The following is a 144,179-nucleotide window of genomic DNA, read 5'->3' on the forward strand; positions in this document are numbered from 1 at the left end:
ACGCTAAAAGTCAAACTCACAATAAAAATAACGAAAACAGAGCATAAACTATGAACTGATACTATACGAATGAAACATTTTTTTATCATACCTAACGACACAAACTCACTCACATACACTGTGCCCCAAAACAACGACAATAATAACAAACCATCATCGACCTCCTTATAACAGCAATAAAGAGTCCAAAGGAAGAACATTGTGACGAAAAAAAAAACAAAACAAAAAAAGCAGGAGGCAAAAGAGTCCCATGCAGTCGCTGAGGCATTGAAAAGTGCCCACTTGTGCGCAAATATTGTGTGCCAACGATAAACACTTCAGAGCGGCCATTAAAATCAAAGAAAAGTCAAATATACGTTATGGTGGCAAAAATGTGAGAGCATAAATAACATAGCAGAGCACAACCAAATCGTCAAGAACACAACAATAACATACATTCACACGCATTCTCGCTCTCTGTCCGTTGTTATTACTCTCTGTTTTGGTTCTTTAAGAAAACCATTCCATCCATTTGAAATTATTCTCTCTTACTCAGCAAACATAAATGAATGAGCTCATCACAAAGAGAGTGAGAGAGGGCGTTTGTTTGTGTTTGCACAATTTAGAGAAGAGTGGTGTTGTTGTTATTAGTTTGCTGCTGTTTAAGCAAGAGAGTAAATAAATTTTGGGTGAACCGGCTTAAGGCCAAATGAATAATGGCGGTTGCTGCAAGACAAATAACCCAACCTCCTTCTCTGTTGTTGCTATTGCTAGTTTTTACCGTTTACTGCTCATTTTCAGTTTCATTGCTTGTGCTCTTTTTAGTTTGGTTGCCTGCTCGTTTGTTTGGCTGCAGGGATGGATGGATGGCATGCTGTGCCGTCGGTATAGTTGTTTGTGTTGACTTTAGTTTAGCAAAGAGTTGTTTGAGCTATTGCTTTTTCATGATTGCTGACTTGGTATAAGTTAGTACGAATGTGAATTTGTATGGATGTGTGTGTGTTTTCATTGCATGGCTGCTTGGTTGTTGGCTCGCTAGCTGGCTGGTTGTTATTTATCTATCCCTTTTTAACTTATGTGTCTGTTTATGGGTTTGATTTCATATGGCACCATACACATCCATGTCATAGCGAGAGCAATAATAACAACAACAATCGAGTAAAACCATCATGATTTATTTTACAGCGACAAAAGCAAACGTCGCAGCAAAATGGAAAAGTATCTTCACGATTTGGCCAAAACAAGTGATTGTGAATAAAGAAGAGCCCGACACAAAAAAGCAAAAAACGAAACGAAAGCAAAGCAAAGGAAAGGAAATAAGAATGATGTATGATTTGAGAGTTGTCTGCTTTTTATAATGTGGGCCACAAAAATTTTATGCAACATAAAATTCCGATACAGTCGGTCTGAAAATATGCACTCAATGATAAAAAAAATTGATTTTAAATAAAAATAGTAAAGAAAAAATTCAAACTGATTGAAAAAGAAATCAAATATTTATCATCCCTGTAAAATGTCATATTCCTCTATGATTTCAGTCTAAACGTATTAAATACAATAAGATCTTTTGGCGAGGTCATTGCTTCCGCCATGATAACTTTAAACCTTGTTTATTTGTCAATACGACGAAAATGATTTTGAAAACTCAAAAGTGCATCAAATAAAATATAAAATAAAACTTAACACTGATGAAGTTAAGGTTAGATGTATTGTAACTCCCAAAGTATTGCACTATATTGGAACTTTCGTATGGATTTCGGTAAATTTAGATTTTAAGAAATACTAGCAAGATAAATTATATTTTTTAAATATCTCCTTTATAAGCTTGAACAAATCCTAAATGCATATATTGTATGCTTTCATAAGGTTTTTTGTGTCTCTTTTTGTTCAAAAAAATTATGTCTGTCATACTAATGCACTAAGATTTCAAATACGATCAATATTATTTATTGTTTATTTTAATGAAACAAGTGTTTTTCGAGCTTGAGGTTATGTGTTACAGTTATAGTATCTATTTAATCTTTCTATTTAATTACAATGCTGTTGTGCAAAATTTTGCCAAAAAAAAGTAAATAAATAACATACATACAAAGAAATAGACATTTGAATTAATCGCATTAGGCTGTTTCTAAAATTTGAACCAATATACACAATTTTTGGTGTTCAGATTTCCTACCAACAAGATGTAAAAAGACTAAATCTCGTTTAAAGCAGTAAAAAAATAAAAAAAAAATCTTGAAATCAATCCCTCTTGTTAGTTTGCGTTAAAGAATCGAAACAAAATCTATATATATAAAAGAAAGTTGTGTTAGTTACTACGCTTATAACTTAAGAACCGCTGGACTGATTTTAACGATTCATACAAATTCGGAATTGTCTCCTCTCCGAAAAGGATAATATCCAAAAAAATCGCGTAAAAATGTGATATATTAACATTTTCATTTTGACTTTTGAAATGTACAATAGTAATGTTTTATTTTGCATGATTTTTTTCCATTTTGACTTACTTTTTTCTAATGTACATTTGTAGTGTTTTGTACATTTTATTTTTGAATTCGAATATTAATACTAATTTATTTAAATGACTTGATTTCTTGAGAACTGAAGTTGATGGCGGGTTACATGGAAGTGTAGTACCGAATTATGTGATGGCGAAACGGAATAGATGATATGGATATAATTTAATGGAATCGAATTTTAAAATAGAAGTACATTCTATTGACAAACTATATAAGGATCTTCAAACATTTGCTGTAAAAAATCAGGGAACAAGTTTAAGATTTTTTCAATGTGTTATTCTTCTTTTGTCAATTTTTTGTCAATTTGTATTATCTAATTGAATTCAGTAAATTTTTTGTGAACAAAATAAAGAATGATTTCTTCACTATACACAAATTTTCACCAAAAAATTAAATAAGTGGGAAATACGATGTTAACTGACATCTACCTTTCAACTCCAGGGCTGACATCGTGGTTCAGCTGGAAGATGCGAACACATTTGAACAAACAAAATTTACCGAAAAAGCCTAATGGGGCTCATTTCAAAGCGTGGAACTTCTTTCCTGTCACAATAATCCGTCCAATGTACATTCAGAAAAATACCAAATATAAAGGGTGGAAAATAGTAGAGCGAATGGGACTCTTAGTAAGAAAAGGATTTCTATCCTTCCAGAAATTCTTCCCAAACATTCAAGATACCTTAAATCGCTTTTGCAGGTCATGATATTGATCATAACTGACGGATAAGGGTACAACCCGATTTCATATTTATATAACCATCGTATGATTTAAGCTATTTTTGGTGTCTTGGTCACTTTTCTAATATTTTGGTCATTATTTGGCATCTTTGTTTCTAAGGGGGTAGAGAACCCCTTCGCATAAAATTTGAAAATTTCAGAGTAGGGCCCATATTGGTCTTGACCACATTCATCAATTGATTTGGCTAAAACATTTTATTTATGCCACCCTGGTGTAGGGAACCATCATACAGATAATTGCCACATAGGAATTTATTTAAGTAAAGTCCCCACATTGGAGTATCCCCAAGTCCACTTTCACATGTAATTGGTGGCCAGAAAAGAAAATTTTGTTTTCTATTGAATTTGTAACCCCCAAGGTAATATTGGTTGAGCCACGTTTTGGTATAACCCTTATATAAATGTATCCCTGATTTCAGCTGTGACCGTGGCCACGTTTTTCAACTGATTTGGCAATTATTTGCAGTATTTAGGCTCCTTTGTGAGTAGAGAACCATCTTACAGAAAAATGTCAACATACGTAAATATGTTGGTACAGTCCCCATATAATCCCCAGGCCCGCCGATCTATAGTGATGTTTACCGATTGGCGGACAACAACGCGGGTATTGTTTAATCGTCATTGAATTTTACTATGAACAAGAACATAGACTTTTTGGGGACTCTAATGCGCAATTTGAGGTGATATGGTAATGGGTGCAAAAGCGTAATTAACTTTGTTTATTCCGAAATTATTTTTCCCTCCTTCCATAGTTATTAATATCTATTTAGTCGAATCAATATTTATATTAAATTTTGTTCACTTTTATGAGCTAGATTTGTGAAATATTATGCTATGCGAAATTTGCATTAAAGACTAAAACTACGGGCCGGCAACGCGGACCGGGCCAGCTAGTTAACTATAAAAGTCCATAATTTTCAACAGACTTCCTATAAATTTGCAGTTTGTGTTTTCGCTGGGTATAAATTGCCCTTGCTAAGAATATTTCAGTAAGGTTCAACAATAATTTCGACAATATCGGGTCTCGGCATTCATAAACAGATTTTCAAAAATGTTATTTTCCAATGGTGGACGATTCTGCTATGTTATCAATTTCAACGCAAAATAGTTTTGGCTATTTATAATTTGTTTCTTATAACAAATGTTCCTTGGGGTTTGAAAATTTTAAAGTATATTATATAAATATTGGAGTTTTGTACTCTTGTTTTCATTTTGCGATGTTGTAACATAAAAATAATCTAAAAACGTATGCATATAGAACGATAGTAAAGGCTTAACATAAAGATGTGGCGAGAATGCCAAATGCCATAGTGAAATGGTGACAAACTCCTAGTAATTGTGTCTAATCAATCTCGTTCGCGAATATGATTCTTAAAAAAATCAACAGTTTTAAGCCCTCTATTGAAAAATAGATTTCAATTTACCTCGTTTATATGGATTTGAAAAGTTATAAATTGTATATACTCACTTTTATTTCTGTGCAAAAACATCTAGGCCTTGCAATATAAAATTTCGTACAAGATGTTAAAAATTTTCATTTTAAATTTTCTTATAAAGCATGTGCTATATAGACAATTTTATACTACAACGATTGTAATCTATTGCCAAATACCAAATTTTACATAGTTTCGTGGGTACATGTGACTAGGATGACTAGGACCAATATGGACAGTGTTTTGACGCCAGTTGTAGAACCCATTATGAAGTAAAAATACCAAATTTCACACAAATCTGTTAGAAAATGTACTTAAATCGTAAAAATACCGAATATCCGATGGAACCACCGGAGTTAGAACCCATTACGAACTATAAATCCCAGTTTTTAGACAAATCCGTAGAAAAATGTGGGTAAAAATACCGAATATCGGGAGATACCGTTACACGGGGCTATACGATAATGGGGGCTATATATAACATGTTTCATCACCGGAGCTAGAACCCATAACTACAAATACGAACTACAAATACCAATTCAAAAAAAAAACTGGAAAAATGTGGCTAAAACCATCAAAAAGCTGATATTCAGGTGCTATTATATGGGGCCTATAAGGAAACGTGGACCTATATACAACGTTCAGCCACTATGGCTAGAACCCATGACGAACGACAAATACAAATGTAGGCTCTATGTCAAATAATGTGAGCTGTATTGTGAATTTAACAGACAAACGGACAGACGGGCCGAAAATAATCATACACAACTTACCTAGGACCAACTAAACATCTAGGTCGATTCTTTATAGGTAACCTAGACGAACATGTGAAAATTGCCTAAACCCTTTACGATGATCAAAAATATATAAACATTGTGGGGCCTTAAAGGATTATTATAATTTACAAACGAAAAAAAAATGTATAAAAACCGTTTCCAATCCATTCCACTAATTGAAAATTTCGAAATGAATCAATTTGTGCTTCAATATCTTGAGAATATTAAACAAATGAATTTTTGATAGTAAAATTACAAAAGTAATCGCATGCAATCATATGATTTTTTTTGCAAGTCGCAAAAAAATATTTTTTTATTTTGTAATTTTTACTCCTTTTATTAATACTAAAGTAGAATATTAGCTTTATGAATTTTGTAAAACTGAAAGTTGCAAAATAATTCGCATTTTTTTTTACTTTGGCTACAAAGTTATTTTTGGTCGCCTTTTTCATAAGCATAATATAATATAGCTTTAAGTAATCATATTGTTACATTTAATTTAAATATTTGTAATCATAGTAAACCTTAGTCTATTGCATTGGCAACCAAAAAGCACTTACTCCAGGAGATAACTATCGACCATTGTTTTAGCAACATGTATATACAAATGTTTTAAAATGTATGTATCACAACATGTTGCCGTAGCAACATTGTCAACATACTCATTCTTTGAATTGAGTTATTTTTCTCATAACTTCAAAGAGCAAAGATTTATTGTTGAAACAATTTATGAGAACTGTGGTCGTCGTGAAATACACGTGTACACATGTGTGAGTGCCTATCGACGTGCATATGCGAGAGAGAGAATGGTGTGAATGAATGAATAAATGGAAAACACATAGACGAAAGATGAATTACTTTCGTTATTCACGGCGAATTTATTTATGACGGCCATATTTGTTAGAGCAGTAGCAATAGTGTTTGTTGTCAATGGGTTTGTGTGTGAATATGCTGGCATTTTTCAACACACATTCGGCTCAACTGAGTCATTTGTTTGTAAGCTAAAGATATTTTGGCAATGAACGGCGGCGAAATTGTTTGTGGCATTTGCATTGCAATGTATAAACGACGGACAGACGTGTGTTCAGACTGCAAAATAAAGTGAAATAAATTGTATAAAAAAATAAAATTATTATACTGAGTGGAGAATTAAGCCAGAAAATCTAAATAAGAGAATATCTTCCTATCTAAAAAATTAGCACAAACTAAAAAATGGAAAAATACGAAATAAAGTCGTGTATATTTTTTGGGATGTGAGAAAAAAATTTCTAAAACCATATTGCTGCAAAAATATTTTACTTTAATACATTACATTTCACTGCCATAAATAAATAATAAAACTTCAATTACTAGGAATGTTGCCTAATTTTCAATTATGCATAAGTGTCACCATAATAAAAAATTTTTTCTTGTACGTGTCTTGTACAACCTTTAAGGCCAATTACAGTAAAAAAATAATGAAAACATGGATATATTCTTATGTAAAAATCGTTTGATGGAATCTTGTTGGATTATTGATTTCATAAATGATTTGCCCGTAGAATAGTGAAAAGTCAAAATCAATTTTGTCGTCAGAAAAGAAACAATGTATATTATTTCTATAATTGTTAAATCATTTTAATTTCTTTTTAGCCCATTTCTTATAATTCCCCATCAATTTGCGCATGTTCTTCATTTTCCGGCTGCAATAAAAATTCAAAACAAACCGTTTTGCGGCCCATATATTTCTGTTGTTGGTTGTTGTCTGCAAAACCCAAAGTTATTTGTTTTTCTTCATCTCTCTACACCGAACTTGTTCGCTTCTCGGCCAAAGCTGCGCATAGATTTTTAATGCTTTATGTCTTTTTTACAGAGGGTTGTTAAATTTATATCGTTTGCCAACAATTTTCCTTCCAAGCAGCAATAAATTCCACAAAACGACAGGAAGAAAGAAAGTGAGGAAGAAGTATAGAGAAGAGAGAAAAAGGAACATAAGCAATAGTAAAATACAAAAATGAATAAAGTGTAGAAACAGAACTTTAGAATGGCTGCGTTTTTTGCACCACATGTGCGTTTTTTGTCGAAGTTGGGAAATTATACTTGGCGAACAAGTACAATTGGAAAATATAACCCAATAAACAAAAATGTTTAGTTTGTTTAATTATGTTTCGAATTGTTGCAAAAAGTATTTGAGTTTTCAAAAGTGGAAAAATTCATGCGATTCCATGTCATGTTATATTAAACGATTGTAAGTTAAAAGGTAATTTAGTTCATATACTCTCTGCAAGGCCTTGGCGGAGTCCGGGATCTTTCGTCTTTAAAGTATTACAAAAATACATTAAGAAGCTGAAGAAGATAACACGTTAAAAAGTATAAGTCGGTTTTGCCGAAAGATGTATTCCCTAAGTCAATGTCTGCATATTTTTATGTATTTTGAGCTGCGCAGAACTGGACCTGCATATGCTATTTTGAGTCATAGACTGCAGTACCCATTAGGAACTTCAAGTACGAAATTTGAAATAATTCCGGTAGATATTGTCGCTAAAATCATCAAAATACTGAATATAGGGAGGTGACGTTATATGGGGCTATACGAAGACGTGGACCTATATCATATCATTCTGTCATTAGAAGTAGTACCTCTTGAATCATTTTCTATGAATATTGGCAGTTCTATGCATGTTTCTTACACAAGGTGGCGGAAAAGTAATCCTCCTATCCGAAAATGCTATAAATTGGCCCATAATGTCTTAATTACAGCCAAAAAACGTTGGTAACTTACTTCTGTGTCACCTTGTACATGCCTATGTACTTGACAGACATTTCAATTTTTTTTTTGGCTGTAATTACGACATGCGCTATCTTGTATAATGGGAACATATACTCCCAATTTATGGATAAAATTGTGACTACACACCCAAAAGAAATTATATTCGTGGTCCAGTGCCAGAAGGAGTGGTCCATTGCATCCGATCTTCATACCAGAGCTAGAGTTGATAGAAATGTTGGGATGTATGAAATTTCAAGACTTGAAGAATGAAAGATTTGAAGAATGATCTCTTAGATTTTATAAGAGCCGTAAGTATTCAAAAACGTTTCCCCGTTTTTTTTTTTTTTTTTTTTTTTTTTTTTTTGGGAGGAGAATGCCAATATTTTCGACTTACATTTAGCCTAGCACCGTTAAAAAAAAGTAAGAATTAACAAAGTCGACATTCCGAATTGTCCCTAAAATTTTTAATTTTAAAAGATATAAACATATAAAAACGGCAAAGAATGTCAAATTAATTATAGTGTTGATTCTGTCGTGTTTTTAACACTATAAGATCTCTGTGACAATTATTTAATTACAGACTTTAATTAATATAAAAATGATTCAGTAATATTAATAAAATAATCCAACGAAATATTTCTATTATTTAAGGTAAATTTAAATTCAACCCAAAGCAATTGTATTTTTCAAGGACTTGGCTAACTGAGTAATTTTCATTTGCAATGGCATTTCATAGACCTAAATTGTCTATGTATTAAAGTATGTGTGTGTGATTGTGTTCTACATATACATAAACAATTTCCAACGCTATCAAAAAGCCTATAAAACACCCATTTATTGTCTGTGTTTTCTCTTTGGTTTTCTCGACCCGACCCGAACACCATCCTCTGCTTGCAGAGGCAAAAGGTTTTGCTTGTTGTCTTATTTTGGGTTTTCTTTTATTTCTCTAACATACACTTTCTGCCAGCTGATTGAGGGTGAATAACGTGGCGTTTGTGTTATGCTTTTAGCATTTCGTTCAGGCTGAAAAACTCCCCAATGTTTTGAAGGAAGCCAAGGAATGTGGGTCATTCCATTGGGAATTGAATAAGGCAAGGTTGATACAAACATACATCTTATCCGGCTGACACAGAAAATCTTCTGCTGCACCCCCACACCAGCTGGCAGCTACATTTGTTCGTAACGTAGATTTCTATATACTGCTCAATGGACTAGACAAAGAATGCAAGAAACAACAAAGTTTTTGTTCTTTAATTTCTATTTTTTTTTTCGATTTTTTTTATCTTTTAAGGAAGTTATTGAAATTTTTCTTTGTGTTGTATTGTATTTGTGTAATTATTTATCTGACTCTCAATTAAAATAATGTCGCTTTATCGATTGTACAATTATTATTGCTGTATAACACCTCATAAAAATTGTACAAATCGTCACAATAAACTTTACTTCTGTGGAACGTGTTTTGAATATTCTTGACTTGATTTTTTATTTTCATTTTTTTTTTTTGTTTTTTGAAAACACAGCACAGCGCATGAGCAACGAAAATCCTTTAAACCCATTAAAAATGCCATGGACATTTGAACGTGAGGCAGCAGAAAGTATAAACCAACAAACCAACTGAGAATTAAGTCTTAGCCGAAACAGTCAAACAGCACAAAGTGAATGGAGACTGGTAATAGACGGAGAAAAATTCAATGTCAATTCATGTGTTTGACAGTCTGGCCTGACTATTGTGCTTTATGTAGACTTCTTGAAGCGCTGCTGAAATGGAACACACGCATACTGGCGACGTTGTCTGTCTGTTAGTCTGTCTGTCCATTGTTACCTTATAATATGTTTGTTATACAATACACATTTTTCGTCTTTTTTTTTTTTTTTTTTTTTGTGGAATATTAAGAGGTAGTTTTCTACTCTCAGGTATTTGAAAACCTTTTTTAAGTTTTGCTTGTTTTTGTTGCTTTTATTTTAAATTGTTCGAAAATAATAATAAAGACATTCGCGTCTGCTCGTTTGAGCCTGCCGTTAATGTATTCCGTTGCGCTTATCTTATCCCTTTATGTGGCGTATCTGCTTTGCCTTTCTTCTGTCTACAGATGTGTGATAAGAATTAATAAATTATACTAATTTCATGTGAGACATTTTGCAAACACTTAACATCTTTAAAAAAACATATCAAGTGACGAAAAGGTATTTGTATCATTACTTCATGAGGAGTTGATTCATGATTTTCATTTATACCATTTTTATTTATGAAGTTGTAATAAACTTATATTATTTAACGATGCACAAGTTTATGGCACTATTTTTACTGGATTTTTTTTTTTTTAGTTTTTTTTTTTTTACCGAAAACCTTTATATTATTTATATAATAATATTTTTATTTATATTATTTATATTTTATATTGTTTATATATTTATATAAATCTTAAAAATCGAGGAGGAATGTTGAATCTTTCCTAAAACACATCTAACTATACAATTCACATCTTCATATAGCTGTAGATGCTATTGAAATACAACCCTGATGTCATGCCCGCTTTCTGTCACAATTATTTAGAACGACATGTAACAAGTGATTCCTCTTTTAGTTGATGAAATACCTAGATGGTCTAGCAGAAATATGATAGGCTGATCGAATACCTCTTAATGTTTGGTTCGCAGTTTATTTTCGCTACAGACATGCATAAATCGACTCCAAATGTGAAGAAGATCATCAAAAAGAATTATGTGTTATCTCGTTTCTTTTTGCAAACACATGCACAAAGACATAATGACCTGTACCATAGTTTGGAGTAGAGTATAACCAGTAAAGAAAGTCCTAAAGTCAGGTGGGGCCGACTTTATGATACCCTACAACACTTTGCTAATAATACACGCTATGATTATAATTGTAATTTAAAGTTCAAAGGACTAAATATGCCGAAGCATTTGTATCTTTTAAATTCGGATTTGTGTTGCCCATTTGGTACAAAATTAATTTGAAATCAGATAAAGATATATATGGGAGCTATATCTAAATCTGAACTGATCTCGATAAAATTTGACAAAGATATTTCTGAGCCGTATTTGATATATTTTCCTGAATATCGTTGTTACGGAGTGCATATTACTGCTGTGGGTAACAAATCCAACAAATCGGATCAACAATATATATGGGACCTATAGCTATATCTGAACCGATCTACACCAAATTTGGCATACTAGCTTCTAGACTCAATTCGGTCGCATGTGCCAAATTCCATCCAATTTGGGCAAATATTAGACGTTTGGTGTACAATAAAAGATAAATCGGACGAAGTTATATATGTGAGCTATATCCAAATCTGAACTGATTTCGATAAAATTTAGCAAAGATATTTCTGAGCTGTATTTGATATATTTCCCAAATTTTGTTGCTACAGAGTGCATATTACGGCTTCGGAGGACAAAAATAACAAATCGGATGAACAATATATATGGGAGCTATAGCTATATCTGAACCGATTTCAATCAAATTTGGCATACTTATTTTCAGGTCTAATTTGGTTGTACGTGCAAAATTCCATAATATTCGGGCTGATATTACACGTTTGGTGCACAATAAAAAGCAAATCGGACGAAGATATATATGGGAGCTGTATCTATTTTTTACCGATTATCTCCAATTTTTATAGGGTTCGTCCTTGGGCCAAACAAATGTTGTTTTTAAAAATTTCATCTCAATCGGATAATAAATGCGACATGCATTTTGTTCACAAACATACATGGACAGACGGACAGATGGACTGACATGCATAAATCAACTCAGAAAGTGATTCTATGGAGATCCCGAAAAGTAACTATGGGTCTATCTCGCTTCCTTCCCCATATTACAAACAAATGCACAAAGACGTAATACAGTAACCACTATGTGGTGTAGGGTATAAAAACGAAGAGGAAGACAAACTAGATGTCAACATCATGGCTTGGAATTAGAACAGGGCGACTCCTGCGCTTAAAAAAAATCGAGTTTAATTTTGAGTATTTTGCTCGTTTTCGAGTGAGAGTAAACTTTGTGTAATACTTGCCATGAAGAGTAAAAACATTTTAAAGTGTTAGGATTATGAGGATAGAATAAAAAACAGTCCTTCTAAACTATTATACTATATTTTTAAGATTAATGTATCCGAATTTTAGGGACTTGTTTTTAACTTATTCAAAAGAACTATTAAAATCAATCGTTCTATGGAAACGGATCAATTTAGTTTTGCTGGGATAAAATTGTTTACCACTAAAATATTCAAGTAAAAGCGCGACCTTCATGTAGGAAGAATCGAAATAGTGAAATTACAGCCAATTTTAAAGGAAATTCTTTTCATGCTCAGTTTTAAAAATTATGATATGGATCCCGACTAAATACCCCATTGTCATACACATTTTGTAGTATTTCTTTAACCTTCGTCCTTCTTCCATCTCAAAAAATTAATTAATTAAAAATCATATTACCTACGAACCTGGATATACGAACCTGATATAGTCCCCATCACTTTTTTATGATTTTTTTTACAATTTCCCCCGCAATTATTTCATATTTGGTATTTGGAGTTCGCGCGTTTATATAGCCTCCAGATAACGGTAGCTCCCAATATTAGGTATTTTGATGGTTTTAGCTACATTTTTACACACAGAATTATCTCAAACTTGGTTTTTCGAGTTCGAAGTAGGCGCCGCTTTCTCTGGTATATAACAGGCTGTAGGAGTTACAGTATAGGCTTCACACAACGGTACCTCCCTATACTCGGTATTTTTATGGCTTTAGCAAAATATTTCAACAGAATTAGTTAAAACATGATGTTTTCCATTGGTAGTAGGCACTATCTTATCTGGCAGATAATTGGATGTTGTGGTCGGCTTTTACATATAACCCCATATAACTGAAACACAAAATATTCGGAATTTTTGAATTAAAGCCGAATTTTTATACGGATTTAATTTAATGATGGGTATTAAAAGTTATCCCTGGCGAACTTAGCTGCTTTTTAATTTAATATTCCGTACTATATATCCTTGTTAACATAAATATGAGGAAATATATTGTCTGTGTGTCCTTTAGGCTACAAATAAACCAAATATTGACCAAATATTGATATTGGGAGTAGGAATTTTGTTGCGGTTTGTTGTTCTTAAGCTGTGTCACTGTTTTAAACATGGATGTTTTTTAAAAACACTCATTTCTTTTGAATCAAAAATGGAGCCTCAGTTATTATGTTCATCATATCACACTTTCAAGCAGATTTTAGTCTCACTCAGAATAAGTAATGTACATTAGTACTGATTTAGATTAGGCGAGTTTACTTGCGGCAATTTTTATAGTACTATTTCAAATTTTTCTCTTGCACTCATATAAGCCAATTCCTTTTGTGAATTTTAGTTTTTCATTCTTGCCTTTTCTTTTATTGTTATTTATATATTTTGCTATAAAAATAAAACAACAAAATTAATTGCTAGAAAATTTCCAGTGCGAGTATTTTTTTCCATTTCAACTCCCCTTTTTTTCTTTCCAACAAACAAAGACTTGCCGCAAGTAAACTTTCCTAATATAAGTTGGGACTTACCAAATCTTTGCTGGTATTATTGCCACGTTAAAATGATTTCAAAAGTTCCAAATAATTTCGGATTCGTTTTCTAGCCATCACAACCCCTTCCCACAATGACGCCGTGTTCGAAAATAAAAACACAAATATAGTTTGGGTTTTCAATTTTTTTGTTGAAAAAAAATTCAAATTTATTTAATTTAAAATTTATTAATTTTTTAAATTTGTTTTTTTGTTCTTGTTCTTTTTTTGTCGGTTTCTTCATTTTTTCTTGGATATTTTTAAAACTTACAGGCTACAGGTAGAGAAGACGCTAACTAAACAAAAGAAACTGAAGAAAAACGAGTTGGAGTAAAAACTAAAACATTGAACAAAAATGTTTTAATTCACTTAAAAACAACAAAAAGAAAGAATTTAATTAATTAATTATAATAATATATTTTAGGCTAAACAAAAAGCTACGATAGATAGGAAAAATCAATGTACAAAAGTATAGTTATAATATTTAGAGTATAATTAGGTTCATCATTACTTTTACACAAATCAGAATTTTGCTTATTTTTTGGGGGTTTTATAATAAAATTCCATTAAATATCAACAGTATACGAAAAGTATCATTTTTCTCGGGTGAGGATTGTGATTTATTTATAACATTTATATTAAAACTAATAAAAAATAAAAATAATATTAAACTTAATAGAATAAAAAAATAAAAATTAACTAAAAATAATTTGCACAGGTTTGTTTTAGTTTTCTTTTTGTTGTTGTATGTTTAAATTACGTATATATATTTACTCTTAAACTATAGCAACTATTTATAAAGGCATGGAATATGCCAAATATGTTTTTTTTTTTTAATTTTTTTACTGTAGTTTTTTTCTGTAAAAATAATAATAAATTAATTTAAAGCAAACAAAAATTGCAATTAAGTTGAGAGTTTGAGTTTCTTTTTTCGCTTTTGTTTAAGTTTTTTTGTTGGTTTTGTTTTGTTTTTTTTTTTGTTCTTTTATAAACTTGTTCGTTTTAAGTATACAATATAGTATCATTTTGTGTTTGTTTAGATTTTAAGATTAAACCTAAAGAGAAGATGTTTTACTTGCTTCTTTGTAAGATCAATTAAAATGAGTAAGTAGTAGGTAGGTATGGGTGTCTTATTGTGTGAAAGTGTGTGTGTTGAGTGAGTGAGTTCTCAGTAACAACAAATGCAAATGGCGAATGTCCTTTCACTGGGTCTTCTGGGTTGTAGTTGTTCAGTAATGTCGGTCGATTGATAAAGAAGGAAGGGGTGGGGTTAACAACGAGATATTTAGTTTTGGATAGATAATGCTGTCAATGAAAGGAGAAATAAAATCTTTTTTAGAAATTAATTTCGTAAAAAATTATTTAAAATAAAATCTTACCATTATTTTCCAATTGTATAGCCTCCAACACTTGTCTAACATTTTATGGCTGGCTGATGTTGAAAATACTATTGCTCTTGATGATCACTATCTGGGGATTTGTTGTTGCCGATCGATCACACTACGGCTGCTGCTGTTGCTGGTGCCGCCACCACCACCCATTACTATAACATTTATTATCCTCTTCTCCTCTATTATTATTAATATTATTATTATCATTATGCTGCATACTATAATTATAATAATAATTTATAATTTTTTCCTAATTTTATTCGCCTAAATGTTGTGCTGCCGCCGCCGCTGCTGCCGCTTTTTGGGCTTGAGCTTGTTTTTCCTGTTCATTCAACTCTTTGATGGCTTGTATTTCTTTTTTCAATTTCATTCGTCGATTCTGGAACCAGATCTTAATTTGTCTTTCTGTCAGGCAGAGAGCATGAGCCATTTCAATTCTTCGTCGGCGGGTTAGATAGTGATTGGTGTGGAATTCTTTCTCTAATTCAAGTGTTTGATAGCGGGTATATGTTTGGCGACCACGTCTTCGTAGACCATTTGTACCTGAAAAGTATCATATGTAAGCAAAATAAATACAAGGTGGTTCAAGAGCAGAATGATAGTTAAATATAATTAAATACATACTTCATAATTGAAGCTGCACTGTTAATTTTTTAAGTTCTTTTTTTAATTTGTATATTTTTTGTTGGTTAAAGAAAAATAAAAAATCGTTTAACAGAACCTCATTAATTTAACGTTAGTAGGATTTTTTTTCTAGAAATTAAATACAACCATATAACATTCACTCTAGGGCTGTTTCAGAACCTGCAAGAATCTACTAGTTTTGATATCTTAAAGGGAAAATCTGTTATCTTAGTTAAAACTTTTACATTCTTGCAGTTCGGGAACAGACGATATATTATTAAAATTGTTTTGTTATTTTAAACTAAATACTTTTTTGACTAGATAAGTTGAACGGTGATACGTTTCGTAACATATCTGCGAAAAAAATACCTTGAACAAGGAAAATAATTTGGAAATCGTTTATTTGAGAGGAGTAATTTAACGACACCGAAGAAAATGGTTCAATTGACCGCAAGCCTTCCTTATTTAGTATGCAAAGCTTTCTCATATATACATTCCCCCAAAAACAGAGCTTTTTGTGTTCCTAAAATTTTTAAGAGATGGCGTTTCATAAAGATGATCTTTCTTGTGGGCTTAGGAAATCTAACTTGTTTAAAACACACAAAAGATAGAACAACAAAGAGCTTTAATATGTATACACTTAGAGAAATTGGCAATGGAAGTTTTCCAAGTTTCATGAAAATAGAAACCACTACACAAACATTATCAGACCTATTAATTATTTGTTGGACATCGGTTATATCAACTAAAATAGCTTTTTATGTACCCATATAAATACTGAATGAAATTTGGCAGAGGTATTCCTGAGCTGTATCGGATATCTGACACCAAATATTATTGTTGAAAGTTGTATTTACGAATGTTAGGGAGTTAAATGCAAATCGGTTGAAACATATATGGGAGCTATAGCTATAGCTTAACCGAGTTTGACCAAATTTAAAGTATTTCCTTTTAGGCTGAATTCGGTCGTATGTGCATATTAATGCACAATACACCTCAAATCGGTTTCAAATATCATTGTTGTGGAGTGCATACTTCAATGTGACGGACTTAACCCAATCGGATGAAACACATATATGGGAACTATAGCTATATCTGAGCCGATTTTCACCAAATTTAAAATACTTGTTTCGGGTCTGAATTCGATCGGTAATGCTGAAATCCATCCCATTTGGAGCAATATTACACATATGGCGCACAATAAATTTGAAATCGGACGAAAATATATATGGGAGTTCTTTAGTTTGAACCGATATTCACCAACATTGTCAGACATAATTTTGGACGAACATGGCCGTGTGTGCTAAGACTCATTTGATTCCGATGTATATTGACTAATATCCGATTATTGCTATTTTTTATTGTAAGTTACGTTTTCAAGCTGAGTTGAGTTGAGTTGCAGATTGACATTTGAACCTCACCCGCTAAAGATCCACATAATGGTACCTCAAAATGACTCGTATTTTGAAAGTCTTAGCCAAAGTGCATTTTCCAAGTGGCACAGTACGGCCACTCGTTCTCTTCTTTTGCTGTCAAAATACACATTTTTATTAAAAACACTTCGGTAATTGATAAAAACCGATTTTTTCCTTATTTATGACGACCGATTATTTTTCTTATTTATGTCATTTAACATTTTTATGAATCTCAATTTCTTTCAGTGTATCTAACGATTTAAAGATTACTTTATCAGCAGAAATTTTGGAGGTTTAGCTATGAATTATGTTCGTTTGTATAATGAATGACCCACTACGGCACTTATGTATATAGGCCTGCATTCCATGTGTGTATGTAGGTATCTTCATCTCCCCCCGACTTAAGAAAAAAAAAGAAAATACACACATCCATAACACATTTGGGCATAACAATGTGTTTTAATGGGGTTTTATGGGAATAAATGCGTATGTTTACGACTGAAGTCCTATGATAAATGTTATACACGAAACATGAAAAAACACTGTTCGAACTTGTTTCCCTCTCTCTTTCTGTCTTTCGTACTTCTTCTGCTTCCCATTCGTTCATTGGCATTTGCAGTTGAATGAGTTATAATCGAGCGAACCAAAGAAACCGAAAAAAAAGAACCAGAACAAACCCTAAAAACATAGCAGAAAAAATTGGGGCATTTTATTTTTCGTTGGTTGTTTGCCGGACCGATGGGTAGAAGAAGGTGAACAGGGAGGGGGATGGTATTTGTGCCTCAAGCCCAGCATACCAAATTATATTTCAAGAAATTCGACACACACACGCACACACCACATTACGCCAGCAGCTAGGCCTGGCACTATTAAAGTAACGGTGTGTCATACTATAAAGATGTAAAATAGCAAATGATTTCTAACGAAGCCCATAAATTATTTAATATTTCTTATCAACAACAAGATGAGGATTCAAGAAAAAAATAAAACTGTGAACGCAATAAATAAAAAAATGCTGATAAGGAAATTATGATTTTTTTCTCTACTTTCATTTAGCGAGGAAATGGTTATGCAGATAATATGGGTTTCAATATTTATTATCAAACAGAAATAAAATTTAGATTTAAGTCTGAAGTGTTGATGGAGTACAAGAAAGTTTCGTATTGTTTCGGGTGAGGTCTTGAAACCAAGTAGCATCACAACTTGTTTTTGGCATGGATGTTCAAAAATAACAAGAGAAAAAATCTTGAGACAAATAATTTGGTTGGGTCAATTTTTTTCAAAACAACAAAAAAACTTAAGTAAAATTAGTTCAAACACTAATTTATAAAAACAGCAATTGAAAGTTATCCGTACATGTCTGTTTATTGATGTTTTAAACGTGACAGATGAAAGATAAATAGAGAAAAAACATTTATGTTTTTAGAGTTCCGCCAAACTGTGACTGTTTTGAAGTTTGTAGGATAATTCTCTAACTGATTCACGACATAAGTATAAGGTATCAAATATTTTTGTTTGCTAATAATATCAGTATTTAAGAAATATGATTTATAATTCTGTCAACCTCTAAAACTTACGAACAGAGAAAATGGAGTTTATTTTTATTTGATTTATTGAAAATGTTATGTTTTATTGTTCGAATTTGTTGTTGACAACTACGAAAATAGTTCCAAACCTCCACGACTAGTCAACATTTCGATGGGCCTCAAATATATAAAAAAATTAACATCAGCCAAAATGTTCGCTTGGTTATGTTTGGAACATATCTTCTTTGGCACAGTATCTTCTACAGGCTTTGTGCTATTTTTCACAGTTGACTGATTTTCTGTAAATTTTTCTCTTTCGAATGTTGTTGTTGCTATTTCAGTATTTATTTGTTTTTGAATGAATTTCCTTTAAAATGCCTTATAAGGATGTTTTCATGTAAAATACCTATGTATACATATTTAGGTATGTGAGCGTGCGACTTTGTGAATGTGGTTCGTTCTGTATATACAAAGGCTTCCATTGTTACACATAGATATTTTTATTTTTGCGTGCGATATATTTATCGTGTTTTATTTCATTTCACCTTCTTCGCATTCTTCATCGGAATTGATACTTGTAGAAATTTAACAACAAATGAAGGTCATTATAATGACCGATGTTAAAAAGTGTTTTGCTTTTTTTTTCTAAAAATGCCATAGTGGTATATTTTTTAAATGTGCAATACTTCGAACAATAAATTAAAAATTTTCAAAATGGAAAAAAGTAAATTTATAAAATCTATAAATCAGGTTTTAGAGTCACAACAAGAAAGACACGATTTCCGACAAAATTCATTAGAAAAATATATTTTCCAAAGACTGTTTCCACTCACTTAAAATCAATAAAAATGTTGACCGCTTATGTTAAATATGTATATTTAAAGGCAGACTAATTTTCAACTAATGCTGTTTCCACATCATTCTTAAAATTCTCAAGAAAAGGTATGTTGGGTTTACTATTTTTTCAACCTTTTCCTCGTCCCGCCAGCAATTTTCGCCTTCGCACTGCTCTATTTTTTCTGGATGGCATATAAAAGCAAAGCACATACATAACTTTTATATGTGTATGTAGCTATGTATGAATTGTTTTTAACAGAGAAAACACATAAATCAAATAAAATTTATTCGCTTTCATCTGCTGAATTTGCACATAAAAAGAATGCTTTTATGTAAATCCTTTGCAGAAGCCCCAAAAGTCCTTTTCCAAACGATAACAAGAACAACAGCGGCAGTAGTAGCCGTCGTGCGCCCGCCCACCCAAACACATGATTCACAGTTTCGATGGCATCCCTTAAAAAGTTGTTAGCCGCTTTTGTAAATGGCATCATTGAAAGGTTTGTTAGGTGGTTGGTTGTTGGCTAAATGGTTATAAATGCCTTTACTTCGACATTTTTAGTAACTGGGTAATTGTGCTATTTGGTTCACATATATACAAAGAGGAATATATGGAGGAACAAAAAGGCCAACAATAAGCAAAAAATCAATAACTGGGCCGTTAAAGCAATTCCTCCCAGTTTTTTTTGCGCTTTCTTTGGTTATTTACAAAAGAAGGCCATAACAAATGATATATGGCATTTACTTTCAGGGCCAACCAAAAACACCCCAAAAAATAAATAAAACTTGGGACGGCGAAAAGAAGAATTAAGTGATAATACAGGAGCTAATGATTTAAGGACAAGCATAAATTTCTGCTGTTGGGTAAGAAGAAAAAGTATGGAACATCTAACAATTGGTGAAAGTTTTCGAATGGTTTTTGCCCACGTTTCATTTTTGTTTTGTATTCGCTTTAATTAGTTACATACGGTTGAAGATGAAAATCGGTGTGTGTGTGTGTGGCACACATACAAACTTCCACTTAAAGGTGTATAAAAGTGTTAATTGTGGGGCTTTATTTGTACTTTTGCTTTCGGGTTTAGTTTAATACCATTTAATTGCTTTGTTTCCTTAGAATGTAATTTGTTGGTTCCCTTCAGAGCTAAACCGATGTTGTGGAATGCTAGACTAAGTCACGACCAATTAAAGTGGAACTTTTCTGAAGTCATTAACATAGAAATGTAGTAGCTATACACCGAGAAAAATACCGTCGTTAATTGTAGATTTTTTTTAAAACAAGTGCGATACATTAAGTTTATCTATTTAATCTATTAAAAGTTTATTTTACTTTCCTTTTTCATCACCCTTAAATAACCGTCTAAAATCACTGTAATTCGCTGGTATTAAAAGTTTTCTCTCACATGTTGTTAGATCTGATTCTTTCGATGTGTCCGACTGTTTTATACAAGACAGGTATATTACATGTTTATATAATAGTGAAAATTTTTTAATACATCTTGGGACCCTTCTCTTAAAAAAGTTGAATCTTTTCTACCATCTCAATCATGCCAAAATAATATAAGGAGACCACAGGTATAGAACGTAGTTTCAAAGTCGATGGAAAGTATTTTGCTTTATTATACCCTCCACCTTGAAAAGGAAGGTATATTAACTTTATCATTCCGTTTTTTAACATCCCTAAATATATGTCCTAGACTCCCTAAAGTATATATATTCATAATCAGCATAAAATTGTAAGTCAATTTAACGATGACTGTCAGTCTGTCCGTCTGTTTGTTTAAATCGCATTGCAGTCCACATTATTTGACGTAGGGCTTTTAAAATTTGGCACAACAAATTGTATTATGTCTAGGATGGTTAGTATTGAAAATAAGATATATCACTCCACGATATATTTACCTCCTGATATTTGGTATTTTGATGATATTCGCCACATTTTTTTGCGGATTTGTCGAAAAATTCGCATTTGTAGTTTGTAATGGGTTCTAGCTTCGGTGGCAGAACATTCAACATGTAACGGTACCCATCGATGTACTAGTCACATTTACCCACGAAATTATTTCAAATTTGGTATTGAAGAATATTTGGTAGATAACAATCTTTGAGGTCTAAAATTGTCTATATAGGTCCCCTTTTTGGTATGGCCCCCATATAACAGGCTCACCCACTTTATGGTTTTTTGAAAAGTTTAGCAGCATTTTCTTAAAGGTCTTGTAGTTGAAAGTGGAACATTCGAATTCAGATACTGTTATATAAAAATTGTCCTTTAACTAATGATGGATGGTATTAAAAGTTCGGACCGGCCGAATTTAATGATTTTACTTGTTTTCCCTTTGTTGATGTATACCTGAATTTTAGAGCAACACTGAGAATTTTAATCTAAAAAATATTAACTTGACTTATGCCAATTTTAAGATATATTGCCGCATTATTCTTAAGTTTTCCAGACGTCACTAGCCTGTTTTAAGAACTATTGTCACTATTGAAAAGTATTGCGGGCCATTCGGCATGGGAATGTGTCTAGCAGCTTAAAAACGACCGAAACTTATTCCACGATGATGAAGTTCAAAATATCAAATTACTGAAGCTAAAAAAACAGCCAGAACTTGCAAAATTCCCAAAATTTACCGGATCCACGACTTGGGGTTTACGTTACATTACCAATCATCATAGACACAATTAAATTTTTTTCGGGAAATTTTCAAATTTTTCCACTAAATAATGTGATCTCCATCTTGAGAAAATATATACTATTTGATCTCAGAGAAGTATTTCCCGGAATATTTTTTTTTTATTATTTTTTCGACGAATATAAAAATATTAATGTTCAGCCATGTTGAATAGAAGAATTGATAAGGACATTCACAATATCAAACATAAAATGCACGAATTTCGAGGAATCTAAATCCGAAAATTTCCAAAAGTGTAGAGGCGTGGGTAATTTTCCAGCTCTCTTTTGGGTACTTTTCTATGTAAACTTTCTTTTTTAGCTCCATTTTCATAATTTGTTGGATTTTCTTCGTAATTATTTTTTGTTTTGCACAGTATAATTTTATAATAAAAATCCATACTTGTAGTCAATGGATAAAATTGCATATATAAGTATTTCCATAACAAATTCATTCCCCCCTTTGAAGCTTTCAAATTCAATACCTACATTTAACAAATTAGCTTAGCAACCCCCAGGAAAACCCATTGGCAGAAAAACCTAAATACTTTAAGAAAAACAATGGGAAAACAACCCTCTTAAAATCCACAACAATAAAGGCAATTTTCGTTAAAAATACAAGCAATAAATTGATTAAATTCTATTTGCTAAAATTGCTATGGGCCGCCCTGAAATCAATAATTTAATGCCAAATAAAACAGACAGACAAGACCACATAAAACCGCACACATATAAACATATGATACAACATCACTGTCTATGATTTTACTATGAGTATTGGAGAGAATTTCTTTTCTACATGGTTTAAAAAGTGAAATTATTAATTTTCTAATGGATTGAATGAGAGACAAAATGCCAATAATTGTAAGGATTCCACAAAAAGGCTGACAAAAATCGGAATGTGTGTGTAGGTGTGTTTTAAATGCCTTGTAGAAAATTTATGGGTCTTCATTTATTTTCTCTCTGTAAATGTAAATGAGAAAGTTGGGTAAGCAATTTCTTTAATTCTTCCTAGAGATTTTCTTTTTTTGGCCTGCCATGTGGGTTCTATGTGGTAAATTATTTATTGCCCAACTACTAATAGATGTCATTTTCCAGGATTTCATTTATATCGAAATGCTATTCATTGTTAATAAGTATAAAATCATCATAAATTTATTTGTTGGGATACAGCAGGAAAATAGAAGAAAAAAAAAAAGAAATTGTGGGAAATAAATGGTCTTGGCTTGGAGTAGACAGTTTTATTATTTTGAATGAATAGGCATGATTTCATTTCGCAAGGTTTTAGTTTATCAGTGAAATTCAGAGTTTTTTTCTCACTAGGATTTATGTAAATATTCGAATAAAATCCCTTACATTTCTGTTATTGACAGCCACAATATAATAATTCCATTTTCATCATTATACCATTCAAGACAATGTTTTGTTTATACCATCCATAGTAAGAAACATCAACAACAACAACAAATTTCTCAAAACAAGTGCGAAAGTTTTCCGCCGGAAGTAAGAAACATTTTCAATTTATTATTTATTACTACTTGTTTACAACGATTTATATGTGTGTAATTGAAAATTTATTTTTTTTTTCTTTTTCTACGTCTGCGTTTCCTTCATTCATTCATCCGATCGACTGGAAGTCATTAAAAAGCAACAAATTTTAATGTAAATAACATGAAAAATGATTGGTAATATATTCCAAGCAGAAAACGTGTGTTTGGATGTGTGTCGAAAAGATAGTTTACGACTTGGCCTTTAGTAAATAGAAATCATAGTTCATGCAACGGGGGGCTACATATGGAGAATTTAATAGAGAAGATTTATTTGTTTATTTTTTAAATCAAATATTTTAATATTTGAATAACAAGAAAAGCTCTTGCATATAATTGCATACTGCATTTATTTTTAAACCTAAGGCTTAAGTCTTATTTTTTGTAGTTTAATTACTACAAATCATAACATTTTGATTTACAAAGTGTGAACATGGTTTGTTTGAAATATATTTATGAAATATTAAAACATTTGCACTCAATGTTAGTTTTAATGCTGTAATGCATGTAATTTTATTTATTTTTATGGTAGCACAGTGGGACATGGTGTATTATTTTGGGGGGAGAACAAATTTGCCATTCAAAAGAATAACTACAAAAGAGAAAATGTGGAAAATAAATATATGATCTGCCCTAGAAATTGCAAGAATCTATTTGCTTTGCAAAATTGGTTATCGCGGTAACACTTAACATCATGCTAAGTTCTGGAACAGACCAACTAAAAGGAAAACAATTTTCTTCATAAAAAGTTTCAATTGATACTGAGTCCACTCCATAGTATGTGACTCCACCCCATGTCATTCCATTTGTAACTCTTCGAAATTTTCATTTTGGGCCCAATTTGTTTCCTTATTTTAAAACTGCATCTAATTTCAGACTGACGTCATTTCCAAGCCATTCGTCCGACAGCTGTTAAAATTATTCCAGCCGCAGCTCATTATATTATTTACAAGCGTACAAAAGCATTTTGGTGAGAATTTTTCAGAAAAAAAGTTATTCCTGATGGATTTCAAGCGTGATAGTGTGATTGGCTATCATAAGAGCACTTCAGAATTTAAATGTGAATAAATTTTTTGTGTCTCGTACCATCGCTTGTTACCGTGATACTGGTAGCGTAGCCCGACGTCAAGGAAGTGGACGAAAGAAAACAGCAACATCAGCAGAAATGGTTCGAAAAGTAAAGAAGCGACTTCATCGAAACCCACGACGCATTGGCCGAAAGATGGCTCGTGAATTTTCCATTCGGCAAATATTGAAAAATGAGCTCGGGGCAAAGCCATTGAAATTTCAAAAAGTGCAAGAGCTCACACCGCAACTGAAAGAAAATAGACTCAAAAGAGCTAAAGAATTGCTTCGCTTGGCCGAAGGTGGTGAACTGCGGAATTTGGATTTTTCCGACGAGAAAGCATTCATTGTCCAGCAGTTTGTAAAGCATTTGGCTTTGTTGCAGTTATGTTACAAAAATACAGATTGTCACACTGTGCACCCATAACAAGTTGAAGAAAAATGCATGCGTGAAAATGATTACACTATTGCAGTTTAAATTGAAGAGAAGTAAAAAAATAACAAGAAAAATTGTTTAGCTTGATGTTTTATATTTGTGTATTGCGTGTCAATGTAACATCAAATATATATAAATAGGTAGGTATTTGTATTATGATTGGTTTGGAAGTGTTGTTTTGTTAGTTAAAATCAGCTAATTCACGATCTGTAAGTGTGTGTGTGTGAGAGAGAATAAAACACTGTTTTCTTATTCATATTTAAATAGACACGGGTAATTTATGTACACCTATGAAGGGAAGAAATACGGGTATATGTATAATTGACGTTATGGAACATGCACATGCTTATTCTTGTTTTTTTTTTTTCTCGAAATAATTTTGTATGTCTTTATTTAGATAGGGGGTATAATATACTAAGAAAATTTAGGGAGGAATAAAAGATTAATGGAAAAACACAACATCTATCACGAGACATTCACATACATTCTGGTTTACCTCCTTTAAGTTGTACAACTTAGCTCTCATGGGTAGTTATCACTCTCTCTTGCTAATATCCTCATATGTCTGAGACTTGATTTTTTAAAATAAACTAAAAAATTTAACTTTGAATCAAAAGAATACAAAAATCATACTGTTATTGTTTTTTTAGTAAAGGCTCCTCAATGTGGGCTTTTAAACAATAACTGCAAAAAACAAAAATTGGGTGGGAATTTCCATACAAAAAAGCTCTTCTAAAAATGCCAATTATGTTTTTCTGGGAACAAATTTTTTTATCAGGGGTTTAACATATCTAAATCAAAATTCAGTTTCTAGTCATAACAAATTTTGTTTGGTCTGCTAAATAATTTTTCTTTTTCCAAAAACACATACATTTTATTATTAGCAAATTAATCAAAAATGGGGGTTAACAAAAATCAAAAAACAAAAAATAAATCAGAAATAAAATACAAAAACTTATATTAAAAATATATATAAAAAACAAAAAACAAAACGTTGTGTGTACTTACCTAACCAATCTGGTAGTAATGAGCCCGCAAGAGATTCTGAGTATCTCTTACCTGCAATAAAAAAGAGAAACAACAAATTGGTTACAATTCTGTAAAAGTAATTAATTTAAATCTAAATTGAATAAATAACATTAACATTACACCATTTCATAAAAAAACTCATTGGTCCCTACTCCCCTATTTTATTTGCCTAACTGTCACTTCGAAATTATCGCACTATATTTGATTTTTTGCTTTCAAATAACGAATTCGAATCATACTTACTGGGATCAATTATGGAGTTCCTTTTTTCATTTAGTCCATTCATATTTCCATCAGATTGTCCATGTTTGCCTGCAATTAAAAGTCAGGCCATGAGGTGATATTTTTGAATTTTGCATCAAATCATAAAGCAGTCCTACCGCAGGTTTCCAAGTGAAACGCTGACGACAAACAAAAAACAAAAAAAAAAACTGATTCCAAAAAATTTGCAAATAATTCAAAATTAACACAAGAAACGTTTCTAATCCATTGAAGAAATTTACAATACCATCAAATATATTAAATCAAATTATGAAAATGAAACAAAATGAAAAGAAAAATCAGACAAAAATTTAGAGAAATGAAACACTCTGGACTGAGAAAATCAGAGGCATTGCACCGAAGAAAATGTTCTAGAGATTCCATTAGGTATTGCTAATTTTATGCAATAAAATATTTGACGAAAGCCATATACAGGGTGAGAAAAAAAACTGCAACCAACTTAAGACTGCTGTCATTTCTAAGCCACTCGTTCGACATCTATTAAAATTATCAGCAGAAATGGTTCAAAAAGTAAAGGAGCGACTTGATCGAAACCCGCGTCTCAGTGGCCAAAAAATGGCTCGTGAGCTGAACATATCGCAATATTACATTCGGCAAATATTGAAAAATGAGTTCGGGTAAAGCCATTGCAATTCCAAAAAGTAGACTCAAAAGAGCTGAAGAGTTGCTTCGCCGAAAGTGGTGAACTACCGAATTTGTTTTTTTTTCCGATGAGAAAACATTCGATGTCCAGAAGTCGTGATCGTGTTAATTGCCAAAGAGGTCAGCTGAAAATGTGCAATTTCGGTTGGCGACCAGAATTCAAGCGCCGGCCGCCATAACAGCCGATGGTCGCTCTTAGCTCGTATTGATCGACCGTGGCATCAGAATAAATGCCGAATATTATCGCGAAAATTTTCTGGTGTATTAAAGCCTTGGGCACGCAATCTTTTTGGCCGCAGACCTTTGTGGCGCTTCGACAGCACCAAAACAAAATGAGGTTCCTCGCTTCATTTCCAGCGCACAATGCCATAATTCGCGACAAATTTGACCAATAATAACAAATCTAAATTTATTCTAAAATCGAATGCTATTTCCGACATTTTTTGCTTTCATTCAATAAAAAAAATTAAAAATTATGGCGTTTGACTTTGTTGCAGTTTTTTATTTCACCCCGTATATGGAATTTTGAGCATGAATGATTATTTTATATGGACAGATTGTTAGAATATTAAAAGAAAACATCCATTGGTGCATTTTCCAAGGAAATTACTGTTGCCTACCTAACATGTGCAACTTGATCGATTATGTACTTTTATCATTTTTCCTTCGATATATTTGGACTACTTTCTATCATCCATTAAAAGATTACTTGATGTATAACAATTAGAATGAAAAGCAATTTTCAACATTGTTTAAAGCGAAAATCAGTTTCAGAATATATATACAATTGCTCTATAAAATTGCTAACACTTTAACACTTAACTTTAGTGATAGCATTCTTTTACAAGTGTTGCCTTCTCCGCGAAGATTGAAAAAATAATTAAATAAAATTAAAAAGTAAATTACTTAAAGTTGGTTTATAGCAAAAAATCAAATACATTTAAAATGTATCAACTGCAAGATAATATTTTTTATCTTAACTTATTACAGTGTAAGCCTCCTTGACGTGAATAATTTGTTTGGGACAATTATTTCATAACCAGAGAAATTTCATTTAATGGTGTAATGTTTTTCATACTTTAATTAAAGTTATTCATATTTCATACAAAAATATAAGAGTCAAAATAAAAAAATACATAATAAAACATAAATAATAAAATTAAAAAAAAAATAATATTTATTGCAATGAAAAAGAAAAATATAATATTTTCAAAAATTTATATTGCCAATTGATATGGAAAATTTAAAACTTAATAATTTTTATTTATATTTCGAATGAAATCAATTCATATTTGCAAAAACTTGATTTGTTTAGTTGTTAATGATTTAGTTTGGACTTAGGCAAACATAACTTATAAATTTTTGAGATATCAAATTTTTCATAAAATAAACTTGAAAATCATGCATATAATTTTAGGTATAAAATAATGTTAGTCAATTTGTAAAGAAAAAATGAAAACCAAATAAAAACTTAGCTGTGATGAGAAATTTTGAAAAACAAATATTACGATATATAATTATTGTTTAAGTAAACACACACACACATAAATATTATACATATTTTCAAGAAATTTTCCACTTTTGTAAGAGAAACAGAAAAATGAAAAAACTTTTTCTTCTAAATCCAAAATTAGCAACCAAGAAATTAACAAATGTAGTAAAACATATATTATATTTAGTTATTTGATATTTTGGGTATGATTTTGACTACTTGCTTTTGTATTAAAAAATATATATATTGTACAAGCTTAACATCTGCTATAATTTTTCGAAAACAAAAGTATCAATGCATTTGGAGTTTGAATAAAATAAAAAAAACAACTAAAAGAGAGGGTTGGACTTATCTTGCACTTAGCAATAACAACATATAAACATCCCCACATTTATAGTCACACGTATATAAATTCTGAAACAAAAACATATGTTGTATTCGCATATACTCGCTCACACACATACACATATTTAACAGAACAATTGTATAAAATACGTGACATTAAGAGTGATTGTTATTGTTGATATTTTGTCAAATGAAAACAGATAAATACACAATTACACACTTAAGTGATTCTGCGGCTCGTAAATGTAAACATATTTACACAACTCACACTTGTATGGATTGAGAAGAATGCAAAAAAAAAAATAGAATACAAATGTTTTAGCCATGCAAACCATTGAAGCGAAAAAATAATAAAATAGTAACAAAGGCTAATAAGATGGGAAGGATGTAAGGTGTATACAGTGGAACCGTTATAGTTGGCCCAGAACATAATAAAATATTTAGGGAACTCAAAAGTAAACAAAAATTAAACTCTCTAGTTCGAAAATAAGGATATATCAAAATCCTTGAAGTCCAAAAACTAATTTTACGTTATCCAACATTCGCATGCGTAATTTCGCAAGATATGGCCAAAATCACAGAAAGTGTTTTATTTGGAAGTTAATAGTAAATATGGTTTTAACAAATGGTTTTCTGAGATAAGCTTTTGCATTATTACGATTTTTATAATAAAGTCAGTGGCTAATTATAATAATTAATAAGTGCATTGTACAAAAAATGTGTTTTAAGATATTTTTCGCTTTATCAGGATTATTTTAAAGCAGTCTGTGAATAAATTATCATAAAGGAAAAATCGAATATCGTACTAAAATATTTTATATTCTTGCAATTCTCGAAAGGAACTTATACTGTGAGTTTCAAATTTTATAATTTTTAATTTCTTCCCAAAGGAAAACACGAATATCGTACTAAAATCCTTTACATTCTTGAAATTCTCGAACGGAACTAATTCTGGGAGTTTCAATTTTTAACATTTTTAATTTCTTCCCGAATTGTTTTGCTGGGATGTGATATTGCACCTAAAAACAACTAACCAACATATGTAGCTCCACTCAACACCAAATGACGTATGGCTATGTGGGCAAGCTCAAAAAAAAAGATAGACATATTCGTGTGTGTGTGTGTCACTGTATATTGTTATCCTTAATGTTGTTTGTTTTCCAAAAGGATTCGCCATACATTGTAAATGTTTGTTTGTGTATACACATGTTTCCCATGTAAGATCATACATACATCTATCTATCTGTATGACCATTCGTAGTTGATGTTAAAACCCCCAATGAATGGATGGAATCCATATAATAAAATAAAATGAATAAATACATTTATTTTATTTGTTTAATGTTTGTTGTTATCCTTTTTTTCTGTTGCTGTTGCATCATTCTTCTTTTCCATAATACCATCAACATTCAACAAGGGACGACTATTTGTGCCCTGGACATCAAAAGTCATTGATATACCGAAAGGAGATTCATTATGCTGTCGATAAACATAAATTGCTTTTAGTTTATAATAAATTTCAATTCATGGAGCTTGAAAAAATAATGCCAATGAAATTAGTATTCGATTTCTGTGTTGTTTTCGAAAGGATATTCCGGTCAGGGGTTTGTGTTAATGGAATACAACAACCCCTTCAAAACGCACACTCACATATGGTATGGGAGAAAATGTAAATATGTTGTGCCACTTCCTCCCTGAAACTCCTGTTATTGTTTTTGAGAACTTTTGCACTTTAAACACTTTGTTGTTGTATTTAATTTCTTTTTTGGTTTTGTTGTTATTGCACAGGTTTATTTGCTGCTGTTGTTGTTTTCGCATAGAGCCTGGGTATTACTTTAATTTATTTATTGGCCTTTCATTGGCGGATTTATTTACACACATGTACACACACACCCGGCCTAAAGCTTGCGTACACCACTCTTACCATTCGAGCGATAAATTTAGTTAAAATGTGAAAATTGTGCATTTTCACAGCATGCCTTTCACGCTGATAAAACAAAATGGATGAGTTTGGTATTATTCAGGGCCGTATGCACCGAGAGAAGATATATTGAAGTTTCCAACTGCACTGCAGTGAACAACAAAAGAGGGATTTTCATTATAAAATATCACACGGCAGCAATATGGATGACGACATGCCAGCTCAATTCGTAATATATCCTACGAAGCTTTATACCAAAAAATTCTCATAGGATTTTGCCTCAGACTACTTTTGCCATTTTTCTCTCAACCATACAAATAAAGAGAAATTGTAAAAAAAAAATTAAAATAACTTGCAAAAAATTGCTTATGCCACTGCATCATTTTGCAGCAGGCTGAAAAAAAGTTTGCCTATACAAAAAAATAAAAAAAACGTTTCATGACAAATAGTGTGAGCCTTAATATATGAGACTGCATGCATTCACATGAATCTGTTTTAATTGCCATTCTAGCCGATCTTTTTTTCGCATGTGCCATGCAAGTGTATTTATAAGCCAACATACTGCCAGAAAAATTCAAATTTATACTATATATGTGTGTACCTATGTATGTGCGCATACATTTTTTTTGCTGATAGGCCTATGTTTAAATTGTGAGACTTATGGCTGCACAATAAAGATTTATGTGACTACAAATGGAGAGCACTTTAAAATAAAAATTTTCAAAAAAAAAGAGAAAATAATGAAAAAGAGGAAATACAAAAATGATGTGTCAAATAATTGGTTTTTGTCGGAGATTTTTTAAAAGATTTTAAATATATGTACTTAAAAGAGAAAACTTCACTCTGATGATTAATCTCTAATTGTGTTTGTACAGTGAGCTTTCTACACTCACTACTGAAACAACCTGTGACCGAAATTTGTCTATAAACACTTGCTCTTCACACTAAACTTTCTTATCAATTTAAACAACTGCGAACTACTTTATTCTAAAAGGTTTCTTAAAGAACTTTAAGAAAACAAAATGCAAGACTTGTTAACATTTTGTTTTTACATGAAATTTATGTAAATTTTACATGTTTTACTTAAGACAACGTAAATTCCCTCTCGACACAAGAAATATACGTAAACGAAGAAAACGTGGCTAAGAATGCGTGGTTCTCACACCAGAGAAGATTTGTGAAAAAGTTTCCTAAGATGATGGTCTATGACAGAAAGAAAAACCAGGGAAGGAGGAAGGGGAGAGAAAAACTGCGCCAATAAAGCATATTATTTAAAACTTTATAAAATGTGCACACCTGACGCACATTTACGTTGTCGGATGATGCACAAAAAAGATTCCTCAAAGTACTATATCATCCGCAATGTTTGTACGTATGTATATGATGGCTTTGCAATAGCTTACAAACATAGCTACTGTTGTTGTTTTCTTTGTTATTTTTTACAGATTTTGTTTTTTTGGAATTGGGTGTGGTATGCTCCCCTATATTCTTCATTGCCTGCCATACAAACGGTGTGTGACTGCGTGTATAGCGTTTAAAGCAAATAAATCCTCTGACATTTTTTAAAGTTATTAGATTAGCATTATAATATATGTATATTCGAGTACGTATGTATGTAGGTGTTGGTATATATTGGGTGTGGGTAATGTTGTTTTTTTTTTTCTTGACTCAACAATTTGCATCTTAAGCACTTTAAGTACCATACACCCTAAAAGTTTTCCATGTTCCTTTAGATAGCAAAAAAAACTTGATTTAAATATTTTCTATGAGCGTAAATATTCTAAGTGGATTGATGTTAGTTCATGTGTCGATTTGTTTGTTTAGAGCTAAGCAATTTAAAGAGAACATATGTTGCATTTTCCTTTTTGATTTATTATTGTTCTTGTTCTTGAAATTTACATAAATTTTGTTAAATTTGCATTTTATACATTGTGGCAGTCGTGGGGTGGTAGGGTGGATAAGGTAAGTCGACAGTAGTGATATCGGAAAGAGAAAAGTTATGAAATAAATAAATTCAATGTAATCTCTAAGGAGTTGAAAGATATATTTTGAAAAGCCATTTAATCCCCGGGAGAATTAAAATGAATGATAAAAGAAATTTCTTAAGAAATGGAAACTGTTTTAAATAAAAAATATGTTCAATATGAAAAAGGTGTATTAGGGGTTTTCTGGTGGTGCAGGTTTTATTATTCTAAAAGTATAGCTCTATAAATATGGCGAAACCAATTCCAGTTAAGTTTCTTTTTCAGATCAACAATCAACAATTAAAATTAAAAGAACAAATCTAATATTAGATGGGACTGTGTAATCGGTCCGATCCTCAATTGACCGCTCGTGAAGACTTTTTTCGAACGATTGTGAGCCTGACTATTTTGAAATAACAAAATATCTCCCTAATATATGAAACCTCTACCTGAGAATATTAAATAAACGATACCCGGATTAAGGTATGATCGTTCTTCCCGATTGATCCTTATTTTCAAATAATAATTTAAAAAATATACTACATATGTATTTTCAAGACTATTATTAATGTGTGCCCCCAACAGAACTGTTCCTCTCGTGAGCCTACAAAATTCCTTCAATTCCCTTCCGATTCCCCTTTTCAAATGCAAAGCATAAAATGTGTACCAAAATTTCAAATCGAATATTTCTGCAGTTACACACCATTGTTTACTTTTGACCTTAACGGTATTATCTAGATAACATAAAAATGACACAAACGCACACAGTCACACATTTTTAAACATGGACATGCTGCACATTCGTCTATACATGGAAGGTATGAATATTTGTGCACAATCCATTCAAAACCCGAGACATTTCCTCCTTGCTGGCATGGCATGGTCTGGTCGCCTGTATGTTTGGATGTATGCTATCAACTCAAATGTACATAAATACATAGAAAACTCTACACATTGACAGTTAATTTTGCAATTGTATTTCAATAACAATAAATTTCAAGCATTCGACATAAAATACGAGTCTACACACAGACACATACTTGCTTACATTCAGACATACGAATACTTGCACTTACCACACAGAACATGGCAATGGATCGAGTGGTAGTTGTAGTAGTAGTGGTAGAGTAAATGCATTGCAGTATTGGCTTTTGTTAGGTATATTGTTGTTGTATTTTTTCTGCGTCTGTCTGTCTGTCAGTCAGTCGGTCGGTTTTGTAAGGGGCACTAAATGGTGCTGCTTAGATATACATGTATTTTGTTATGTGTCATTGCGGAAGGAAGTCCAATCAGTTAGGTAAAAATATAAAAGATTTCCCTATGCACATTTTCTGACATCCACAGCAACTAGAGCTGGACCCCAGAATAGGGAAATATAATTCAAAAAATTCCAATAAAGACTTGATAAGCCTCTGCACATAACATATTTATACTCCGCATCGATTCGATTGCTAAATCACGAAATATATTTGCCCAAGACCCTTTTAACTTTATATATACTTTATCAGCGTAACATTATTAGTCGACTCTTTCGGTTGGAGGTTTTACCCATATTTTAAATAAATGTAAATTTTATAAACGATGCACAGATAGAGACTAGTTGGTATAGGCTTCATACAAGCGCACTTCCTGACTTTTTGCAATTTTAACAGACAATGAGAGGTAATTTTATAAATCAAATATTTAAAGGATATAAACTCTCCTCGCGGAAAATTGTAAATATATGTCCACTATTCTATATTTTCGTTATGTTTAAGGTGTTGGCCTTTTGGCCTTTTGGCTTTACCAATATCGACCTCTGTTTGAAAAATTTTAAGACGTCTACAGTCCCATCCAACATTTTCCAGCCATGACTGCAATTGTGCATTTTAAAATCTTAATGTGTAGAAAACCTGCCCGAAAAAAATATATAATTTCAACTAGTTGATAGAATAATGTTTTAGAAGCCGTATAAACTTCTGCTTCTGTATTTATTTAAAGTTTATTCTTTTTTTTTATTAAAAAAAAAAAAAAAAAAATAAAACAAACATATCGGAAGTTTTTCTTATCAATATTTGGCTTTTTTTTCCTTATTTACGGCTTTAGAGGTTAAAAATGCAAACAAAGTGTTTTTCAAATATATAACGGAGAATGTTCTTTCATTTAGTTAAATTGAAATGGATAGGAAAAAAAACAGGTTTCTTTAATTATTTTAACAAAAAAATCCTTTATAAAGTAAAACTTTAGAATAAATTTGATATTAAACTCCGTAGTAACCACTTCCTCAATTTCCTTACAATTCACATCATTTTGAGAATTTTTCAATTTTATTCGGATTATTTTGAAAAATTTCCTTTCAATGAAAATACAAATGACGAAAAGTGGTACCGTGTGTAAATTTCGAATAATTTTATTATGCTAAGGAATGACAATTTATGATACTTTGTAACAAATAGATGGTCAAAAGTCTAAGAAGATATATGATAATTCAATAAAGCATTTAATATCTAATAGTTTGTCAAAATACCTTTCAGATATAATACATTTTACGCATCTTCCTTCAAATCGATACCCCAATTTAGCATACCTCCATCTCGTCTTGTGTTTGCCTACTTGTGTGTTAAAAATACTATATATTTATATGTCTTTCGATATATTGCAACAACACAGTTATTGTATTGCAAACGAAAAATAGTGAAGGATAAGATGGGAGGAGGGGACTTTTGCTGCTACACAGCATTGTGATTGTGGCAAAAGGCAAAAGTGCAATTGTAGACTAAACCCAAGTTTTAGTACGTAAATATAAATATTAAATAAACATTCTTACTTACACTCTATGTTATCTTGAGCCATACACTCTCATTCTCTCAAAGAAATGTATGTACGAATGTGTATGCAAACATACAAATGCGGGTTTGTAGAAATATGTGTATTTTAGGAAATTCGAAACCATATGTATGTTAAGTAAATTGTAATTAAATTTTAGCAATGGGGTTTTAAATAAGCATTTATTTATTTGTTTGGTCCAATGCAAAAACATGTAACGCATCTGTCGGTGGGAGGCGGTGATGGTAACCCCTTTTACACATGTTACCCTTATCAAGGGGAGATTTAAAGCAAGCAATGGCATGGGATTTTGTTTATTCGAGACTTGATAATACATGGTGCTATGCAAATACCATTGATCAATTAACAAGCAATATTTTCATTTGTCAAAGATGTAATTTATTGCAGGATTTATATTGGAATGATGGCAACAGTAAATCTTAATAGCCGTCGGCATTTTTTTCCGAATTGTGTTAAAGCGTACATTCCCATTAACACTTTAACAAAATGCCCACATAGAAATCTTTGCTTGATCAGCCATCATAACTCAAGATCCAATCAAATGATGGATTTATAATTATAATGGGTTGTTGAGTGAGGCAAACAACTATGGCCGACAGGTGCAGCCATAATGCATCATTGTCCGGCCATTATTATGAAAAGAGAGAAAAAAAATAGTAGTAAGCAACAACAACAATGTTTAAATTTAGGGGATGATGGCGTTGTTATGGCTGAAAGAAAGCAAGGCATGTTCAGTTCAGTGCGTGACTACAGCATAATGGTAGCCCAAGGAAAGTAAGTGTGTGGAAAATGGGGTGGGTTAACACTAATTTGTCACTGTCGCAATAATGATATGTTTGTGTGTGTGTGTGTGTGTGAGAACATCTGTGACAATGAAGAATTGAATTCCGAAATTTGGATGTTGCCTAACATGATATTTTCAATAGCGCAATTTTTAAATTAACCTTTGTCCCAGCTTTGTCCAGCAGGTTAATAAAGTTTCCAAGTTCATAGGGCATCATCATCATCATAATAATGCCAAACCATATTGCATTAAATATTTACAATAACCCAACAGTTAATTGTGCATACAAAATATTCACTTAAATGTACATTAAACACCTCATTAACGGGTTTTCTGGTTGAATCAGAAACATCACAATCTACGCAGTGACGTACAGTGTGAGTTTGATTTTTGCGAAAAATAGCGAAGAGACCAACAACAGCGAAGAGAAATCCAAATTAAAAAATATAATATTTTTTGCATTAAAATGTTTTATACTTTTAAAACAGTCAGGCGTAAATCCTGTGTTGTTTGAAAACAACTTTAAATTTTATGTCAGGCTGGAAATACTTAAGTATCCAAAAAAAAAAAAAAAAAAACAACTACCAACTGTTATCGTTGGAAAAATTAATAATTTTTAAAATAAACCCAGTTATTATATTTTCGAATTACAAAAATTAACAATTTTGGTATTATTTGCTTTTGTTTCCAACATGCGGATATATAAATTGTTTAATTGAAATAGTGCAACTTGGAAATACGTCCGAAGTATTTTGGTAACATTTATATAAATATATATATTTTACTTGTGTGGTGAAAAATGTCCACCGAGCACGTCGAATTTTATGTAACGCTGTAATGGAAAGTAATCAAAAAGCTAGCTAAATTAAATCGATATTGCTTTAAAAAAAAATAAATGTCAAAAAATTCTAAAAATTAAGAAAATTACTTCTTTGTTAATAGACTCTTTATAAATAACTTTTGTTGTCATTTAATGTGATAACATAAGTTGAAATTGCAAAACTCATGCCCGCACTGTAAAAATAAATATTACAAAAATCTCTTTATGGTCTTTATAGAAACATTTAAATTACTGCTACTCCAATTCCCTACCACGTACAGCACATTATAGCACTCCCCCTGCCGCAATTACGCCCGCTTTCATCATTTTAATCTGTAGTTAATGACAAAGTAATGGTCCGCAACAGAATCTGACTCATAAGAACCAAAAAAAAACTGCATTGCAGCCAAAATTCATCCATCCATCCAGCCAGCCATATGCAACCAGCAAACAAACAACCGAACATTCCATTTCATTCCAACCAACCCATTGTCAACAACCACAAACCATGCGACGGCTGACTAGCCGTGTAACATCGTCATCAGGAGCAACATGAACATTGGTGTGACAGCAGCTCGATTGTTGGCAACATGTTTTTAACATTGAGAGTAAGCTTCAATGTCATATTGTATGTACTTGTATAACCATTATGACAACAATGATGACTCTGATGATCATTAACATATTTCGAGTAATTTTTTTCAATTTACTTTTACAACGCCAATGCCAGGATGATGATAATAATGGCGATTATTATCCAGAACATCATCATCATCATCGCATGTTACAGATTGCAAGTTCATCGTAATTTTTTGTTGCTGTTTTTGATTTTTGGAGCTGAAATTCTGTTTTTATCTTGCAGCCTGTTTTACTTAATAATGCAACAATTTGTAGGCGTTACACGTTCATGGCTAAATGTTTGCATAAATGGACGGACAGACAGCTAGACACGTTTAACCCACAAAATGATGAGCATCATAGTTTTCTTTTTTGCAACTTGCATTAATGCAGGCCATGTTGCACAAACTCTCAGTTCAACTGCTACTGAAGATGCTGCGCGAGTTTGATGTTGTAGCTGATTTGAAAATACAAATCGTGTTTTGTAATCAGCCACATCGGGCTTAACTATCATCTGTAAAGTGTTGAAACATGTGTATTTTTAACATTACTATTTTACTATTTTTTGAATAGAGGCAAAACCATTGATTTCTTAAAATGGAATTAAAAAGTAAAAAAAAAATTGTTGTATTTTATCTATATTTAAAAAAATCAAGAAAAAAATATAACATTCAAATAACTCTAAAAAGGAGATTATAGTTTTGAAAGTTCTGAGGTGTTTATTTCCACTTTAAATTTAAAAAAAAGAGATTTGTATCGAAAATTTGATAAAAATATAAATTTTGAAAAAGAGACATGATGTTGTAATAATTGCATTTCTGAAGCAAGCAAACGAGAACCCATGCTAGAATTAAGAAGGTAACGTAAAAAGTACATCCACCACAGCCTTTTCTGTCACTTAATCCACTTAATCCAACATTCGTTATATTTTACGGCAATTTATTCTTCAGAAAATTTATCCAGAAATTAACAGTCTTTTATGTTTATATTGTTGTTATGAGTGCCCCAAATACGCCGGAAATTTTAAGAAACACGCTTGAAGTGGTGTTGTTCCTTTTCACTTTCGAATCGTCATACAGAATATAACTTACCTACAACTATATCACAAGATGCTTTTCCATATGACTTTTTTATACCCTCCACCATAGTATGGAGGTTGTATTAAGTTTGTCATTCAGTCTGTAATACCTCGAAATATACATTTTTGACCCCCAAAGTATATATATTCCTGATCAGCATAAAATTCTATATCGATTTAGCGATGTCCGTCGGTATATCCGCCTGTCCCCCAGTCCGTAGGTCCGCCAATCCGTCTATGGAAATCACTCTTGATTTTGAACGAAATGAAGTAGGTCGATCAGTAAAATTTGTTTTATGTCTGCAGGACTTTAGTTGGGCCACGTAGGTTCCCATGTAATGGAACCTAACTATTTTCGGCATTTTGGAGATTTAAGCGACATTATTCACCGGAATTGTTTCCAATTTTTTGTTTGAAGTTCGTAATGGATACTACAGCCTAAGAGAGAAAATTGTTTGTGCAGGTTCACGTCTTCGTATAGCCCCCATATAATGGTTGTTCCCTATTTTCGGTATTTTGGCGATTTAAGCGATATTATTCACCGAAATTGTTTTAAATTTGGTATTTGAAGTTCGTAATATATAATACAGCCTATGACAGAAAACTGTCTGTGCAGGTCCACGTTTCCATATAGCTCCCATATAACGGTACCTCCCGATATTCCGTATTTTGATGACTTTGGCGACATTATTCACCGGAATTGTTTCAAATTTGGTATTTAAAGTTCGTAATGGATAATGCAGCCTATGACAGAAAACTATCTGTGCAGGTCCATGTTTTGGTATAGCTTTAGCTACATTATTTACCGATTTTTTTTTCAAGTTTCGCATTTGAATATTGTAATGGCTTATGACAAAAGGAGCCTATGAAGGTCGTCGTATTGACTCTAAATGAGGGCTACATTCGGTAGTTTTAAGATTTGAACACAATTTTTAATGTTTTTTTTTTTTTTTTGAAAATTGCCGAATTCTTTTCAAATGGTGGAGGGTATTCAAAGTTCGGCTCGGCCAAACTTAGAGTTTTTATACTTGTTAAAAAATTATTTTTTCATATCATATTAAAAAAATTGCCATAATTTTGTTACCATGAACCACTGTTGCAACTAACATTTCATTTATTTCTCTCATAAAAAGAGGTTGAAATATTCAACAAAGTTTTATTGTCAGCTCATTAATAACTTTATCTTGGTGTTTAGTAATCGAAATGAAAGCTTTCATTTATTATCACATCACTAGCAGTTGATGTTTAGCTATTTCCTTTTGCGTTTGCTATATTTCTCATTGCAAGGCACAAAGTTATTTTGCAAATCCGCTGCGACCAATAACGTCAGCTAGACAGCACTGCAGCAGTGGACACACAAGGAACAGAAAACTCTAAAGCAACGTGAAAAGCGAAACTAAACAATTTTGAACTAGCGCCTACTTAACGTGATATATTATGAAGTTATCTTTAACGAATAGAGGCGTTTAACATTTTGACGTGCGTTGCATGATAAAATAAAGCATAAAAACAAATGTCTTATTTACTTTACACGACGAACGAGCAAACGAACGAACGAACGAATGTGTATCTTTTTTCTGCCGCTGCCCAGGCCATACTGTTGCGTACTTTGCACAGAGACGTATTTTGCAAAATAATAATATACGTAAAAAAAGGAGAAAAAACAAAAACCAAAGATCGCACAGGTAAACACAATGCAAAAAAGACAAGGAAGAGGAAAAAACATAGGGGAATTGCACTGACTGATGTCTTGGCATTTTTTTTGCCATGACTTCTTTTTTCATTAAATTTACCAGATACCAGTATAGGTAAATGAATAGCAACGAAAATATGAGAAATAGCAAACGTGGATAACACCTAGGGTAGAGATACAAAATGTTCTTTTGCATTGTTTTGTGGTCATAACTGCAGGACAGCGCTGAAACCTCACCGAAATGCGCCTGCATATTAAAAGTATTTTATTTTGATTTTGTTTTTGGTATTTTTGTAATGATTTCATTGTTTGAGAACTGGGGGTTGCAGCAATTGTTGTGTGTGTGTGCGTGTTTGATCAACAAACAAGTGACAGTTTATGTCATTTTAATGCTATGTCCCAATAAAGTTTCTCCCAGCATGTCCGTCTCTCTGTCTATTGCAAAATCCGCTTTTTATGTCAGTGCAATGCAACAAATGCCATTTTCTTGAATGTTGTCATGTCATGCATTGGCAGCTGTCATTTTTTTACTTATGTTAAAGGATTGTTTGCAAAAAAATGAAAGGGAGTAGAACTAGATTAGAATGTTAAAAAAGTTAAGGTATCTATTGTTTAACTAATATTTACCGCGTACTAGTATCAATCAAATGCTGACAATAAAGGTTGACAATTTGCTTTGAAAATGTTGGTGGCAATGCCAAAGAACAGAATTATAATTCTTTGTCTATTTCATGAGGGGTACAGTGGAAGAGTTTTAAGGTAATTAAATTTCATTTTTCATATTTCATTATTAGACATATAAGTCATATATTCACTGTTTTCAGTATAAATAGTATAAAGATGTGAGTACATTAGCAGCTTGGAATCATGGCTGGGCATATTAATGTCAAATTGTAAGTAAAACTACGGCAGAATTCTGACATCCCTTTATGATATGTCACAAAATATACCATGCGAAAACTTCAGGCTGCTTACGTACCCACACCTTAATTTTCATTAGATAATAAAGACATATGAACTTCAGAATTCTGATCTTATATCAGTGGTGCCCCTAACAACAGCATACCTTGTTTTGTGTCAATTTTCAGCGTTTATATCTCGTTCTTATATCTTCTGAGAGCATTTTCAAGTATATATCCGTTTTTTTTTTTTTTTTTTTTTTTTTTTTGAAACAAAAATAACGCATTTTTTTGTAAAAACGCTGTCATGTGCGCCGTAAGAATGCAGTGAGTTCAGTTTCGTCCTTGAACATTAAAAACAACATAGAGGTCAAAACTCTATTGAACAATGACAACATTCAAATTTTAAATTCCTTCAAGGACATTATTTTTTAAGCACAGTTTCAGGTCTAAACCTAGAAGAAAAACGAGTACTTAGTAGTTACTCAATTTATATATCTATCCATGAAAGTTATATGTTCAGACAGTTTTTAATAGTGGCGTATTTTCTATATTTTAATTTCTGATTTTTGGGAAAAAAAATTAAGTTACTCAGAAATACGCTTTTGATTTTAAAATAAGATATTTTGATTTTAATGTCCTTACTCGAACACTAATTAACCCATATCGGACAATACTCTTCCAACGAATGAAGAAATGTCAAAATTTTTAAGTTTAGAATTATACAACAAATTAAAATGTTATAAAATTATAGAATAAAATAAATTAAAATTATACAAATTATGTTATAGACGAGAGATATGGAAACTAATTGAGGCACTTTACCCGGTTTACAAAGTAAGTATCCCTTATACACAATATTTATTGTATCTAATTCAGGAAATTAAATAATTAAAATTTATAAGTTTTGAAAACTATATTTGCTGAAGTTTTTGAAAATTCCGAACTATAATAGGCCACCACAACCAATACATCAGTAATTGGTTTAAGCTGGGATCAAGCCATGTTTATTCAAGGCCTAGGGAATCAAGCCCCGCCTCCATTACTGCTTGAAGACCAAAAATATCAACTTTATTCACTATGGTTTCTATATAGTTTTTTGTTACCAGTTTCAGTTTCAGTTTAAATAAAAATATAATAAAATATATAAATGTTTTCTTTAGATTTAAAAATATTAAAAAATGTATATCTTTTTTTCTAAAGATTTTTATCTCCAATTTTTTATCAAAAGAGTTGGAGTTCTGGTTTTAGCGATATTGTATATCATTCGTTTACAACCAGTGACATATAACGTGACTACTTTTATTACATTGACACTTTTTCTTTGCTGCAGAACAAAAACAATCTTTGGAATCTGATACTAAAGGGCCACCACCACCACCAGCACTAACACCAATACAGAGCAGTAACTGCAAACAGCAGCAACAACAATAATAATAACGATTACAACGACGACAACACTCCATTATAACTTATAGGATTTGTGCATGTATGGGTTGGTAATAAATCTTATTTTAACATGCCACTATGCCCATAAACTACTAAAGACTGTCATCCAGGCAGCAGAGCTGACTAACTATAGCTAGACCATAGTACACATATGCTGCATGTCTGCCACAGGAAAAAAAGTAGCCATCAGCCTTGGAGAATGGTTGATAGAAAGAAAAACCACCACCATCACCACCAACAGTACGGCCACGGACAGAGTAATGGTGACACAAAAGGGTGACAATAACATGGATGGTCTTCCAATACCAACACAATAAGAGAGTGTGCCGCCAACCCAGCATATACCTATGAAAAGGGAGATCAAACTAAGAAACTAAACAAGTGCGTGTATTCCACAAGAAAAACAAAAATTCAACTCTCACTTAGTCATAGAATGTAGGCAATTCCACAAAAAATGCTACATTGATTACTTTTTCCATTTTTGTTTTCGTTGGTTCTGGAAAGACCCTTCCCGAGTAAAGTGTGAAATTCTGAAAATACCTAAGTGACAATGATATGAATGAATGAATGAAATATTCATTGGTTTCATTGGAAATTCAAAGATAATAAATCTCAAAAAAGAGTCCTTCTAGAGGTTACAACATCCACAGAGAAAGAGGCAAATAAATTTCTGTATGGACGCCCATCATCAACCGAGTAAAAGTGATAAGAATGTAAATCATTTTTGAATTTCTGAAACAAAGTTGGTCCTCAATAAACCTGTTCGAAATGAAACAACAAAATATTCAATGTTTAACAAACACAAATGACGACACTTTTCAAATATTATCAGTTTTATTTTAGTGGCTGTATACATGTATAAAAACAAATATTTGGGCGTGTTTCATTGATTTCAAAAAAAAAAAAAAATTTTTTTTCAGTTTCTTAATTCAGAACATGACTGGGCGAACAGTATGAGATAGGTTGTTTTTTTTTTCTTTTTCATTTGAATGAAATGGACAGCTCAACAAGACATTTGTTTATAAATCTTCGTAACATGACACTTTTGGCAATGAAATACAAAATTATGATCAAATTTGTTGGATATGTTTCACTTTGGCAAAGCAAGAAAAAAATTAAAGAAGAGAAGATTTTTTTCCAAAATTTTTTTTCTTTAAGTTTTTAACTTAACCAAAAAAAAGAAGAAAAAAACTCCACCTTGTAAGTCATATGGTTGTCAAAAATGTGTCATTTCATTGTAGTATTGTCGGCGGCCAGCATGCTATGTGACAGTGTCTATTAGCCTGTACATGTCCGGGGGGAATTTCGTTGCAGATTGTATTCGCTTTTTTTCGCGCCACAAATGAAGCTACTTGCTGTAGACATGTTGGGGCAAAGACCATGATAAAAAAACACGCAAAATAAATGCAGAAATATGGGAAGAACCTAAAAAATTATCTTAAGTGACATGCTAGCTGTGAGCAACAATAATAAAGCATAAAGAAATACTTATGAAAGTAACGAGGTTGATGGCTTCGTTTGAAATTGAAAAGGGATTAAGTACAAAAGTAATAAAATATAAAAATAAACAAGTAAGCAAAGGCTACAGTCGAGCGGGGCCGACCGTTGAATACTCTACAACACTATAATAAGTGATACAGTTTATATAGGCGAGATACTCGAATGAATTCCACAAGATATTGTGACAAATAATAAAAGAAAACCATCAGGTTTCGTTTTCTAATTTTCGAATAATAGCAACTTGAGCTAATTTGCTCAGTTCCAATTTATTGGTAGATGTTGCACGTAAATGGTCTTCCTGGATCTGGAACCAATATTTCCCAAAGACCTATAATCTCTCAGAAGTGGCAAAAGATTAACATTTATTATTGGATTTTGACTGAAACGCATCTATATGAGATACAGACGTTTGACTATATTCTTCAACGAAATCAGCGTTAACGAAATGTCAGAAGTGCGTCTTTCCTGTATTTGTGAATTCCAAAAAGTCACTGGAATGGACATTTTCGTATTTTGTCTACAAAAGTTGGCAAACTATTTCGCACATTGAATATTTTTGGATGGCCATCCAAAACTGCTTGGCTTTTGCAATGTCCGGTAACCCCCATTCAAACGTGCGTGAGGGTCGGGCGATAATTACGACCTGCTGACAATTTTGCAGTTTTTTGGTCCATTTCCACCCCTAAATATATGGCGATCATCTCCAAAAAGAGTAGGCTTCTATTCTGACCCTAATCTTATCCCCGTGCAAAATTTCGTAAGGATCGGGCCATAAATGAGATCTGTATATGATATCCTGATATCCTAACTACTTAGTTTTGTTAGCTGTAGAAATATTAACAAATGTTTAATTCAAAATGAAAATATGCCAAAAATATGACAAAATTTGAAAAAATATGAGAAAATTTTAGAAAATCAATATTTTCATCTGTAGAGAGATATTTTTATGCGATTTTTTTAGACGTTTTTTCTTTCCTGCCAAGAGGCCATTCTGAATTAATGAGAACTGTCGAAATCAGTTCAGCCGTTCTCGACATATAAGAGATCTTTCAAGCATATCTTCTTTGATAGACATATATATCGCATATATATTGCTATAAATCCGATTTGTTGGATGTTAACATCAATGTAAAGACCAGAAGTAACTTTGTCATGGCTTTGTGATTTCGCCGGGATTTAAAATATTCGCAGTTTAATGAAAATTTTTGAATTTTTGCAACACAAAAGCTATGGTCTATTTTATCCGCTAAATATTATCCGATGACCACCCGAATTGGTAGGCTTCTTCCCTGCCCTAAACTCTAGCTACTGCAAAATCCGACATTTTTTCAGTATTTGGTCCATTTCAACCCCTAATCATTTGGCGATCATCTCCAAAAGAAATAGGGTTCTATTCTGATCCAAACCCCACCTTCGTGCAAAATTTCGTAAGGATCGGGCCATAATTGCGACCTGTGGAGTGATTACAAATTAACATGGACAGACGGACAGACGGACAGACGGACGGACGGACGGACGGACATACATAGCAAGATCGACTCAGCTCGGCGAGCTAGGAAGATCCATATATACTTTCCTATATGGGAAACCAATATTTCGTGGTGTTACATAATTTTTGGCCCAATCAAACTTATAATACCCCCAACACATAGTGTTGTAGGGTATAAACATAGTGTTGTGGGGTATAAAAAGGATCGTGCTTAAAGAAAGAATAAGTATAGAAATTTTTGTAGAAATTTAAAGAAAATGTGTAAAATGGGTAGGATACTAGCCTTTAAAGTCAAATATCTCCATAATGTCAATTGTGAAATACTGTAAAAGAAACACTAAATCCAGCAGACATAACTAACTCATATTGATATTTTCTCACTACATAATAGAAGATTTGCGAATAATGAGCTATTGCCGATATCGTATAGTATTTTCTATTGTGTAGGTGTAATAGAACCTATCTAACCAGTTGATTGTAATGGTTCAAATAGGATTGCATTTATTTAATTTTCTTGGAATCCAAAATATACAACCAAAAATAAATGTTTTGAGAAGAACTGATTTCATTGGAGGTGAATATGTTAGACAGAAATTGATAAGAATAATACATTGACTATCCCTGGGGCCAAAATTTATGTAACACCTCGAAATATTAGTTTCCCACATAAGTATATATGGATCTTCCTATCTCGCCGAGCTGAGTCGATCTAGTTATGTATGTCCATCCGTCCGTCTGTCCATGATAATTATAATCAAGCTACAGGTCGCAATATTGGTCTGATCCTCACGAAATTGAAAATGGAGGTGGGGTTAGGGTCAGAATATTTTTGGAGATGATTGCCGTTGCTCTATCGGCTTATTATAACCAATCGACGCGGAAAATTTACATGGAGTTAGAGTTTAGGACTGAGCAGAAGCCTGAGCCAGAAAAGGATAATATATAAGGATAAATCTAAAAAATATGAAGTGAATATCTTTTGTTCCATTTTTTTTTAATTATTGTCATATTTTTATCGCATGCGAGTTTTTTGACTTACAATTTTGAATTGTAAATTTTCTAAATTTTTACACCCCGCAACACTACGTTTTGAGGGTATTATATGCATGTCGTAATTATCACTCGATCCTCACGAAATTTTGCATGGGGTTAGGGTGTGAATTAAAACCTTTTGTTCTTAAGATGTGCATTTAGGGGTTCGCTCTATAAGCCACAATTGAAAACGAATCGACACGGAACTTCACATAAGAATAGAGTTAAGAAAAGTCATCGACGTTATAATGTCGCCTTATGTCAATCTATGAAATCACTCATAAGAAACTCTGGTGAACTTCACAGAGATCAGAGAGCAAAGATTTCTTTCCGCTCGCCTGTTATGTATGAACCTGAAAGTTTCTCATGAAATCTTCCTGTGTCTGACCCAATACATCCATAATTATCTTTTCCCCGTTTTCAAACAATTTGATTTAATCGCTTTCATTGCAACGCCATAATTTTTTAAAGCTTTTTTGCTGTATCTTCTTGTTGAACACAGCAAAGTGACACCCTTTTCAGTTACTTAAGAGATTTTTGCTTTTGCTGTTTTTGCGGCTATATCTTCAACTCTTTACCCCACAAAAATATTCAGTTAAGCTAGAATCTGGTGTTTGAAGTCGAAAAAGAACAACAACAATTACTTGGAGACATGGATGACCAAAGAACATTTTGTTTAAGGAATTCTTGTGCGTGGTTAAATCTCTGTTAAAAATCTGCATAAACGCATATAAAACTGTTAACTAACTCAATTTTGTTGCTGTCACTTTTTGTTTAGCTGGTTGCTGTGATGGTGTATTATTGTGTGCTTTGCTGTGGTGTGGCATGGTGTTGTGTCCTCTCAAATTTAAAATTTTACCCGCAACACCTCACAGCTTATGCTGGTTCGGTTTGGTTTTGAAGAAGAAATGCATTGAATTTGTGGCAGGCAGTGGCATTTATTTGTATGTTTGTCTGTGATTCGGTTTTTTTTTTTTTTTTTTGAAATGACCATCACCACAAACATGTTGGACTCCAATGAATGTAGTATTTTGAAATATATATTTTTTTCATTTAGTTTTAATTTTGTCTTCTTTTTTACTTTGTCGTCGTCATCCTCATCAACCGGGACGGGACTTTTTACGCGCTTAATGCCAAGTGTTTGTTGGGCTGGTGGTCATTGTTGTGGTTTAGTTGTCAGAGAGAATATTGTTGTAGATCTTTTTGTAATATGATCAAGGTCTGACTGGCCACATGGAAAGAAAATATGAATGGTTTGATAACGAGTCACCAGCAACTCAGCACTGTGCAGCACAACCTTAGGAATTTGAACCCTGATTGTAACAAAAGAGCTCTCAGCCAGGGGGTTATACCGAGTGTGGCAGACATGGCATGGCATCCATGTCTCTTCTTGAACACATTTTTGTTTAGCTTGGCAGACAAACTCTGATAGAGACAGACAGGCAGAGTTCATGTTAAGGTTAATGAGACTTTATAATGTAGTTCGTTGGGTTTTCTTTAAATTTAATATGAAATTATAACAAATGTTTGGAGTCACATGAAGACAAAGTGCCAGATAGGGGTAAAGAGAAAGCTCTATAAAAATCTTTAACTAGACATAAAAAATTGAGTTTCTGTTTTAATATTCTATTGAAATATTAGGTTGTATTTCAGTTTTGGAGCAACCTACTATAACCAGGGAAATGTGTCATTTGTTGTATGAATTTCTGAAATTGGTATGAATTTTCAGATAGGTGTCTATAAATTTTGTTAAAACAGTACTGTCAGTTCTCAGATGTTTCGAAAGAATTTTGTTAAAATGGGTATTCAGATTTTTCTGTTAACAATTCGGGCCCTTCATAAGCAAAATCTGACTTAATTATTTTGTATTGCCACCATAAAACGCTATCTTCGGTTTTTAAGCAATTGAAATATATTAGATGATTTTCTTTAGGAACTTCGGAAGTACGGAACTAGCCATTCCCTAGACATCGCGAGGGCTTTTGACCCTGTCTGGCATGATGGAATTTTATATAAATTCCAATCGTTTGGTTTTGACAGTCAATCCTGTAGAATGATCGCTAGTTTTCTTAGGGATCGATTCTTTAGGATAAAAGTTGGGAAGCGATTCTCCAGACGCCGCCCGGCCCTGGCAGGAATTCCTCAAGGCTCCCTCCTTAGCCCGATGTTATACAATTCTTCTCCTGCGACATCCCGGCTCCTCCCCCTGGTGTTCTTCTTCTGACATGTGCCGATGATGTCTGCTTGCTAGGTCGGTCAGCATGCGCGCTAACGAGTACCTCGATGCCCTCCATCGGTACTTCGTTAGATGGAGCCTAAAGTTGAATATAGGGAAACGTCATGCTACGGTCTTTCATTGTCGACCAGGCATCGATGTTTGGCTTTTGATCAAACCTATCGTCACCTATGCCTTTTCCGTCTGGTTTGACAATTCGTCACATCAGATGGAAAGGCTAAGGTTGTGGCAGATGGCTCCTATAGTGCAAATTCTTGTAGGTCGATCTAAGATAGGGTGCAGATATGACGAAGACTGGACTGGCATTTTGGGACAGATACCAGTCTATAGATAATAGCATCGTCGAGGGTATGTTGAGGTGCTTAGAAGATGTGAACCAGCTATCAGCTACGAGGTATTATAAATAATGCAGGCTTACATTTTCAAATAAGCCTTTGTAGCCCATTTTTGGTGGTTTGCACACCCTGACCATGTTTTACAAAAAGTATTTAGTTTAGTATTTTTTATATAACCGATTTGACTATAATATTAGTTTATTTGAGTTGTAATATAGTTTTTCTATGTATCGATTCAATATGAAAAAGTATAATTTTTATGAGACCCTATAGAGGCTTAGTAGCAAAAATTTTTGTTTTATAAGCTGTTATGCAAATTATTAAAAATTTCAAATAGTTTAAATTTCGAACTTCCAGGTAAGAGACTTTGTTTTATAGAACATCTATATAGGAATGTGTGATAATCTTTTATTGCCAAGACTAAATCTAATTTGTCTAAAAAGATCTCTGAATTTGGAATGTTTTTCTTTTTTTAATATTTGCAATGAAACTTCCATTTATCTAAATTCTTTCAATTATTCTTATAAGATTAATATTTTCATAATTCATAACAGAATCCTTACCTGATCTATCAAAAACATCTTGGAAGCATTCTCTTTCTTAAAGTAATTCTTCTCCGTGATTTCTAATCATAACTCAGACAGAATCCAATTAGATTTCAACACTTTAAATATCGTATACGATCACAGGTGTGTATGATTTACTTTTACCAATTCACCTTTGAGGTGAGAATGTTTGAGAAAAAAAAAAACTCATTGAAGAAGAAGAGAGTGAATACCATAATGGAGAGTAAGAAACAGCTCACAGGGGTTGGAGAGCCATTAACACTTGAGCGCTTGTTTTTTGCTACCTGCTATTTGGTAATTTTTCAAAGTCGAAAAACGTAGCTGTCATGCGCACATTCTCGGTCTGATGGTGTTATGCGTTGTTACCTGTCAAAACATAATTCAAAATGGGAACTTTTTACGTAAGCATTATGAGCATAACATCAACTCTGCGTAAAAATAGCATTTCAGTCTTAGTTTTGAGATGACTCTCTCGCAGTTCCAACTCTTTCATTCAAGACAAACGCACACACAGAAATCAGCTGTTTTGTGTTTTTATATTTAATGGCCGCTCGAAGCCGATGATTAATCATTTTTATTGCATAGCCGCAACAGCAAGCAAAGAAACAAAAAAGCCGAACGGAAAATATTTCTATCAAATCCCTTGCATCGAGATAAAAACATGTCTGGCATTATCATAATTTATTGAAAATGTGATAACCCACATTTCGCTGAATGCTAGCGCCACCACGATGAGAAGAACTAGCAAACCGGCAACAGACAAAAAGAAAACTTATATACTGAATTTCCTCTGGAGAAACGGGAAATGGAAATGTGTCTGCTTCTTTAAAATCATTCAAAAGTTTGTACTTTTTTTTAAAATAAATTTAAAACATAATTTAAGTTTCCCATCATATTAATGTTTTTATTTTTAGTTTCACATCAAAAACACAAACTTTTAACAACAAATCTTCATAATCTGACTTCATTGAGCAACACCATGAGACGATGGACACGAAATCAATGTTGTTTAGATTGCTGCTTGCTTGCTTCTGTGTGTTGCAAGAAATAATTTTTACCGCCGGCAATTTTATGCGCTGAATTAAAGAAAAGAAGGAACCAAAAAAAAAAAAAAACGCGGCGGTGAATGATCGATCCCTGCAAGAATTACCTGGCCAAATGCAAAAGAAGATTTCGTTTGTTCTTGACCAAAAATTGAGAAGAAGAAGAAATTTCACAATGAGAAAAGCAATGCAAAACGTCAAAATATATTTGTAAATGTGGTTGTTGGTGTTCATTTTTTGAGTTGGGTTCTTTCTTATTTCGGCGGGGGGACACAGCTTTTTTTTTCTTAATGAAAAATGAAAAGACAACGACAAGAACAGCGACAACGGCAAAGAGGATCGGACACACAACTGTTGGTGAACAACATATTTTTGGCAGTTAATAAATTTTCAAATAAATTGACTAATTGCATACCTACAGCAAAGCAATGTCCGCTTAAGAAAACAAATATACACAGTGAAAAATCGCATCCCCAACGATATAAAAAATTACTATCTCATAGAAAAGTTTAAACATTTTTAGAATGATACAGATTTTTATTTAATATTTTATCATTTTAAGAGAATGGAACCTGCTATTCCATCTATTCTAATGAAAGCAGGATTTTCGGTATGTAGAATGCGTATTAATACTAAAAACCGGCTGAAACATTGTCCACGTGAAATATTTAAATAAAAAATATTGCAATTATTACAATAATGTGAAAATGTTTTCCAAGTTGTTCGAATAACGGTGGAACAAATAAATATTTTGTTCTCTTCGTTTAACACAAGAATAATACAAGCACTGAAAAAGTTTCTACAGTGAATGACAAAAGTTTGTTTTGTTTTGACTTAGAGTTTGTTACATATTCAAATACTGGCTCTATATCCATTATTTATGATATGGATCGAATTCAGTTGACCAGCTACTCAATATATATTTTTTTATAAAACTCTAAGCCACAATTGTGAGCAGAATGGGTCAAAGACTTCCGTATTGTTCACATCGCAATCATAGATAGATCCAATAAAATGTGCAAGAGATTCGAGTTTAAGACAGGGGAAAATTGTGAATGAAATCATGAACTAAAAGTCACTCCAGAAATAGCATACGTCTGTTTAAATCACTATACAATCCATATTTCTTGACGTAGATATTTACAATTTGGCACAATAGTTTGTATGGAAAATGGTATATAAAGGTATATCGAACCAATTTTCTTATAGCCCCATATAACGTAAATCCCACGTATTTTGCTGATTTTAACCACATGTTTCTACAGAATTGTCTTAAATTTGGTTTTTAAGACTCGCTACAGATAACAATCCTTGTAGTAGATATTTGTGTGTATGGGTTTCAGTTTACGTATTTTCCCCATATAACGGTTCCATCTACTTTGTTTCATTTTTGAAAGCTTTAATTGCATCCTCCAACATCATTGGTGTTTGTAGGTTTCAGTGCAATCCATTCGAATCCAGATACTTTTATTTATTTTTTGTGCCCTCCACCATAGTGTGGAGGATATATTAAATTTGTCATTCTGTTTTTAACACCTCGAAATATACATTTTAGACCCCACAAAGTATTTATCAGCATAAAATGAATTAGGTTGACAAAATTTTACTCAAATGTCTATTATGCCTCCAGGACTTTTGGTATTGAAAATGGGTCATGTAGGTCCACGTTTTGGTATAGCCCCCATATAATGGTACCCCCCGACATACGGTAATTTGGTGATTTAAGCGACATTATTCACCGGCATCGTTTCAAATTTGATATTTGAAGTTCGTACTGGATACTAGAGCCTATGACAGAAAATTGTCTGTGCAGGTCCACGCCTTCGTATAGCCCCCATATAACGGTACCTCCCGATATTCGGTATTTTGATGATTTGAGCTACATTATTCACCGGAATTGTTTCAAATGTGGTGTTTGAAGTTCGTAATATATACTACAGTCTAGGACAGAAAATTTCCATTGTACGTCCACGTTTTGGTATAGCCCCCATATAATAGTACCTCCCTATATTCGGTATATTGATGATTTTAGCTACATTAATATCCGATTTTTTTTAAGTTTCGCATTTGAATATTGTAATGGCTTATGACAAAAGTTTAAAGAAAAAAAAATATATGGTCGAACTATCAGGAGAATATGTCCATTCGAGAGATGCAGACATTTTTATCGAAATTTTGTATAATTTGGAAATTTTAAAACAATTTGTCTGTTACTATATTAGGCACATAGTTTTCAGTTCCTTCTGTCATATTAAAAACCATTTTTGAGAACTTTTGTAGCTTATAATTTAATAATTTATTTTATTTAAAATTAAAATTAATTTGCTAAACTTTTTTTCCCGCCACTGTAATAGGTCACACTGAGAGTAAATTAGTGTTGTGGTGTGTTGCTGTTGTTGCATTTCATGTTAGACGACAATCAAATGGCCGATAAACATCAGCACTGTTGCATTGTGGGTTATTAGTCTTTAAAAATTAAAATTTATGATTTACTAAATGTTAAAATCAATTAGTGCAATGTGCAGTCTGCAATGGTGGTTTGTTTTACGCTACGGCAGCATGTGGATGAATAAAATTTAGATTTTTTTAGTTGAATGTGATTTTGCTTTGATTTATCAACAACTTTAACAAATAATATGGATTTGTAGTGTAATCTGAGTTAGATTTGTGTTTTGGTTTGTCCTAGGAATATTGTACCAAAATAAGTGAAATAATTACAAATAATTAAAATTGAGATAAACTTATACTTTGAAACTAATATTTATTATTTTCCGATAATTATTATTTCGATTGATATTCCATATTAATTTTCTGTAGAACTTTTTTTTTGGAATATCTTTGTCTAGTAGTTTTTGTTCTCTGCAATTTAAAATGAAAACTATTTTCTTAATAAATTGTTCTTGTGACATTTCTTTAGTTTTTAAAATTTCCATTATAAATTAGTATAGAAGAAGAAATATAAACCCTGGGATGTATCATTCGTTTAAAGTTATAATTGAGGTAAAATTTACTTTTTAGACTTAATTGTTGTTTTATTTTGTGTAACGGGCAGTTTTGTAAGAATTTTTTAATCCGTTCTCTATACAAAATAATGATATAAAAACGTTCAATATAAAAACTTCCTATTTTTAATCATTTTTTTATTATTTTAAATAATTTTACAAAAAAGTGAAACAAGAAATGTTTTTATAAAAGACCTATTATGTAATAAAAATTAAGAATTCTCAAACTTTGGTCTATGTTTTTAAAGAAACAAAATTAAAAAATTTCTTTTATAATTTATTCATTTCACTTGATTTGATTAAAATAATTTTCATTGCACATCTTCATAGAACAAGAATTGAGCACATGGAAAATATAATTTTTGATAGATTTCGCAATTAACTAGGACACAATTTCCTTTTTTGTTAATTTTTATTTGTTGTGAGAATTTTTGGATCTATTCTCTCCCAAAAACCATATGTTAGCAGTATGTAATTTAATATTAGATAAATATTTTAATATGATATAGAACAACATTTTTTAACAATTTTTATTTTGGATTATTTTGAATAATTCAAAAATTAATTTTTATCTCAAAGAGAAGCTTTTGTAAAGGACCGATAATTTAATAAAAATAACGAAACCCCAAACTCTGGAAACATCCCCACCGTTTACTGTGCGAACTATACCACCACGTTGTGTCCTGTGGCCCCAAAATGATTGTAACCTCTTATATTTATTAATATGGACAGACTTACGGATGGACGGATAAACGGACCAGGCAGACGGACATGTGGATTTTCGAGTGAGTATGTATGTATGAATGTATGTTTGCATGAATGAGTGTAGTAACTATGTTAGTCTATATGAACATTTTATGAGCTGTTAAGACCACTTAAAATACAAAATGCTCCCCAGTTAACCATTGTGGAGTGTGTAAAATCAAATAAGTGTCCGGTTTATTGCTGTAGTTTGTAGCTGTTGTGTTATTTTTTTCGTTTTGCCATGCGTCGTCCCTTTGCAGTTGAAGAAGCTGCTGCTACTTTGGATTTTGCTGGTGGTACTTATTTATACTGGTACCTTTATTTTGATGAGAAATCTGCTTCTTTTTGCTCTTAGATTATTAGTTGTGGTTAAATTAGTTAAATGTTTATTGTAGCTTCTGGAGTTTGTTCGTTAATAGTTTTCTAGTTGATGGAAAAAAACAGATGTGTTTTGTTTGGGCATCGGAAAAGTGTGTATTTAACAGATTAGATTTTAATTTAGTAAAAAGTAAAGAGAAACTTAAAGAGCTGAAGATTGCCTAATTTCTTTCATTTTTATTTCAATTTTCTAACATTCAATTTACATAATATATGTGTATTTCTATTCAAATCCTAAGGTGATTTAGATTGAGTCTTGATTGAGGATAAAATTTCAAGATGTTCCTAATTGTATCCTAACTATTTTGTAATACCGAACTACATCTGTATTTTTTATTTGTAATTAAAAAACTTGTATAAAGGGAATAAATTATTTGTCCCAATTGGAAACCCTTGTTCCCCCTTTCTATTGTGTCTAAAACTCTTCTAAGCCTTATTTAACTAACAAATATTCCCCTCTTACTGAAATTAAATTCACAATCCAATGTATTTTGTCGCATTTACAACAAAACATGCTTGTCCAGGCTTTTATTTTTTTGTTTTGTTGAGCATAGAAATTTTTGTCGTATTGCAGGTGCTTTCTGTTTGTTTGGTCATGTAGCTGACATTCTTTTTTTCTGGTCACTTCTATTTGTATATTTTTCCCATATGCATGTGTCCCTTTTTTGTGACGTCCACAACCGTGTTTGTATGGCTGTGCCGGGCCACCACATGTCTCATTCTGTCGTTCTGTTGGACTCAATGTCCTTACAGCAAAACACCACAGTCAAAACCCAACCTTTCTTTTTGATGATTTTATGTGTTGGTTCGTCGGTCGGTCGGTCGGGTCGTTTGGTTAGACCACGTGTGCTTTCATATGAATATGAATTATGGAAATTATAGACGGAAACAACACTTACAAAATCTGCTATGGCAACAAATTTCATAAATACTATTTGCCGTTTCGAGTCTATTTTGTCCACTTAGCTTTTTTTAATGTTTGTCACCATCACCGCTGCCAACACCATCACCGTCATTCAACGTCAATAAAAAAGGAAAATATCAAAAACTGTATATATAAAGTCCATATTGAAAGGGTTAATTCGGTCTGTTAAAGGGCGGTTAACTAATGGCGGTTATTTAGTAAACACTCAGTTCATCATTTTTGGAAAACCATAGAGGGGTTTATTGTTGAAAAATTGTATTGTGTGAAGAATATATTTTACAGCTTAAGACTCATTAAAAAATCGTTTATGTTTTTGGTTTTGCGTGTGCGAGTACGAGTGTGTTTGAAATGAAACGCGTGTGTTTTGCCAAATTATTTCACTACTGACCTGATTTCATTTCGAGTAGATTAATGTGGGAATTTTTCAATTGTGCGATGTGGAAATATTATTGTGAAAGGGAAGAAATTACAAATAAAAACAGAAATGGATTTTTAAATGTATTTGAGGGAAAATATTGCAAATACCATAGATTCCCGATGATCCTAAGGAAGATAGAGCCGGTATTTTTAAACACAGTTGCAATTTGGGTATATAAATGTTTAGTCAGTTTATTATCGGTTTACGATTCTTCCACATCAAAGAGTTTAGATTTTTTAATTTTTATTTTTTCCAACTTATGGTAGGATCGCTTTTACAAAAACAAAACTCATATAAAAGCAAGAATTTGTGATCCAAAAATCGAAGTTCGACTTTTCTTTTTTTTCTTTCCACAGAGTAGTTGATACCGGCTGGTAAATGTCGATTTGATTATCAGAGTTTGACTTATACTTTTATCTAACAAAATTCGGTTAATTGGACATAGAGTTAGGTATCCCTAAATCAGCTAAAAATGCTAAAGTAATATCTAATAAAAATTCAAATTTTGATGTATAGTATTCATTTTCCATGAACTTTTCAAAAAAAAAAGATTTCATCAGTTATCCACTCAATGGGGTTTATGTAAAAAATCAGTAACTTTTCTCATTTTAGATCAGAAGAAATCCGTACAAATAGTACCTGAGAGCTAGATTCCGAATTTAGATTTTAATAAGATTTGCATTTTAATGTGAATTTGATATTTAAATAAATGCAAAATCATAGATATTTAAACTATTTCTATAAAAAAATCAAAATTAAAAAAAATACATTTTAATAACATATTTTATTTCACCCATTCCCGATATCCAATTTTCTATCGCTCTCAAAAAAAAAAAACATTTTATTGAGGTTATGTACTAAATTAACTGATTTATTTTTGTACTAGCGCCATACAACTGTCACACATATTTACATGCCGTTTTATATCAGCTACAACAATTTTTTTTATTACTCATTTCCATAGATTCAAAGGTGTTGTTATAATTATAGCTTTAAGCCATTGTATTGGATCCACCCATTTCTTTGCATTAGCCGATAACTGCTGTCAGCACGTATGTACGAATGAACGTTAAGTAATGTCGGTACGGATGTGAATTGTGTTTTTTGTTGTTTTGCACTCATTGAATGGCAAGTTTACAATAATATTCAATTAACTATTTGAATATAAATGTAGAAGAGCTAGGTTCTATACTACAAACACTCGGAGGAATAAACGCATTAAGTGTTAGGGATAAAATGAGAAATAGCTTAAGTAATAAATTTGAGCTCTAAGAGTTGGCTTATTCGGACACATTCTTTATAACTTCAAAAACGCTATTGCGAATTTTTGTAATTTTTCCTTAAATAAAAATAGCAATACTGTCCTAGGGTCACCAGCTATTTAAAAACTATGCATCAAGAGAGAGCATTTAAAATAGGCCCACAAAGTTTAATCAAATTTTGAATTGCTATTCAAATTATTTTACAATTTTTATTCGGTCATTTGTAAGATAAGTATTAACGCATTTTATCCTTGTTATTTTTTTAATGGACCAAAATACCAATCTAGTGGCACTTTGGAATAATAACTTCTGTGGTTAGTTGAGAAAAACATAAGGTATCAACTCAATATTAACATCAAGTGGAATTTGGTTAAGTGAAAATATAAATGGGTGGGCTAACAAACATACGAACAAATACAAAGTATGTAAGTATAAATATGTATAGTGGTATTGCATGTCGTGTTAGCCACCACAATCATCATCACCGCCATAATCGTCCTACACTGTTAACGGTTATTCCCTTTTTGGCATATGCATTTTTTTTTCACTGCCACTGCTCTCGTTGGCTTGCTCAACGAGAATATGAGGAAAATGAAACCCTTTATGCTTTTATTTGTGTTATACTTATTTTTTTTTCAGAATACAACACGCTAAAGCTTAGCTTCCAACATGCAGGAAAACGGAAGTTAATTAGTTGTTGTCGGTCACCTAATAACAATGCTGTAACTCTATATCATTTCAAAAAGATAAACAGCTATTATTAATATCAGACAATCAAGACAGAAATTCAGATACATGCATATATGTGTGGAGTGCTCTGGACTGTGCAGAAACGCAATTAATTTAAAAAAATTTTCAATGTATTATTTTGGTGGTTTTAGGTGAAATCTTAAAAATAAATTCCAAAAAAGTTTTATTATCTAAACTTAAATTAATGAACAAAACTATATTACCATATGTTTTTCCCTTAATATGCCTCCAAATATACCCTGATTGTTTTACACCATACACCTTAAACAAACTGCCAGCAAAATACCAACCGTTTACAATGCTCAAGAATATTGTCTCATTGAATGTCATCAACATGTTATCATGTTTAACTACAACCTAAAGCTACTGTATAAATGATTCAATAACAACAACAGCAAAAAAAAAAAAACAATCGTTGTAATAGTTTTGTTAAGTTCGATTAACGTATATTAAATTGGCTTTTATATGGCTCTGATATGGTCATACAGATTTGTTTTGGCAATTAAAACTTAAGTTTATTATTAACACACACCAGAGAACATAAAATCAATGACGACGATTCCTCTCTGCTTGTACTACAAAGGTAAATGAAAAATCACGCTAAAACAGGCTTGTTGCTAGTATCTGGCCGGTTGACTGTTTGTCTGTCTGTCTGTTTGCCTTTCCGCCGAACAACCTTAACCCAATGACTTGGTTTGAGTATTTTACACAATTATTGACTATGTGTGGCCTGGGCAGTAAAGATCAGGTGTCGATTTTGGTATTTTAAAGATTGTTTAGGTAGCGACTAAACGTAGCAGTTAAGGAGAGTTTTTTTGTAGATATGTAAGAAGAATTTGTTGCTTTTTTCTTGAATATTAATTTCTAGCCTCTTCACATAGTTATTGTGAATGATGTGAAGTACCAGCATGACGATGACCTATATACCGTATTGTAAATCGGTGTATAGATTCCATCTGAAACCTGACTATGCAATTTATTTCTATGATTTGTCTGAATCAAATCTTTGTGAAGGATAGAGGAATTTAAATGTGTTTTTACAATTTACTTTGGTAAGAAAAAATCAATAGACGAATAGGGAAGTTCTTTAGAAAGGGGAAAGATGAAACTGAATATTTGACGTACAAATTTTTGTTAAAAATGGGCATTTGACCTAATCCGATGGGATATTTTTTCATACTAAATGCTAATATTCTAAATGTGTTTATTATATTTCAAAGCCTAAAGCTATCACTAATAATAACATATATGCCGTACCACACGAAGATGTTCACAGAAATTAATTTTTGGAAAAATTTTGAAGGGCAAGTAGCCAAAAATTAACTTTTCTATTTATAAATTCAAAAATTGGCAAAAGGTACCCTTCATGTTTATGATACCACAATAAAGAGAAGTTCATCTGAGTTTTGATTTTTTCATTTTTTAAATGCACTTTTATTTGCACTTTGTGTATTTTTATGTTGGGAAAAACGAAAAATCGGTTTAATTATTCTAATACCCTCTATTATAGGACGGGGGAATTTTAAATTTGTCATGGCATAAACAAAATACATTCTTGATCTGAGTAAAATTCTGAGGTGATTTAGCTAAGTCCCTCTGTGAGTTAAAATCTCCATAGAAACTACATTATTCTATGCAGAGCTTTTAATTTTGGCAAAAAGTGTGTGTCGAGTATGATTTATATTGAAAATGGATTATATATATGGATCCATAGAGTATATTCTGAGTTTCGGTCCTTTCAGAACTCCAGTAGCAATGTTTATATTATTTGGTTTTTTTTAGTTGCTGGAATTGATATTAAAAATGGATTATATATATATGGATCCGCATTAAGCTATAGCGCACATAGAGTATTTTCTGAGTTTCGGTCCTTTCAGAACTCCAGTAGCAACGTTTATATTATTTGGTTCTTTTAGTTGCTGGAATTGATATTGACAACATAGGCCCACTATTGGTTAAAGTTCCGGTTTTACAAGAAAGTTAGGGTCATATAACAATACCTGCCGATATTCGGTATTTCTGTTAAATTTTTTGTTATTTATCATTTTGAGTTGCAATATCATCCAACATTTCAACATAAGCTCAATACAACAAGTCTGGTCGATTTCAGGTATTTTGATGGTCCCGCAATTTCTATTCGAAGTGGATGTATATTGGCATGTTTTAATCTTAATGTCTTAAACAACCATATCGCCCAATTTGTGTTATTTTGAAAAACCAATTTTTTCAAACGAATAGATTATGATTTGATACTACCGATCCATAAAGTGTATATCAACATATATTGCTTAGGTTTAAATTGTACTGGAGTCCTTGTCATATTCTCTAACCAATTTGTAAGTATTTTTGACATTGCAAATGGAAAAAGTTTGATCCTAGAGAGAATAAAAACAAATTTCAAATTTTGCTTTTATTCTGGGTTTGGGCGGTTATACAAACCAAACCTAATTTTGGATGATTTGTGGTTCCCATCGTTGAGATTTCTTTTCAAAAAATGGCAAATTAATATTAATTAGCTTGTGTTCTTCTTGGGTTGAATGAAAGTGAAATAATTAAGTTAAAATTCATTATTTGCATTACTATCTTTGTTTAAGAAAATAAGTATTTTTTCCGAGCTTTACTTACGTAACAACTCATTATAGAATAAGCATACGTTCCCCCGCATGCAACAACTATTGTGCTACTAATAAATTTTCCCTTTGATTATAAGGCGATTTTATAAGTTTTCGCATCATTTAGCAAATGGCAACAATGTGTAAAATACTCAATTTGCTAACAAATTGTAAATATATAAAGGCACATTTTCCTACTATAATAATTTATTCCAAACATATTCATACATATATCAAAATGATTGATAACCTACGACGTTCAAAGGCAGACTCAACACAAATGCCGGGTACTTTTAAAATAAAATGAAATGAACAAAGCATGCGACTGATAGACCGACCAAGGGAATAAAAATATATGGGAATAAGTGTTTATTATTTTTTTATTTCTTTTGCAAAATATATCAACATAAGTCTGGCCACCTTAATTGTATTATCAGCTAAACGTATAAACACACTTTAAATCACTTTTTTACTCGAAATAATACGAATAATCAGCTTCCATAATCTTGGCAAGTATAGTCCAATGTAAGCCAGCCAAGAAAGAGCCAAGTCGGCAGAGTTCTAAAGCCAAAGTGCTAAGAAGGAAGCTAGATCAAGCAAAATAAAAAATCAATCATTTCCGCACTTACATGGACTTGCTGCTGCTGCTAAACAAAATGCATGTGGTCATATTGCCTTTTGCCGGTTGTAGTAGCCACTAAGATAAATGGCAATAACAAGGCTTAAATAGTTGTATGCCGCCGTATGCCGTTTAAGACCATGTTAACAACAAGTTAATATTGTTGTTGTAATACGTACGTTTTAAGGTGTCTTGGCGCAAAGCTAAGACAACAACAACAAACCTTCTGCCAGCTATAATTTCAGGTTATGCCCGTTTTCTGTTTTAACTAAAGCGTAAGAGATTACCAAGCTCTTGAAGTCATAATCGCTTGGCTGTATATTCGAAACAGAAACTGAAATGGTCAGCTGCAGCATATATTAGTGTAAGAGTAGAACTGTTAATTTTCCATGAAACCACCCAAGTTGTTATGCGCAACTAATAGAAAAATTTACTATGTTTTTGTGGGATGCTTTAAACAGCTGTTTTACGGGCAAGTTGTTAAAGAATACCGTTGGATGGAAACAGTGTTAGGAGTGCTTTCAGTGGCGATCACATGTGTGATTTTATTAAAATTTTTAGTTTAGAAATATTTTATTTGTGAATTATTTCAGTTGTAATTTTTTCCTAAAGAAGTTAATTTTCATTTTGTTTGTTTTTTTAATTTTGCTTTGTCTACCTTTACGTGTTTTATATATGAAATGCTTTTTTCTTGCTTTTATATATCCTAAAAGTTTTACTTGTTTTCATTTTTTCTTTCCAGCAATTCCTTGCACAGGACCAACTATAATATGGATTAGTTTGCTACGACTTAAACTTAAAATTTTGAAACAAAAAATGTGGAAAATTTCTTACCCATGTCTGGTGATATGCCGCCGTATTGTGTTAGATCAGATCTTATCTTACCTAAAATAAAAAAAATAGAAAAAAAAAATAGGTTAATTGCGATTAAAGAAAATTATTTTCATATCTACATCGAAATGTATAGATTTTTGAGTTTTATGCTTCATAATTGTATTATACAAAAATGTTGAAATCATTGACAAAAAACAATGTAAATAATATTTTTTATGATATAAAGTATAATAAAACGAAAAGAATCTACTTTTATCATATTAAAATCCATTGATCATTCAGAATTATATTTTTTGTTATTTTCTTTCTTCAGAGCTTCCAGTGAGAACCCCTGGTGGCGTCACATGGCTAATGGCGGCTTATTTTTGTGAATATTATGAATTATTAATAATACATAAATCGTTAAGAACATCACAAATATGCATATTTTACTTTTCATTTCACGGTGTAGCTTCCATTTCTTTCTTCCCCCTTTTAAACCATCTCCCAGCTCTCCAAAAAATCATAAATTGTAGTAAATTATCAACAAACGTATATATTGATATTTCGTTGCTCTTTTCAGTGTTAAGAAGCTCGTTTGTTCACAAGTGGCAATAATGATTTGTTGTTTTATAATAAACAACAGCAACTCCAACATATTGTTGATTACTATGCTTACGTATGAACATATGACCAAGATTTTGTTGTTCTTTTTTTTCGCTGCTACTAATGCCTGTTTTTCTCTCTTTGCCCATGACCACAGAACAAAAATGAGAGAAAAAATTGGCAATTCCAGTCCATTGTTTATGAATTAGAAGAAATAAATCTTTAGAAATTCGCCATAAATTATAATTTGTCTTTGAAGCAGAGACGGTGATGATTATCGAAAGTTTATAGAGTCCAGATGATGTTAGCGTAATTCATTAAAAGGAGATGAAGAATAAAGATCAACAAAGCTCCTATGAACACTTTTTAGAGCGTGCAAATGTTGAAATAATTATTTGAAATTTGTATTTGTTGTTGTTTGTATATCAAAATGCAAATTGTGAATTTAATTGCTCACATTAATGTTAAAGATAACCGGTTAACATTTTAGAATTTATACCAATTTTTAATCAAATTGATGCGAGAGAATGATACTACTCTAAACCAAAAAAATCAATAATTTAGAGGAATTTAGGATATACGAGGGTTGATATTTATCAGTGAGAATAGTGGGTACATCCTTATTTCGGTCGGATTGATATTTTGAGATCATTTTTCATGGAAATTTTCAAATTGTGTCAATGGTTTTGAAATTCAATATTATTTCCCGATAACAATTTAAGGATTTGCGGCCTAAAAATTTACACTAAAATAAATAAAATACTGACTTTTTAAATTGAATAAGACGTATGATAATGAAGTCACATTCTTATGTGTTGAGGTACTATTTTGCAAGGCGAAAGAATTCACACTTCAGGTAAATTTAAATCTCATAAAATCTACGTAAGAAAGGTATCATAAAATGGTAGATATTCAAACATGGGCAAAGTTTTGACAACAACACTAACTACGAAATGTAATTGGCGTACATTGGATTTTCGGATTTTCGATTTCCACACAGTTTAAATGTAATATCCGCTCCAAATACAAAGCTTTCTCCATGAATTTGAACTTGAACCTCGATAGCGGAAAAAAAATCGAATAATTGGTCTACCGACTTATCAGCCCTCCCCAGTTCTTACTCACGGCTCTTGCTCTAATTTAACCCCTGCTGATTACTGTTAATTATTAAATTTATGCATAATTTTAAAATGAAAAAATATATACATCTCCAAAACATGATTTGCATTTAGTTTTGGGATAACAATTAAGATCTTTATCTTAGCATTTACACGTATCAGTTTGTTTATTTATTTGTTCAAGCACGAGCAGCATTCAGCCAATAACCCAACAAACCAGTGGTCTAACAAGGCATTAATGGCAACACAACACTGATTGTTTTCATAGCGCCCCCGCAAACACAGAGCAAAACAAACAAATAACCATTTTTATAGTTATTTTTATGATTGTAAATATACCGGAAATAATATTTGATTATAAACTCAAATCTCACAGCACATTTGGATTCTCTAAAGGGACACGTAGCAAAATATACGGGAGAGGGGTTGTGCTACTGCACATATTTTGGTGCTCTCTATTCCGAGAAGATGGTGGTGGTGATGACGATGCGGTTCAAACAAATCAAATGTTAAGACAGCCACAACAAGATTAAAAAACTCTATAAACTTAATGGGAATTTTATGCATATGAAGAATAGAATGGCAAAATGTGGCCGCGGTGAAAATATCGTGGAATATGCAAGGTATTTAAAAACACATAAATTCGTTGAGTAGTTCCTGTGCAGATTTTCCCATATTTCGTTAATATTTTCTATTAGTTTTCTCATGATAAAGCGAATTAAAATAAACCAAAAAGAAAAAAAAATCGCCCTAACTAGAGCCAATAAAATATAAAAACTCAAAACACCTTATACAAGCAAGTGAATCTCTGTTTATTCATATTTGCCACTACAAATTACGTTTACTCAGGCGCCAGACTCAGCCTGGTTGGGGCGCATATTTAAATACACACGTGGTTTATCGCTGACATTAAATCATATTTTTTATATCATGTTCCCTGTATTCTGAGCCTAGACTTTCATATCGAAGTATTCACACCTTGCAACATCTTTTTTCTGTTCTTCAGAAGAAAGACAAAAAAACTTTTTTCTTTCTGTTGTTGTTCGCTAGCCCTGTTGCAACGCTTGTTAGCTTCGTTTGTGGCTCGTTTGTTACCTACCGGTGTTATTTTGATTGTTTACATTTTGCGGATTTTGCCTTTTTCAAGCTTCTTTTGCCAACGCGCTTTTGTTTTATTATTTATAAACACTTGATGAAATTTCTGAAACGTTTTGGCGGTAGCAAAAGCAAAAAATAAAAAAGCAGACACTCTACCACCATTGCCACCACATTGGCACTATACTAAAAAAATACAAAAATAAACAAATTATAAATGAAAAATCAACTTAGACGACCTGATACCAAAGAAAAACAAAACAATATTTACCTCATAGACGGTATTAGGAAAACAAAGAAAACCTAATGAAAATTAAATCAAAATAAACAAACAATAACTGTACAAAAAAAAAGATGAAATAGAAATTAACAAAACAAAAACAACAAATAAAAGAATAATTTACATATTTTGTTGTTGGTTTTGCTGCCACATAAAAAAGGCCATAAAAATATACATTGTTATAAGAAGCAGGTGGTCGGTCGCATAATTTTGGTTTCATTATAAAAACACTCTTCAACAATAATGTCGGATTTTGGTCTGGTCTTTTGATTACAAAAATGACACAATTAAAGGCCGAAATGACCAAGCTCTGTCGATGTTGAGAAATGATATCTGAAAAACCCGGAGGAACCAGGTTGAAATAATATATAAAATACCAATTTTATGGACCTCACAAAGTGATTTTTTGAAGGAAACAAAATCTATTGTCTCTCAATGACTTATGTTTCCTATAGTTTCTTAAGATGGAAGTTGGAAAAGTAAAAAATGTTCTGTACTTAGATGGCGATATTCTGTCTGTAAGGTCCGAAGACTTTTAAAACGAACTAATCCAAATGAAGTATTGTGTGAAAAGAACTATCAGAACTAGTGTTTTTAATTTTTCTTGTCACCATATTTTCATTTTGTTTCTGATTTTCTTTATTTTTTACATTTTAGATGACCCAACGGAGAGTGGAACTTAAGAGAAAAATTTAAATTAAAAAATAATTTTATAAACCTTATAAAATAGATCATATAAGTTTTGTTTAAACTTTTAATCTTTAAATGTCAAGATTTGCAGTATTTTGATGGTTTGTGCCATGATAGTCTTTTTTATTTGTGAAACGAAAAGATTCAAAGCAAGAATTTCGCAAAAAGAACTTTCAGAACTAGACATAAATAATTCATTTGGTAGCTATAGTTCATCATTTTCCTTGAATTAAAAACAAGTTAAAAGAAAAAGATACACGAGATTCAACTTAAAATAAATAAACAATTGAACGGAACGATAAAACAGAATAGAAAGAATCAATTGAAAAGAACCGAGCATGTAGAAACATATGATGGATTCAACCGAGAAGAACTTAATGAAATGAGGGAAACCTATGGAATAACTAGTTCCTCTCAAGATAAGGAACGAAAAAGTTCGAGAGGCCTACAAGATGAAACTAATATTAACCCTTTGATATATAATTTTTCCTTTGATAACACCATTAATTTCATTCTTCCAAATAAGAAACCAAGTCAATTAATATGGGAAATACAATACATTCTCTCTGAGTAAGATCAGCAATTTTAAGACAAATATTTATAGAATCGAGATCAAATTAAAAGCATAGGCATATAGGATACAATAACGGTCCAATAAATATAATATGGACATCTTCGTGCTACAATAGATTAATATTTGGGTTGACTTAAATAAAATAGAAAGGTATGATTGTTTATGTTTTGACGGAGCGGATATTCAATGATTCGGAACGCGACTGTTCCAAAAAAATAATTCTCTGATCTTAGTTTAGTGAATTCAATTAAACAACTTGAAATTAGTTCATACGCCCCTTTAATTGAATAGATTAATTGAACTAGTTTTCTGCCTAAATATACAACTCTAATGCATAGATGTTGTGAATAAACATATAGGGATAAAAACCGCTACGAATTTGTATGGATATTTCCTTTCAAGTTCGCTGAGCGACCATTTCCATTCTTGTCTTCAAAAGAGATGAGACCGCTCATTAAGTTTCTTTTATTTCAGATGCCGATCGGGATAGAAAAAAAGAGATAAGACTAAATAACTAGATAATCGAAGAAGGTGAACGGCTCCGATCGTTCCATTTACAAAATAGTTATGTTAAACAAATTCACAATGAAAGGACGCAACCCTAGTTCTTTGCACAAAATCAAAAAATTTTGTGAAATATACGATATTTATGATATTGTACTGTACTCTTTTACTTATTTTAAAAATTCAGAGAGCAATAATTGATGCATTTGGTAAAACTCTGGAAACCTAAGGAAGATACCTAAAAACATATCATACTAGTGAAAATACTTATTACAAATCTGGTAAATAATAAGTAGTTATTTTTTGGACTAAAAGTTTGTAAAGAAGTACTTTTATACTTTCGCATCCAAATTGTACGGTCTAAAAAGAAGAAAACTATGGCAAAAAAAAATATTTTAAAATACTTTAACAAATAATAATTTATTACCATGCATTTGACATGGTTTTGTTAATAATGCATATTTAAGATAACAGGTTGTCAACCCTCAACAAACGTAACTTATTAATTAACTAAATTATAATCATAACATAACAAGAATAAAGTGGTGTTGTGGAGTTATTGTCGCCGAACTAACCATCTAGTTAATTAAGAAGAAACGCATACCTATCTACAGCCCCATATACATAGATGGGTAGATACAATTCAGTCGCCGTGGTTACGGTGGTGTGTATAACAATTAAGTCATTCGGTCATGCATTGGCTTTTAATAAAAGCTTGTTGAATTGGGAAGAGGAACGTTTTTAATAAAATATAGATGCTTCAGCAATCTTTTCGTAGATTTAGATTTTTGATTTTGTAACACCAACCTAGTATTCCTTCCCTCATAATTTAAGGGACCATTTTGACAACCCTTTACCTCCATACTTTTTTGTACCTACGCCTCCGCGTCTCTGTTTTCAATTAAATTTAATAATAATAAAAGAAATTTGCATACGACTCATATTCTTCGCACACTTCAGCCACCATAAGTGTTTGTCTGTGTTTGTGTGTGTGAGTGTGCATTTTTTTACTTTATTTTTTTCTCTTCGCATTTTACTCCTTGCCTGTATTTAATTTACCCACTGACCAAATGTCTAAAGTGCAAAACAAAAATGTTGAACTTCATACCGTCATCATAATCATACACAGTGGGCAGATGCTCACAACAAACAAACAAAAACACGCGTTAAACATGAAGGAAGGCCGGAAAAAAAGTATGCCACAAAATTGAAATTGTTTTTGGTACGTAGCAAACTGGACAAATAAAACAAACAGGTCGTCCGTCATCTTTATCATCAATGCAGTTCTCACATGAGTATGCAACAGTTGAAGCAACAGCAGACGGACAGGTACAACAATGTTGCATGGTCGTCAATAATTTTGAAGTACTTGCTAAATTGACCAACTATCAATTAGGGAGTCTGGAAACAAAGTAAAATTTTACTTTTGTGAGATTCTTATCGCAACTGATGAGCTGATCTTCCTACTGCCCTCTCTCTCTCACCCAATTGTGAAAATATGAAATTCGGACATGTTTATATTGTCATAATGCTTGTGACCAAAAATATGAAATATATTAAAAAAAAAAAAAAAAAATTAAATAATAATAATAATAATAACAATAGTTATAATAATAATAATAATAATAATAATAATAATAATAATAATAATAATAATAATAATAATAATAATAATAATAATAATAATAAAATGATAATAATAATAATAATAATAATAATAATAATAATAATAATAATAATAATAATAATAATAATAATAATAATAATAATAATAATAATAATAAAAATGAATTTAGTAGAAAAATTTAAAAATATCTCAGAGCTTTATAAAGTAACTTAAGTCGATTTATGTCAATTTGAAGAGGTTGGTATCACGTTGTTGTATTTTCAGAGAGTATTATATTTTTGGACGATTTAATATTTACAAATTTAAGGAAAATATTTCTTTCTTTACATTCAGAGTTTTCAATCTTAAAAAAGCGCTAACATAAGTGGATTTAATAACGTTAATGTTTAAATATCTTATTTCAAAAATGCATTTTTTCGCGTTTGTGCCCTCTATGTGTATTGGTACAATCATTTTTCAAAAATCTTATATTTGCCCTCTAGTAGTTTCGGCTTAACATTCTGTCAAATAACTCATTTTTATAACTTCCCTAAATTTCTCTGACATTCTTTTTTTGTAAAAGTTAATTTTTTTTAGTTAGTCCCCCAACATGGTTTCGAAATGCATATACGGGTACGCGGTGTTTGGAAGATATATAAATATATTTAATTCACAGTAAGGAATGTATTTTTTTGTCATTCAGAGTTTGAGTTCTCAATTCACAGTAACGCCCCTTCTTCTAAAAGTTTACACAGGTCGATAATACAAGTAATCGATTATCTGAAACCATTTTGAAGGTTCCAACCACATATTCCATTCCATAATTATGAATATTTTTATGGGGTTACTAAAAATTTTCCTACGAACGACTAATGACTGCTAACTTAATGAAAAATGTTGGGGAAATATTCAAAATATATACACTGGAGAGTCATGGGAGCAGCAACCAGTTGGAATATCAAATATCTTAAAAAATCATTCGGATCTAATATCCATGCTTTAGAAAAACATGGCCAAAATGATCTGTTATATTTTTTTGTAAATATTTCTTCTTTTCACAAACATAATTATGAAGTCATCAATAGGGCCTCAAACCCAAATTTTCAGGGGAAAAAAATAAGTTTACACGCAGAAAAATTACAAGGAGATTTTTCCTAATATTACGAAATATCCTTATGCCTCCTTAGTTGGCCAGTCAAGGTCACACAATTGGCTAATACCAATTTTCTATTCTTCACTTAATGTCGGTTACGCTTCAATTAACTGAAAACGTGCTGAACCACACAAATCATATGTTTTTCTCTGTTTGCATTTCTGCCTTCAATAGGGTTCAATTTTTGTTTAAATTTTATGGCTTTTTATGCAGAATTTCCGTTTTGACCAACAAAACAAAAGAAATCCCACTCATCATTATCATTATTATCATCATTAGGTTGACTTCACAACAGGTTTCGTTTGCATTTTGAACGAATGGACTGGCAGACAGACGGACGTACGAACTAACAAACGCACACTAACGGACTAACAACAAGACAAGCAATAAAGCAATCTTCCTTCATTCTCTGCCTCACTCGAACATTGCAGAGATGTGTGGCCATAAATTTAGAAAAAATTAAAATTTTTACCTAAAATTGTATCTACTTGCCAACACCATCGGCACCACTACAACCACCAAAAATATTCAGTCATATCTATAAGCAGATCATCATAAGCCGCACCGCATTAGTGACGCAACCATTAGTCAGTCAGTTAGTTAGTCAAGCCCAAGAAGACTTAAAAAAGAAGAGGAGAAGAACCTTGTGGCCAACAACAAAATATCACTAGCCATACACACATATACTAGCACAAAATTTCTCCCATTCATTCGGTTGATGGTGTGAAACATAACCAGAAAAAAATGAATATTTTTAGTACGTGCAAAACATCAAAAAAGACAGACCTAGTACAAATATTAGTTTCAAGGTCATTTTATTTGAAAAAAGATAATTGTTTTTTTTTTTTTGCAATGTGTTTTCTTTTTTTAGTCCAAAATGTGCCAATGTGTTGAAAATGTTTTTTTTTTTTTTATTTTTTATTTGGGAAAGGTCTTCGAAGATTGTCCCTCCGCCATAAGTCAAATCGTCATGCAAAACACAAGCAAATATTTTTAGAATTTATGTTGAAATTTAACGATAATGACTTAAAAGCCTTCAGGACATGATTTAAGACCTTAACAAAACAAATTTTTAACAAATTTAGGCATCGCAAAGCCGTAACAATATCACTACAATAAGAGAAAACAGCGATCCAATGTGTTGAATTTAAAAGGCGAACAAAGATTATGCCTCCAACCAAGTATCATGGAGAATGCGTGTGGTCACAGTGTGACGAAGGCGAAAAATTCGAGGAGAGTATGTGCACCATAAATTCGAGAATATACACCTGTATCAGGGACGTACACAGGATTAAATGGTTTATTTTCTGATTTTTTACATATTATGGAAAAGTTAATTTTTTTGGTGTAAAATGAGTCGATTTATAGCTGACCATTCTCCAATATATCCATGCATTATTCTAATCTCATTTGTAGTCCAGCCAGGATTAAATATTTCACAGTTAAGTTTTTATTGTCTATTTTAAAAGCGGCATTTCAAAGGATTTTGTTTTTCTTCAGATTTGGATATTGATTCTATATATAATTCCATCAGATTTCACTCAACTATGTAGTCATGAATAAGTTCGAAATCCGATCATTTCCGACATTTCATCTGCAACTGTTTTTAATGGAATTTATGAGAATATTTTCAACTTCAGCCAAATTTATTTATAATTGGGATCAAGAAAACACTGGGCCAAATTAATTCCACAAAATTGTCAAATTGATCATGATCAATGTGCTGATTGTGGATAAATCACACTTTTCAACCATTGTTTGCCAGATACACAAATTTTTTTAAAACAAAAAAAAATAATATTATATTTAAATAAATATCTAAATTGTATTCCTTTTTTCTCTAGTAATATTTTATAAATCAACAAAAGAAACATAAAACAAAAGCCACCAACTAAAAGTGAAACAACAAAAATGAGGTACCGCCACCACGGCAGCATTGTTGATATTAATCTGAAAACAAAATCAAAGTATCAGTGAAACTAATAAATTTTAAAATTCTCACATTAATAACACTATCCAAGTGGTTGGTGGCTGGCTGGTATGTTTGGTGGCTTGGTGGCTGGCTGGCCGGCTGACTGGCATACTTGGTTGGATGAGCAGTTGGTCAGTTGGTTTGGTAAATTATATATGTACGCAGGCAAGCATTGGAAGCGAAATACGAATATTAGGTCGGCTCGCGTAAGAGGAATTAAAATTAAATTAAATATTTCTTTAAAAGGGAGAACCGGTGATGATCTAGGACATATAATATTTATACCTAAAATAATTGAAAAACCTGCAGTTTTTATATATTATTTTTAAAGTTTTTAGTGTTCTGAGGTGACCTATTATAATTCAAATATGAATTTCTTTATTGAATATCGTACATCTCTGAAAGAGAAAATACGAAACATTTCCAGTTATGGGAACCAACGCGTCATACAATGAACGGAAATTTTGTTGGGGTTTTTCACAAAACGCAACAGAAAATATTTACAATGTATATTTTCAGTGGAAATCCACTCAATTATATTCACAAAAATGCCTTAATGTCTAAATATTTTACCATTTAAACTATGCCTGCTACCACATTTGATACACACAATTTATTATTTAAATGAATACAACAAATGAATATTCAAAATATAAAATTGAAAAAAATTAATAAAGGGGTGAATATTAAAACGATCTTGCAAAACACACAAAACCAATAAATAAAATATTTTATTATTCTAACAAGACACTTGGCAATTTGTGAGATCGCGAGTTCTTCATTCGGTCTGTGATCAGCCAAAATAGCCGGTGTTCTAATTTTATATACATTTCAAGCAAAAAAACGTTTTTGTATAGTTTGGTGCTTGGACATTATTGCACATGAATGTCTGCGAATGGGTTTTGGTGGCCAGAAAAATCATCACAAAAATATTTGACTTGTTATATCTTGTGTTGAATATTATGTTTGGAAAAAAGACAAATCTTCAAATAATTGATTTCTTCCTGTAAAAAATGTTAAGGAAAATGAATGAATTATGAAAAATATATTTATGAAGTAACACGGTTCCATATTTATAACAATTTTACCACCAATTTTTTGTCCACCTTAGTTTTTAGTAACTGGAAAGACAAGTGTAAGTAATTGACAAGACTTCTGACAAATTATACTCAAGACCTTAATATTATTTTTAAATAAGTATCACATTCAAGATCCTATAATAGCTCACTTGCCTTTGAGACTTTTTAATTTCATAACAACAAGTTTGATCTCATTTTATCTACGAAATAACCAAAATATGGGGTTTTGTTACATGAGTGGGACCTAATATTAAACACTATTGTGAGGAAGCTTTCAAAATATAATATTGCAGCCATGAATTGATATTGAAATATTTTGGAAGAAAATTTTTCACGAAATGAGAACTTAAAATTTCCATATTACAGCCATTTTGGTTAAAAAATATGGCTGAAACTTTCAAAAACAAAAAATCAGGACCTCCTTTTATATGGGGTCTACACCAAATAGTTGGAAAATTTCACACACAAGGTGACAACGTCCTCGTTAGGAAAATGAAGTAAGCGTTATATTGAGTAGGTTCTCATCTGACCTTACATAACCATTTTTAGCGAGGACGATGATTTCAAAATATGTAGTTACAGTCAGAAGGTTAGTTTCCGAACAATAGGAACGAATTATAGTAATTTTGGTTGAAATTCTAGCTAAAACTTTCAAAACCTCAAAGTCAGGTAGTCTTTTTATATGGTAGCTACACCAAATACTACGAAATTTTCCGCATAAACATGAAAAGGTTTGAAAATACATTATAGACTTTCAAGAAGCTTTAAATTTACGGAGACCGCTTTATGGAACTACATCCAGTATTAGACTTAACCCGAAGTTTTATAGCGAACAGAGATTTTGATACAAATTGTGAACTAGTAGCTGATCAAAGGTCCTAAAATCGGGTGATATCTCCATTCTATGTTGATGTATACCTCAAATTTATTTGTCCTCCATCGAAATATTGTAAAATAGTTCTACTTCTTCACTGTTCATTTAAAAAAAAATAATAATCCGGATTCTCAAAATCTGTCAGTTTTCGAGGAATTTCGAATGATTAAAAGTGAAGAGAACAATTTGTAGTGCGATTCTCTAACTCATATTTTGAGTTACCGCAAAAAATTGGTAAAATTAATTATTTCGGTATTAAACGAAATGTTTCAAGTTTGCAACAAATTTGTTAGTCCCCTAGTCCTATCCATGTCAGTAGTACTGTTAACTTTAATTTAATTTGTTAACTTTAATTTCCTTCATAATTTCGAATTTTAACTTTGCCGATATTTGTAGTAAGACAACACTTTTACTGGACCTTTCCAACTAAAAATATGTTGCAAGCAAATATCTCAACTCTGTACAAGTTCCACTCATGACAATCTCCTCTATGAGGAGATAATGTAATATTAAAATATATTTTGTCCAATATTATTTATCCAATAATAACACAGCAGTTATCGAAAATTCTTCGAAAATGGTAAATCTTAGTGCATGCCGAGTCTATATCACAAACGTAGTGTTTTTAATATTAGGGTAACAGATTTTCTACTCAAACTAAGCTTAAAAAATACTAAATTAAATCGATGATATTTCATATCACGCAATGTTAGATATATTACACACTTAAAATCTCAAAATTAAGCACAGTACTCTAAAATTTTCCGACGTCTATGTGTTTATCGCTTGGAATACGTGTGCAAAATGAAAACTTTGAGTAGAAACGTGCAAGTCCAACACCATTCATTCATGCAGCGTTTCATTAATTACGGAGAATTACGATATTTAAAATACAGACGACCAGGTAGAAAGATATCTTAAGAAAGTCTCATAAGAATCATAAATAAAGACATCTAGCGGTGTAGTTTGTAACTAACAACACAGGTAAGATCATTTTCTCATAATTATGACACCTTTCATAATTGGCAAAGAAATATGATTATTCCAATTGGAATCTTAAGAAATACTTGAGATTTTATCTAATCATAATTGGCATGAAATATTAAAACTCCAATGAGATATTTTTCCTATTATCAAAAGAAAATCTTCCTAAATTCTAAGTGCATAAATTTTAAATAAGAAATTCGTATTATAAATGACAAATCAAAACTTTAGTTTAAAGCCAAAAAAAAAAACGAATTCTATTATGTCCCATATAAACGTATTTTTTAGAAAACATTTAAAAATATGTGTAGGTGCAGTAGCTGCCAGACTTCTTTCATTGCTCATAACACTGGCCGGCATTTTCTTTTGTCTATTAAAGAATACAAAAAACCCAATAATACTATGAAAACGAAAAGAGCAATGTTTTGCCACTTTCGCTATAAATTGTCTCCAGATATATATGTATGCGATGTGGTTGGCATGGTGGAAGAACCGACGAAATTTATGGTGATGATAACATGTTTTCTTTAATTTAAAAGATTTTAAAAATAAATAAATTATTTCTTTTGCGAAGAGATTTTTGCGTGAAACGTTATAAATAAAAAAGGAGTAGATACACGTTTTTGTAGTTTTTGTTTTGTTGTTTTTTTTTTTCAAATTAGTGGTTTATAGAAATAGAAATGAATAAATAATAAAGAAAAATAAATAAATTATAATTAGAAAATAATTAAAATTAAAATGAGCTAATTGTTTGGAGAAATAAATTTTGTGAATATTGGGAAGAGAGATTTATTGTTTTCAAATTATAATTGGAAATTGATTACTATGCGGGGTGAGTTTAGCAGCAAAGAAGAAAACAAGTACTTTCGTATTAATCATGAAATAAGACCTCTAAATCTTTTTTTTTAAGAAAACGTGCCATCTGGATTTATATTGTTAAGAGAAAGGATTTGAAAATAAATTGTTTGGAATTCGAAAAAGAATTTTTAGATTTTCAAGGAGAATTCTGACTACAACAAAAGAATAAATAAAGATTTTGATAGACAAATAAGTAAATGAAAAATATTTGAACCGAACCCTGTCGTTTGAGCTGCGCTTTCCTAAAGAATCCTAGGAGTATTTCACGCATAACATTCTAATCCTTAGCTACGAACTTTGCAAAGACAGAAACCCAAATTGGATAATACCGCATTGTGCGCCATTTGTACTAAAGGGGGCATTATATATTTCAATGAATCCACATAGTTCTTTTACTTGACCATCCTATTGAAATATGTTGGTAAATACTAGAAAAACATCAAACAAGGCAAAGACTATTGTCCTCCAGTTATGGCCAACGCTGAGATGTTATGAAAGGAAATCAAGGAAATATAAAAAAGTCCGGTTTTACACTAGCTAGCCAAGAAATAAATTTATCCGATTTTCAAATGCTAAATTAGCTTACGCCCTGCAAGAAAATTGCATCCGTGGAAAAAATATAAAATAAAGTTGAAGTTGATGAAGGAAACCTATTTACTTTTATCTGTCTATAAAATAATGTCTCACTTGTGTGCTGGGGGATTATATTTATTCCTTTACAACCATTTTTTAGATTATTTTTTAGAAGTGGTGCTTTTACTATTTTTTACAAATGAAAATAGCTTAAGAAAAGATTATTCTAAATGTTTTGAATTTATGTGATGCCAGGTCCCCATTTCACTTTTGCTTAAAAATGTGTATGCATTGTCTATTTCGTTATCAGAATAATAATCGATATATTATTTTTTTGCATCTGATATTATTTTCTCTGATTTTTATCTGGGAAAATATCAGATACATTTTTTAAAACATCAGCATTCTTTTGGCGGCATTTATTAGCCACTCGTCCGACAGCTCTTAAAACAATTCCAGTGACAGCTCATTATATTCTTTACAAGCGTACAAAAGCATTTACTTTTCCAGCAAAAAAGTTATTCGTGATGGAGTTCCAGCGTGATAGTGTCATTTCCTTATATTTGGCTGGAAAACCACAAGTAACTATCGTTAGAGCACTCCAGCATTTAAATGTGAATAAATATTTTGTGTCTCGTACCATCGCTCGTTACCGTGATACTGGTAGCGTCGCCCGACGCAAAGGTAGTCGACAAAAGAAACCAGCAAGGTCAGCAGAAATGGTTCGAAAAGTAAAGAACCAACTTGATCGAAACTCGTGCCGCAATGGCCGGAAAATGGCTCGTGAGCTGAATATATCACAATATTTCATTCGGAAAATATTGAAAAAATGAGCTCGGAGTAAAGCCATCGAAATTCCAAAAAGTGCAAGAACATACTTACAAAGAGTTGCTTTGCCGAAAGTTGTGAACTGCCGAATTTGGTTTTCTTTGATGAGAAAACATTCGTTATCCAGCAGTTTGTAAACATCAAAATTATCGTGTTTAATTGCCAAAGAGGTCAGCTGAAAATGTGCACCTTCAGTTGGCCACCAGAACTCAAGCGCCGGCCATGGTAATCGTGTGAGCCGCCATAACAGCCGATGGTCGCTCTCCGCTCGTATTAATCGACCGTGGCATCAGAATAAATGTCGAATATTATCGCGAAAATATTCTGGAGGGTGTATTAAAGCCTAGGGCATGCAAACATTTTGGCCGCAGACCTTGGACATTCCTACAGGACTCAGAACCATCACACTCAGCACGCGCCACCCAAGAAAGGTTACAAAATGAGGTTCCTCGCTTCATTTCCAGCGCACAATGGCCACCAAAATCTCCGGATACCAATCCGTTGGACTATTGTGTCTGGAGTATTTTGGAAAGCAAGGGGCACAAAAAATAACAAAGTGTCGATCACCGCAAGCAAGCGCTTCGACGGGAATGGGCCAGAATACAGCAGAGCAACATTCGGGCAGCTTTTGACGGTTTCTTTGGCCGTTTGAAGGCCATAATTCGTGCCAAAGGTGACCAATTCGAACAAATCTAAATTTATTCTAAAATTTGATGCTATTTCCGACATTTTTTGCTTTCATTCAATAAAATTAAAAAAAAAAAAAACGTAAAAATTATGGCGTTTGACTTTGTTGCATTTTTTTATCTCACCTTGTATTTCGTTTAATGTCGTTATAAAATAAACAAACAATTTGTGTAACTATTCCCAATGGAAGTATATATTAAAAGTGACATTTGTTATAGTTACAAAATTCAAAATCTAATTAAGAGTTCAAATGTTATAAATCAAAACAATTGTTAAAATATGTTCTGCTGCCATTTACAATAAATAAAAACTATTTATACCCTACAACACTATGTGTTGGGGGTATTATAAGTTTGATTGGGCCAGAATTTATGTAACACCTCGAAATATTGGTTTCCCATATAGGAAAGTATATATGGATCTTCCTAGCTCGCCGAGCTGAGTCGATCTAGCTATGTATGTCCGTCCGTCCGTCTGTCCGTCTGTCCGTCTGTCCGTCTGTCCATGTTAATTTGTAATCACGCTACAGGTCGCAATTATGGCCCGATCTTCACGAAATTTAGAATGTAGGTGGGGTTAAGGTCAGAATAGAACCCTATTTCTTTTGGAGATGATCGCATAATATTTAGGGGTTGAAATGGACCAAAAACTGAAAAAATTCTGATTTTGCAGTTGCTCTACAGGTCGCAATTATAGACCAATCGACGCGGAATTTCGCATGTAGCTAGAGTTTAGGTCGGGGAAGAAGCCTACCAATTTGGGTGGTCATTGGATAATATTTAGCGGGTAAAATAGACCATATCTTTTGTGTTGAAAAAATTCAAAATTTTTCATTAAATCCCGGCGAAATCACAAAGCCATGACAAGGTTACTTCTGATCTTTACATTGTTGTTAACATCCATCAAATCGGATATATAGCAAAATATGTGCGATATATATGTCTATCAAAGAAGATATGCTTGAAAGATCTCTTATATGTCGAGAACGGCTGAACTGATTTCGACAGTTCTCATTAATTTAAAATGGCCTCTTGGCAGGGAAGAAAAAACGTCTAAAAGATTGCATAAAAATATCTCTCTAAAGATGAAAATATTGACTTTGTAATATTTTCTCATATTTTTTCAACTTTGTCATATTTTTGGCATATTTTCATTTTGAATAAAACATTTGATAATATTTCTACAGCTAACAAAACTAAGTAGTTAGGATATCAGGATATCATATATAGATCGCATTTATGGCCCGATCCTTATGAAATTTTGCATGGGGATAAGATGAGGGTCAGAATAGAAGCCTACTCTTTTTGGAGATAATCGCCATATATTTAAGGGTTGAAATGGACCAAAAAAACTGCAAAATTGTCAAGAGGTCAGTATTGCCCGATCCTCACGCACATTTGAATGGGGGTTACGGGCATTGCAAAAAGCCAAGCAGTTTCCAAAAATATTCAATGTGTGAAATAGTTTGCCAACTTTTGTAGACAAAATACGAAAATGTCCATTCCAGTGACTCTTTGGAGAATTCACAAATACTGGAAAGACGCACTTCTGACTCTTTCGTTAACGCTGATTTCGTTGAAGAATATAGTCAAATGTCTGTATCTCATATAGATGCGTTTCAGTCAAAAACCAATAATAAATGTTAATCTTTTGCCACTTCTGAGAGATTATAGGTCTTTGGGAAATATTGGTTCCAGATCCAGGAAGACCATTTACGTGCAACATCTACCAATAAATTGGAAATGAGCAAATTAGTTTATGTTGCTATTATTAGAAAATTGGAGAACGGAACCTGATGGTTTCTTTTATTATTTGTCAGAATATCTTGTGGAATTCTTTCGAGTATCTCGCCTATATAAACTGTATCGTTTATTATAGTGTTGTAGGGTATTCAACGGTCGGCCCCGCTCGACTGTAGCCTTTGCTTACTTGTTTTAATATGGAAAGAATATCGCCCTAATCTTTATCAGCAACATTATATTTTGATGATCTTTTAGGGTCAAATAATGGATTACAATATATATTTAATGTTGACAGCCACAAAAACCCACAGAATTGATCATAGCCATCCATTGGAGTGTTGGTATTTTGTTTTTAGAATACGATTCCATTAAGAAGAAAAACATGTCGTATATACTCTAATACAAAATGGCGTAATATGTGAATGGCTGAGATTTTAGTTCTTCCGAAACTAACGGCACACAATGTCAAGAACTAAAAAAAAACATTGTGGGAAAATATAGAAATAATTCTGAAAGCAATCTTAAGAATTTAATTTCATTATTAGGTGGCCTATCTTTAGAAAATCTTTGTTCTTGTAATGTCCGCAATATGAAACAGCCACATGGTGTGGGTGTGTTTGCACAACGATTTCAAAGAGTTTCGGATTGCATGAACTGGTTATGAGTTATCCTCTGCCTTGGTTATTGGATTTCTTCAATTTTCTTTTTCAAAAAAGAAACCATCAAACTCTTGCTGAGTCTTCTAATGCAGTAGTTGAGGAGTTTGTAATATTGTTGTTGGCTGTGTTGTAAATGTAATAATTACATAATTGTGTACCGCGGTGAGCTCTGTATTTAGTAAAGGGCTTTTGAACGAACTATGCAGAGACACATGTGGCGTTGGCGTTGTCAGCCGACATGCCCGGTTACTAAACTCTAACACGTATTAACTCTACCAGTTATGGCACATTCGCGCTAGCTGGTCGCCTGCCTGGTTGTTTTGTACAGATGTTGATGCTGTTGCAATTGTTGGTAACAAAAAAATGCTTTATTAGGTTGCTCTCTAGAAGAAAGGTAGCTAGCCTGTTTTGTTGTTTCAGCGATGGCAAATAAAGACCCACCACAAGCAAAGGACCAAAAACTAAAATTTCATGGAGTGCGAAAAAATTTATTTTTTAAACGGTTTGTTGATGTTCTCAAATTAAAAGGATTGTTTCACACCGTTTTTACACGTTGTGTTGCGCTTTTTTCTTCTCTTGCTCAGTAAAAGGTTTTCATTTTTTTCCTATCCTTTTCCAGCATTACGACTGTGAAAGGCAACATGAATCTATCCAGTGCCGCCTGGTTGGATGGCAGCTAGCCGGGTAGCCTCTATGATGCTGGAAGTCATAATTTTTGATTTTTTTTTTCACTGTTTGCTTTACTGGTGCAAAGCTAAACTCCAAAGGTGACAAATTATGAGACAAATTGTGCAATTAACATTTATTGTCACGGTTTGCATGAAAGGTTATTTTTGTCTCATATTTTAACAAAAAAAAAATGTGTGTTTATTTATTGAAGCTGTTTTGTGTGAAAAATAAAGTTATTATTTGTAATTTATATTCTACTCTTCTTATCATTTTAAAAAAGTGAAAAATTCCAAGTAAAACCAAATATCATTATAATAAAATGCCACTATTAAATCAAATCGAATGGGGAAATAATTGATTTCAAATTGTATCTGCATCGAGAGAGACGTTCAAATACCGGTTAAAATACAATAACCCAAAGAATAACCCCAAGCAAACGTAATCATATATGCCGTGAAACTGAAACTGTTATTATATCACTGCGGGGTTATGTGTGGCAGTCAGTCGTCAGCAGAAGCAGATGAAGAAAACAACAAAAATATAAACAAAAACAACTGCAAATTGGCCAACATTCAGAAAGTGTATTGAATTCAATCACATAATAATAACAAGTGCATAAAATGACGAATGATTACTGCAGCTGATTTCATATCACGACGCACCGTGCTTGTTTTGAGATAAAAAAAAAACTTGAGTGGAAAAAAAAGTGGAGCCATTGAAAAGGGAATTACAAAAAATGTTACTGGAATACGTGGAACTGGAGACGTGGAACTTAAAATTCGTTGAAAAATCAAATGAGGATTAAAAATTAGAATAGTATCAACATGGCTAACAGAATTGTCTAGGATAGAGAGAATGATGTTCAAAAGTATCAAAATTAGAAAACAATCAAACACTAAAATATTTTTATGGATTTTATCCATGTTTGCATTTAGGCTCCCGTCAATAACCTGTCAATTTTGTTCGCTTAATTTCTTAACCCTATCCAAGAAACGTTCTATTGTATTAAGATCATATTAGATGTAACAAAAGTTTTAGGTAAATGTCAAATATAGAAAATTTTTTTAATTTTATTATTTTTTTTTCAATGAATATGGACATTTTTCTGAAAGAAAAAAATCTGAAAATGGCCAAAAAATAACACCACCTTATAAATAGGTCTTTAGATTTTTAAATATACCCAAAGACAACATTAACTTTATAACTTAAAATTTATTGGAGAGTTCCACACATTTTATGTTGGATCTAATAGTCCTAATTTTCTGCAGGCCACTTTAAAACGAATGTGAGACAATCCTAGATGGCCAGGTTGACAGTTTTTTAGGTTTTCGACTGTCGCAAAGTTGTAAACGTCATATACTTGTACAAAACCTAGAAAAAGTATAAAATGACAACATTATATATAAAACGACCTGTACAAAACGTAAAAGAAGTATAAAACGATATATTCCTCTAAGATATTGTAATATCCCACATAAAACGCACCAAAGTTGGCTGATAAACGTTAAGGTTGTATTATTGAAACCTCGATGATCAGAATGATAATACTATCCTCGTGTACATTTTCTAGATTTAGCTAAGTTACATCCGAAGTTTAAAATTAAATAAAAAATGAATTAAAAATATTTTCTTTAAACATTTTTCAATTGACATTTATTGTTTTTATTAAAATTTTTATAGAACAGGAATTGTGTTTTTTGTTGCAAAGTAGCCAAGCTTGTGACCGTTGTGTTTCTTATAAAGAAAAACTGCATTGTCTCTCGTTCTAGCTTCAAAATCTGCAACCAAACTAATTTGGCTCTGTCCTTTTATTGCCAGAAGGCTGCTATTTATGAAAAGAGTGAAATGATTTCTCAGATGGCTAACATGCGGTCATTAAAAATTATAATAAGGTTGACAAATATTTTATCACCGTATTTTTGCCTAAAATACTTATTATATGCATAGGTTTACGAATTTTTCGACGTATGTATGATATGTCGGAAAAGTATATTATATACGTCACAATATCTGACAAACCATCTATGGCAGCATTTCGTATTTTGTGTAGTGAAGGCTCAAATGTTCTGAGTTCAACTAAACATGAAATATATTCTAGACTAAGTTTCGAGTTTTAAGATTGACACAAGACAATACTTTAAGGATATAATGGACATTTATAAACCATATGTTGTTTTAATTTCGAAAAAATTATATCAGTTTTTGTAAGATTATGGTTTTTGTAGCGAATGTTTCTTCTGTCAAAGAAAAGCAAACGAGCGATTTTCTTCTCTTGCATTTTTGACTTTTGTAACAAAACAAATGCGAACGAAAACGGCCAAAAATTAGGAAGAATCCTCTCAATTGGAACTGGATTTTACTGTTTGTTTCAGAATTACACCAGATTGGAAATTCCTTTTGACGCATCTTACAAGACTACATTCTATACACACATCTTTAATTAACTTTTTTTTTTGGGAAAATTCGAAATTTACTGCTTGTCATAAGCAATACAATATATAATGAGAACAATTTAGAGAATAATGGTTATGTAAATACTAACAAATAAAAACCTTTCTAAATTTTTAGAAATGTATTGTTTTTTGTATTATTTTTTTACGGATTTTTTGTATTTATTTTTTACAGAACAGAGATTCTTGTGACTCATAAAAATGTATTATGTTAAATAACAATGAAAATGTACTGGATTAGGCGGGTCCTTTTTTACAAATTCAATTTTTAGACCAATAGAGGAGTATTCTTGCCACTTGGTATTTTGAATTAATTTTCCAATACAAACTATGTTTTAAAACATGTTTTATTCTTCAATGGGAAATAGTTTTAGGATTTGTTATATAGATTTTTTGAGTTTGCTTTTTCTTAAGTAATACACTTCTCCACCAACAGACAACAGATAAACACTGCTCACATTCATATTTATTCCGAGTTCAAGTGATCTGATTCTTTAAGTGGAAAAACTGTAAATTTGGGAAGAACGTTGAAGTTAATTATTTTAGTTTTACAAGCATATTTCTATCACTCGCGGTCCATATTCGCTTATTGTTCACTTATTTTACATAGAAATATGAAAAATTTTAACGTAATACTTGTTATTAGGCATCTAATAGAGTATATTTATCTCCTAATCACAATATCAAAAAAATATTTGTGAAGAATTCATTAAATTTAATTCAATAAAAAATGGAAAAATTTTCAAAACATCAAGGTCTATTTCATATTAATTTTCAATAGATATTGTGAATATATATTTATTTTCTAACATTTTAAGAATATTTAAAAAAAATTGAATTTTAATTCTGCAGTGATCATTATAACGGCGTTCAATCAAATTTATTTAAAAATTGGGTTTATGTTTTATAAGACTTTAGGAATATAAATATATTTGTTGTTGAAATTGAAATTCAGTTTTCGACCTTTTTTCCAAGTACTTTTTGATATTAGTTTTTTAAGATGTTTCTAGATTAATTTTTTAGACATACAGATTGTACTTTGGATATTTTAAATTTATTTGTTTTAACTATGGTGTTTGTTGCCTGACTGATTTTTTTATATCATATGGGAAAGATTGTTCATCATGTTCAGAGTAACTAATACATTTTATATTTTGTTATTTAGCTTTAAAAAAGCATAGATATAAAAATGCCTTTCAAAATGAGTATTGCGAAGTTTTTTGAGAGAATTTTGAAGTTGTATAAAACGTTAAGAACTATTTCAAATTAGATTACCGACTTGATGCAATTAATTAGTAAAATATACACTTTGTTCAATTGGGTAAACCAGGCTTAATACCAGCCTTATTTTATACAGGCGCACATTCATAACTTTCTAAGAAAAGACCAATAATACATTCGAGAAGGGTGCATAATAACATATACTGCTTTTAAGTATTCACCGCAATTATTATTATTTTTTTTACCCCTACTAAATTATGAAAAAAATTTTTTTTTGGTAGAATTTGATTCAGGGTTCGATTCCTGATCTCCTTGTATCTGGAAACCTTGTGAGCTTGGTGAATTAAATGTTTTAATTGAATTTTAATGCATTTTTTCAAAGCCCAGAATTCGTACTATTTTTTGTACTTATTTTAAGTATTGAGAAAATAAATATTTTTTCAACTCACCTGCGATAGCCATCCAGGGATAGAATGTGTGATTGCTGGCCTGGTGTAAACTACTTGCTGTTTGTGCGGCGGCGGCTCCTGAAATTGTACAATTCGCATTCCAAGCCGTTGCCCCGCCTACACCGCCAGCACCACCGACATTAGCACTCTGACCACTTTGCCCAACCCCGGTACCGGCGCCGCCCACAACACCGGCACTACCGCCGCGATGGCTTACCGGACTACCGCCCGATGTGTCCAAATAGCCGCCCACCCGTGAGTCCGGTGTACAGGCCGAGGGTCTGACGGGCATACCACCGCCTCCACCAGCTCCACCACCGCCACTTGTATTTTGTCCACCATTGGCGGTATTATTTGCACCGTTCGCCGAGCCCGCTGAACCGCCACCACCACCACCAGTACCGCCGCCACCACCGGCTCCACCCCCGTTCGCTGTGGTATTCCATATGTCTTTGTAGCCGTTTATTGTATCCGATTTGATGTTGAGGCAATCTTGTTTGTAGGCATTGCCATCACCGTAGATTTTGTTACAGGCGGCGGTAATACTGGCATCGTAGGGGGAATCTTGGGTAGAACGTTGCAGATGATGATTGGTGTAGGGTGTCATGCCCAGCGATAGGGGGAAACCTCTGTAGGCCGCTGCTGCGGCGGTGGCCGACTGATCATGATGGCCAGCGGTACCCATGGACATGCCAGTGGCCTGATGTGGATGGCCGTAAAAGCCAGAAGCTTGTTCAAAATATGAATTCATACTGTTGGCGGTAAGAATTTTGGCGGTTTAAATATGTGTAGATGGTTGGAAGGAAAATTTAAGTGGAGAGTTGTTGCTTCGATTTTCGTAATTGGGATTTACTTTTATTAAAATATTTTTCTTTATTTATTTTTTATAAACTGTATTGCACTTTATTTGAATTCTGTCTTATTTATTTGAATTATTTGTATTTTCTACATTTATGTCTTAAATATTTGTATTTTTTTTTTAAATATATGTCTTAAATAGCTTTATTATTTTTATTATTTCAAAAATCGTATACTTGAATTCCAGTTTAAATTTGCACTTTATTATTATTATTATTATTTTATAGATTCATTTCATTTCACAGAAAAATGTTTTGTCATTTACTCTTTCACTTTTTATTTTGTTAATATTTTTTTGTTGCTTGGCATTGGTTTTTTTGTTTTTGATTTTATAGCGAAAGAACGAAATAATTTATTGAAATTTGAAATTTATTATTTTTGTGTCACTTGTAGCAACAATAAACATTATCATTATAATAACAATAGTGTGTTGCTGTTTTTTGTTGGTTGGCCGCTTCTTTCGTTTTGTTTTGTTTCGTTCCGTTTTTATTGTTGTATTATTTTATTTTGTGTTTAGTTGTTGTAATCATAACAATAATAATTACTTTTATTGTATATTTTTACGATTATTATTTGTTTTTATTGTTATTATTATTTTTGTGATACGATTAGTTTTAGTTGTAGTGTTGGTAGTAGCAGTGGTAGTACGACTTGTAGTTGTTGTACAAGTTGTCTTTGTATTTTGTTGCTATTGCTGATTAAGTGATGTATTCTCATTACGACCGTCGTAGACAAACTGACTGAATGTCCAAAATAATCATAAAGATTTTCTTTCAAGTGCGCGGTGCATTTGGGTGATGATGATAGCGCCCAACGTGAATAGCAGCGAACGACGACAACGACTACGGCAGCAGCACAAGGCGCTCAGTACCCCGACTACGACGATGATGACGACAACGACCAGAAGTCAAAACGAAATACCAAACAAACGTTAGGACGGGCGGAAAAACTCACTGATTATGAGTGGAGCACACGAGCGAACGAGCCACTAGTTGTTGGTTCTTTATTAGTCTTGTCAAAGGGGAGAGTTGTTAAGTTAAAACGACGACGGCATTATTTTCAAAATGAGACTGTTTTAGATTTTTTGTTTTTTTTTTTTTTCTATTCTTAACACTTTTGTTTTGACGTAGAGTTTAGCGCCCCAGAATTGTTCAAATAACCATAAAATAATTGGCGATAAAATTTTGTAATAAAAGAAAGCGCGCGCCTGTTAACCAAACCGTTGCCATCGAACGAATAATCCAACGTTTTACTGTTGGTTGTGTTATGACTGAAGAATGTTGTGTTGTTGGTTGTTGTAGCGGACGACGTATTGCTTGCTGGCTGGCTGGCTGACTGGATGGATGGTTGTTTTGTGTGGTTGTTTGGCTTGGCTCTCTGTCTATGGGTTATTGAGTGTATGTTTGTTGGTTGGTTGGTTGGATGGATGGATGGTGCTGTGCTCTGAGCATGGTGCCCATTCCTCCTTGGTCGATGATGACAATGATTGCGATAGCGCACAACCAGAGTTTTAACAGTAGTCCGTATATCAGAAGTAGGCAGTGCAGCAGCAGCAGAAGCAGGAACACCAGCCCTAATAACACCCCCTCACCTTAGCAGTCTTTGCAACCGAACCAAAGAGCTCCCCCTTAAAATACACGTTGTTTTCATGCTCTGAAAACACAAAAGAGCGAGGAATAACATTCAAAAGAGCAGTCGGAATATCAGAACAAAGCTTAAATGAGTATAAAATCCACAAAGAACTTGTTTTTCATTTGGGAGTCATCGAGCCAAAGAGTCGGTCACACATTTTGGGGAAAACTCTTAAAAATGTGCACAAAACACACCATCAGACACACAACACTTTAGCAGCTTTTAATTAGATAATAACTTTAAAATATTTTACAAAAATCACAAGCATTTCCACTTTGTTATCCAATAAAAACTCCAACTCGACACTTGTTTTAGCGACGGCTTTTGGTCTAACACCGGGACGGAATGAATTTATTTATATTTTATAGAAGAACCAAAACTTATGGCACAATAAATTTTATTTCATAGTATAGCTATAAAAATGATTTAAATGTGGCACGTTATAGGCGAACACTAAAGCAAACATCATAAAAACCATTCAACAAAAGGCCCCTAACAGCAGATAAATTGGGTGAGAGAGTTCATGGGACTTCAAATGAACCCCAACAACGGGAGATAGAGAGAACACAACGCCAATGGAACCTCCCCATGCCAAAAATCTAACACTGAAATCCACTCAAAACATAACACAACACAAGAAAATGAACACACAGTTCATTTTTTAGGCCCCCATGCAAACACACTCACACGCGCGCACACACAGTTCTCTGAGAACCAACAACATCAAACATGTTCGATGCTCTCGCCATAATTTGAAATAAGACTCAATTTGGTAATACATCATTATATGCACTCCAAAAATCTAAAGCAGCAAATTCATTTCGTGTGACCCAACCGTATTTCACTCAAACCCATTGGGTGTGAGTGGTAAGTGATGTATTAGTGTGCGGTGGTTGCTGTTGTTGTTGGGCATGTGTGTTTGAGTTGTATTGTGTTGTTATATTTCGTAGATGAGGAAAATTCATCATGGTGGTTAGGGCGGTGAAATTTTCTTATAGGCCAAATGCAAGCAGTATTTCCCTTTAGTCGATGTTTTTGTGTGAGTTTTGTGCGGCTCTTACTTTGCAAATGTATTTGTGTGAGATTTTCAATGTGTTTTTCCTTGGTTTGAAAGGTGCGATACTGCTGCTGCGTATGTGTTCCCTTTTGGGGCAATCTCTCATTTTGATGTGAGTTTGCAAAAAAGTAAGACATTATCGATGGTCTTCTCTGTGGGTCGGCTGTTTGGAATTTTCTCTGTTTTATGTTGGAGTTTTTCTATTTTATTTTATTGCAAATTTCATTATATTTTTATGTTTTGTTTTGCTCATATTAATCATGTGTTTGTTTTGTTTACAATTTCAATTCCTTTGGAAGTGATATGATGTGTTTGTTGTGAATTTATACGGTCAATCAGACTTTTATCAGTGCAAGTTTTAAACAATAATGTATATTAATTAAAGCGTAAAAATTTAGGTTTTAGTTGCTGACAAACGACGGCAATTATACAATTCAGCATGCTGTCGTATTGTGAATGTCCATTCAATTTTAAAATGCATTATTTGAGTAAAAAAAATTATACAAAAACTTGTAGGGCAAAAAAAATATAAAATAAAAATTTTTAGACAAAAACGTACATAAACTGTTATTGAAAAATAAGTCATAACGAAACATAATTTGGAAAAACAATTTATGTGATCTGACTGAACTGCATAAAAACTAAAATAACAAATTGAGTGACTGATTTTGAACATCTTACTTACTAATTTTTCCAGATGTTGAGTTTTCCTTATCTGTCCTCATCGAAATAATGGTTTTAAGCCCCACTTCTTTTTGGACGAATTCCGTCGATTCGTTAATTGGTTGGACGATCTGGATGGTGGGAACAAAAACGAATGGAGCCTTGGAGCCTTAATTTTTATCAAAATTAATTCAATTTCTACTCCTTCCGGGACCTTCACAGTAGAATATAAATATATTAATATTGGGATATTAACTGATGTACTGGCATTTTCGGACAATTATTTTCGTGTTTTGATTTTGCATAAATATAATTAAAATAGAATAACACAAACCGCCAATAAACTCGCCTGGTACAAATTAGGACAATTTTTTTTTTTTTGATACAAAGTCTGATCTGTATGCATATTTCGAAGGAAGCATTTTTATTTTTGAAAGTTGGATCTTGTCAATGAAATATTATTGAAAATTTTTTCATCATGCTTGATATGTATAAGATTAGTTTTGCCAAACCTATACAAATTACATACCATACCGTAATTTTTAAACTGTTGAATTTTGCAAATGCTCATATTCATAATTTAACAATTATACATTATTATATACATAATAAAAATGTATGCGTTCAATTTTGAAAATTTGTATATTCGACGTATTTTGGTAATTTTCTTATAAATATATGTATTCAGTGAATAGATGACGTCGAAATAATTTAACGCAGTCACACCAAAGTAAAAATCCAAAAATAAAAAAAGAGAATATCACATTGCAAAAATTCTAAAATTGGGTAAAAAATCGAGAAAAAATTTTCAATGGAATCGAATTTCAAAATAATAGTACATTCTATTTCCAAATTTCGTTAGGACATTTAAACATTTGCCGTAAAAAAATTAGCGAATAAGTTGAAGATTTTTTTCTTTTTTTCAATGTGTTTTTCTATTTTTGTCAATTCTATACAATGTATATAATTTTGTTTTCATTTTGGCTTATCATAAAATTAAGAATTAAATTTGCCACATAAAAGAAAGTTATGTTAGTTACTATGCTTACAACTCAAGAACGGCTTGACGGTTTTTGGCAATTCATACAATTTCGGAATGGTATCTTGGCAAAAAATAGCGTGAAAATATGCCAATAATGATTTTTTTTTTTTCAATTTGACATACTATGGTGAAGTGTACATTTTGCCCTCAATTATGAGGTGGACACAACTTAATATAAAATGGAAATGGAAATTCCAAATTGCAGCTCATTTGAATGGAAAGTATTGCTAAGACTTACAATACAAAACATTAAGCTGAGTTTTCAGATGTTCTATATCATATAGGCTTTTAACACTCAGATTAAAGCATATGACTGAAAAATAAGATCAGGCTATTCAAAATATCTAAAACCGACGGTAGGTCAACATATATTATAGTTTTTGCCACGAATATTTATTTCTATTTAGAAATTAGTATGAAGTCATTACTTACTAAAAAATGTTGCTGCTTACATAAGTCAGATCTGCGAATTATTATGCTTTAAAAAATAGGCATTAAACTAAAAGTACGGGCCGGCAACGCGAACCGGGGCAGATTTTCAATGGCGCGTCTGACGAAAATTTCGAAGAATTACAAAAGAAATCACAAAATAATATACCATCCATTTTATTGTGAAGAGAATAAAAATATTGCTGAATGTGTCATTTTCATATACGAGCCTAAAATGTATTAAGCTTAATTGTTTGCGGAATTCATTTGGTTCATTTTCACATTTGAAAGAAAAAGAAAAATACAATGACTAAATAAAATTGGTCGCGAAGCTACGATGCAGATAAGAATAGTCCAAAATAGATTGCTCAAAAACACAATTTATCCAGAACCAGTCAAGAAAGGTCGAAGGTCGGTCGCTCCGACTATATGAAAGCCTACACCATTATGCATATTTAGTAGGTCTCCCGTAACAACATATGTTTATACAGTGTGAGATGAATAAACTGCAACCAACTTTAGACTGATGTCAATTTTAAGCCACTCGTCCGTCAGCTGTCCAAAGTATTCCAGTGACAGCTCATTATATTGTTTACAAGCGTACAAAAGCATTTTAGTGGGAATTTTCTAGACAAAAGTTATTCGTGATGGAATTCAAGCGTGATAGTGTGATTTCTTTTTATTTGGGTGGAAAACTACAAGGGGCTATCGTTAGAGCACTCCAGCATTTGGGTTTCTCCGATGAGAAAACATTCGTTGTCCAGCAGTTTGTAAACAAACAAAATGATCGTGTTTACTTGCCAAAGAGGTCAGCTGATAATGTGCACCTTCGGTTGGCCACCAGAACATAAGCGCCGGCCATGGTAATAGTGTGGGCCGCCATAACAGCCGATGGTAGCTCTCCGCTCGTATTAATCGACCCTGGCATCAGAGTAATTGCCGAGGGTGTATTAAAGCACGCAAACATTTTGAACGCAGACCTTGGACATTCCAACAGGACTAAGCACCATCGCACTCAGCACACAACACCCAAGAATGGTTACAAAATGAGGTTCTTCGCTTTATTTCCAGCTCACAATGGCCACCAAAATCTCCGGATACCAATCCGTTGGACTATTGTGTGTGGAGTATTTTTGACACTTAAAATATCAAAGTGTCGATCACCTCAAGCAAGCGGGAATGGGCCAAAATACCGCAGAGGAACATTCGGGGAGCGTGTGACGGTTTCATTGGCCGTTTGCAGGCCATAATTCGTGCCAAAGGTGACCAATTTGAACAAATCAAAACTTATTCTATAATGTGTTCCTATTTCCGACGCTTTTGCTTTCATTCAATAAAATTTAAAAAATATGTCAAAATATGGCATTTGACTTTGTTGCAATTTTTTTTTATTACATTCTGTATTGGGAATTTATGTGAAGTTGCTCATACCCACTATGAACCTTACTAAAATATTTCATACGGAACTAGTATATTGGAGGTATATCCAATTCTGAATCGATTTTCACCATATTTGCGGGAGGTATTTTTACCTCTCATACCAAATAAAATAGCTATCTATATGAGTTGATATTACATGTGTGTTTAACAATAATCGTAAAATCAAATGAATGTATATATGAAAGTAATATCCAAATCTAAACCGATCTCGATAAAACTTGGCACAGGTATTTTAAGCTGCATTTGATATCTGGTACCAAGTATCATTGTTGCGGGGTGCATATTACGAATGTGAGATACTTAAACTCCAAAACAGATGAAACATATATATGGGAGCTAGAGTTATATCTGAACCGATTTTCACCAAATGTGAATTTCTAGGCTGAATTCGGTCGAATGTGTCGACAAACATTTTATTTGAACGAATAATACACATTTGGCGCACAATAAATTTGAATTTGGACGAAGATATATATGGGAGACATATCTACATTTCGACCGATTATCACCAACAAATAATGTATATAAAATGTCATCTCAATCGGATTCTGCCTGGACGGACGAATCAACTTCGAAAGTGATTCTGTGACAATCCTCAAAAGTCAATATGGGTCTTTCTCTTTTCCTTCTCCATGGTACAAACAAATTCACAATGTCATAATAACTGTACCACAGTGTGGCGTGGGGAAAGTAAAATCTAAAAGATTTAGGCTTCCATTTTTAGCAACTCTTTAAGATTCTATACACTCGCGTAACACACTTGCAAAAGAGCTATGATTTCGTGGCTTATGCTAAAGTTAAGCGTTTTCTGATCAATAGCATCCAATTCTTTCAATAAGAAGTAAAAAAAATATTAAGTTCGACCGGACCGAACTTTTACTACCCTCCAACATTGGGTAAAGAAAACATTTTTATATAAAAGTATCTGAATTCAAACTTGTTCCAATTTAAACTACAAATACAAATAAGTCAGTTTGGATAATGCTGTTAAACTTTTCAAAAAAAAAAAAAAAAAAAAAAACCATAAAGTGAGTGAGGATGTTATATGGGCGCCACACCAAAATGGGAACCTCTATAAACAAGTTTATACTTCAAGGATTGCCATCTACAAAATCTTCTTAAATACCAAATTTAAAACAATTTCGCGGGGAAATGTGATTAGGATTATCAAAATACCGAATATTGTGAGGTGCCGTTATAGGGGGATATACCAAAACTTGGAGATATATATACTATGTTCCACCACCGGAGCTAGAACCTATTCAAACTTCAAATACCTATATTTAGACAGATCCATAAAAAAATGTGGCGAAAATCATCAAAACACCGAATGTCGGAAGAAACCGTTATATGGGACCTATACATAGATTTTTTCGTCACCAGAGCTATAAAACATTATGACCTACAAATACCAATTTTTACATAAATCCATGAAAAAATGTGGCGAAAATAATCAAGATATCGAATACCGGGAGTTATCGTTATATCTCATTTTTAATACCAACCACCCCTAGACACATTACAAATTTTGAAGTTCTTCGTCTAATAATATCGTATCGTGATTTCAACAGACAGACAGACGGACATCGTTAAGTCGACTTAGACTTTTATGCTGATCATGAATATATAAACTTTAGGGGATCTACAAAGAATGTTTAGGGATGTTACAAAAAGACAAAGGTATAAAAATATAAATCATATCTCTATAGCGCAATCCATTCACCATCACTGCTTATAATCAATATATAAAACTTGTAACAATACATTTTTTCCATACAAACACAGCAACAAAATGTAAAATTCATTTCGATTAGTCATCTGCTTTTAATTTATTTTTCTCATTTTCATGGGATATCCCTCGTCGCGAGAGAATATTTAATCCCCCAGCAATGGCAAATAAATAATTTACTATGCGCCTCTATTTGTCAAACTTAGCCCATTTTTAATGAAGTAACTTCCGACTTAAATAACTAATAAACCATCAACTAAACAAACTCTAAAGTTTGTTGCCGCAAGTGTTTTCTTACGACAATCAACGCTATAAAAATTACAAAAATTTACTTTGGGATCCCCCAACAAAACCAACAGCTTTGTAAGCCACACATATGAACGCCAAAGAAATGCACAAATATCCACAACATCCTCAAGCCAAATGAACAATAATGAAAACAAATAAAAATAAGCATCAGCAGCAGCACAAGAGGAAGCAGAAGAACGTTCACCACAAATATAAACTTTATTTCAATGAAACGCATCACAAAAGAAAGTCATACCAAAGAAGATGAAGAAATGAATGTTGAAAATATGTACAAGTTTTTGTATTTGAAAATGTTGCAAGTTAGCGCCAGTACGTTCTCATATGTATTGTGGTTATTCTCGTATCCTTGGCGACAAAGACGAAAAAGAAGACTACGACGACAACAACGACATATCCCACAGCAAGACAAATTTTCACACACAAAGGCTGCTGCCGTTTGGCAAAGAGTTTCATTAACAACAGCAATACTGGTTGCAAAAGCAGCCAGTTAGTTCCCTTTCTTCATTTTCATATAAAAGGGCTAAAGTTTAAGAGAGATGATGAAAGATTGCGTGTGTCCTTTGAACAGAATAAGTCGACCTGAATTTACTATTTAAATAAGAGAAAAAGAATACTGTTTCTAACATAGATATGCTTCTACACATTATTGTAATGAAGGTTGTTACCTAAATGGATCCATACCCATCCACGCCTACATTTTTCAAACTGATCAGTGCCTACTACGAACTCCAGAATGTAGCTAAAATTGGCAAAACACCGTATATCGGAATGTACCACTATATATAGAGGATGTACGAAGAAGTGAACTTGTATAGGTAAATTCTTTCATGGAAAATGGTACAAGTTTTAAACAATTCCGTAGATAAATGTGATATATATGTGATCATTAAAATACATTTGTGTGGGGGATATACGAAAATATGGACCTGTTTACCCAATTTTCTATCAGAGAAAATTACGTTCATTTTCAACACCAAATACCTACTGTGAAATAATTCTGATATAACAGTGTCGTTAAAATCATCAAAATACTGAGATTTTGTGTGAGCTATACGAACACGTGGACCGGTTCGCAATTTTCTGTAGGTTGTACCCATCACGAAATCCAAATATCAGTTTTGAAACAGTTATAGGGGGAATATATAAAAATTTGGCAAATCTACAGCACATTCGGTTTAAAAGTGTGACTAAAATTCTTAGGTGATGAAATGTGGACCTATATGGCTCATTTTCAATATCAACATTTTTTCAGAACTAAAATACATCTGAGTAAAATTTTGTTGACGTAATTAATCCTGTTCGGAAGCTAGAGGCAATTCTGCAGGCGGACAGCAGATGGATGGACATAGCTAAGTCGACAAAGAATTTCATGCTGATGAAGAGTATTTACCTATAATTTGTGGAATTTAATTGTATATTTCGAAGTGGTACAAATAATTTTATGCTGATCAAGAATAAATATACTTTGTGAAATCTAAATGTATATTTCGAAGTGTTACAAACGAAATCACAAACTTGATATACCTTCATACTATAAGAGGATAGTAGAATGGGATGTGATCAAAAAAATATTCATTGTCATCTTCGTGTCTATATGTGTTTCGCCTAGACCGTCATGAAAAAGAATCACAGAAATATTCAAATTTAACTAAATTACATTGCACATGTATTTTTTTTTTTTTTTTTTTTTTTTGGTTTTTATGTAAAGCAATTTTTATTTAGAAAATTTTACAGCTTCGCAGATTTACTTAATATTAGGAGACTATAATTAAAGCAATGGTTTTGCGCTATCATCCAAACAAAAATTTTTATTTCAACTTAATTGAGTAATAATATGTAAGTCCCAAAAAGTCAGGTTGTTGACATGTTTTTCCCTCACCATATGTCTTGACCTACGTTGGCTTTCTGGTAAACCTGTATGACACAGTTTTAGATGTTCATTGGAAAAAGCCAAGTTACTGAAATAAACCATAATCTTTTATTTGAAAAATATCAATATTTCCATTCAACCGCGAATATTTTTAATGGTGAAAATCAATTACTGGCGAAAACACAATCATAAATGAAAAGCTACAGGTCTCAATTATGGCCTGATCCTCACGAAATTTAAAATGGAGGTGTGGTTATTATCAGAATAGAAGCCATTGCTTTTGTAGATGATCGCATAATATTTAGTGGTTGAAATGAACCACAAAACTGAAAATTGATTTTGCAGTTGCTCTACAGGTCGCAATTTTGGACCAATAGAAGCGGAAGTTAGCATGGGGCTAGAGCTGGGCAGAAGTCTTCCAATTTGTATGGTCATGGGGTAACATTTAGTGTGTGAAATAGACTATAATAATTGTTAAATAAAAGCCAAATTTTCCATTAAATCTCGAATATTTTTAATCCCGGCGAAATCGCAAAAGGTTAATTCTGACCGTTACCTAGATGCCGATAGTAAATACATCGGACACATATAGCGAAATATATGAAATTTGTATATACAGAAGAAGGGGATGTTAGCTAGAATGCTTATATCTCAAGAATGGCTGGACCGATTTTAACAAATTTTGTCAATTCAGAATACTCTCTTGACATAAAAAAATAAAATCTAAAAAATTCCGATAATGATTTTTAAATAGATTTTGTTGTATTTTGTGATATATTTTTTATCGCATGCGATTTTTTCAATTTCGCTTATACATTTTGTAATATTTTTTCACCTTACACCACAGGTTGGGTATATTATATACAGATTGCAATTATCGTCAGTTCCTCACGAAAATTGTCATAACCCCCAGAACGGCTAGGCCTATTGTTTTTAAAAATGTTCGCAATATATTTAGGGGTGGAAATGGACCTGATTTTGCAGCCGTTATAAAGGTCACAAATATAAACCAAAGGACACGAAAACTCGCAAAAAGGACAACGGGTAGATTGGATCACTACTTTTGTGTGGAAAAATGCGAAGATTTGCATTCTAACGAAACGCTCAAAATAACTTACAGGCGAAATCCAAAATACACAAAAGGCAAACTTCTGGCTTTTTTATGCTGATGTCGTTGACGAATATAGCAAAAAATCGTAGATAAGCAAAGCATATGGATGAGCCTGAATTTGGAGATACAGAAGGGCCTTTTGCTTTTGGAGATGATCGCAAAATATTTACTGATCACAAAATTTAGACCAATCGGCACGGAATTTTGCATGAGAAGAGAGTTAAGAACGGGGAAGAAGTCTAACATTTTGGATGATCATTGGCTTATATTTAGTTGTAAAATGGACCACAACAACTAATAGCACGATGGGCAGTGTAAATATTGGGCAAATGTCCCTGGTCAGCACGCTAAGGGTAATATCTCGGCAGTGCTCTACGACATCATTTAAAAAGGGAAATCTTCCAAAATGGATTTGAACATAAGGGGACTTCTAACATATTGTAGTGTTGTAGGGTATCACTTAGTCGGCACCGCGCGACTATAGCCTTTGCTTACTTGTTTAATATTAAAAATTGAAACAAAAAATTGTTTGTTAACATTTGTTTAATATTAATACTTGTTTAATATTAAAAATTGAAACAAAAAATTGTTTGTTAGCACTACGGTTTATTCTAAACTCAACTTGTTCTTAAGAATTCTTTATTTCTTCACATCAATTAAAACACTTTAACATCCCTTTAGTTCTTTTTTCCTGAAATGCCACTTTTCCATTCTGCCCTCACGTTCAATTATTATTAAAATATTAATATGCTTTGAAAGCATTATTCTTTTAGTAAAACAAACGAAACTCCTTAACAAGTTTAGCTTTTTCAATTCACAAACAAAAGATATGTCAAATTAATTGGAGAACAAAATGGTAGTGACGACCTCCAAAAATTACACATATAAAAATTATACCTCCATTTTGGAAACCCCTCAATTTTTATGGATCAGAAACATATAATTAGAAAAACAATTGTCTTCAGATAATGTAAGATGTGTGCAATTTATAATTGAGTTGGTTAATATAGTTTTACTTGTCAAATGCCACTTGCAACATACCTTTCAATTAACCAAATAACGCCGACAAATTTTGTTCTTCTGTTTTGTAAGAAATGTGGAAAAGAATAACAAACTATAAAGAACTTAAAATATACACTTGTAGCAAAATTCACTGCTACCACCACAATTCACAGCTACACACCAGACTAACACACACACACAAAACCCGTACACAAAAGCTGGCCATTCTGGTAGCAGACATTCAATGGCTTTCTTTGCTGACTATGTTAGCCAACGTGGCATGTGCGGCGCGCCGGGGGGATGTTTGTGCCACCGACACGACGACTAACGTGCATCGGGGCGTTTCAGTGGCGACAGACAGAATAGCATCATAACCATTTAAAGTCATTCGAAAGCGCATAAAAGGATCACAACAATCGCCGAAATGGCCCATAATGAGCTCGTAAAAATTTTGCTACCTAATATACTTTGCAATCTTATATTAAAACTTTTGATTTCATGATTTCACCACAATCTGAGTGTCTCCTTCTCGCTCTCCCTCTCTCTCTGTTTATCTGTGATGTTTGTTATTGTGTGCCTTGGTGCAGGTTGGTATCAGATTGTATGATGGTTGATACTAGTTTACGGTTGAAGTTGGTATATTTGTAGGACACAATGGGATAGATTTGATCATTAATTATAAAGGAATGAAACAGTAGGTATTTTACAGATAAGGACGACTGATACGTTTTAGTGTATTAATTAATTATTTTTTTTTTTGCGGATTACTTTGATTTTCGCTTGGGTTTGATTAGGATGAATATAACGCAATGTCGATGAGATACATATTTTATTTATGTGTTTGAAGATCCTAGCTGCATGTTCCAGTCAAAGTAGCTAATGTAAACAGAAATTACATTACCTTTTGCAGAAATATATGTTTTCTATTCAAAATTGTCGAATGTAAATACATAATTTTTGTTCGAATTATCCCATTGTGGTCCATTACAAAATAGAAAATTTTTATCCATTTCGATGTAAAGGTGATACTGTTGTTGTCTTTTTTAGATTTGGTTCGGCGTTCGTTGGGTGATTCGATAATAACTTTATGGCAAAATATTTTTCTTCAAGGATTTGTTGGTATTAAACCGACAAGTGTTTGCCTGTATTCTTGAATATCTTTGAAAATTATGGTACATTGACACTAATGAAAATTGTGCTGTTTAAAAGGTGCTGTAAAAGCATGCTCACATAACGTTTATGCTAAGAAGCGTAAAAGTATTCAAAATAATAATACTAATCGAAATTGGTTTTAAATCTTTGATCAATGCAGTGGTACAATTCAATTCATTGATTTACATTTGGTCAGATTTTTTATTTTCAGTTCCTTAGGGGACTGCCAATGTTTGCAATTTTGATGTTTTGCGCATTATTCGCCGGAATTGTTTTATGTTTCGTATTTGAATATTGTTATAGTCTATAAAAAATTGTTTATTGAGGTAGACGTCTTCGTATAGGCTCCAATATAGCGGTAACTCCCTATATTCGGTATATTTATGATTTTTGCAGTATATTTCAACGGATTTTTCTTCGAAATGGAGGTCGCTTTGTTACTTGTTTAGAATATTTTTAATAGTTTTCGTGTTGCAAGCAGTTATCGACGTAAAGTCCTTTCTTGTTAAGTAAATAAGATTGCTTTTCTAAGGGCCGGTTATAATTACATAATATGAGCTATTTAATTTTTCCTCTGATACTATATTTTAATAAAATTATAAAATGTGTACACTACAGAGACTTAAACAGCCAAAAGCAATTGTTAAAAGTGTTCTCTTTCAGCCAATATAATATTACGTACCTGTCCCAACAACTGACGACATGAGGACTAAACGGTTTATTTTTATCACAAGACCTTGAGATCTAATATTGTATTGAGTTCGACGACGCGAAAGTCGACTCTGGAAATCCATTCATCTATGAAACATTCAGTTTTAGATTATAAAATTGGTTAAGTCTTGTAATTACGCGGAGCAGTCGAAAAAGAGGCAGTAAACTATAAAATACAATTTTATGATTATGAGCAAGTGCCCCCTACTTCGTGCCTGTCTTTATAAATTGATTAATGAATGTCCGTCCAGCGCCATATGTTTTTTTTGCGAATAAAGTACGGGTCGCATTTATTGTCCAATTAAGATGAAAGGCAGCAAGTTTATTTATTCGGTTCAAGGACTAGCCCTATTGAAATTGGCTATAATCGGATGGGATCTAATTTTAGTTTTTGGGCACCAAATGTGTTTTATCAAATGGATTTTACTATATTCAACCAATTTTATTGTAGAAGCACATTTGTCAAATTTGGTTTCAAATAAAGGGTGCTCTTTTTAAGTTTTTTCTTTTAATTTGAATCACTCTGTATTGACAGTTTAATGTGATGTCTCTACTGGAGCACTTGCTCAGAGACTCGCAATGTAATTTGATCAAGAATATTTGTATACCCTACCACACTATGTGTTGGGGGTATTATAAGTTTGATTGGGCTAAAAATTATGTAACAATTGGAAATATTGATTTCCCACATAGGAAAGTATATATGGATCTTCCTATCTCGCCGAGCTGGGTCGATCTAGCTATGTATGTCCGCCCGTCCGTCTGTCCAAGTTAATTTGTAATCACTGTACAGGTCGTAATTATGGCCCGATCTTCACGAAATTTAGAATGTAGTTGGGGTTAGGGCCAGAATAGAAGCCTATTGCTTTTGGAGATTATCGCATAATATTTAGGGGTTGACATGGACCAAAAACCGAAAAGCATGAGGTTAGCATGAGGCTAGAGCTTAGGGCTGGGCAGAAGTCTTCCAATTTTGATGGTCATCGGATAATATTTAGTAGGTGAAATAGACCATAACATTTGTGTTAAATAAAAGCCAAATTTTTCATTAAACCGCGAATATTTTTAATTCCAGCGCACATAACCTAGCACTGATGCAAAAATTAGGACATATAAAGCTGGAGCAAAATCGGATTATTCTTTCTCTTTCTAGCAGTAATATATATATATATATATATATATATATATATATATACATATATATATATATATATATATATATATATATATATATATATATATATATATATACATTTTTTTTTTGAAAATTTTGACCGTTTGTGTGGGATGTACTAGACCGATATTGCTCATATCCAAACTCGATCTAAGTTTGATAATAATATTACGATTTACAAAGGAAGGGGATGCTATCCAGAATGCTTATATCTCAAGAATGGCTGGATCGATTTTGACAAATTTTGTCAATTCAGAATGCCCTCTTGGCCAATAATTATGTTAATATAGATTTTGTGGTATTTTGTGATTTTTTCATATTTTTTTCCATTTGACTTATAATATTGAAGTATACATTTTTTAAATTTTTTTCACCTTACAACACAGGTTGGGGTTATTATATACCGATTGCAATTATCGTCCGAACCCCACGAAAATTTTAAAAGGGTAGGGTTAGGCTCACAAATGCTAGGCCTATTGTTTGCAAGATTTCCGCAATATATTTAGGGGCTGAATGGACCAACAACTAAAAATGTTCTTGATTTTACAGCTATTATAAAGGTCATAAATAGAAAGTAAAGGACAGTTTCAGTTTCAGTTTTAGCCTTTGGCCGTTTTATTAATTCAAAACCTTACTACCAACATAGGTAAAATGGCTTAAACCTAGCTATACGATAAATAAACATGCATTTGTACAACGCTTACTAAAAGTGCCACAACATGTTTGTGTACACAACTTGCTACATTAAGCCTTAAATTGTGCCCGAAAAGTAGAATCATACAAAAAAGGGGCTGAGGAAAACTTACGAACTAGATAATAAAAAATAAAATTAAATATTTACAATACGCTTATAACTACTTAAACTAACTTAATCTAACTTAAGTGAGCTGGGCAGTGTTATACAACAGTCTACTCCAATCCGGGTCTGAAAGTCTCCTATGAAAGAATAGAAGACCTTCAACCCCGTAGAGCAGGCCCAGCTCGTTCAGCCTGGCAAGGGCAGCAGGAGGCAAATGCTTCCAAGCTCGAAGCTGGTCCGCATCCTCAAAGCACCTAAACATTCCCTCAACGATACTATTATCTAAAAACTGGCATTTGTCTAAAAATGCTAGTCCAGTCTTCATCATGAAGATATCTATCCTGTCTATTTTCTCCCTATCGTAGATCGCCCTACAGGAATAGGATCTATAGGAGCCATCTGCCCTAAGGATGGGGCGTAGACCCAGACAAGAGAAGATTATTTTTCTTTCCCACACCCTTAACCTTTCCATCTAGTGAGACGAAATGTCAAACCAGACGGGGAAGGCATAGGCGACAATAGGTCTGATCACCTGCCGGTAGATCAGAAGCCTAACATAGCCGCCTTCCGAGTGGTAAAGAAGGGAGCTCCCTCATGTCGAAGCGTTTCATGCACCTGGTCCGCCAACATCTCTGCCCTAAGCTGATCCGATCTGATCCTAATACCAGAGGAGTCTACAAGGGGACTGACTGGATCTCGAGAGGCAAGGCCAGCCATTCGCTTGACCTTGCCATAGGTCTTGGAATTGACCGTAATTCCCTCGAGAAAGCCTTTATACCTATCGTTTTCGAATAAGCGAATATTGGCTTTTATAATCTGGTCGAGGTTGCGGATGTCGGCCGTGAGGACTATTTGACGCTCAGAATCGCCAGATCTACGCAACACTCGACAGAGCCGTCTACGTTCCCTAATAAAGCTTGCGATCCTAGGAGGGAGATTGCCCTTCTTGCACTATATTTGGGCACTGAAGCATCTATGGCATCTCGGAAGGCGGAGCCTAAATCCTCAATGCAGCTATCAATATCCGAAATGGATACGTTGCGGTCGGCTGGCAGAGTTACCTCCTCCAAGCCGCTGCGGAAAGTAAAGGACAAGAAATATCGCATGAAGTAACAATTTAGAATAGCGAATAGAATGGACCACTACTTCAAAAAAATACCAAAATTTCCATTCTACCGAAACGCGGAAAATAACTCACTGGCGATGTCCAAAATACACAAAAGGCGAACTTCTAGGTTCTTTATGCTGATTTCGTAAACAATTATATCCAAATATCGTAGACAAACAAATCATATAGGTGAGTCTAAATTTAAAAATACAGAGGGACCTCTTGCTTTTGGAGATGATCGCCAAATATTTAGAGGTTCAAATGAACCAAAAACAGAAAAAATTTCTTGATCACACAACTGAAGCCAGTCGACACGCCTGAGAAGAAGGTTAAGGGCAGGGAAGAATTCTAGCATTGTGAATGACCATTGGATTATATTTAGCTGTAAAATAGACCACAACAGCTAACAGCACGACGGAGTGAGTAAATGTTGGGCAAATGTCCTTAGTCAAGATGCTAAGGGTAGTATCTTTGCAGTGCTCCGTGACATAATTTCGAAAGCGAAACCTTTAAAAATGGATTTGGACATAAGGGGGCTTGTAACATATTGCAGTGTTGTAGGGTATCCCATGGTCGGCCACGCACTACTATAGCCTTTGCTTCCTTGATATATTCTATGTTTTTTATATATTTATATTTTTCAATGGTTTCTTTATTCTGTGTAAAATTCTCTTCTCTTTCCCCCACTCTTGCCGTTTAACTTGATCAAGTTACTCAAGCCAAATTTTATTCACATCCCCAAAAACTGTTAACTTTGCCTACATTTTAGAAAACAATTTGAAATTTTCATTAGAAATTCCTTGTTGTAACAACTAATGTGCCTTTTGGTGCTGTATTATTTTCATTTTACATCGTTTAACTGTATTTAATAATTCAATTACCAAATTTATATTCCAGAACTGAACAATTCATTCGACAATTAACAATTATCATTATCAAAAGGAGAGCATCATCATCACCACTGTCGGATATACCCAGGCACAAACACACGTACACATACATGCTTCGACTGTACACATTCCCATGTAAACCAATTCATTCAGTAGTCCTACTACATTTACGCTTATAGAGTATAGTGTAAATTACCATATACGCATACCAACATACAAACGCACACATACACATGCACACACATATATATTATATGTTAGTAAATGTGCTGGGTGAAATTTACAACACGTCCAGTGCGAAGGTGTAAACGTTGTCTCTGCATAAATGGGACTATGGCAACAATCGCTGGAATTAAATTGAAAAAGTACCAACCAAGGGAAGGCTAGTGACCAACAATCTGCTGGGTCGATTAGTCATAAGTACTCTACTGAAGGTATATGTGTAAATTGAAGAGAATTATGGAATAATTCTAATGTAAAGTATATATATATATATTATTTTTGTAAATTATCTTAGAAAAATGTGATATATAATCATCTAATAGAAAGAAATCTGACTTATTTTGCTCATAATGCGAATGAGGTATGCTAGTTTGTTCCTCGCAAAAGTCCAGAATTGTAATGTTGGAAATCGGGCATTTGTGTCGTAGTGAAATCTAAAATTACCAAACGAAATAGGTAATATATGTGGCCGTAGATGATCATATTTTTTACAGCAGAGAATTCTTGTCCATTCGGTAGGTTTTCAGAACCTACTATATTTTAATTGCTAAATTAAAATATCTGTTAAGATTTGACAAATATTTGTCATAACAAATTTGTAATTCTTCAAATTAATACGCAGAAAAAATTTTACTCTATTTTATTTTAGGTGTTTTAAATTTCTGGTATCGAAAACGGTCCAATGTAACCGGTATTATGTTAGTTCTCGGTCACATTTTCCATACGAATGTTTTGTTACTGGGCATTTTGGGTTCTCACGTTTCGTGGCACTAATAATATTATTTTAAAATTCTTATATATAGAACACAATCTGACAAAAATGCACAATGTAGGTTTAGCTTTCGGATTATATATCCAAAAAAGGTTGTAGTTTTGAGTTAGTAATAGATAGAATATTATCTCCAAATGACATAGGTTCTGACATATCGCTTACGTGTCAACTTTATCGAAATTATTACTTGTAACTATTTTGCTGTTTGTCTTACCGAAATCTGGCAGACGACAGTGGGAAGATATGACCCTATTTCAGGAGGATCCGAGAATATTGCACCAATTGTTATATCCATATGGCTAAAAAGGCATATATTATTTAACATGACATTTATCTGTATGTCTGTGCGTATGATGATTCTCGATAAGTGTATCCCATCCGATCCAAATAATATCAAAATCTTTTTACTAAGTTCGAAGGTGGACAATATCAGTCGAGTCCTTCTAGTACATGACCCACAAAAGATCAATATTTTTCAAAAAAGTACAAATCTAATATTGAACGATGGAGTCCTCCCCTGTAGTTCACACTTGGCACATCAAGACATTTAGATGAGACAAGATTAGTTACTACTCTTATAACTCAAGAACTGATGGCCTGATTTAGACGATTCACTCCATTTCGAATTGGTCTCTTGGTAGAAAAGTATAAAATTCAAGAATAAAATGTGAATAAAAAACATTTTTGTGATTAATGTATTGTTTTTATACCCTACAACACTATGTGTTGGGGGTATTATAAGTTTGATTGGGCCAGAATTTATGTAACACCACGAAATATTGGTTTCCCATATAGGAAAGTATATATGGATCTTCCTACCTCGCCGAGCTGAGTCCATCTAGCTATGTATGTCCGTCTGTCCATGTTAATTTGTAATCACTCTACAGGTCGCAATTATGGCCCGATTTTCACGAAATTTAGAATGGAGGTGGGGATAGGGTCAGAATAGAACCCTATTTCTTTTAGAGATAATCGCCAAATGTTTAGGGGTTGAAATGGACCAAAAACTGTAAAAATTCCTGATTTTGCAGTTGCTCTACAGGTCGCAATTATAGACCAATCGACGAGGAATTGTGCATGTAGCTAGAGTTTAGGGCGGGGAAGAAGCCTACCAATTTGGGTGGTCATCGGATAATATTTAGCGGGTAAAATAGACCATATCTTTTATGTTGAAAAAAATCAAAATTTTTCATTAAACCGCGAATATTTTAAATCCTGGCGAAATCACAAAGCCATGTCAAGGTTACTTCTGATCTTTACATTGATGTTAAGATCCAACAAATCGGATATATAGCAAAATATGTGCGTTATATATGTCCATCAAAGAAGATATGCTTGAAAGATCTCTTATATGTCGAGAACGGCTGAACTGATTTCGACAGTTCTCATTAATTCAAAATGGCCTCTTGGCAGGAAAGAAAAAACGTCTAACAAAATCGCATAAATATATCTCTCTAAAGATGAAAATATTGATTTTCTAAAATTTTCTCATATTTTTTCCATTTTGTCATATTTTTGGCATATTTTCATTTTGAATTAAACATTTGGTAATATTTCTACAGCTAACAAAACTAAGTAGTTAGGATATCAGGATATCATATACAGATCGCATTTATGGCCCGATCCTAACGAAATTTTGCATGGGGATAAGATGAGGGTCAGAAAAGAAGCCTATTCTTTTTGGAGATGATCGCCATATATTTAGGGGTTGAATGGACCAAAAAACTGCAAAATTGTCGGCAGGTCGTAATTATCGCCCGATCCTCGCGCACATTTGAATGGGGGTTACCGGACATTGCAAAAGCCAAGCAGTTTTGGATGGCCATCCAAAAATATTAAATGTGTGAAATAGTTTGCCAACTTTTGTAGACAAAATAAGAAAATGCCCATTCCAGTGAATTTTTGGAGAATTCACAAATACAGGAAAGAGGCACTTCTGACTATTTCGTTAACGCTGATTTCGTTGAAGAATATAGTCAAATGGCTGTATCTCATATAGATGCGTTTCAGTCAAAAACCAATAATAAATGTTAATCTTTTGCCACTTCTGAGAGTTTATAGGTCTTTGGAAAATATTGGTTCCAGATCTAGGAAGACCGTTTACGTGCAACATCTACCAATGAATTGGAAATTAACAAATTAGCTTAAGTTGCTATTATTCGAAAATTAGAGAACGAAACCTGACGAAACCTGGTTTTCTTTTATTATTTGTCACAATATCTTGTGGAATTCTTTCGAGTATCTCGCCTATATAAACTGTATCGTTTATTATAGTGTTGTAGGGTATTCAACGGTCGGCCCCGCTCGACTGTAGCCTTTGCTTACTTGTTTTAATTTGGTTTTAACTTTTGATTTTGAATTTGACTACATTTGTTAACATTTGTTTTGAATTCTAAATGTAAAAAAGATAAATTAGTGTCCAATACGATGTTAAATGGTGATCTTTCTTGACTAGAACTATCATATAGCTTTCCAACTCCAGGAACTACATCGTGTTCATATAAATGTATTTCCTGATTTTACCTGTTTCGAAAATCTTGGCCACATTTTTCAATCGATTTGGTGATCTATAGAGAATTTAACAAAACAGGAGGGCATTGTTTTATCGTCATTGCATTTTACTTTAATCAAAAACATAGACTTTTTGGGGATTCTGACGTACAATTGAGGTGCTGTGCATTGATGGATGTAAAGTAAATAACATTGACTATTCTGAAATCATTTTGACCTCAACAATGAGGTGGACACGTAGTACGATCTTCTAGACATTGCGAGTTCCAAATTGCAGATGATTTGAATGACGAGTGCTGCTAAGCTCTTTACAATGCTAAAATTTGAACTGAGCTTTTACATAGGATTTTTATAAACAATTTATATGTACTTTTCAATATATGTGCTATATCATTAGGCATCTAACTCTCAAATTAAAGCCGATGGAAGACAGCCCATTTGATTTAAAAATGTCGCTAAGACCTATCTAATTCCAATAATCGAGGTTAAGAAATGTAATTAAATATTATGATATAACGTATATCAAAAGGTACTACTGCATTGTAAATAAACCATATGGTGGACTTTTGTTGCAAGTTTTTGACAAAGTATTAATAACCTCGAAAATGCTTTTGAAACTTTCAAAATATTGAAGTATTTTTATGCCGATCAAATCGGCAGGTATTAGATTTAACAATACTGAAAATTTCAAATATCAAATTATATCACATTTGGTCGAATAATATTAGGATGTACTTTCGTATCACTGAAATACGAATTCCTAAAAGTGACCATCATGCAAAATTTCAAAGTATTAGCACTTACCGATCGTTCAATAAAAGTGGTGTACCATTTTGTAACTTTTAGTGTTTTTGAGTCTATCACTCTTCTCTTTTATTTATATAGATTTATTAGCTATAGCGTTCACTTAGAATTCGATGTACTTCTCTTGTGGTGCTACCAAATATTAAAAGAATCTACAAACTATCTACTAAGCCGACAACACCATCCTGCGGCAGAAATGCACGGATCGCAGATACACCAACCAATTGGTCATGAACCATTGCCGCGTTGCTGGCTGCCTAGGCCATAGTTATTATGGAAAAAGCGTAGAGGTCACACGAATGAATGAATTTTCCTGAACTTTTTTCCGCGAGTAAATAAACTATTTCGCTGTAGTGAATATTTGTGTGTGTGTGTGTGTATGAGCAATCCTCATATGCATGGGGATGTATGCATATTTGTTTGTGAATGTGTGCTCTCTTTCGACCATTACACATACTTATTTTTTCATAAAATATATAAATATTTCGCAGATTTCTGATCGTTATGTGCGCACGCATGGATTAACTTATTAAAATGCAATTTTAATTTTCAGTCTCGTGCAATTTTATTACAAAATTGGTTTTATGGAATATTATGACAACGAATGACAACCTACCGGCAAAGCGACTTGCCTTTTGGCCGGTCAGTCAGTCAGCCTGCCAGCCAACCTGGCTGCCTGCCTGCATGGAATGTTTAATATAGAGATAAGCAAACAACTATAGGAAGAGTACAATAAAATTCTAGCAAGGGGAAAACAGAAACAAAAAAAAAACAATTGCCAAGCGGATTAAATTGGAAAGGTAAATCGAATTGGCGGATATTATTTTAAGAACGTAAAATTATTTAATTTGAGGTGAAACATCATTGTGTATGACTGATATGTGACAGTAATTGTTATTTATCAATCGATAGTATAGACATGGGATTTATTTTTAGTAAATCCGTTTAAGGTGATAAATTTCAAAATAAACAATTAGGGAACTAATAAAAGTCGTTGAGTTGCATTGCCACAGAATTGTATGGTTTATTTTGCTGTTTGATTTGGGATGTCAAAAGGAAAATTAATTATATTATTTTTTTTTTTGTTTTTTTGGATTGTTTCGAAAAATTTAAGTTACTGATAAGATCACAGTTAATAGTGAATATATTTAAATGTTTTAACATTTTGACTGGCCCGATGAAATTCTGTATAAATTATAGTCAATTGCTTTTTAAAGTCAAGCCAGCATAATGGTCGCTATCTCTCTAAGGCGTGAGAGACACTCGTGCGCCGCTGACGCTAACTTATATTGAAGATGTCTATTGAAATGCTAAGGTTACGTTTATCGATATACAGGGTGAGATGAAAAAACTGCAACCAATTTCAGACTGCTGTCATTTCTAAACCACTCGGCTGATAGCTGTTAAAATTATTCCAGTGACAGTTCATTATATTGCTTACAAGCGTACAAAAGCATTTTGGTTAAAATTTTCAAGTTCAAGCGTGATAGTGTCATTTCTTTATTTTTGGTTGGCTCAAAAGAGCTAAAGAGTTGCTTCGCTTGGCCGAAAGTGGTGAACTGGCGAATTTGGGTTTCTCCGATGATAAAACATTCGTTGTCCAGCGGTTTGTAAGCAAACTAAATGATCGTATTCACCTGCCAAAGAGCTCAGCTGAAAATGTGCACCTTCGGTTTGCCACCAGAACTCAAGCGCCGGCCATGATGATGGTGTGGGCCGCATAACAGCCGATGATCTCTCTCCGCTCGTATTAATCCACCGTGGCTTCAGAATAAATGCCGAATATTATCGCGAAAATATTCTGGAAGATGTATTAAAGCCTTGGGCATGCAAACATTTTGGCCTCAGACCTTGGACATTCCAACAGGACACAGCACCTTCGCACTGATGGTAGAGTTTCCGACGGAGTGGCCCAATATTTTTTTTTTACTAAGACAGATATAAATATTATGACTTGTCAGATTTTGACTTCTTCACACCAGATCATACGCTGGTATAAGTAATGGGATGAGTGAAATTTGAAGAAAATCGGATGCTTATTTGGCGTTTAATAAGAGTTTGAAATTTTGATCCGTTGTGATAATAGAAATATCTTGTTACGATAGAAATATTGAGATTGCGATGAACCATGTTTAGACCAAATCGTGCGCACCAGCCATATAGACGGATTTGTTATTATTATTATTATTATTATTATTATTATTATTATTATTATTATTATTATTATTATTATTATTATTATTATTATTATTATTATTATTATTATTATTATTATTATTATTATTATTATTATTATTATTATTATTATTATTATTATTATTATATTATTATTATTATTATTATTATTATTATTATTATTATTATTATTATTATTATTATATTATTATTATTATTATTATTATTATTATTATTATTATTATTATTATTATTATTATTATTATTATTATTATTTTATTATTATTATTATTATTATTATTATTATTATTATTATTATTATTATTATTATTATTATTATTATTATTATTGTTATTATTATTATTATTATTATTATTATTATTATTATTATTATTATTATTATTATTATTATTATTATTATTATTATTATTATTATTATTATTATTATTATTATTATTATTATGTGGTCGAAATCATCAAAATACCAAACATCGGGCTACATAATCCGTTATGAATTCTAAATATCTAATTTTAAACAATTTCGGCGGAAAAAATATACCCGATATCGTAATATTATTTCTATTTATTGGCTTATCGGTGTGATATAAATGCTGAAATTTTGCAATATCTTCAACGTGATAATACAAGTTATTAATTCAAAATACCAACTTCTCATACCGAATATTGGGGACCATAGTTATGTGGTTATTCTAAAATCGGAATTTTCGTAGAGGTAGATTTTATGCAGTGAATATCCAAATTGCCAAATTACCTTAAATTAACATTCTCTGTATCGGGAGGATGTGAATATTAAAACGCAAACTAAATAAAATAGTTGAACATGCATGTGAAATCTTCAAAATGCATCAAATTCAAAGGTACCTTTGCAATTTAAAAAAATATTAGTGTGGAATTTCTTAAGACCTTATTCAAAGCAATTAAGAACATTTTTTAGCAAACTTTGTATAGCAGTTCGTTATTTTAACTTTAAGGTCACCTGCAATCTTTGGAACTAAAAACCGATGTGCGACTTATTGTGGCATTAGAACTTGTCCACTGGGCTTACAACATCGGGGGGCTGTAAACGTACAATTTCCCATACCAAATGTTTATGAAGAAAATCATTTTCTTATAAAAAATCTTCCTTTTCCAATGAAAGTTTTCTATAGAAATTATACATCAATTATTCATACTTGTTTTATTTACAAGTCTCATTGTTTAAATTATAGACAAATACATTTTTAGAAGATATGCTAGCATAGTTGACCTAAAACTTAGTCTAGTATCAATGCCAATGAATTTCTGTCACATGACTTTTCATTTATAATTTGAATCCAATGTAAATGGGTGTATATGTGCAATATCACATTCTATAGCATAACTTCTCTTCTGAAGAAGCTCCACACAAGATACTCAGACATACCAACGAGCAAACGAACTGCAAAATATGAGAAACGAAATGCAAATGTACACAAGCCAATGGATTAAAAGTTCTTTATTAACACTTAATAAATCATATTTGCATGCATCCATATCCGAACAGACAAACCTACATACATGCATGCATTCGTAGATACATTAGTTTGTCGAAGTCTATGCAAATGTGCATTCACGAAATCCATACAGGTTCGCATGTGTTTGTGCAAACTTTAGTATCTTTATATGTATGTGTGTATGTCTGTTGTAAGAATGCAATGAAACCCCCTTTGGTAATATTTAAAAACATAATGTTTGTAGAGTTACAAAATCGCATAAATAGTCCCTTTAGTATTATGAAGAGCAGCAACTACTGAACGCCATGAATGGCCATGAGGGTGTTAAAAATTTGGTATGATATGTGTGAATTTATAATATGAATGTAAATCTATATGGGTCAAATACTTCCTCCCTAAGGAGTTTATAAATGATTCTAACTAAAACTCATTAGCTTATTTGTAGTTTATTCTACGGAACAACTATATCCAACCAAATTTGGCGTTTTAAATAAAAACAGTTAACAGTTTTGAATTATTTTACACTTTATAATACATGTTCTATACAGGTTGAGATAAAAAACTGCAACAAAGTCAAACGCCAACATTTTGACATTTTTTTAAATTTTATTGATTGAAAGCAAAAAATGTCGGAAATAGCATCAAATTTTAGATTAAGTTTAGATTTTTTCGAATTGGTCACGAAATATGGCCTTCAAACCGCCAAAGAAACCGTCACACGCTGCCCGAATGTTGCTCTGCGGTGTTTTGGACCATTCCCGGCGAAGCGCTTGCTTGAGGCGATCGACACTTTGGTTTTGTTTTTAGTGCTAACTTTGTTTCTGAAATACTCCAGACACAATAGTCCAACGGATTGGTATCCGGAGATTTTAATGGCCATTGTGTGCTGGAAATGAATGGACCTGTTGGAATGTCCAAGGTCTGCGGCCAAAATTTTTGCGTGCCCAAGGCTTCAATACACCCTCCACAATATTTTCTCGATTATACGAGCGGAGAGCGACCATCGGCTGTTATGGCGACCCACACCATCACCATGACCGGCGCTTGAGTTTTGGTGGCCAGCCGAAGGTTCACATTTTCAGCTCACCTCTTTGGCAAGAGAGAACCAAATTCGGCAGTTCACCACTTTTGGCCAAGCGAAGCAACTCTTTAGCTCTTTTAATTCTATTTTCTTTCTGCTGCGGTGTAAGTTCTTGCACTTTGTGGAATTTTTTAATATTTACCGAATGGAAATATAGCGATATGTTCAGCTGATGAGCCATTTTTCGACCACTGCGACGCGTGTTTCGATCAAGTCGCTTTTTTTATTTTCGAATAATTTCTGCTGATGTTGCTGTTTTCTTCCGTCCACTTCCTTGACGCCTGTCTACGCTAGAAAGAATCACGGTAACGTGCGATGGTACGAGACACAAAAGATTTATTTACATTTAAATGCTGGAGTGCTCTAACGGTAGCCACTTGTGGTTTTCCAACCAAATATAAAGAAATCACAATATCACGCTTGAATTCCATAACTTTTTTTCTGGAAAATTCTCACCAAAATGTTTTTGTACGCTTGTAAACAATATTATGATATCAGTGAAATATCAGTGAAAAAATGTTGACAGTTGTCGGACGAGTGGCTTGCAAATGACAGCAGTCTTTTTCATTTCACCCAGTTTTTTTCATCTCACCCTGTATATAGTCCATATTTAAAATTGACTTAAGTTTGAATAAAATAGGTGGTCTAGGAAAAAACTTAATTAAATGTCTCTCACTCAGTCTTACTTCAAGACACCGTACAACACCCTTTCATCCTTCGTCCATGCATAGTTTGTGGTATTAAGTCTAGTCACAAATGTTGATATTAGTCAAAGTCATAAACAATCTATGCCACCACTCTGTGACAGTGTCAAACATAAATCCACATAATAATTCAAAGCATTGATCATCACGAGGCCATGGAAGTGGAAAAACGAGGGATACAAACTGTCCAACTATGGGTCGCGACGACCACCAATAGCAATCTACATACATGTGAATGTTCCTTTGTAGAATGACAAGTCGAATGGCTGAAACTAAAAACGACGATTCATTTGGCATTGCCGTTTTGATTTTTCGTTATTAAAAAATAAGTATATATGACAAATAGTTTGGCGCTTAATTTAGTTGAGACTGGGAAACTTGCGGGACATGGGAGCGAACGACAAATTATAGCTAGTTTTGTTTTAGGAAGTGCTATGTCAACAAACCTTGCATGGCTGTGGTCAATGATATATGTAGAATGTGTAGAGTTGCTGTTTTATGCAATTTTACAAAAAAAGTGTCGGATATATTGAGATTCCAAATCAAGATTTTTCCTAAACACAATTACAATTTTAAGCATCGACTTCTTTTATGAAAGGAAAACTATTGATTTATTTTTTTAATTTATTACTATTTACATATCAGGAAGGTACACATATATGCATTTCTAAACTAAGCAGGTGTGTGTTGTTTGAATGTACAATAAATAACCATTTCGGAAGGACACAGGCCAAAAATACAGGGTGAGATGAAAAATCTGCAACCAACTTCAGACTGCTGTCATTTCTAAGCCACTCGTCCGATAGCTGTTAAAATTATTCCAGTGACAGCTCATTATATTGTTTACAAGCGTACCAAAGCATTTTGGTGAGAATTTTCCAGACAAAAAAAATTATTCGTGATGGAATGCAAGCGTGATAGTGTGACTTCTTTATAGTTGGCTGGGAAACCACAAGTGGCTATTGTAAGAGCTCCCCAGCATTTAAATGTGAATAAATCTTTTGTGTCTCGTACCATCGCTCGTTACAGTGATACTGGTAGCGTAGCCCGACGTCAAGGAAGTGGATGGAAGGAAATAACAACATCAGCAGAAATGGTTCGATAAGTAAAGAAGCGACTTGTTCGAAACCCGCGTAGCAGTGGCCGAAAAATGGCTTGTGACCTGAACATATCGCAATATTCCATTCGACAAATATTGAAAAATGAGCCAAAGAGTTGCATCACTGGGCCGAAAGTGGTGAACTGCTGAATCTGGGTTTCTCCGATGAAAAAACATTTGTTGTCCAGCAGTTTGTAAACAAGCAAAATTATTGTGTTTACTTTCCAAAGACGTCAGTTGAAAATGTGCACTCTCGGTTAGCCACCAGAACACAAGCGCCGGCCACGGTGATGGCGTAGGCCGCCATAACAGTCGTTCTCCGCTTGTATTAATCCACCGTGGCATCAGAATAAATGCCGAATATTATCGCGAAAATATTCTGGAGGGTGTATTAAAGCCTTGGCACGCAAACATTTTGCCCGCAGACATTGGACATTCCAACAGGACTCAGCACCATCCCACTCAGCACGCACCTCCCAAGAATGGTTACAAAATGAGGTTCCTCGCTTCATTTCCAACCCACAATGACCACCAAAATCTCCGGATACCAATCCGTGGGACTATAATGTCTGGAGTATTTAGGAAAACAAGGTTGGCACTGAAAAATACTAAACTTCCGATCACCTCAAGCAAGCGCTGCGCAGGGCCAAAATACCGCAGAGCAATATTCGGACAGCGTGTGACGGTTTCATTGGCTGTTTGAAGGCCATAATTCGTGCCAAATGTTACCAATTCGAACAAATCTAAACTTATTCTAAAATATGATGCTATTTCCGACATTTTTTGCTTTCATTCAATAACATTAAAAAAATGTAAAAATGTAAAAATTTTGGCGTTTGACTTTGTTGCTGTTTTTTGTATCCTCTACCATTCTATGGAGGGTGTATTAACTTTGTCATTCTATTTGTAACTTCTCGAAATACTCATGTCAGACCCAACAAAGTATATATATATTCTTGATCAGTGTAAAATTCTAAGTCGATTTAGAATTCTAAGTCGATGTGATGTCGGTCTTTCTGTCTGTTTTAATCACGCTATCTTACGAAGGAATTGAGTTAGAAGGTCAAAATTTTGCACATATTTTTATTTTGCCAGTAGGCAGGTCAAGTTCGTACATGGGTCATGTATTTTGATGATTTTAGCGACATTGTTTATCGGAATTGTTTCAAACTTGGCATTTGAAGTTCGTAATGGATACTACAGCTTATGACAGAAAATTGTCTGTGAAGGTCCACGTCTTCGTATAGCCCCCCTATAACGGTACCTCCCCATTCACCGGAGTAGTTTGAAATTACGTATTTAGAGTTCGTAATGGGAACTACAGTCTGTGAGACAACATTTTTATGCAGGTCCAAGTCTTCGTATAGGCTCCATATATCAGTACCTCCTTATATTCGGTATTTTGACTATTTTATTTACAATAATCGCTGAAATTGTTTGAGATGTCGTATTTGAAGTTCGTAATGGATGGTACAGCCTGTGACACAACATTTTTTATGCAGGTCCAGGTCTTCGTATAGTTCCGATATAACGGTACCTTCCTATAAACAGTATTTTGAAGATGCTACATTATACACGTTTATAATATGGTAATGGCTTATAGCAAACAATGCCTATGTAGGTTCACGTCGTATAGACCCCAATATAACGGCTATATTCGGTATTTTTAAGATGCTAAGAGGATTTTCATCGGATTTTATTTTTTGATTCGAATTGAATTTCCAAATTCGTTCCAAATGATAGAGGGTATTCAAAGTTCGGCCCGGCCGAAATTACTGCTTTTAACATCTTTTTATCTCATATTTTTGTGTATTTATATATTTTACTGTATATTTTTTCCAAAATTGTAACTCAAATTGGAAACTGAAACTCTAATGGCAACACTGTTTTCATAATCTGCAGTCGCTGAAAAGTGAATAAATGAAAAGTCATTTCAAGCATATTCCTAGTAATACTCACTTGTGATTCTTACAATTAGTTTTGCTTGGCTCAACATTGGAGGCGCCAACACTTTTGGGTCATTTGCTGTCTTTGTTCATCTATTTGGCGCTAAACCAGTGGCCCTCTGTCGTATAGTTTGTATTGTAAAATAATTGTGTAGTACATATTTGTATCTGTGTTTGTGAGTTTGTCTGGCATATCTTCACCAATGAGTTGTGCGATTATTTTTCGTCCATTTGTTGTTGTAGTTGCTTCGTGCAATAAAATGGTCGTAAAACAAAAATGTATATTTGTTTCCTTCTCCTTCCTTTCTCCAAGTACAGAATTGTCTTTTTTACCCTCCACATTAGTACGGAGGGTATATTAAGTTTGTCATTCCATTTTTTACACCTCGAAATATACATTTTAAGCTCCACCAAGTATATATATTGTCGAATCACATACAAATCAATGTCGATTTAGCGATGTCTGCCCCTCAGTGAAAACCTCTGTAGCTTCTGAACGAAATGAAACAGGTTGATAAAGTTTTACTCAGATGTGTTTTTTGGCATGCTGTACTTTTGGTATTGAAAATGGGCTACATAGGTTCCACGTTTTGGTATAGCCCCCATATAACTTTACCATATAACTTTAAGATTTTTTGGATGTCTTAGTCACAATTTTAACCCGATTTTGCTATAAGTTGGCGGTATGTGTTCTCATTATGTAAGAAACATCCTTGCGTAGAATTGTTTAAAATTTCGTATTGTAAGTTCGTAATGGATGCTACAGCATGCGATCGAAGATTGCCAAGGCTGGTCCGGGTTTTCATATAGCCCCCATACAACGGTACCTCCCTTGAAGTTTTATATATCGGTAACTCCCTATATTCCGTATTTTTACGATTTTATTAGCATTTTACAACGATATTTTTTGAAAATTTGCAAATTCCTTTGAAATGATGGAGGGTATTCAAAGTTCGGCCCGACCAAACTTACGAATTTTTTACTTGTTATATATTGTAATGAAGTTTATTATTTTGTTCGTCCGTTTTTGTTGCTGCATTGTGATAAGCCCGAAAAAGTCATAACTTTTGTTGTCCGTTGTTAATTTATGACCTGCTTCGTATTAAAATCATATCTATATTCGTTCATGGATATTCCATCCATATGACAATACACAGTTTGGATTAAAATAATAAAATGTGCATGACTATGATATGGGAATTTAATTGGATGTTGCCAGAATGCATATGTATGTATGACTGTGTATGTAAATTTAGTTGAAATCGGTTTTTGATTGTTGAAATTATTGAATGGTCAAAATTAAATTTAGTTAAATAAAAATACTAAAAATACTTTTATTGAAAATTTTATTTAACATGGGGCAGTTACCAAGTTGACAATATTCTAACCATGCATTGACATATAGCCATGCTAACTGGGAATGTTGTTGTTTGGGGTCGATCTTTAGCCCAAAATCTAATTAAAACCAATATTATTATTAGTAGGACAAAAACCCTATACTTCCTTGTTCCAAATGACAATATTAATTGCTTGAACTCCATATTCCAGAGTTTTTTTTTTCAAAAACAGTAAATTCGGTATTGCTAATTCCCTCTCCTTTCGATCCAAACAAAACAAAATTCCCACCCACGAAATGTTAATTTTCATCGATGGGTCATAAAACTATCATCACCTCTTTCGGCTTATCAAACGCTTTACATCTGACTCAATGTGATGTTAATAATAAATCTTTTAAAGTGCTGACTGAAGCGCCCTTCAAAATAATTGGCGCTGCCTCGTTGTCCAAGTTATAGCCGGACACAAATATCTTTCCAAATATTTCAACAACAAGAAACGGAACAAACCCAAATATAAATACAAGCGTACATGGCAAAACCAACAGGTGCCTTATGCTGCTATTCTACTCTGCTTAGATACAAAAACAAAAGCGCCACACAAGAAATCCAATAATAGATTAAATAAACATTATGATCGAATAATTGTTTGTTATAGCGCCACCACAACAATTTGGCCAGACCTATTCCAATTGCCAAGTACCGGAGAACACTCAAAATCTCCAAAAAAAATTTCAATAGCAGCGACAGACACTTTATTGAACTTTTTTATGGATTGTTTTGTAAACATTGGAGACGGCAGTGAAAGCCTTTGATGTTTCCTCTCGTTTGATGAGAATGCTCGAATGGAATGTGGCGCGGCAAAGCAATCCGCTAATGCTTTATTAGCTAAAATTTATTTTCATTGTTGATGTTTCTTGTCCGTTAGTGTTGTTATGAGACCGTCATTTTGAATTTAGTGGGAGCAAATTTGGAAAATTTGTCTTTCTCCGTCTATATTATTTTTTCTTTTGTATATCTATGCACGGAGTAGATTTTCAATACCAAGTTCAGGAGGATTTTTATAACGCCTCTTAGCAAAATAGTTAGGGGTGCCTTAGGTTCTCTTCATGGAATCACATTCTGAGTCGATTTATATATATCCGTCTGTTCATGTGTTTTTGTAAGCAAAGGTCGCATTTATTTTCCGATTAAGATGAAATATTCCCCCGTAAAATTTGAGAAAAAACGATTCAGAAATGAATATACCTCGCATAAATTATATAACTAGTTCTAGTCTTTTTGCATATTTTTAAAAACGTTATAATTCCTAGTCTCATATAACTGGAACAATTTTCATTACAAATAATGACTTGACTACATAAATAAATAAATATTCACGGCAAAAATGTCAAAACATGTTGATCTAATGCGATTTTAAAAATGTTTATAAGAGCGTGCGGCGTGGTATTTAGTTTTGTCCACCTCATAATTAAGAATAGAATGATTTCGGAATAGAGAAAGTTAATTATGATGATGATTCTATAAGATATTTCCATAAAAGATTCTCTACCCCCAAGTAGCCTTAATACACGTTTTAAGCCAAATCGAAAAAATGAAAAATGTGGTCAAGACCATCGAAGTAGGTAAAATCAGTAGGTACCTTTATATGAGCGCTACTCCAAAACATCGACCTACATTGAAAATAGGGTTTCTACCCCTATAAAAGCCAAGATGCCAAAAAAGGGCCAAATTGGTTGAAAAAATGGCGAAGATCCCGGAAATAGCTGAAATCAAGGGAAACCTTCATAGAAGAGTGTTACCGAAACATGGGCCACACTTATGCTTTTTAAAGGGTGTTTTATTCTTTCTAAAAACTCAAATAACCAAAATTTGCAAAAATATGGGGGTTATACCAAAACGTAGACCGCCATGACCCATATTTTGTACAAATGATTCTACGTGTAACTCATTAACTTTAATCAAATTTAAAACTCTATCTTATATTTGGGCATAATCCCCGGTACCTGCGTTTTAAGTATCTTGACGGTTTCGGAAGTATTTTCGGAGGATTTCCGATTCGCTCTACCATTTTTTATAGTCCCTGTCACTGATTGCAGTCCCAATGAATTTTGCATGTTGAGTTCTCATTGCAAGGATTATTTCCATATAAAAGAAATAGGCTGTGTCGGCCAATTTTGTTTCTTTAAATGTGTATGTGTGTATGTCACAAAATTTTTTTATTATTGAATTTTTACGCGATTTTTTTTTTTTTTTTTTTTTTTTGGTTTTATCTATATAGTTCTATTTTTTCCCACAGCCTCAATATAACTGTATCCCCAGATATGCGGTATTTTTATACCCTACACCACAAGGTGGTCAGGGTATTAAGTCTTTGTGCATTTGTTTGTAACAGACAAAAGGAAACGAGATAGACCCATAGTTCCTTTTGATGATCTGCATAGAATCACATTCTGAGTCGATTTATGCATGACCGTCCGTCCGTCCGTCTGTCCGTCTGTCCGTCTGTCCATGTATTTTTGTAAACAAAGTACAGGTCGCATTTATTACCCGATCCAGATGACATTTTGCACAGATCCAGATGACATGTTTGGCCCAAGGACGAACTCTATTGAAATTGGAGATAATCGGTAAAAATTTAGATATAGCTCCCATATATATCTTCGTCCGATTTCCCTTTTATTTTGCACCAAACGTGTAATAATAGTTCGAATAGTATGGAATTTTGCACGTACGATCAGATTGGACCTGAAAATAAGTATGCCGAATTTGATCGAAATCGGTTCAGATATAGCTATAGCTCCCATATATATTGTTCATCCGATTTGTTATTTTTGTCCACCGCCGCCGTAATATGCATTCTACAACAACAATATTTGGGGAAATATATCAAATACAGCTCAGAAATACATTTGCTAAATTTTATCGAGATTGGTTCAGATTTGGATATAGCTCCCATATATAACTTCGTCCGATTTACCTTTGATTGTGCACCAAACGTCTAATATTTGCCGAAATGGGATGAATCTTGGCACTTGCGACCGAATTGAGTCTAGAAGCTAGTATGTCAAATTTGGTGAAGATCGGTTCAGATATAGCTATAGCTTCCATATATATTATTCATCCGATTTGTTATATTTGTTACCCACAACCGTAGTATGCACTCCGTAACAACGATATTCAGGGAAATATATCAAATACAGCTCAGAAATATCTTTGCCAAATTTTATCGAGATCGGTTCAGATTTGGATATAGCACCCATATATATCTTTATTCGATTTCAAATTAATTGTGCACCAAATGGGTAATACAATTCCGAATTTAAAATATACAAATGCTTCGGCATATTTAGTCCTTGAACTTTAAATTGTAATTATAATCAAGCGTGTATGATTGAATTCTCCCATAAAAACTTTTAATTGTTATGTGGAGCTCTACTAAATTAGCAAAGTGGTGTAGAGTATCATAAAGTCGGCCCCGCCCGACTTTAAGACTTTCTTTACTGGTTTCGATTGATTAATGTCACATTTTTTTATTGGATTTTTATAAAATTAGCTATTTTTGTCGATAATGTGCTTTTTAACTGGTGTCAAAATATTGTACATATCGGCATTCTGTATTTTAATGATCCCGACACATTTGTCCACGGATTTGGTATTTAATACTCTCAATAAATATCAATCCTTGTAGAAGAAAATTGTCTATATACTTAGGTTTTCATTTGGCATGGCCCCCATATAACGGTTACTTGTTGAAGAAACTATTTACCTAAAATGCACTAATTACCTAAATTCCAAAAATTAAGCCTGACCATTTTGCAACAACTTAATCCGGAAATTTCAAAATATGTTGAAGAAGGGAGAACTTATCCTCCTTCTCCCCTTTTTAGTTTACTTTGCGGTGTACATTTTAAGAGCGCCGATACACGTGACTTCTATCTTCTTTCATAATCTGCTAGGTTTTTAATGCAATTTTTGTGCTTCATAGCGTAATTATAGAATAAACAAGTAAAAAATACAGTAAGTTCGACCTGATTGACTTTGAATATCATCCAACAGCTGGAAGAAATTTGCAATTAAAAATAAAATCCGGTGAAAAATACTTCTAAAATAATATGGGGGCTATATATAGAAGTGAACCTAATATGGACTTGGACATATTTTGTATTTTTTTTTAGAGCATTTAGTTTTGAAAAGACTGAAGAAATGTATGAAAACCTCAGTAAAAACCTAGATCACCTAACACGCCCCTATTGAGAGATTAACACATCCATCTATCGCTTTGTGTGAATTTATTTTTTTTGTGCTTTTGTTTATTTCTCGTTGTTGGTTTTCCTATATCGTTGTTTTATTTTGTCTGTTGTCTGACAAAGCTGCGGCAGTGTTCAGTCGAGATAATGACAGTGACTAATTAAACGGTGGGTGTGGTAATTAAATTAAGCATTAGTAGGCACTTAATACGATTCATGGGGTTTCAATGCAAATAAGAATTAAGGAGTGTTTGGAGTGTGCGGCCCCCCACATTCGCATCTTGTATAGATTGGTATTCGCCTACCCTTGCCATAAATGTTAAATTGTATAGCATTCTAGAGTTTGTTTTTAATTATATTTTTTTTATTTTAAAGTAAATTTTAAAGATCATAAAAAAAACAGAAATTCCTTCTGTCTTTTAAACATTATTTCATATTAATTAAAAAATACGGATCGTTATGGGCCTCTTGACCTTAAATCAATACATTTAATTTTCTTAATTGGATGTGACAGAGTGCAATCTCTTCGTATGTATGTGTACACTATGTCAGTAGTTAAATTAAATTTCAATCAGTTGAAAATATTCGCAAGAATATTATAAAAGTAGATTGTCTGTTCTTTGTTAGGTGTCAAAAATATGAAAAACTAATTTTTGAAGGCGGAAGATTCTCTAATAGCGTAGGATATAAATGTTTAACATGTCTAAAGACCATATTTTTCTTTACATATAAATAAGTAATTTTATAATTAGATCTAAAGCTCTTTATCCTGTCAAAACTAATTCCAATATTACCTCTTATTTCAGCTGCGGTTTTCTTGCTCTGCTGTGAGAGTCTGTTTTGAAACGTTATGTTGATATTATTCTAAAGTGAATTTGTACCTTTGATTTTAGGCTAGCTCTAAGCTTAATATGTTTTATTCAGGTTTTGTGTTAACTTCTCCGTGTTGAATACTTCGCAGTATTATATTTGCATATTCCGATTCGAACATATAGAGGGACATCTTGCATACTTCTTTGGCTTCAAAATAAATAAAAAATGGATTGCTTTTGCCTCCTACAATACTACACATTTTTCTCCCCTTAATTATTTCAACTGGGATTTTCATATTTTCAGCCAAATGTATGTTTCGAAGTGTTACAAACAAACTGACAACCTTAATAGGAGTATACCCTTCATACTATGGTGAGGGTATATAATCAAAACTTGAAAAAGTGAAAATTTTTTTGAAAAATGTGTCTAAAATCGTCTAAACACCGAATTTTAGAAGGAAGTTAACGCTCATTGCAAGTATTTTGTCTGTACACCGGGAACACAAACTTCAAATTTACAACAAATAACCGAAAAATGCGACTAGAACTCCAATAATAACCTAATTCGGTTTGTACCATTAAATGGGGATAATACCAAAACGTGGGCGTATATGACCCATTTTCAATACCAAAAATTCTAAGTATCTAATATACATCTGAGCAGAGTTTTATTAACCTACCATTTGTTGGCTAGAGTGATTTCCGCCGACGAACAGACATGGCTAAACGGACATGGCGAACGGACATGGCTAAATCGACATAGAATTTTATGCCAATCAAAAATATACCTCGTTTTGAGTACAACGAATGAATTCCTAGAATATTATACTTAACCGGACTATTTCCAAACATAGAATTTTATGACAATCAAAAATATATCCCGTTTTGAGTGCAACGAATGAACTCCTATAACAGTATACTTAACCGGGTTGGTTCTTTAGAGGTTATAGAGAATGTATTTATTTCCCATATTGAGGTCATTGTTGCCATTATTACGTTCCTCCGTTCGAACAATCCATGAATTTGATCCATGTGTATATTTTCGATGCACTCCATTCTTTAAATAACGTCAAATAAGCATGCAAAAAGTTTATCTTTGATTTTGGTCAGAGCCACGAAACCGTGCTAAATTTCGTGGCAGTCCGCCTGAAGTCGTAAATGTAGGGCTATACATTTACGACTTCAGGCGGACTAATGTTAATTATTGGTCCATTTCAAGCGCTAAACATTGTTCGACAACCCTTCAAATGGTAGGTTTCTGCCTTGTTATAAATAAAGAAAAAAGAGGAAGATTTTTTTGGGTCCATTTCAGCTCATAAATATTTATTTTTTATTTTTTATAGCATGGAGTATTTTGTGAGTATTGAAATAGAATCTTCTGAGCGCTTGAGTGTCCAAAACCTAAATGACATTGTGGGAATTGATTTAGAAGAACACAATCACCCTCTTTTCCAAGGTGGAGGGTATATAAAAATTTGTCATTCCTTTTGTAAAATATATATATTCATGATCGGCATAAAATTCTAAGTCGATTTAACGATGTCCGTCTGTATGTTGAAATTACGATACAGCCCACATTATTTGACGTTTTTGTCTAGGATGGTTGGTATTGAAAATGAATTTATAGGTCTACGTGTTAGTATAATGGTAGCTCTCGATATTCGTTATTTTGATTATTTTTGCCACATTGTTTCACGGATTTTTCTAAAAATTGGTATTTGTTGTTCGCAATGGGTTCTAGCTCCGGTGGCGGAACAAAGTATATATAGGTCCACGTTTTGGTACAGCCCCTATTTAACGGTACCTCCCGATACTCGGTATTTTGGCAACACCGCAGGGCCTTTTACAGAAATGTCAAAGGTGCCATATTTTCTTTTCACTATTTCCTGACATTTCAACTCAATCAAACATATTATTACTAGCGTCAAACAGAAACTGTTTACAATATATAATTTTTACTTTTTTTTTTTAATTTAATTGAATGCAAAAAATGTCGGAAATGGCATCAAATTTTAGAATAAGTTTAGATTTGTTCCAATTTGTCACCTTTGGCACGAATTATGGCATGCAAACGACTAATGAAACTGTCACACGCTGCCCGAGTGTTACTCTGCGGTATTTTGGCCCATTCCCAACGAAGGTGATGCAAAGTTTGGTATTTTTTAGTGTCAACCTTGCTTTCCAAAATACTCCAGACACAATAGTCCAACGGATTGGTATCCGGAGGTCATTGGGCGATGGAAATGAAGCGAGGAACCTCATGGCAGACTTTAATCTTGATGACTTTAATCGTTTGATCCAAGACACAACCTAATTAGACAAACATTGCACTGTTTGTATATCATTTACAAAAAAATTAGGGGAATATATATGGGAGCTATATGTAAATCTGAACCGATTTGCCAAATCCATCCAAAATTCAAATTTGTCAAAAGTGTAGATGCAGCTGATACCACGTACCGAATATCATTGTTATAGAGTATAAATTACACTTCTGAGGGCCCTAATTTTTTAATCGGATGAAAGTTATATGTGAGAGCTGTATCTATATTCTTGCCGATTCCAAAAAAAAAAAAAAAAAAAAAAACTTGGAGGATGTTGTTCTCATCATAACCAGCACCTATAAACGAACTTTGGAAGTTCTACCTCGTCGCTGTACCTCTAAAACATGCCATTGGTCCCATATTGCAACGGTTCAGTATTTGATATATAGACCGATATTAGGTGTTTTGATAATCCTAGTCATATTTACCCACGAAATTATATCAAATTTGGTATTTAAGACTCGCAATAGATTATTATTTTGGTAGCATAAAATTATCGATATAGGCTCCCGTTTTTTATGTCATAATACAACGGCTCAAACCATTGAAAACTCTAACTGCATTCTCGTACCGATCTTACTGGAGTTTGTAGTTTAAAGTGGAATACGTTTCAATAATACTTTTTCTATAAACATTTTTTCTTTGCCTATGGTGGATATTAGAAGTTCGGTCCGGCCAAACTTAATTTCTGTTTACTTGTTCAGTAATAAACTATAGAGGACACCTATGAGATATAAAGAAAAAATTAGTGTAAGATAACTAAAAAATTTGGCATGTTATATTTTTTTGTTTTGGGGATTTAGTGTCTTAAATATTTTTCCAATATTAAAACACCTTCATGTATTTCTGGAATTTGCTTATATTTTGGCATAAATGTTTGCTTTCAAATCCAGCTCGCTTGCATGCCTACATTTAAATTGGAAAAATATTATTTTGACATTTATAACAATAATCAATTTAATAATCAGTTAAGAATCTCCTATATGATAAGCTAATGGCGTAAATGTCGTTCATGATTACAGATACATGTATACATAGACATTTTTGTAATGACACACCCTGCTAAACCTATGTTTTGTCTTCAAGCTGGACTGACCAACGTTGGGACACCGATATCACACCACAAACGAGATATTTTCTTGAAATGACAAACATTTGTTTGTCATTTTTTCCCTTTCTTCTTGTTTCTGTGCATTCGATTGCTGAAAGACGTATGGCCAGGAGAATATTGAATTTGTGTGGTTTCTCCTTAGATTCAAGCCAAACATGCTTCTAATGATAATTTTATGCAACATCAAATGTTTGAATTGTTCATAAGAAAACCAATTAAGCGACTATCAACGACTTCTGTAAATGACAAATAAATCGTGAGTTGGCCGTTTGTTAAAAACGCCAAAAGTAGCAAAAATTGCAAATGTCTCTCTAACAAAATGACGTTAGCCGGTAAGCGCTTGGCAAGCAGGCAGGCATGCAGTCGTCAGCCACCTAGCTGGCATGTCAGTCGGAAGCCATGCAACGATATGCTATGTACATACAAACATTTGTGGTATGATTGCTTGAGTGCTTTTTGTCCGTTGCGTATGAATGTTTGTTTTGTTTGCTGCTGTTGTTGTTTTTGTGTTTGTTTTGACGATTTGATGAATAACTTGACGTTGCACGGATTGTCAATAAACGTGCAACATTCGGGTGTACATTATTTTAATATAAACCAACTAATGGAGGGAGAAAGAATATGTAGACAAAGGCACAGTGGGACATACAAGGTACAAAATGATTAAAATAAAATTCAATATAGACTTTTTATAGCCTACAGTACTATGTGTTAATGGTATTATAATTTCGAATGGCCCAAAACATATCTCACACCTCGAAATATTGGTCTAGAACATAGGATGTTATGTAGCGATCTTCCTATTTCGCGGAACTGAGTCGATCTAGCTGTATGTGTTTGTCCGCCCGTCAGTCCATGTTAATTTGTAATCACGATACATATCGCAATTATGGCCCGATTCGCAGAGGTCAGAATAGTGACATATTGTTGGGGGTTATGATGGCAAAATAAACAAAACAGAAAATGTTCCTGGTTTTGCAGTTCTGGAGCTAAAGTTTAAGGCATACCATTTTGTTCGGAAAGAAATACGAAATTTACACTTAAAAGCGAATATTTTTAATCCTGCAACAAAGTCAGACGACACATTTTTTACTTGTTAAATGAAAGCAAAAAATGTAGGAAATAGCATCAAATTTTAGAATAAGTTTTTATTTGTTCGAATTTTCACCTTTGGCACGAATTATGGCCTTCAAACGGCCAATGAAACAGTCGCACGCTACCTGAATGTTGCTCTGCGGTATTTTGGCCCGTAGCCGGCGAAGCGCTTGTTTGAGGTGATCGATACTTTGGTGTTTTTTAGTGCCAACCTTGCTTTCCAAAATACTCCAGACACAATAATCCAACGGATTTGTATCCAGAGATTTTGGTGGCCATTGTGCGCTGGTATTTTGTAAACATTCTTGGGTGGCGCGTTCTGAGTCCTGTTGGAATGTCCAAGGTCTGCGGCAAAAATGTCTGCGTGCCCAAGGCTTAAATTCACCCTCCAGAATATTTTCGCGATAATATTCGGCATTTAGTCTGATGCCACGGAAGCCAAGCGAAGCAACCCTTTAGCTCTGTTATTTTCTTTTGCGGTGTAAGTTCTTGCACTTTTTAAAATTTCAATAGCTTTACCCAGAGCTCATTTTTCAAGATTTGCCGAATGAAATATTGCAATATGTTCAGCTCACGATCCATTTTCCGGCCCCTGCGACACGTTTTTGATCTAGTCCCTTCTTTACTTTTCTAACCATTTCTACTGATGTTTCTGTTTTCTTCCCTCCACTTCCGACGGGCTACGCTACTAGTATCATGGAAACGAGTGATGTTACGAGACACAAACAATTTATTCACATTTAAACGCTGGAGTGCTCTAATGACAGCCACTTGTGGTTTTCCAGCGAAATATAAAGAAATCACACTATCACGTTTGAATTCCATCACGAATAACTCTTTTTCCGGAAAATTCTCACCAAAATGCTGGAGTAACTTGTCACTCGAGTAATTTTAACAGCTGTCGGACGAGTGGCTTAGAAATGACAGCAGTCTGAAGTTGGTTGCAGTTTTTTCATCGCATCATAATTCACAATTGTGAATTATTACAACTTAAACAATTATATTTTTTCTGCAAATTTTATGAGATTAAAACTAGGATATTTGGGCAACATTTTCGTATAACCCCCATATAACTATATATCTCGATTTCAGATATTTGAAAGGTTTTGGCCAAGTTATCAACAGAATTAGTTTGAATTTGCTATTTACTCTGTCATTTTTCAGTTGATATTCATTATGATAGTATAAAGTGTAGATAAACTAAATATTGTAAATACTAGTAAGGCAGCAAAAAGTAACCACTGTATTGAAGCAAATGTCCAGTGGAACGTCCACTTGAGTATTAACTAATGGGGGGTATAGAGTTTGTGCCACCAACGGCGACACAATATGTAAGCAACCAGCGAATCCAAAGTATCTTGTCCGTGTATATATGTAGTATGCAATGTGCTTATATGGAGACCCTGACGACGCGACATTCCCCCATATAGACAATTTGTGCTAGGCCATATTCATACAAACAAACATAAATGATTATTCTAAAATCGAACGAAGGGGAACCAAACTCCGGTGGCACTTTGGTGCATAGATTGTTTTGGGGACAAGTGAAACGAAATAACCACATTGGGCCTGTGAAAACAGTGACAATAGCAAAATACTTTAAATGCAGTTAGTCGTCGCCGTTTTCGTCATCGTTGTGGCCGCTGTCGTTCTCATATGAGGCGAAATCACTTAAAAATAATTGCCTCAGAGCCATGCGGTTGAAGCTAGAGGAGAAAAACAAAATCTGAAAAAAAGAATGTCACAAAAACTTTTTTAGCTAGTTCGCTTGACATTGGAATAATCGGTGTAGTTGCCGTTGTAGTTTGGCCTATGCATTGTTTCTGCATTTAGTGGCCATTACATTCCTAAAATGCAGCAGCCTGAAATGTTTAAAGTTGGGGTGAGGTAAAGTAACTAAAATGCAATGTCCATTCCACAATGACCCAGCGAAACTTGGCGCAGAAAATTGCCAAATATTAGCTACAAGTACAAAGTTAAAGTGCAGATTTTACATTGACTCAAAGATCAAACATTTGACAGTGCCGTGATATTAGTCCTCAAGAGTAATGGAAAATAAACGATGTTCTCCATCACCCAAGTATATTTCTAGGAAAATAGGCATTATAGAGTGACAAGAGGATGAGAGAAATTATTATGTAGCACTATTTCTCCCTTCATTTTCGACTCATCGTTAGAGCCATGCAAGAGCTAAGCTGAACCAGCCTAATGAACCATAGGGAAATTATCAATGTACTTATTGTGCCACAGTCCTTTGATTGCACACAAAAAAACTGGAAGTCGCAATCAACAATAATTTTTATAAGGGAATTTATTTTCTTACCACCCATGGAATACTTCAATACTTCGTTAGAAGGCCGCTCAGCGGTTCATAAACAGTGTGAATGTCCCAAGACATAATATTTTGACATCAGATTGCCATGACTAAATTTTTATTGAAAAATTGAAAAATGGCTCGTGAGCTGAACATATCGCAACATTCCATTCGGCAAATATTGAAAAATGAGATCGGGGTAAAGCCATTGATCTTCCGAAAAGTGCAAGAACTTACACCGCTGCAGAAAGAAGATAGAATCAAAAGAGCAAAAGAGTTGCTTCGCTTCGAAAAAATTCGTTGTCCAGCAGTTTGTAAACAAACAAAATAATCGTGTTTACTTGCCAAAGAGGTCAGCTGAAAATGTGGATACCAATCCGTTGGACGATTGTGTCTGGAGTATTTTGGAAAGTAAGGTTGGCACTAAAAAATACCAAAGTGTCGATCACCGCAAGCAAGCGCTTTACCAGAAATGGGTCAAAAGTACCGCAGAGCAACATTCGGGCAGCGTGTGACGGTTTCATTGGCCGTTTGAAGGCCATAATTTGTCCCAAGGGTGACCAATTCGAACAAATCTGAACTGATTCTAAATTTTTATGCCTTTTCCGACATTTTTTGCTTTAATTCAATAAAATTTTAAAGAATGTAAAAAACATGGCGTTTTACTTTGTTGCAGTTTTTTTTATCTAATTTTTTCAAACTCGGCACATCTGAATATTTCTATTAACACAGGCTCGGTTGCAATGATAGTGGATATTGACCCACTCCTTCTGGTCTCCCCTAAAAAGGGTTAACATTTTTAATAATCAAAATTCGAAATGAGCATTCAATTGTCTTCAAATTTTACACATCCTAATATTGTTATTAACACAAGATATGGTGTTAAGGTGGCATATATCGGTATCTGGTACTTACCCACAAGGAGGTCATAATTTTCAATACATATATCTTGCCAAATAAACTAAATGGACAGTAATAGTCCACTATTTCGGAACCTCTCCATAAAGGATCTACAGCTTGAATAATATTAAAGAAAGTCAAAATATACATAAATTAACGAACATTGACTTATTATTTTTAATTTGGTTTTTATTTCTGTAAAAAATCTAAAAATAATCCATTTTTTATGGTTGACATTAGTGATTTTATTCTTTTAGGTCACATTTACTTTTTCACATCCCCCACAGTTCGCTTTACACCTTTTACGAGAGTATTTTTTAAATTTTCTTAATATATAAATACTTCTTCTTAACGGGATAAACTCATACTTCCTTTTCGTGATCCTTATAGAATTACATTATCAGCGTATTTATCCGCCAATCTATTCATGTTGAATATTTTACCATTGTGATTAATTTTAACACAGCTCATTTGACAAACCATGTAGAACTAAGTGATAAACGGTCGAAATTTAGATTTATCTCAAATTTATTTAATCAAATAATAAAACTTATATTTTTATTTTTCAAAACTTGTTTGTTGGGCTACAAGGAAGTGTAAATTGTTCTCTCATTTTCTTCCCCTCTATATTGAACACATATATTTTGCACACAACTTCACCGACGTATGTGCATGCTTGTTGGTTTCTTTGCAAATTTTGTTGTTGCAAGTCATTTAAAATATTCCTTAAAGATTATATTTGAAGATATTTATGCATGAGGTGGCTACCAGTCAACACGGTTATATCCCCATCGAAGTAATGCATAAACTCAATTCTCAAACAGCAAAAAATGACCGGCTGGCAAGTTAGCAAATAAACATCCATCTAGTTAAGTATAAAACTACATTAGGTTGGCTAGAGAAATACATGTATGATATCATCGAAGAGGTTGCCGGGTTACCCGGTATTAAGTATATATTGCATATAAATGTTTTTTAAACAAAAACTTTAAGATCCCGACAATTTTTCACAACTTACAGGGATGCTGATTTAATTGCTAGTGGAGTTTTATCAATTATATAAAAGAATTTTTAAAATGCACCATAATATGTTTCCTTTGAAAGACAGAGAATTACTCCACAATTTCTTAACCCCAGTCTAATATTTGAATGCACCACCGAATGTATGTCGACTCATATGTTCTCCATCAACAATTGTTTTATGCTTTTTTCACATTGGCATTTCTACATTTGTAACTCTTGGCTTGGTCTGTTTTTGTTTTATTTCGCTAAGGTTAGTTAGCTTGTTTAGCCGTAATATTGCATTTTGTTTGGGGGCTGTCGTCATAGCCATCAACGTTTCTTTCTCCTCGTTGCTGCCATTGTTTAGTTTTTGCTACTGTTACTTCATTTGCACACAAAGTGGCAATTTACTGGCAGAGTGAGCAGTCAGCAACTGAAAAAAAATTGAAATACAAAACTTGCTACTTAAAAACGGTTTTCTATTCTAAATACTTGTGCAACTCCGTTGCCTAAGGCGTATCTGGCTAATGTCTTGAAGCCTAAACATTTGTTGGTACTGGCGATGCCACCAACGACTGACGGATGCCACGTCTTAGCGAGCCAACACCACCAACAACTATGGACTCATTCTTTGCCGCTGATGGTACAGCACTCTGTCAGGTTGTGTATGAAACATTTGGGTGTTTAGGTTTTGACTGTTGATGGTTGATGGTAAACAAATGCCTGCATTTAAAAATGCATCATAACGCCCTCTGCCGTTTAAAATTACAGTGGATGAGGTTGATTGCAAGAAAAAATGCCATAATTTCATGGGCAAAGGGGAAACCTATGTTTAAATTGTCAGCATTGGTGGGCATAACTGTAAATGTCTTTGCCTACGCCATAGCAATGCTATTACAGTCATCGGTGATAAGATTTTTCTTTAAATAATTGGCAATTTATGTATCAATTGTTTCTATTGTAAGGAAGGTTATGACTTCGAAAAGAGGTTATGATCTCGAAAAGACAATGATTAATTTCTTTAGAAATCCCAATTATTCATTGGATGGATATCCATTTAAATATTTATCAGTTTTATTAATTGTGATTTTACAACTGAGCATGATGGCGCAATTATATTTTTATACGAGAAGGATCCATGACTTGTAGATATAAGTAAAATATCGGTCAAATTCGCTGGGTGATTATTATGACATAATACGGATAGTTAATATTATTAATTAATCTGATATATGATTCTGTATCATAAACATGCAGTTTCGGCGTCATTCTGTAACAAACAGCCAATTTCTCTTCAAAGTATCCTATCGTATGTATTTACACCCTACAACACTATGTGTTGGGGGTATTATAAGTTTGATTGGGCCAACACCTCAAAATATTGGTTCAAGACATAGGAAATTATATATGGATATTTCTATCTCGCCAAGCTTAGTTTGTCCATCCTTCCGATATAGCTATGTGTGTCCTTCCGTCCGTCTGTCTACGTTAAATTGTAATCACAAATTTCACCAATTCAGAATGGGTTTTTGGCAGAAAAGAATAAGAAAAGTAAAATCGCATAAAAAGATGTTAATAAAATTTAGTCCCTTTGGACCAAATACATTTCAGGACATTTGGAGTTGAACTTGAGGTTTTCGTCCATTCGTCTGTCTGTATGTCTGGCTGGTGCACACGAAAACTCAAATTTGGTACATGGTTATATTGTTGACAAACTTAGATCGAGTTTGTAGATGGACAATACAGGTCCACTACCTCTGGTACCTCCCTCAAAAATGTCAAAATTTTCACAGAAAATAATTTTTCCTATACAACAAGAACGGATCATCCAATTTAGTTCAAATTTTGCAAATCCCAATGTTTGAATCAGCGCTACGTCAGGTGAGAAAATGGAAATAAATGTTAAATTCACATCCCAATATTTTTATATCCTCCACCATGGTATGGAGGGTATATTAAGATTGTCGTTCCGTTTGTAACACCTCGAAATATACATTTAAGACCCCACAACGTATATATATTCTAGATCAGCATAAAGTTCTATGTCGATTTAGCGATGTCTGTCCGTCTGCGAAAATCATTCTAGCTTCCGAACGAAATAAAATAGGTTGATAAAATTTTACTCAAATGTATATTATGTCTGCCGGACTTTTGATATTGAAAATGGACCATATAGGTCCACGTTTTTTATAGCCCCATATAACGGTACCCCCTGTTACTCGATATTTTGAAGATTTTAGCGACACTATTCACCGAAATTGTTTAAAATTTGATGTTTGAAGTTAGTAATGAATACCACTGCCTAAGACAGAAAATTGTTTGTGGAGGTCCAGGTCTTCGTATAGCCCCAATATAGCGTACCTCCCTATATTCGTTATTTTTATGATTTTAGCTAAATTATTCACCGATTTTATACCCTACACCACAATTGTGCATTTGTTAGTAACAGGCAAAAGGAAACGAGATAGACCCATAGTTCCTTTTGATGATCTGCATAGAATCACATTTTGAGTCGATTTATGCATGTCCGTCCGTCCGCTGTCCATGTATTTTTGTAAACAAAGTACAGGTCGCATTTATTGCCCGATCCAGATGAAATTTTGCAAAGATCATTTGTTTGGCCCAAGGACGAACCCTATTGAAATTGGTGATAATCGGTCAAAATGTAAATATAGCTCCCATACATATTTTCGTCCGATTTACCTTTTATTGTGCACCAAACGTGTAATATCAGCCCGAATTGTATGGAATTTTGCATATACAACCAAATTAGGCCTGAAAATAAGTATGCCAAATTTGATCGAAATCGTTCCAGATATAGCTATAGCTCCCATATATATTGTTCATCCGATTTGTTATTTTTGTCCTCCGCAGCCGTAATATGCACTCTGAAACAACAATATTTGGGAAAATATATCAAATACAGCTTAGAAATACATTTGCCAAATTTTATCGAGATCGGTTCAGATTTGGATATAGCCCCCACATATAACTTCGTCCAATTTACCGTTTATTGTGCACCAAACGTCTAATAATTGTCTAAATAGGATAGAATTTGGCACTTACGACCGAATTGAGTCTAGAAGCTAATATGCCAAATTTGGTGAATATCGGTTCGGATATAGCTATAGCTTCCATATATATTGTTCATCCGATTTGTTACACACAACTGTAATATGCACTCCGTAACAACGATATTCAGGGAAATTTATCAAATACAGCTCAGAAATATCTTTGCCAAATTTTATCGAGATCGGTTCAGATTTGGATATAGCTCCCATATATATTTTTATCCGATTTTAAATTATTTGTGCACCAAATGAGCAACACAAGTCCTAATTTAAAAGATTCAAATGCTTCGGCATATTTAGTCCTTTGAACTTATATATTATAATCATAGCTTGTATGATTGAATTCTCCCATAAAAACTTTTAATTGTTATGTGGAGCTCTACTAAATTAGCAAAGAGGTGTAGGGTATCATAATGTCGGCCCCGCCCGACTTTAAGACTTCCTTTACTGGTTTTTATTCAAGTTTCACATTTGAATATTGTAATGGTTTATGGCAAAAGTTTCCTTTGCAGGTCCCACTGGAACCCATTTTGAACTACAAAAACCAATTTAAGACGAAATGTGGCAAAATTCTTAAAAATACCGAATATCGGGAGGTAGCGTTATATGGCGGCTGTTCTAAAACGTGGACCGATATATCTCATTTTAATTACCAACCATCCTAGATACAATACCCATTGTTCTGCCAAATTTTGAAGCTCTACATCAAATAATGAGGGCTGTGTCAAGATTTCAACAGACGGATATTTTTAAATCTACTTAGATTTATGTTCTGATTATGAATATATATAGTTTACAGGGTCTACGATGAATATTTAGGAATTTTACAAACGGAAATACAGAATTAATATACCCTCATTTTCAAGGTGATGGATATAAAAATGACCTCAATTGGCTCATTACTTCTCATAACTACCAAACAGAATTCTAAATCTGTAAAATGAGCTATGTCAAAAATAATAATAAACCTTGTAAATCTTCCCAAATGCAACAATTTGTTCTAAAGTTTTAATATTGCGTTATATTTTACAATTTGTTAACTAGAACAAACAAAAACATTATTCTAAATGAAGAAATTACCAGAGAACATCTTAATTAGTCCAACAAATGGTCACGAATTAACCCCCAAGTGAACTGTAATTGGAATTGTGAAAGGTTCGTTTAGTTTTTATTGCAGCGACTGTTTATTGGAGTTTGAAAAGTTTGTTTTCAGAGATTTATTGAACCTAAATGATGGGTTCCAATTACTCCCCTCGCTGTTGCATGCTACTGCACTTGATAAATACTAAAAAATCGTGAGAAATATTAAAACACTAAAGTTTGAGTTTGGATGTTTGGTTAAGAGACAGTGGTGTGCAAAAACCTCATAAAAATCAACACTTGCCACTACTTGCTATTATTGGAATGCTAAATGTTGCCACGTCCAATTTATTTTACCCAATTATAATAAATTCTATGTGAAAATAAAGTGTGTTATATTTTGCCAATAACATTTGTAGGTTGTTTTCATATCAGTTATGATACACCATAACGAATGAATTTGTGAAGAAACGGCTAGTACAAGCAAGCGGACATGCAAATTTTAGATAATAAAGGAGATTTTAATCAGAATATACGTAGATGAAGAATGACAGATAAGATGTTTGTGATGTGGATAGTCTGCAGGTAAGTAAAAGTAGTCCACACAGCAGGTCACGTTCTCTTTGGGCAATTAGTATTTTTATGGGCATAAACCAAACAAAACACTCAAAAAGCAATGGATTAGCATATGTTTGACGCTGTCATAAAATTTGGGAGGGCGTAACAGTAGTGTTTCTTTGGCCAGTTCACAACTTTAGCCTCAATATTTCACTCAAGAAGTCCTCGATTTTCTACAGTTCATAATCCACATAATACCTTCCTTAAGCCGTTGTATATTTACTCTTTGCTAATCCACCACAAACAGTCCATGTGGTTGCATGAATCAATGCCAACGGTGTATGAACCGCAAATGACAGACGACATGCAAATGCAATTTGGCCAAGCCGCAATTGTTTGATGGATTATGGTAAAACGGCTCAAACGTGATAATGGCCACTTAAGTAATCGGGGGCGTAATTGCTTTATTCACTTCACTTAAGATAATCTATTGAGATGTTTTTCAAGGATAACCCATTAGGAGGGATTGGGATCTGCAAAGGATTGCGGTAGATTATCGGGTGTTGTGGTAATTGAAAGAGAAAACAAAAATGAATGGTACACTTTAATCCTCTATAAGTTTTATGCAAAATGGAATATGATTCAGTTTTTACAAGGCTTTGTGTTTAGAATGGTAGATAGTTTTTAAAAGGTCTATTCAAGTTGATAACTAAGTAATATTTTTGGATTATTAATGAAGTTATTCCTTTATTTATTATATAATTTTTCTTGACATTTTCTTGATACAATTCAATCTTGCAGCCAAAGTGTATAATTGATAAAATTACAAATTACTGGATTTACATTTTGTATGCAGGGGTAAATACATATTTCATAAAAAAAAAACTGTCAGAAAAATCTGAAACCATTGACAACACTGGTTTATACATCTTTATGTTTTGTTTCACTGTCAAACATCTTCAGTTCGATCCATAATTTAATGAAGTCTTACAAACGAACAACGCAAGCAAATTATTTAATTTTATTTTGGCTCAGCGGGTACGCAAATACGTTGTCGATTTTGAAGTTAAGATCAGCCAGAAGAAATGTCGATTTTGAAGTTAAGATCACAGTTTGGCGTGATTTATGGGTTGGCGGCTTCTTTAAAGATACTACGAATTGTGAATGGTGAGCGCTACCGTATAATGATATACATTTTTTTAGCCAAAATGCAAGAACTTGACTTGAAAGACCTGTATTTTCAATAAAGACGGAGCCACATCCACAAGTTTCCTGTACCTCTTAAAAAATTACCCTTTATTTTTATTAAAAGTGGATTATGTATAATTTCCAAGCCACTCGTCCTACAGCTGCTAAAATTATTCCAGGTGAGAATTTTTATAGTGATAGTGTGATGTCTTTATATTTGGTTGAAAACCACAAGTGGCTATCGTTAGAGCATTCCAGAATTTAAATGTGAATAAATCTTTTGTGTCTCGTACCATCGCTCGTTACCGTGATACTGGTAGGGTAGTCCGCCGTCGTCAAAGAAGGACGGAAGAAAACCGCAACATCAGCAGAAATGGTTCAAAAAGTAAAGAAACGACTTGATCGAACCCCGCGTCGCAGTGGCCGAAAAATGGTTCTTGAGCTGAACATATCGCAATATTCCATTCGGCAAATATTGAAAAATGAGCTCGGAGTAAAGCCATTGAAATTACAAAAAATGCAAGAACTTACACCGCAACAGAAAGAAAATGGTCTCAAAAGAGCTAAAGAGTTGCATCGTTTGGCCAAATATGGTAAACTGCCGAATTTGGTTTTCTCCGATGAGAAAACTTTCGTTGTCCAGCAGTTTGTAAACAAACAAAATGATCGTGTTTACTTGCCAAAGAGGTCAGCTGAAAATGCACACCTTCGTGTGGGCCGCCATAACAGCCAATGGTCGGTAATCAACCGTGGCATCAGCCACCTTGGGCACGCAAACATTTTGGCCGCGGACCTTGGGCATTCCAACAGGACTCAGCACCATCGCACTCAGCACGCGCCACCCATGAATGGTTACAACATGAGGTTCCTCGCTTCATTTCCAGCGCACAATGGCCACCAAAATCTTCGGATACCAATCCGTTGGACTTTGTGTCTAGAGTATTTCGGAATGCAAGGTTGGCACTAAAAATACCAAAGCAAGCGCTTCACAGAGCAACATTCGGGCAGCGTGTGATGGTTTCATTGGCCGTTTGAAGGCCATAATTCGTGCCAAAGGTGATCAATTCGAACAAATCTAAACTTATTCTAAAATTTGATGCCATTTACGATATTTTTTGCTTTTATTAGATAAAATTAAAAAAATGTAAAAATGTTGGCGTTTGACGTTGTTGCAGTTTTTTATCTCACCCTATACATATTCTGATTTAACGTTCATTGTGCAAAAAACGCGTAATATACGAACAAATACAATAATACAATAGATACATTTAATTTTAAGTCGATTTGAATTGTAAGTTGCCAGTAAGATATAATATTCTCCCATCAATGATATTTAGTAAAAAAAATGATGTACACCCTAAAATATGGCTCCCATACATAACTTCGATTGCGATTGCGATTTTATATAGATGTGTGAATTTTAAACAATATTGTTTCTGTTGGCATCCTGCAACCAATTTCAATAATTATCTAAAAATAGAAAATATGTCCATGGTCGGAAGAAAAACTACATTTCATTAAAAGAGTAGAGATTCGTATAGCCAAAGTTTTGGTAAATAAATGTTACAAGTTGTAGGCGAAGGATATACCCGATTTAATCCTCAAATCAAATTTGGAGATTGAATTTATCAGGTCAGACTTTCTGCAATCTCATCCAAATAATCGGCGTAAGTAATGCGAAATATCCTTTAGAAAAAGAGAAGTAACTCAGCCGAAAGTTTTTACATCGTAATATCAATATAAACCGTTGATTTTAAGATATCGATACGATCTCGGACCATTTCTTCCGACATATACCATATAAAAGATATACGCTTCTCACATGATATTTTTATATCCACTTTCACTTTTCCATCCACACAATCCATTTAAAAAAATTTACATTTTAATAAAATTCTATGACTTCCCAGGTCAATGTGGTGAAAAAATATGTCAACGTACTCTAACAAAGTCCATGATTGTTATTTCATCGCTGTTGACAAATCATAAAAACCCAATTTTATGTCAAAACCATTTGTATGCTAAATATTACGTAACCTAAAATATTTGAATCGTGTACCCAAGCAAGCTATCGGCTAATTAAGTACAAAAACAGACAAAATACCTTTTAAGAAAAAACAAAATATTCTCAATCCCAAACTGTGATTTTAATATGCCGACAGATATCCGACTCAAATCGATGTCAATCACATTAAATTCTATAATTAATGATCCCAAACAAACGACAGACGTCTTTGAAATCAGAAAATTAAAAAAAAAGTATATTAAATGGCAAAGGCGCATATCAATGTTCTTTGGGCAAACGAAAACAAAAATACAATGCTGCGGCGAATGTCGGCAGTGACAGCACTCGAATTAAAAATCAATAAAAACGCGAAAATGACAGTTGATTGAATAAAAAATCAATACAAATAATAGTTTTAATGGGCGACATTTACACTCTCGCTTTTAATGATAATCGCGTAAAATAATCGTTAAATTTGACTTTTATTAAGCAAATCGTCGTCGACAGTGACAGCATCGGTGGCGGCGGCGTTGATAGCAGCACAAGCAACAACAAGTCCACAAAACAGGCTTATTTGCACTCAAGCATTGAGACCGAGACAAGCGGACATACAGACAGACAGACATGGGAGAGCGATGAAAATTGGCAATTTAAAATAATGATTACCAGTTGTAAACGTTCATGCACAACAAGCGAGCGAGCGAGATGTCAAAAGAAATGTTAAGAAACAGTAATAAAACCATTGATATGGTAACCTGTACTACAAACCTACTACAGGTGGAGAACCCGATTTGAAACGGGACCGAAATTGGCATATGGTTTAGTCAGCGTCATAACGTTGTCAAAACTCATAATATTTAAAGTTTATTATTTTTGTGTGTGTTTGTGTTTTTTCTTTTGACTTGGTGCCCAAAACGTTTTGTTTCGCTTAAGCGTTCATAAATGATGTCAAGTGTATTTAACGGCTAACTTTTGTGTGTTAAAAAGTGCGAAACCAATTTTGACAGGGATTTTAAACTAGATTTCTTATTGGGCCAATCAAAGCTTAAAGGCTTGTGTTCGAAAACATTGTTAGCGTTTAAATAAAACAGGTCTTGGGTGGGTCACAATTATAATTGGCGTTAAACCATTTGCAAATTAAACGTTTCACTACAATTGGCTTAATAGATATTTGTAACCAGCCTATGGCAACGATTTACACATAGACAAGTAAACTCCTTTGTTCTCATCGATGATATGTGGAAAATTTTAAGAAAAAAATTCTGGCTTTAAATCTGATTGCGTTCATAAAATTAGATGCTTACAAGTTACAATGGCCTTTATCTCTCAATAAAAAAATAAAAATATCTACGCCCGATTTGCTTTTTATTGTGCACCAAATATGTAATTTTAATCCAAATACGGCGAAATATATCAAATACAGCTCAGAAATACTTTTGCCAAAATTTATCGATATCGGCTCAGATTTGGATATAGATCTCATATGTATCTTTACTCGGTTTCAAGTTTATTGTAAATCAAATGTTTAATATAAGTCCGAATTAAATGGGCCTTGGCACATACGAACGAATTTAGACTGGAAGAATGTATATCAAATTTACCAAAGGTGCCAACTAGCATAGAAATATCTCTGCTAAATTTTATAGAGATCGGTTCAGATGTCGATAAAGCTCCCTTCATCCGATTTAACTTTTATTGTGCCTAAAAATTGTAATATCAGCACAAATTGGATAAATATTGGTTTATACACAAATGAATCCGTCAAATTTAGTAAAAATCGATAGAATCCTGCATTTTTTAGTGCGTTTTTGCTTGGAAATTAATCTGCTTTAAAGCCATAATACGCATTCAAAAATGATAATAGTTGGTTTGTTTTAATTCGCATGAATATCCTATAAAAACTTTTTTTGTTTTTTTGTTATATGTAGCCTTATTATATGTGGAAAGTAGTGTACGGTATCATAAAGTCGCCCCGCCCGATTTTGACCTTTCTTTACTGGTTCAAATCTTTTTTTTTTTGATGAGATGTTGACCGATTATCTCCAATTTCAATAGGGTTTGTCCTTGGAATGTTTTATGCAAAATTTCATCTCAATTTAGCGGATACAAAATTTAGACAATTTATAGGGTTTTGGTCCAATTTGAACTTTAAATATTTTGTGAAAATCGTCCAAAATACAGGTTTCTATTCTGATCTACCCCCATGTAAAATTTCGTGAATATCGGTCGAAAATTGCGAACTGAATATAATACCCCCAACACATAGTGTTATAAAGTAAAAAAAATAATACAAAATTTAAAAGTAAGACCTTTTCTGCCAAAAGATTATTCTGAATTGGTTAGAATTATCAAAATCCGTCTAGCCGTTCTCGAGTTATAAGCGGTCTAACTATCGTCTCCTTTTTTAATATATTATATTGTATATCTTTTCTATATATCTGATATATTGGCCATCAGCATTATTGTAATAGTGTCCGAACTGACCTTTTAATGTATTTATTTCGCCGGGATTAAAAATATGCGGTGATTAGTAGAATCGTCGAATTGTTTACATAAATGTTATGGTCCGCTAAATATTGTCCAATGACCGGTAGAATTCCATCCTGCGATATGCAAAATTCCGCGTCGGTTGGTTACTAATCGTGATTAAATAACCCTAAATATTTTGTGGTCATCCTCGAAAAAGTTAGGCTTCTATTCTGACTTTAACCCCAACTTCATACTAATTCTTTTGCGAATTGGGTCATAAGTGAACCCTGTAGAGTGATTGCAATTTAACGTGGAGAGACAGGCAGACGTATGGGCGAACATATATGGATAGATCGACTCGGCTCAGCGAGATAGGAAGATCCATATGTAACATCGTATGTCTTAGACTAATATTTCGAGGTGTTACAAACTTCCTGACTCAATATAATGTATAATACCCCCAATACAGGGTGAGATGAAAAAACAGAAACAAAGTGAATCGCCATAATTTTTACATTTTTTTAAAAATTTTATTGATTTAAAGCAAAAAATGTCGGAAATAGCATCAAAATTTAGAATAAGTTTAGATTTCTTCGTATTGGTCATCTCTGGCACGAATTATGGCCTTCAAACGGCCAATGAAACTGTCACTCTGCCTGGACAACGAATGTTTTCTCATCGGAGAAAAATTCGGCAGTTCACCACTTTCGGCCAAGCGAAGCAACTCTTTAGCTCGTTTGTGTCTATTTTCTTTCTGTTGCGGTGTAAGTTATTGCACTTTTTGGAATTTCAATGGCTTCCTTGATTTTGTACGCTTGTAAACAATATAATGAGCTGTCACTGGAATAATTTTAACAGCTGTCGGACGAGTGGCTTAGAAATGTAAGCAGTCTAAAGTTGGTTGCTGTTTTTCATCTCACCTTGTACATAGTGTTATAGAGCATAAAAAATTAAAACTAGTTCAAATCAAAATTTCGAGATTCGGAATGCTCTGCCACATGTGGACTACACGGAAACGTGAATCTGTATATGCAGTTTTCTGCTTATTGATATAAAAACACTTCTATTCAAAATTTTGCGAAAATGTGAAAACTTGTAGCTGACTAGACAATAATCTGCAGAGTAGGCGGTACCCATTGAGGACTCAAAATACTAAATATCAATTCTACTGAAAATGAGCCAAAAATCATCCAAATAGCGAGTTTAGCGGGGTACCTTTATATAGATCTGCATATATCTGCTAAAGATGGTGGAATCTGTTATGAATTCCAAATGTCAACTTTCAACTTTAATCTAAAATAAATAAAATGTTAAATAATTCAAACCCCAAATATCGGAATATAAGAAATCATAGACCTACATAGATTATTTTCTGC

General features: G+C 33.0%; 1 protein-coding gene and 1 long non-coding RNA gene across 6 annotated transcripts; one reads left to right on the plus strand and one right to left on the minus strand.

The window, feature by feature from the left end:
- Positions 1 to 13,895: 13,895 nt before the first annotated feature.
- Positions 13,896 to 88,409, minus strand: LOC101896868 (homeotic protein ultrabithorax). 5 transcript variants are annotated; one of them, XM_020035091.2, is made up of 6 exons: positions 85,508 to 88,409; positions 62,858 to 62,908; positions 26,543 to 26,611; positions 26,279 to 26,329; positions 15,144 to 15,698; positions 13,896 to 15,069 (listed from the first exon to the last, which is right to left on the minus strand). In XM_020035091.2, the coding sequence occupies exons 1-5, from the start codon at positions 86,256 to 86,258 to the stop codon at positions 15,412 to 15,414; spliced, it is 1,209 nt and encodes a 402-aa protein (XP_019890650.1). In that variant the 5' UTR covers positions 86,259 to 88,409; the 3' UTR covers positions 13,896 to 15,069; positions 15,144 to 15,411. The 5 variants fall into 5 exon arrangements, with proteins under 5 accessions (XP_019890650.1, XP_005178600.1, XP_005178601.1 ...); XM_005178543.4 differs by lacking the exon at positions 62,858 to 62,908 and having other exon boundaries at positions 85,508 to 88,408; XM_005178544.4 differs by lacking the exon at positions 26,543 to 26,611 and having other exon boundaries at positions 85,508 to 88,406.
- Positions 50,622 to 51,385, plus strand: LOC109611809 (uncharacterized). Its single transcript, XR_002194115.2, has 2 exons — positions 50,622 to 51,111; positions 51,185 to 51,385. It is a non-coding gene; the product is annotated as an uncharacterized LOC109611809 (long non-coding RNA).
- Positions 88,410 to 144,179: the final 55,770 nt, after the last annotated feature.

Source organism: Musca domestica, unplaced genomic scaffold (assembly GCF_030504385.1).
Source record: "Musca domestica strain aabys unplaced genomic scaffold, Musca_domestica.polishedcontigs.V.1.1 4, whole genome shotgun sequence".
NCBI classification, from domain to species: Eukaryota; Metazoa; Arthropoda; class Insecta; order Diptera; family Muscidae; genus Musca; species Musca domestica.

Coding starts and splice junctions, on each gene's coding strand:
- LOC101896868 (XM_020035091.2), bottom strand. CDS start 86,258: ATGAATTCATATTTTGAACAAGCTTCTGGCTTTTACGGCCATCCACAT. Junction 26,612..62,857: donor CGGCATATCACCAGACATGG/GTAAGAAATTTT, acceptor TTTTAATTGCAG/GCAAACATGGACAATCTGAT. Junction 26,330..26,542: donor GAACTCCATAATTGATCCCA/GTAAGTATGATT, acceptor TTTTTATTGCAG/GTAAGAGATACTCAGAATCT.